Below are 141708 nucleotides of genomic sequence, written 5' to 3'. Positions count from 1 at the left end.
TGTGTGTGTGTGTGAGAGAGAGAGAAAGGGACACAGCATTTAGACTTTCAGGGTGGATGTATGAATAAACAATCCTCTATTTAAACCCATGAAAGCTTGCTCTTGTCAGTTAAATTGACCACACACTCGTTTGGGGGTGGGGGGGGCTAAGAAAAACACACCTTCCTCTACAAAACTACACTGGTTATGAACAGTGAGGGAAAGGGTAAAAGTGTTTCATTTCTCTCCTGACCCTGTCCATAACAGAATAAAGAAAAGCAATAAATAAAATAGTTATGTTTCTATGATATCATGATTGTTAAGATTGTCACAAAATTGTTTTTCTTTGTGCAGTAATCAACTTTTAAAAATCTAAAATATTTGCCTCTCATTGGCCTCTGTTTACACTGCAGGAGTTTACAGCACAAATGAAGGCCATTCGGCCCATTATGCTTATTCCAGATCTTTTCCAGGGCAATCCAAAACTAATCTTACTTGCCCCACGCTTCCCCCAAAACCTGTATCTTACTCTGCTTCAAATATTTATCTAACTTCCTGCAGAAGTGCAACAGTTGCTGCCTCAGCCATTCCCTGTGACAAACCACTCCATGCTCCAACAACCCTCTGTGTGAAGACACTCCTCATAACCTGTCTCCTCTTTCTCTAGGTGATCATTTCAAATTGATGACTTCCTATTATTAACTTCTCAACCAGAGAAAACATTGGCCAGAATGTTACCAGTCCTTTGGAAGGTGTCAGGGAGGATGTACCCAATGGGACATCATCCCATTGTCATGTCATTTCGCCAGTGGTGGAAAAGTTGCAGATTGGCAGCCTGCTGGGAGCAACTCAATTGGGGAAATTGAGCAATTTAAGTGGCCAATGATGGGATTTCCCACCTCAGTGGGCATTGCTTGTATCAATGGGTCTGCCACTGCGTGGTGAAACATAGTGAGCTCTGAGCAGGGCTGTGGTGGGGGGGATGACCGACATTTTGGACACTCAGTATCCTTGGGCCACCCTGTGGTGACAGCACACTTGTGCAATGATCACTGGGACCTGCCGACCTTTCCCCAGTGTCCCCCAACCTCACTTAATCCTCTTCAAGTGTGCCTGGTCATTGAGGTGCCCTCATCATGCAGCTACTGGGCCTCTGATTGGGCTAGCAGCTCTTGACGCTATCCTTAATCAGGTAGTGTCCCCAGTGGCGGCCATTTAATTGGCCTCCCTGGGTCCTGCTGCCAGCCAAAGAGAGCTTTTGGTTCCAGCTGTGGGACTTATGCACAAAATTCAGCCCATTCTTTCCCAATTTTATAATGTCAAATTTAAACTATGGGCAGAATTTTCCGGCTGACGTGTGGGTAGTGGAGCCCGCATGTCAGCACTTAAAATGTCGTGTGAGCATCCCAACTTCAGCGCACGGCATCGCGATATTTAGGTCGGCGGGCATGCTATGCAGCAGGATGCACGCCCGCCATTAATTAAAGGCCTCGTTAAAGTCCTTAATTTACCAATCAACGAGGATTTTGAGGGGCCCGTGCGAACTTCAGCTCGGCACACAGGCCCAATGGGCGGGCAGGTAGGTGATTTTTTGTCAAAACTCATGCACTGTGGACTCAGAGGGGTTGTTCATGTTTTTCATGAAGTATTTAATGCAGAAAGTGTTTCAAATTTACCTGTGTGATTGTTAGCAGTTCACATCGATTTCCAAGAGCTTTTTGTGTACTTTGAAGCTTAGCTCACCAGTCTGCAGACAGTAATCTTTATCGGGCCTGCAGCTTTCCGGAGGCCTCTATTTAGCCTGGGTATGGGTTCTGACATCTCCACTGGAGCCAGCTCCTCTGAGGAGGAAGGGAGGGATAGAATAAGGAGGAGGCCAGGAGTGAACAACCAGCCTCCAGGGGAGCCACTTTTGGGAGGCCAGGCGCAGGCACAAGGGACACAGGGCCAAGAGGTTGTCCAAGGTGGAAGGAGCCGCAGAAGATGCCACTTTCCTACTGCCAGGGTATACAAGCAGCTACCTCAATATGGCTGAGGTGCAGTGCCGAAGGAGGTTCCATCTTTCAAGGGATACAGTCAACTATATCTGTCAGATCAAAAACAGAATTACCTGGAAAAACTCAGCAGGTCTGGCAGCATCGGCGGAGAAGAAAAGAGTTGACGTTTCGAGTCCTCATGACCCTTCGACAGAACTTGCGTTCGAGTCCAAGAAAGAGTTGAAATATAAGCTGGTTTAAGGTGTGTGTGTGGGGGGCGGAGAGATAGAGAGACAAAGAGGTGGGGGGGGGGGGTGTGGTTATAGGGACAAACAAGCAGTGATAGAAGCAGATCATCAAAAGATGTCAACGACAATAGTACAATAGAACACATAGGTGTTAAAATTAAAGTTGGTGATATTATCTAAACGAATGTGCTAATTAAGAATGGATGGTAGGGCACTCAAGGTATAGCTCTAGTGGGTTTTTTTTATTTATATAATGGAAATAGGTGGGAAAAGGAAAATCTTTATAATTTATTGGAAAAAAAAGGGAAGGGGGAAACAGAAAGGGGGTGGGGATGGGGGAGGGAGCTTACGACCTAAAGTTGTTGAATTCAATATTCAGTCCGGAAGGCTGTAAAGTCCCTAGTCGGAAGATGAGGTGTTGTTCCTCCAGTTTGCGTTGGGCTTCACTGGAACAATGCAGCAAGCCAAGGACAGACATGTGGGCAAGAGAGCAGGGTGGAGTGTTGAAATCCCAACCCCAGCCGTGTATTCACTATACCCCCTGACCTTCCCCTCTCCGATGCTGAACGTTCAGTGCTCAGCAAAGGACTTAGTTTCATACCCTTACGCCCTCACCTCAATGAATTTCGGGCTCGGCATGATGCTGAACTCTTCTTCCGCCGTCTTCATCTCCGGGCTCACTTCTTTGGGCAGGAGTCCTCTCCCAGTTCAACGGATCCTTTTACCCATCTCCAATATTCTCCCTCCACCTGGACCACTCCCTCTGGATTCTTACCTTCTCTTGATCTTTTCATTGAGAACTGTCGGCGCGACATTAGTCGTCTCAATTTCTCTGCTCCTCTCACCCATTCTAACCTGTCTCTCTCTGAACTTACTGCACTCCATTCTCTCAGGTCCAACCCTGACATTGTCATCAAACCCGCTGACAAGGGTGGTGCTGTTGTTGTCTGGCGCACTGACCTCTACCTCGCGGAGGCTGAGCGTCAACTCGCAGACACTTCCTCCTACCTCTCCCTGGACCATGACCCCACCACTGAACATCAAGCCATTGTTTCCAGGACTGTCACTGACCTCATCTCCTCTGGGGATCTCCCTCCCACAGCTTCCAACCTGATAGTCTCCCAACCTCGGACGGCCCGCTTCTATCTCCTACCCAAAATCCACAAACAGAACTGCCCCGGTAGACCGATCGTCTCAGCTTGTTCCTGCCCCACAGAACTCATTTCTCGTTATCTTGACTCCCTTCTCTCTCCCCTTGTCCAGTCCCTTCCCACCTACATCCGTGATTCCTCTGACACCTTACGTCACATCAACAATTTCCAGTTCCCTGGCCCCAACCGCTTCCTCTTCACCATGGACATCCAATCCCTCTATACCTCCATCCCCCACCAGGATGGTCTGAGGGCCCTTAGCTTCTTCCTCGAACAGAGGCCCGAACAATCCCCATCCACCACTATTCTCCTCCGTCTGGCTGAACTTGTTCTCACACTGAACAACTTCTCCTTCAACTTCTCTCACTTCCTCCAAATAAAAGGTGTGGCTATGGGTACCTGCATGGGCCCCAGCTATGCCTGTCTCTTTATGGGGTATGCGGAACATTCCTTGTTACAGTCCTACTCCGGCCCCCTTCCACAACTCTTTCTCCGGTACATCGATGATTACTTCGGTGCCGCTTCATGCTCTCGTCAGGACTTGGAAAAATTTATTAATTTTGCTTCCAATCTCCACCCCTCCATCATTTTCACGTGGTCCATCTCTGACACTTCCCTTCCCTTCCTTGACCTCTCTGTCTCAATCTCTGGTGATAGACTGTCCACCAATATCCATTACAAACCCAGCGACTCCCACAGCTATCTCGACTACAGCTCCTCACACCCCGCTTCCTGTAAGGACTCCATCCCATTCTCTCAGTTCCTTCGCCTCCGTCGCATCTGTTCCGATGATGCTACATTCAAAAACAGTTCCTCCGACATGTCCTCCTTCTTCCTTAACCGAGGTTTTCCACCCACGGTCGTTGACAGGGCCCTCAACCGTGTCCGGCCCATCTCCCGCGCATCCGCCCTCACGCCTTCTCCTCCCTCCCAGAAACATGATAGGGTCCCCCTTGTCCTCACTTATCACCCCACCAGCCTCCGCATTCAAAGGATCATCCTCCGCCATTTCCGCCAACTCCAGCATGATGCCACCACCAAACACATCTTCCCTTCACCCCCCTTATCGGCATTCCGTAGGGATCGCTCCCTCCGGGACACCCTGGTCCACTCCTCCATCACCCCCTACTCCTCAACCCCCTCCTATGGCACCACCCCATGCCCACGCAAAAGATGCAACACCTGCCCCTTCACTTCCTCTCTCCTCACCGTCCAAGGACCCAAACACTCCTTTCAAGTGAAGCAGCATTTCACTTGCATTTCCCCCAACTTAGTCTACTGCATTCGTTGCTCCCAATGTGGTCTCCTCTACATTGGAGAGACCAAACGTAAACTGGGCGACCGCTTTGCAGAACACCTGCGGTCTGTCCGCAAGAATGACCCAAACCTCCCTGTCGCTTGCCATTTCAACACTCCACCCTGCTCTCTTGCCCACATGTCTGTCCTTGGCTTGCTGCATTGTTCCAGTGAAGCCCAACGCAAACTGGAGGAACAACACCTCATCTTCCGACTAGGGACTTTACAGCCTTCCGGACTGAATATTGAATTCAACAAATTTAGGTCGTAAGCTCCCTCCCCCATCCCCACCCCCTTTCTGTTTCCCCCTTCCCTTTTTTTTCCAATAAATTATAAAGATTTTCCTTTTCCCACCTATTTCCATTATATAAATAAAAAAAAACCCACTAGAGCTATACATTGAGTGCCCTACCATCCATTCTTAATTAGCACATTCGTTTAGATAATATCACCAACTTTAATTTTAACACCTATGTGTTCTATTGTCGTTGACATCTTTTGATGATCTGCTTCTATCACTGCTTGTTTGTCCCTACAACCACACCCCCCCCCACCTCTTTGTCTCTCTATCTCTCCGCCCCCCACACACACACCTTAAACCAGCTTATATTTCAACTCTTTCTTGGACTCGAACGCAAGTTCTGTCGAAGGGTCATGAGGACTCGAAACGTCAACTCTTTTCTTCTCCGCCGATGCTGCCAGACCTGCTGAGTTTTTCCAGGTAATTCTGTTTTTGTTTTGGATTTCCAGCATCCGCAGTTTTTTTGTTTTTATATCTGTCAGATGATTGGTCCTGAGATCTCTCCTAACTGTGTGGGTGGACACCCCATGCCAGCAGCTCTGTGCTCACAGTTGCCCTCCACTCCTATGCCTCTTACTCCTTCCAGGGCTAGGTGGGTGATCTTTGCGGTGTCTCCCAATCAGCTGTCCACATTTGTGTCAAGCAAGTTACGATTGCTCTGTTCAGATGGGCATTGACTTTCGTCCACTCTGCTGGGATCAGGCAAGTCAGACACAGCGAGCCAGAGGCTTTGCAGCCATTGCTGGCTTCCCCCGTGTCCAGGGTGCAATAGACTGTACACATGTGGCCATCAAGGCACCAGCAGGTGAGCCCGGTGTCTTCGTCAACAGGAAGACCTTCCACTCCATGAATGTGCAGATAGTGTGTGATCACAGGATGCTGATTCTGCAAGTTTGTGCAAGATACCCAGGCAGCTTCCATGAAGCCTACATCCTGAGACACTCCCAGGTGCCGGGGCTCCTCAGTGCTCCGGCTCGGCAGGATGGTTGGCTGCTGAGTGACAAGGGGTATCCCCTCCAAAAGTGGCTCATGACGCCTCTCCGCCATCCAAGAACAGAAGCTGAGCAGCGGTACAATAGGAGCTACGGCACCACAAGACCTGTGGTGGAGAGAGCCGTCGGTCTTCTCAAGATGCGCTTCCATTGCCTGGACCACTCAGGGGGCCCACTCCAGTACCCCCCACATCACATCCCTCTGATAGTGGTAGCATGCTGCGCTCTGCACAATCTTGCACTAGAAAGGGGGGATGCAATTGATGATGAAGACCCTGACGCAATGGATGAGTCTGCACATGATGAATCCAGCAGTGGCTCAGAGGATGAGGAAGCACAGGGTGATGATGAGGGGCACCACTCTGACCCGCTACTGCACCAAGGAGGCAGGGCCACCTGGGACAATTTAATCCAGTGAATCTTTAGCTAGCTCCACATACATCGATCAGCAGAACCAGCATTGCCTGGCGCTTCCACATGTGGTACTTAGGTGCTACATCTTCCACCTCATCAGCTGCAACTAATGGCTTAGTACAGAAACATCATTGTCCGCTCAAACACTCATGATATGTCTGTGAAAGATACAAATGCAGCTCAAAGGAAACACCTTCAGCCATGGTCAGAAAACTGGACTTTATTCCGTCCAATATCAAAGAGAAACGTCTCTCTTGCAAACATAACTATTTGTTCCCTAATTTAAGGCCAACACAAAATCACCAGTGACATACCCGTAGAGTGCCTAACGTGTCTTTTGCCTACATTTGCGGGTGCTACGTCTAGGTGCCGCCCCATCGCTCGGAGTGGCTTGTGAGACAGCCTGCTGACTCTGCTGTCCGGTTGGCCTCAATGACCTTGGCGGGCGTCCTCTGGCCCATGGAGCCTGTGATGGCCCCACCTGGGAGGGAGTGGCCAGTTCCAGAACTGGCACCTCCCCAGTTATCGCAGCCTCAACAGATGCAACGGCCACTGGCAGAGGGGCAGGGAAGCTGCTACCTTCATCCAAAGCGCCCTGAGAGGAGCTCGCAGCGACGACAGGCAGCTGCTGCGCTGACATGAGGTCACATTGGACCTCCCTGCTCACCGCCGATGCATGGGCACCAAGCGCTGACACTTGGTCCCTAGAACATCCCCCACATTGGGAATGACCACCTGTGGTCATTACCGCTGTGAGGGCTTGCAGATCAGAGTGTAACCCAATCAGAAGAGTCTCAATCCGATCGAAGCCCCTCTCCATGAGAGTCGCCAATCTCTCTGTGGAGGATGCAAGAAGCTCTGTCCTGAGGTTCATGCCTTCACTTACACTCTGCCTGGACTCCTCCACAGCAGGGACCAACTGAAGCACATCCTCATGCCTCAGTGCCCTCTCCACTGTGACCCGGGACACTAGCCGATGTTACATTCCCCACCGAAGTGTTTGTGGCTGCGCTGGTGCCTGGCTGGCTGAAATGATGTGACGCAAGTTGCACGTCTTGGCCCTCAGGTGTGGAGGAGGGCTCCAGTCTTGTTGGCCGCAGCCATGCGGTGGTGATGCTGAAATTAACAACAAGGACAGTGCATCAGTTAGCGTTCACTCAGTAACACCTTTCATCTCTTTCCCCCCCAGCCTCATAAGTCACTCACCCTTCAAGACTCTAAGGAGACAAACATTGGTGGAGTGGAAAAGAGTCAAGAGGAGGCCCAAACATTAGAAGTGCATACAGACAGGCTGGTCAGATGGCTAAGGAATGCCACATGGAATGTTATGTGCCATGAAGTGGGGAGAGTGCAGAAGAACCTGACCTGGATGCATGCTGGCCTGGAGAGTTGCAGTGATGACAGCAAGGCAGGCATCTGAGAAGCGAGGGGCACAGTGGCCCCCCCGCTGGCCTATCCTGCAGCCTGCCCCCCCTCCTCCTGTTCCTGCTCCTGTGCTCTGAGAGCAGCCTGTCTCTCTCTGCAAGTGGCCATGGTGCACTGCCTCAACAAGGCTACCTGGCCACTCTTTATACAGACTGCTGGTTCCCCATTGGAACCGGCATTCTAAACATGCCCATCTCCGCAATGATTTTCCCGTTCTACACGGGAGTCGCTAACCTGCTGGGTGGGCCTTATTTGGCCGCCCTTGCAAAATGGTGGCATGGCCCATTTAGGCGGCGGCAATCGGCTGCCCGCCCGCCACCGAGTCGGTCAGGCCCGCCCGCCCGTCAAGGGCAAAATTTTGCCCTATGAGTAAAGTATATTTTTAGGGAAAACAGCTAACTGATTGATCAGAGTTGACCACAATCATGATAATGGATTTATCAATGAGCAAGATCACCCTCCACTTCTAAGAATAGGGAAAAATGTGGGGAAACACTGAGGAAACAGGGGAGCTATCATGGCAAGGTAGAAATAATCAAACATTTAGTTATGACCAATGCAGTTGGTACAGCTGAGCTATTTAAAAATCTCAAGAGAGAAACTTTAAACAACTGTCATAACCTATCATTTTAAGTGTTAGGTTTGAGATGCGACTCTAAATTCAGGAAAAAGGCCACCAGTTTTTGAGGTTTTACATTAAACTAAATGAAACATTTTATTAATTTACACAGGTTAAAATATATATGCACATGGCTACAAATTACTACTGTCATAATTTTTCACAAATTCCCACACTAATCTCCATTAAGGCAATAGCAACCCATAGACTTAACCAAACACCAGGCAAAGCATTTTCATCTTACGGTTTCAAATGAGGTTCTTTTCACTTTGTTTCCTGTAGAGACAGTTGGAGGCTTACAGCTGCCTTTTGATCTCACATTGCCTCTGCCCCACACACACTATACTGCCGAAGCTATACCTAACAAAGCCCACTGAGTGTAAATTCTCATTGTTTCACCAACCTCTGAACTAAACCTTTCTAACAATGGTACCAAACTCTCTTTCATAGTACCAATTTTATTAGTAATATAAACATATCGCTGGAGGTAAGCATGCAGGTGCAGCAGGCGGTAAAGAAGGCAAATGGTGTGTTGGTCTTCATTGCCAGAGGAGACATTGACGCTCCACCAGGGGTGCTTGGAGCTCAAGGCGAAGAAGACGGGCAAGCAGACAAGCACAAACAGGACGGCGCTTTCTGGAGCAAACACTGCGACCCGGAGCCTCCTTCCTCGGCTCCGGCCGCTGTCCTGGCGGCTCCGGATCAGAGGAGCAACACTCTGATCGCGATAAGGCGAAACTTACCCTCCTCTCCCCTCCTCATCTGCTTCCTGCAGTCTGCACTGCTCTCCGCGTTTAAAGGTCCGCAGAGGCTGGTGCGTCCGCTGTCATTGGCCATTTGGTGGGCAGGGGGTGTTGTACAGGTTTTTTTTAAAGTGGGGAGGGGGGGGGGTGCAGTACACCTATTATCTGTAGCTTTATGATGAGAAACTTGTCTTTTTTTTTAAACCGCAGCGTTGAACTAACCGCAGGAGTTTCAGACAAACTTGAATTTATTTTTTTTTTAACTTGAATTGGTGTCCTGCTAACACGAAGTCATAAAACTCGTATAAACATTTACCATGAGATGCAGTCCAAATAATCCTATGTGGTGACATTTGATTCTGGGGCCACTGGACAATTTTGTTTCTTTTTTTTTTAAAGGGATTTTGTAAATCTAAATCGGCCAATTACACGCTTGGTTTTCCTAGCAACGTGTGAGCGTTTCACTTTTCTGAATTCGTATTAATTATCTCCTACACCAACATTGCCATCAGTGGAGTTTGTCCCTCTGGCGAGAAAGCACGCATCCTTCAGGCAGGGTGTTCGGAAACCTGAATGCAGCTACTTGTGGAACGATAAAGTGCAAAACTTTTAAACCCTCCACCACCCCCCGGCAGCTTTATTTTTGTTTTTAAAAAAAGCAGCTCCTTGCTGTTCCTCCAGTGTAGCAATCGAACCGAGACGTTTCGATCGCTTCAGTCTACTCTCGTTTCCTGCCCCAGTAAAGGGGGTGTTGCTCTGCGGCTTGTATTTAAAGAGATGGGTGGGACTTGGCTGATCGAAGGAGGAGGGGGCGGTGGGGGGGGGGGGAAACAGCTGAAAGTCCCCATCCTTGAGAAAGAGAGCGATCAGATGGACAGCCCAAGTCTCCACAGCACAACTAGAGTTCAGTGTCAGCTGAACATTAGCGAGCATTGTTAATATTTACTTACTTATTCAGCTTTGGCTAGACTATTCCAACAGTCTGTATGTGCGTGTTATATATATATATATATATATGTGTGTGTGTTGTATGCACATACAAACTGTGTATATACAGCATCTTAATATAACATCACATGTAAAGAAGACAGACACTGAGTCAAGGAAGGAAAGCTTAGGAGGAACAGCCAGGAGCTGATCAAAGAGGAATCAAGGGAGGTGGAGAATTGGAGGCTTTTAGGGAGGGAACTTCAGAAATTGGGACCTTGGCAGCTGAATAGCACAGGAAAAGGAATGGGATTGCACAAGAGTTTGCAGTGAGAGGAATTGGGTTTTTTTTGTAGGGGAGGTGGCTGGATGTAGGTTGGAGGAGGTTACAGAATTTGAGGGGGCATAAGCCATAATGGGATTTAAATGTAAAATTGAGAATTTTAAGCTTGAGGTGTTAGGGCATGCCTGGGGATGTATGGTAGTGAGGACAGGGATTGATTGGTAAGTGAAATTTGATGTTGGTTAAGATGCGAGCAGCAGAGTTTTGGATGAGCTGAAGTTGGTGGAGAATGGGAGACCAGCCAGGGAGCATTGGAATAGTTGAGTTTGGAAATGACAAAAAAGAAAGAACCTTTCATATCTTTAAAATGTCATGAAGTGATTCATAACCAAAATATAGTTTTGAAAAGTAGTCAGTGTTTTGCAGGCAAATGTGACAGCTAATTTATGTGCAGTGAGGTCCTACAAACAGCAAAGTGATAATCTGCTTTGCTGTGTGATTGAAAGATAAATGTTGGCCAGGACACCAGGAGATTTTCTTTGCTCTTCGTCTGAATATTGAGTTCAACAATTTTAGATCATGAACTCTCTCCTCCATCCCCACCCCCTTTCCGATTCCCTCTTTTTTTCCAATAATTTATACAGATTTTTCCCCCATCTCTTTCCATTGTTTTTAAATGTATTTCCATCCATTGTTTTATCTCTACCTTTTAGCCTTTTTCGATTCCTTCACCTCACCCCACCCCCACTAGGACTATCTGTACCTTGCTTGTCCTGCTTTCTGCGCTTAATTAGCACATTCCTTTAGATAATATCACCACCTTCATCACCTCTTTGTCCTTTTGCCTGTGACATCTTTTGGTTTTCTCCACCTATCACTGGCCCTTTATCCAGCTCTACTTGTCCCCCCCACCTTAAACCAGCTTATATTTCACCTCTCTTCTATTTTTACTTTGTTCTGTTGAAGGGTCATTCGGACTTGAAATGTTAACTGCGTTCCTCTCCACAGATGCTGCCAGACCTGCTGAGTTTTTCCAGGTATTTTTATTTTTTTGGATTTCCAGCATCCGCAGTTTTTTACTTTTATCTTTATGTTAGATTTAAAGCTTAATCTCCTAAAAGATCAATCAGCATAGTCCACCATCACTGGCATTAAACACCAACGTTACAAAGGCTAATTTTACTTTCTACTACTGCATCAACATTCTCAGCAAAGCTTTGTTTCACCACTTTTACTCTGAAGAATAAACAACTCAGAATTGGTAAATATAAATGTGATGTTATGTTAAATAATTTTTTGAATAATTAAAAGAAATGTACAGGGAACAATGTTGTCAATCAGAGTGGCAAGGAGTTTTAAAATTTTTAAAAATTTACTATAACCATATTAAATCAGTCCATGTCCCTCTTGGATGGTGTTGGGTAAATAAATATGCTGAGGAAAACAGAGGGGATAAAAAGCAAAAAAAATGATGTGCCTTTTGGCAAAATCTGTTTTCAGTCATAATTTAAATTTAGCAGCCCTTTAAAGAATGTAAAATTTGAATTAAAAAAATTGTGGGCAGCTAAATTTGATTATACTCACAGCCAATTTACACATGAGGTCCTACAAATTGTGATTAGTTAAATGTTGGAGATGTTTATTCAGAGATGAATCCAGGAATACTTGTCTGCTCTTTGAAAATTTACAAAAGATGTTTCACGTTTGATGATGTGGACGAGGCCCAGTTTGACACCCCATCCAAAAGATGGCATTTCCGACAGTGCACTGCACTGAAGTATCAGCCTAGGTTGTGTGCACTACTCTCTGGAGTGGAACTTGACCATACGATCTTTTGACTCAGAGCTGTGAGTACAAGCAAATACAGGGAATAAAATGTAGTCTGACCTGTTCAAGGTCAGGTTTTCTTTCTCTCTTTTAATCCTGTAATCTTTTTATCTTTGCTTCCGTTTTATCCTTCCTCCTTTTCACCAATAGGAAAACTTCCTGTGAGCAGTCATTGCTCTTTTTCCCACAGGATGTTACTGTACCTTTCCATGTTCTTTGTGTCACATTTGGACCAAAACCCAGAAAAATGAATGAAAATTGCCTCTCTGTGTAAGCAGTGAAGGTCCTACATGAAATAAATTTAATCATACTTACTGCAATTAGATACACTGTTTAAGCTGTCCAGAACATCTCAACAATGGTTATTAGTCTCACCTAAAGGTATCATATAGGTGGTTACTGTGGGAGATAGGAAATGTCGCAGCAAAAAAAAATTTTGTCGAGAGAGCTTTACTTTGCATAATCCATGATATAATTACTTGATGCTGATACTTTGTGACCAAATTGAACAAGTGCTTGATATGCCAGCATTGATACGTCTCACGAAAAAATCTTTCCACTTGCCTGTGAAAACCTCTGTTATTGAAATTGAGTCTTGATAACTGGGATTATAATGGGATAATTATGGGACCGGTGTGTGAGTACTCCATGGAAAAGGATCCTCTGCTGAACTGAGGAACATCACCTGTGAAAAGCAGCTAACAACATTTGAACCATGGAGGATAGGAGAATGTTAGGCTATCATGGTGGAAAATGAACAGGGTGGAATTTTAAAGAACCTTTCTTCAGGTGATGAGATGAATTGTACATCCTGTGTGGAACAGTTCAATTGACTTTTCCTCATCCTATGATTGTGTTCTTATATCCTCCAAAATTCTACATGGTCTTAATTGTTCTGTGCAATATTAGTAATAAAGGATTCAAATGGAATGCCTTCATCTGCTTTTTAACAAACATTTAAATTAAATGGATTAAAATTTTGATAAAATAGCAGGAAAGTAAATTTCCATATGAAAGTAAAGCGTTCATGTGATTTCAGCCTCTGTGCTCACTTAGGTTTCACTCTAGATAATTGTAGCCAGTGGGTGGCACTGTATAGCAACAGAACAAGTGCAATAAGTGCAATAAGAGCTCTTCAACGCCCCTAATTCTAGGTTACCATTTATAGTGAGTTATCCAAATCCAAATTTTTTCAGATGGTACTCAATATTTTAAAAATCAAGTTAGATGTGCTCAATTCCTGGAATGGGGCATAACCCGACAATATCCCTACTCAGAGGCAATCTAAGATAAGGCTAACATTATTGACAGATTATTGATAGCAAGAGGGGCTCCTGAACTTTCGTTGGGGAGAAGAGGGATTGATCCTCCTCAACATAATTTTATTTTTTATTGTCTGCTACTTCTATCTAACACGGTTCTGCATGCTGTCAATTCAACAAACTTTTCATGGAACCCACTGCAAAGAATGTTCATTACCGATTGACTAACAACACCCACTGTTTTGCCCCAAACCGTAACAAGCCTCCCATTTGGATGGAGCCGAGGACCAACCTTAAAAACGGTGGCAGAGGACTGAATGGAAGCAATAACTTGCTGTGTTATTGGCTCTAAACACAAATATACCATACACTATGACAACGACTAGTAATCTAAACAAAGGATTCTTTATTGAAGAACAACCAGATTGCAGGAAAACTCTTTATGCTGTACACATATTACCTGCTGATCAACATTGCTGTAACGACAATATCAAATGTTAACTTGCATCACTTCCTGTGATAATGTATACAAACAATTTACATAATCATGTTAATCAGTATGTTAAACTGCATGCATTACAAAGCAATATCACAACAGTACTGTCAACACTGGAAACTCCCGTGTCCCTACGGCTTACAGGGACCCATTACGCCAATGGTGACATTATAACCCAGGTATATCAGGTTGCCCATTGATGGTTTGTATCCACTTTAAAGCATATCAATCATGAATCAATGCACACAGCTGTTAAACAGACATGGATTCTATTGGTGACATTTTATGTGCTGTCCAATCATGACCATTTATTTCACCATCTGAAAATTTAAAATGTAAGCGAAGGACCGTAAGTGCTTTTAACTTCCTGCTTTGTTGTGTGTGAACACTTAATTGTGATTGGCTCCTTACAGGCTTGCTGACATCACTGCTGCTGAATGCCAAGAGACCCCCTTAACTTGCACCAGATTTAAACTGCTGTCAGAACAGGAAAAACCGCAGTACAGTGATTGCTAGATCTTTGTGGCAGCTTTCTTCAAGGCCACTGGCAAATGCAAATGCTTTACCACTGACTGTAAAATCCAGGATAACATGATGTTATAGTAGGTGTAACAAGGACTTTTGCTATCCCTCACTTTGTATGTTCCCTTTCTGCCTTCGTAACACATCTGGCAATATTCTGCTTCCTCCAGACAAGATGGCCTAGAAACTCATTTAAGAAATGTAGGAACATAGGAGTAGGACTGAGCCATTCAGCTCCTTGAACCTTCAGTGCAGCAAACAACAGCAGGGCAACATTCCTGTGCCTGAAGACGGAGACCTAAGGATTGCAAAAAAATTGGACCTCAGGCCTTATCTAAATAATTATGCTAAGCTGCCATCACTTGTCATACCTCTTCAGAAATTTCAGGTGGCAGCAGCCATCAGGTATGCCTCATGAGGGGGACAGTGGGAAAGGGAGCCAATCTCAACTGACAGGATGCTTTGGAACTGGGAATTGCACTTCCAGTCCTATTTGTTAATTGTATAAGAATTGTGATTAACCATATCCAGGTGGAGGACATAGATTGAGTTGTTATTTGAGCACGTTTAAAGAGACACTTATTGACACTGGTGTGGGGGGTTGAGTTAGGAGGTATATACTAGTAATGTTTCATTCTGTGAATAAATCTTAACTGAGTAAAGATTGTCAGGTTTCATTCTTCACCAACTGGCCATCAGCAGTTTGTCATGCCTGGCTCCACATAAATATTTAAAAAATTAAATTTGGTGGCAGCCTTGGACTGGACCACAGCCACAACCTAAGCTAAGCAAAGCTGACCTGGATCTTACATCACGCATGGTAGCTCAATTTCCCACCAACGTCCTAAAACAGACATATAGGTAAGAGGCCTAACCCTTGTTTTAGGTAGCCATCCCAGATGTCTGACAAATGGTGTGACCCAGTTTCCAAGTTCTATGCTTTACAGGCATTCTTAGGACACAGGATAGTTGTTTCTAAAATTCTGCCCATTTTTTTGCTTGTAAAATGGATGCATCAAAGTCCAATTTCTACCAAGTGATATTCCACCAAAGCAGATATTTCTCAATGAACCAAATTAATAGGTGAAAGCCAAAGTCATCTTTGGGGGAAAGAAATTTAGGAGTGACAGTGCGTGTAGAACTGTACCCCAACATAAATTGATATCTTCAGGAAGGACATAAATTAGGGATGTATAAGAGTAATTGGCCGCTCAAGACAGGTGATACAGTCATAGTTAGTTAGCAGCTGGCACTTTACCCAAATGCTGGTGCCTTTTTTTTCAAAGCTGGACAAATAGGTCCATTCAGCAGACAATTAAATTCCTGTACGTGGAGGTGTCTTCTGGGGGTTTTCAATCATTTGAGAAATCCAGTAATTTGCAGTGCCCTTTCTAGTTACTGAAACAGCTGTTAATAGCAGAAAAGACAGAGAAAGACATTGTAAAGTGAAAAGAAGCACTGCTGTGAGTCAGCAACTTTTTGCTGTCAAATAAACTTTGTTTGATTCACTCATTTAAAATTACCACAAGTTTAAATTCTTCACAGTACACCATTCCCGTCTCAAAGCAAAATTATTTATGCACAAAAGTACTTTGCAACCTCTGTAAGTGGAAAATATTCTTTGCACTAATATATTTCCACTACAGATTGTGCTCACTTCTGTTTGATGACTTTCTATTGAAACTTGCTTTGACTATTTGTTTTTGTGTTTGACATGAGTGATGACTGCAGTATTACTCAGCAGCAACATTGAAGAAGCAAGCTCAAAATGGAGAAAGACTTGCCTAACTTATGTTAATGACCTTAGTTTAAATATAAGAGTTCAAGGCAGCATTAGCATTCCAACATAGTAGGACATGGGATTGTGCAGAATCATTGCCTCCTAGTGAGTTATTGATCCCAGCTTTGCCACTGGGGAGTAGTCCCAAGTGGAAGAATTAGAGATGGGAGGTGGAGTGGGGGTGCTTGCAGGGATAAGAGAAATGGAGAGAGGGAAGTGGATTCACTGTGAGGTACTCTTGTGCGTACACTGATAACCTGATACTGAATAACACTGTCAAAGTCAAGGGAGATGAAGCAATATGGACCTCAGGCAAAAGAGAACAGGCTAATAATAAATACCACAAACAGGAGAGTTGACATTTCTTCCACCATCTCAATGCACAAGCCACCAGCGCACCCCCCCCCCACCCCCCCGCCATCCCCACCATAGAAAATAGCTCAGGAGGAGCCCTAGACCATTCCTTGTGGGAGATGGGGCAAAATATTCAGCTTACTCTTTTTGGAACTCCCCCATTGTCATCAGTCTTTCCTATTATGCTTCGAAGTTTGACAAAATCATTCAATTATAAACTGAATAAAACATGGAAATATTAGAACACAAGTACATGAGAAGGTAGAAACAAGAACAGGTTAGGAATGTTGTCTGGTCCATCCAATTGTTTGTACTATAATACTTAGCTCCTTTACCTTCCTTCTGCCTGCAAAGGTCCTTACCTTCAGTTCCACAGCTGTCCCATCCTGTCCGACACTCAAGTAGTCTTTATCCATATCAGTGTCAATAGGCTATTTGACCATAGGAGGTGCTGTAACTAAGCCCAAAGCCCCTCTTCAGGCAACATGAACAGACACAGACTTCCAGTATTGCCAGGAGTGGGAATTCTGACTCCGGGATACCGTAACTATTGACAGCACCCTTATCAATGCTCTGCAGCTGCAATCGCGTCACTCAGTAGAGACTGGGAATTGAAGTTCTTAGTCTGTGCAGACTAGACATGTGAGCCATTTTGATTCCCTCATCTTGGGCATCAGGCTGATAACCCTTTATTTGTTTAATCAGTAACTTATCTTGGGCTGCTTCAGCATGTAGCTGCTGAGGCTGTACCAGGAACTGAACACTTTAAGCTGAAGGGTATGTCATATCTTTACAGATGCTATCTGACCTCACACTGTACTTTACTATCCTATTTTTTAAAAATTTGGCTCTGCAGGCTCTTCTCCAGGTTGCAGTACATTCCAGGAGTTAGTGAGTGTTATGCAGTTAGTCCTTAAGTTGTGTTTAGTTTCATGTTTCTTAACAATTCTGCTGTTTTTGGATAAGATCGCATGGGTCAAATAAGATGATTTTTTTTAATTACCTCAGCAGCAATGTCTGCTTGGATGCCAACTGAGTTTGCTGCATGTCCAACTGACTTTGATTTCTACCAAGCCATTGGACATGCAGTCCAGATTAATTAATTAAACATTAGAGACGGAGAGTAGATAGGCATGAGGGAGGTGATTTGACCAATCTTAGCTTGGAATGAAAAAACCATGCAGTTCAGTCCCAATATCTAATAGCAACTTGAGTAAATCTAAGTTTTTTGATTACATACTTCGTTCAGAACTGTTGATTTCTCTTGGTGTTATCATGGTCCTGGACTATACCCCCAAGTTTTTGGTAAGACCTGGTTAGGGACAATAATGTTTTGCTTAAAGTAGACAAAGTTTGAGATTCAACACTTGTCTGCAAGGTTGCTCCACTTCCAGTCACATGACCTGGGCTTCCATGCCATTTTCTTTCTGCTCAGGTGCACTGGGCCCGTCCTTGTCCTGGAAGAACCTCCAATGCTGAATTGCACATGTGTGGCTTGCTTCCAGCCTGTGCATATGCGGAAACTCTGAGGTCTGTCAGGACTTAGAATTCCTGACCTCTGCTCTCGACGAGCAGGTAAGTTTGCTTTTGTAACAGTGCAGCGAAATTCTTCCTCACACAGCCTTAAATTATCCTCTCGCTGGATTCAGCCTATTTCCAGTGTCTTGACATCTTTTTTTCTCTTTCTTCTTTGATGGGATGTGGGCATCACTGACAAGGCTAGCATTTGTTGCCCATCCACAATTTCCCTTGAACTGAGTAGCTTACTAGGCAATTTCAGAGGACAGTTGAGTCCATCGCATTGACTGTGGATCTGGAGTCACATGTAGGTAAGCCAAGGTAAAGACAGCAAATTCCCTTCCCTAAAGGGCATTAGTTGAGTCAGATGGGTTTTTAACAGCAATTGATGATAGCTCCATGGATCATCATTACTGAGACTAGCTTTCAATTCCAGATTTTATTAACTGAATTTAAATTCCACCAGCTGCCTTGGTGGGATTTGAACCCATGTCCCCAGAGCATTAATCTGGGCCTTTGGATTACTAGTCCAGTGACATTACCACTACGTCATCATCTCCCTCAAATGTAGTTTGGAGAAATAATACAGATTTGCCTTAGTTATGTTGCTTGACGCCTAGAAGGTCTGAACTCGATTACTTTCTTTCAAGGTTATAAGTACCAATTGCTCCAATCTCTCCTGATAACTGTATTCTTTAACCTAGAGATTAGAGATCTCAGCAGTGGTTTGTATGTTTCCTGATGTCCTGCTCATTATATCTGAACACATTGTTTGAGGTGCTGTCTGACCAGCTACTCACTTCAACAATGTACATAAAGATGTCTCAGAACACTTAACAGAATGATGGATTGCCAGTGACACTGAACTGGGGGGTGTGGGTGAATGAGAATCATGGGAGACAGCAAAAGCATGGTAAAGAGGATTGGCTTAAGGAAGCTACTGAAAGCAGTGAGGGAGGTAACTGGACTGAGATACGTAAGGAGGGGAATTCAGAGAGCTACCACAAATACTGAACCAGATGAAATAAGTAATCAGTGATGGAGAGCACTGTACAGTATTAGCTTGACATTTACTGAACTATTTCTTTTATTAATGTTTTCACAGGATGTGGTTATTGCTGGATAGGCCAGCATTTATTGTCCACCCTTAATTGCCCTTAAGAAGGTGGTTGTGAGCCACCTTCTTGAACCGCTGCAGTCGATGTGGCATATGTACACCCACAGTGCTGTTAGAAAGGAAGTTCCAGGATTTTGACCCAGCGATAGTGAAGGAATGGCATTATAGTTCTAATTCAGGATGGTGAGTGGCTTGGAGGGAAACTTGCAGGTGATGCAGTCCTCACACATTTGCTGCTCTTGTCCGGTTAGAGGTCATGGGTTTGGGAGGTGCTGCCCAAAAGAGCCTTGGTGAGTTGCTACAGTACATCTTGTAGGTGGTGCACACTGCTGCTACTGTGTACTGGTGGTGGAAGGAATGAATGTTTAAGATGGTGGATGGGGTGCCAATCAAGCAGGCTGCTTTGTCCTGGATGGTATCAAACTTTGAGTGTTGTTGGAGCTGCACTCATCCAGTCAAGTGAAGAGTATTCCATCACACTCCTGACTTGTGCCTTGTAGATGGTAGACAGGCTTTGTGGAGTCAGGAGGTGAATTACTTGCTGCAGAATTCCCAACCTCTTACCTACTCTTGTAGCCATGAATAACTGATCTAACAATAATTTAGCCTCCTTTCTGCTTTGTTCCTTGCTGCATCACGGTTAAAAGATGTTAACTGATGTCTCTTTTCCCATTCATCCAGAACATACTTGTGACGTTTACTTCCCTTTCCAATACATAACACCTTTCAGTTGTCCGATTTAAGTTTCTTTTATGCCACTTATTTGGCCAATTATTGGTTTTATCTTCCAGTTCATAAACAGGATATCAAAAAAACTAAAATCTCCTATCTCATGAAGGTTATGAGTGAAACAGCGTCAGTTTTGTTTTGAATGCTGGTATCTAGGGAGTGTAAGTCAACTGATTATCAAATGTTATTTGATTAATGACTAGACTTTTACCTTTGTACTACCAAGGTACCTTTGTTATTGAGTTTTCAGTGTCTCCATTTAAATACAATTGCTGTAATAATGTGTTTTATTTGCACATTCTTACTCAATATGTATTTTTCTAAGTTCAGACTTGGCTCAGTTGGTAGATTATTGCCTCAGAGGTGGTGGGAGGGGGTGTAAGGAAGGGTGGAAGTTTTAATCGCTGAAGTGCAGGGAGCTCCAAACCCAGAAGTCTGGGCTTCCCTGCATCCTGTGGAATTTTAACTCCATAGCGTGCATCTTTTGTCCCTGACAGATTCCTTGCCCAGAAGTCAGCTGATTGACATGCTTGGTCCCCAGTCAGTGCCATTCACAACCCTAGGGGTGTAGGGATATCCAAACCCTGAACCCGATGTTGGGGAGTGTGCAGACTGGGGTGGGCAGGGAGGGGTGTGGGGGAAGAGGAGTGAGGGGAGGGGTGGTGGGTGCAGGTGTGCACACAAGGAATGCTATTAAGCCACTCGCCTTCTCCCAAGGGGTCCTTGTTTTGCTGAGGCTGCTGGGCTTGTCAGGGTCCCTGAAACCTGGACGGCCACTGTTAAAACTGTCCACACCGTTGTGCCACTTCAGTAAACGTCTAAATCAGTGGCTTGGAGCCAACTTCCTGACACGTTTGGAATCTTTGCCCATTTAACCCTCTGCCACCGTATGCTATCCCACCCTGTCACCCATGCTAAAGCACCCCTTATCTTTCAGATAAGATGCTAAAATGAGCCCTCGTCCTGTCTTTTGGGTGAATATACACGATCCTACAGTAACACTCGGAGAACAGTAAAGTTTTTCTGGTGAACATTTATATCTCAGCCAAAAACAGAATAATTGGTCATTTGTGTGTGTTGGTTATTACAAAAGAACATAAGAAATAGGAATAGGCCATTCAGCACGATCACAACTGATCTGATCACGGCCCCAGTTCCACTTTAAGGCCTCCATTACCCTCGAACCCTTGCAGATTAAAAATCTGTTAATATATTCAATGGCTCAGCCTCTGCTGCTCTCTTGCAGTTTGCAAATTAACTGCTGCAAATGTCCACTAAACAGCAGTAACTACAAAAGTAATAAATTAACTGTGGAATGCTTTGGAGCATTTTGAGGATCTGAAAGATACCATATATTACAAGTTTGTTGTTTCCTTTTGGTTGCACTTGGGGAACATTCCATTCCTGAAAATAGGTGAAAACTGGCAAATTTCTAAACTGAACGAAGATTTTTTGCAGTAAAGGTATCAATGGTTTTGGAACCAAGGTGGCCCGATGGAGTTAAGATACAGATCATCCCTCTCATTGAATGGCAGAATGAGCTCAGAGGCTGAATGGCCTCCTCCTTTGCCTATCTCAGCCCACACCACAAAGTACTGACCCCACTAATGGTGACCATCCTCCTGTGGATCGAAGGGGCAAGTAAACAGGGTCTTTCACTCCAAGATCAAACGATGGAAAATCAGAACTGTGTCAAACCTTCAAGTCAGATCTATCATCTGAGCCTGTCAGCTTCACAGCACTATTAATTGGGCAAGCAGCATCACTCATGAATAGGATCTGCAGAGATATTTTACTTGCTGGGGAGGCTCTGTTGCATTCCATTCATCCCTGAGAGATCTTACAAACCAATGCCTTATCACTTTGGATGGCCAGATTGGAAGAAAGCTTATGGGTGTTTTGTGCAGTTAGGTGGTGTAGTTTAACCGATTAAATTCAAACAGTACCTTTTCACACACTTGGGGCAGAAAATTCCCCCTGTTGTGGCAGGGGGGGGTGGTGGTTGTGTGGGGGCGGGCGCAAACCCAATCGGCACCACACCACCATTTTACATGGGTGGGCCATTTAAGGCCTGCCCAGCGTGACACACACCTGGAAGTGCTGAGCGCTCCCTGTGCGGGCAGGGGAGGATTCCCTGAGTCAGCACCCACTTTCTTTCGCGCACATGCGTGAAAAAGTGCAGAAACCTCCCTGAGGCACAGAGGTGCCTCAGGGAGACTAGTTTCAGGTTTAAAAATGTAAATAAAGGAAATATTTTAAGACATGTCCCCTCATGTGACAATGTCACAAGCTGGGATATGTTCATGAATTTTGATTAAAAATTTTATTTAATTAATGAAACCTCATCCCGCCCGTGGACGAGGCTCCATGAAAAATGCGAAGGTTGCCTGGGCTCTTCGTCTGCCCGCCAACCTTAAGGTTGGACGGGCAGCCCTGTTAATTGTTTTAATGACTATTTAAATGGCCTTAATAGGCCTTTGACAGTTCGGTGGGTGCGCAGCCGACTTGGCTGCTCGCTCGCTGAACTGAAAATCTAAATGATGCACCGTGACATCTGGACACACGCCTGACATCACCGCTCGTCATTTACGTGTCAGTGAGCAGGCCCCGCCCCCACTCATCAACCCGAAAATTCTTCCCTTGGTCTTTAAGCCTTGTTGTTTCCAATCAGTTCTTAAAGTCTTTGTATTTAACTAAGAGGTCTATAACTATAGGGCAAGAATGTGCATCCAATCAAATAGAAACTTTACCTGTGTGAATTGATTGGAAACTCAAAGATCATGATAGATTCCCACACACAAATCATCCAGGGAATGAATTAAAAAGCCCACAAACACTGATGAAAATCACATCCAATGTTGGTAATGACTGCACCATTAAACCATATGGAATAGGACTTTTCAAGGTTTGATCCACAGCCTGCATGGAGATCATCATAGCCAAGGTGTCAACACACCTGGATTAGTGAGTCCAAGGGTTCAACTTCTCAGCAACGTTAGAAGGCATGTGTGTGTATGTTAGCGCTGGGCTGAGACTACACTGATCTTGGCTGTGATGCACCCCATAGAAAATAGCCTGCCTGCCAACTCTCGCTGTCTGAATTGATAAAGGAGGAAACAAAACAGGCTAGACCACTCTGGCAAAGTACTGGAGAGTGGCTAGCAACACAAATCCAACAGGACTCAAAGCTTTTGAGAGAGGAGGGAAGAAAACTGAAGTGACAAAATTAAAACCAAGTTGAGATTTTTTTTTTTAAAAATGAAATACATAGGCCATATCATTCATTTTTTCAAACAATCAGATATTTTACTTCGATTGTACACAATAATTACAGCATGTTGTATGACAAACTGTGCTCATAGAAATACACCTTCAGTGCATATAACAGATTAAGGATAAAATATAAGGCATGAGATTATTAAAAGGCATTGATTAAAATAGGAAATCGGCATTTCTGAATAGTAAAAATATAAATGATTGTATCCCCAATAAACCCTTGTGATTTTCTCCAACTTTTATCATTTTGATTTGAAAATTCAGAATTTCAGAATGGTATTTAGGTAAAGGGATGGCAAGGTGCAACCTTCAGGGGACAGAAATCAAGTCTTAAAGGTCTCCAAAATTGTCTGCATTCCTCAAAATGGGAAATATATTCTACTCAATTGCTCTATAATCTTAATTGTTCCAAAGGGAGATATCTGCACTGTTGAGTCTCTACAGTTTAAAGCAGTGGTGGGGAGCAAGTTGGGGGTGGGGGGTGGGTTGTGCTGTAGAGGTGCTGGCTATTGGTAACCTGGGAACTTTTTTGATATCAAAGTATGCAACATAGAAAGTTAATTGACTCTTCCCTTCCCTGATGTCAGGGCAGTCATATGGCACACTAAGGGACTTTCTGTACAAAATACCAGTTCCAGGCTACTGCTGACCAGAAGTTCAACTAAATAAAGTTTGACTGAGACATACCAGACAAAAGAGTGTACAGATATCTCCCTTTTCAACATTGAGCAACTCTGGGTCAATTGAATGGAACATACTTCCACAGATGCCAAGATTTGAATATGAGATTTCCATGCAGCAGGTTACCAGAAGGAAGTGGAGCAGGGAGGATTGGAATGGTCATTATCAAATGTTACATAAACAACTCCTGAGCCAGATTATCCCAACGTGGTACTGGTGTGTGCGTGGTCTCCAAAGGGAAAGGAGAGACAAAGAGAGACATAAAGTGGTGTCACTTGTGTTATACTAGCTTCAGTTTCAGATGAAAAGCTTTACTTTTCTCTCTTAGTGCAAACAGGCACGCAGCTGTACACAGTAAGTGAGAGATTGGGCAGGGACCCAAATGCATTCCTGCGAAACTGCAGCCACTCCTTCTCCAGTACCAGGAACCTGCAACCCCATTCAGCAATTCTTCTTGCAAAAGATGTGATGCTGCTCCTGTCCATGGCATCAACAGGAAACCTTGTGTTTTATAACGTTCAAAAATCTGCTATGTAATCATGACTGAGAGATTTAGCACAAATAAGAATTGTTTCTTAAGGAATGACCTTACCTGCTAACATTTTGATAGGGAGCTGCGTCATAAAAAAGTGCTATTTTGATTCAATGTATATGCAATACTAATATTTAGAATGGGTCATATATACATATTTATATTTTCTGTTATTGAAAGTGACATGTACAATAGTACATACATACACTTTACTCTGGGCAGAGTTTTGGATAAAAACAAATTCTATTTAAATTTTAGCAAATAAAATAAAACTTTTATGACTGGTGACAGGAAAACAAAAAGTATGTGAGATATAAACATCTAAGTCTGTTAAGTTGACTGGAGTCTTTAAAGACATTAATAAATTCCACAACTAAACTCAACTCAAATCCATTGTCAGGATTTACCTATTGGGTTGAATATTGTTGAACCTTGCCATCATCAGATCATTGATTTGTAAGAAAACACAGCTTTAAATCATTGCAAAAAATCAGATTCAAATTAGTCAACATTAAACAATCCCATATCGTATTAGGAATCCTCCCTCCCTTGCCCCTTTCATTTGCTTTTCTCCTGAGGGCTCTGGTCCTTTACTGAGGTATCATTCAATGAGCAGTCCTACAGCAACTCATCCAGGTGGCAACTTTTCACCTGTGTGCCCACATTCCTTTTGCATGTCCAGCTGCCAAGTGCTGGAAAGCTAACAGATCTCAAAGGGCATTGCAATCCTGCCTGGTGCTGGTTTCACTCGATCTTCACCTGTGCACACTTATATCAGGAGTCAATGCATAGCAATCATGAGTGGGAATGCTGGCCTCTTCCTAACTCGGTCACATTGATGCCAACTGTGATATCTCCCAACTGCTGTCCCTGTTGCGATTATCTAACTCAGGTATAGTCTGAGGTGGAGACCTCAGCACCACATCTTGTATGCACTTACACACTGAACATTTAGGGGCTAGGGAAGGGGGAGTGGGCAGGAGGGCTTCAGGACTTTTTTTCCCCTGTTACAAGGAGCTCAGTTCTAGATAATGATTTTAGGACCAAAACAAACATAGAATGGTGTGCCCAGAGTAAGACCTCTTGACCACCTTTTGGTCAGTTTCTTTTGGCATGTGCTACATTTTCACCCCAGAATCCCAGTTTCTCGAGACAGGACTTAGGGATGCTGGTTTTAGAAATTCAAAGTTCACAGTTGTAGTTATATCTGAAATAATGTGCAAAATATTGTGTTGCATAGATTAGTTAGAAGATACTCAGCAGGATAGTTAGTTTTCCTATTTGGGCCTTCCAACTCTTCCTTCAAGTGAAATATTCAAACATGGTGGAACTGTGCTCACAGACTCTCCGTCTGTATATCCTTGTTACCTAGATCACAAGTGATAATTAATCTAAGATCCTCATTTATGGTTTACAGATTGAGCCAACTCTTCAGGAATGATTCACGTAATTGCACTGTCGCCATAATGCATTTGAAATTTAGGCTGAAGTGATTAAAAATAACCAAGTGGGCCTGCAAAGCATTGGTTCCCCACTGTCCTAGATTTCTCGGGCTTACATTCAAGCTGTCATCTGGAAAAGTGCTTGATTTGTTTATTAGATGGAAGTGACTGTAAACCATAAAGATAATTATTTTTCTTTTGTTGGGCTGCTGCACAGAAAAGCATGGAGGCCCACTTGGGCTTGTGCCATCTTTTCACAACTTTTGAACCCTAGAGTATCTCCAACATGATGACTTCAGGCAGCTTGGAAGCCAGGAGAATGGCCACATGTAGCAGCAGGGAACTGAAGTATGCACGTTCTTCTCAAGGAAGAGGAAAACCTGGAACCACCAGGCCTGCGCAAACTGATTGGTCTGTGAGGGGATTTTCAAGGTCTGTTGAGAGAAACAAGAATTTGCATTAAAAAAGGTACATTACATATCTACTTGCACATCCAGGAAAAAGGTAGAACGTCTAGGGATTTGAAACCAACTAGAGAAACAAAACCTACCCAAAATAAGACAGGTTATATTAATAAATATAATTAACCTGTACAGCTAGATCTAAAGACACAATGTCCTTGTCTTAGCAGATTAATAATCTTTTACTGCTCACAAAATGCCTTCTGATTTTGCATAGAGTTTAAAAAAAAAGGTGATCTCATTAAAACATATCAAATTCTTAAGGGGTTTGACAGGGTAGATGCTGGGAGGATGTTTTCCCTGGCTGGAGCATCCTACAAGTAGGGGTCAGCCATTTTGGAATGAGATGAGAAGAAATTACTGCAACTACTATTGCTCCAACAACACCAGACAATTTGTACTTAAATAGTGTCATTAATGTAACAGAACATCCAAAGGAGCTTTTCAAGCAATGTCAAACAAAATCTGACACTGAGCCACATATGGATACATTTGAGAGGATGACCAAAAGCTTGGTCAAAGAAGTAGGCCTTATGAAGTGTCTTTAAAAAGGAAAGAGTGGTAGAGAGATAAAAGATTTAAGGAGAGAATTCGAGAGATTTGGGCTTTCGTAGCTGAAGGAATGGTCAACATTGATGAAATGGTTAAAGCTAGGAATACTGTAACTCCTGACACCAAGCAAAAACAGGTGGACATGTGCTCTTAGCATCCACTGTGGCCACTGACATATGAATGGTTTATCCCACTGATGATGTCATTGAGTGCACCCGAAAGCAAGTGATGGCACTGATTGTCTGCTATCGGCCTGAGCTCTTGTTACCTCACTCACTGCCTCCTACTCGCTGCCCCTCTCCTGCACTTACAGCACTGGTTAGATACATGGAAAATTACCCTCTACATTGTCCCCATTCTCCCTAGGAAAGATACAACAGGGGCTAGATACAGAGCAAAGCAGCACACTGTCTATCTAAATTGTCAAAATACCTGCCAGTCTCCCATTAGATCAGAAAAGCACTGCTTTCTAGAGCATTACAGTCACATCTTGAAACAGTTCTCTCAGGAACCATCACAATGTCATCTGATACTCAATCTGGTTAAATATGGTCATTTTTATTTTTAAGAAAGGCAGACTTTTTTTAAAAACAGAAAAAGATATGGCATTGTTTGCAGTTTCCAGTTCAAGGTGTAATTTTTATCCAGCGGAGTCTGGCCTACAGCATTGCTGGCAGTGACATCACAGGCACTACATTTGTTGTCAGGTATATTCAAGACAGAGCCAATTAGAATTTTTGGACACTAAGGGAACCAGCGATATGGGGATAGTGTGGGAAAGTGGTTTTGAGGTGGAAGATCAGCCATGATCTTATTGAATGGTGGAGCAGGCTCAACAGGCCAAATGCCCTAGCTCTGCTCCTATTTGTTATGTAATTTTGTGGACTCATACTCGAAAATGGTTACTTGAATGGTTAAGTGGATAGCTAAATTGGGAAGAGGAATTTGGGGGGTACAAAAAGCCTTTATATTTGTTTCTTGTTCTGCTCAAAGGTCATGATGTAGCTGGGTGCCCGAGTATAATCTTCAAAATGTGTTTTCATCTCCATGTACCACGAAAAACTTACCGGGATATTGGCCATTGTATGGTACCACCAGAAGAGCCTCGTTGTAATGTAATAGGCCACTAAAACATCCACACTGTAATGCTCATGGGCTATCAGGATACACACAATCCCAGCTGTGCTGAGAAGCCAGCAGAGACAAGAATACCACCAGAACCGGCGTGGTGAATCTGTGAAAAGTAAAGTCACCGGGTGTTAAATCCTGCACTAATTTAACAAAAACTCAGTGGGATAGAGTTTCATCTTCAATATCTGAGAGGTTATCCGATTGAATGGATTATTCGCCCTCAATTTAACCCACCCGATTTCTTTTCCATTGTAATTGGGCAGATTCTGAAAAGGATGTGCAATCCGCTCCACCAGATTACCACCCAGGCATTGAAGATCAAAATATACCTTCAAAGAATCCTTACAAATGACAAACAGAAGTCTGAACTGGATTATTTTAAAATCAAAACTGATATATCCATATTAATAAGTGTAATTCTGCACCATTTGACTTCTCAAAACATGGGGGGGACTTTATAACCTAAGCCGCCTGTCAGGAAACTGATGGCATTGTGCACAAAGCTGGTTTTACACCTGCTCGATTTTGTTTTACAATTAAGTGGACAGGGAATATATTGGGTGGGATGTAATACCAGTGTTCAACCTCATCCTGTAGATTTTCTGCTGGGCAAGTTAGGTTAAAAGTAACCCCGTTGTGTCAATATTTTCTCATTATCTTATTGTATGTGGCCACACTGTGTTCATATAATGGGTTATAATGTAAAAAATCTTGCACATGCACACACTTCCTGTCAACAGTGCCATAATTGTAACAAGAGCATAATAATTTCACACAGATAGTTTTCATTATAACTTTGGAGACATACATTGATAATGGATGCAAAAATAAGGCCAGAATAGATGATTTTATCAAATGTGGACTGAGTATCATCTACACCCCTTTTGTTTCAGTTATTACATAGGATTTCCTAGGATATAAGGCACAGAAAAAGCCATTTGGCCCAACTAGTTCATTAAGCAGGTTAGAGGTTAGGAATCTTGCAGTGAGTAACTCACATCCTGACTCCCCAAAGTCTGTCCACCATCTACAAGGCACAAGTCAGGAATGTGATGGAATATTCCCCCCTTGCCTGGATGAGTGCAGCTCCAAGAGCATTCAAGAAGCTTGACAACATCCAGGACAAAGCAACCTATTCGTTTGGCACCCCATCCACAAACATTCATTCCCTCCACCACTGACGCACAGTAGCAGCAGTGTGTACCATCTACAAGATGCACTGCAGGAATTCACCAAGGCACCTTAGGCAGCACCTTCTAAACCCATGACCACTACCATCTAGAAGGACAAGGGCAGCAGATAGATGGGAACACCACCATCTGCACATTCCCCTCCAAGACACTCACCACCCTGACTAAGAAATAAATTGTCATTCCTTCACTGTCACTGGATCAAAATCCAGGAACTCCATCCCTAACAGCACCGTGTGTATACCTACACCATATGGACTGCAGGAGTTCAAGGTAGCTCACCACTACCTTCTCAAGAGCAATTAATACTGGCCCAGGCAGCGATGCCCAAATCCCAAAAATGAATTTAAACTTTTTTTTTTAAAATTAAGTGTTCATACTCCACTCAAGCCTCCCCCCTGATTTCTCATCAAAATCTATCATCTTAACCATCTATTCCCTTCTCCCTCATATGTGTGTCTAATTTTCCCTTAATACTATTTGCTTCACTCAATCCCTGTTTTAGCAACTTCCTCATTCTGATCACTCTTTGGGTAAAGAAGTTTCTTCTGAATTTCTTTTTGGATTTTTTGGTGACTATCTTTTATTGATTGCCTCTAGTGATGTTGTTCCCCATAAGCGGAACCATTCAGTATTCATTCTATCAAAAACTTTGATAATTTTAAAGACTCCTATTAGGCCTCCTCTTAGCCGCCTTCTTTTCCAAGAGAGAAGAGATCCAGCCTGTCAATCCTTTCCTGAAGCGTGTACCCATGAATTTCTGGCATCATCCTTGTAAATTTTCCCTGCACCCTCTCCCTCTGTAACCACTTCACCTGAACACTACATTTGGACTCTCCTCCCCATTGTCAGTTAGGCAATGTAGTCAAGAGTGATGCTGGCAACTATGCAACCCTGCCCCACTTGCCCCTTCTGACAGGGTGAGAAGAGGTGAAAATTTAGGTGGGGTGAGGAAGTTGAGCACAGAACCTGAGATAATAAAACAAAGCCACATCTAACCAAAATAAAGATTCACAGCAGCTCCAAGGGTAATTTTGATTTAATTTTGCAGAATCACAGTGATAATAAATAGTTGGAAACTTTTGCACGTGTCAAATCCAACCCAGGAGGAAAGCCTTCAGTCTGGGATAATGTATAAAATTCTGACAGGGCTGAACAGACTGGATGCAGAGATGGTGTTTCCTCTGTCTGGGGAGTATAGAACAAGGGGTCACAATCTCAGGATACATTTAGGACTGAGATGAGGAGGAACTTCTTCACTCAGAGGGTGGTGAAGCTGTGGAATTCTCTACCACAGAATCAAGTTACTGAATCCATTTAAGAAGGAAGTAGGAGTCAAGGGGTATGGGGCGAGAGCCGGAGTATGGCATTGAGACAGAAGATCAGCCGTGATCATATTGAATGGCAGAGCAGGTTTGTGAGGCTGAATGGCCGATTCCTGCTCCTGTTTTCTATGTTTCTATAACATTAATGCAATATTCCCTTGTTTAAACACACAAAGAATTGATCCAGCTCTGCTCGTCAAGTTTAATCGCAACTGTCTATATATGACTGGGTGTGGTGTAAATATCATCTGAAAAGCATAAACAGCTCTGGAGCTGCAGCTTGAGGCAAGTCACATAGAAAATCTTGGCACTGCACCTCCAAAGGATTGAATGAATGCTTTTATGCCTACATAACTGGATGCAAAATACTCTGATGCACACAGCTATAAATGAAAGAAAAACACACGACATCAATCTGCCTGTTATGTAACTGAACCCAGAGAAAGCCTGCAAATAAAAAACATAACAGGATGAAACAAGCTTGCAATGATATGGGCAATGTGTTGGTTGATTATTTGCGACCATATCTAGGTCAGCATTGCCTTTGGGACTTCAGAGTATTGGTTTGTATGGCCACTTGAACTGTGAACAGCCACACCACAACATTATAGCTGTGTCTTGTTCTACTCTCCCAATTTTGGTCAAATTCTGGGAAAGCATTCCTTACACATGGAATAAGATGGAAGGGTTCAGATTCCTGGAGGATCGGGTCCAGCTCTGGAGCAAGAAGAGTTGTGCTAACAGGATGATCCCTATCTGAATGTAGCTGGAACCAATATCCTTTGGGGAGGTTAACTAGAGTCATGAAAGGGACTCTAAACTAATATCCTTGAGGCAAGAAGAAAGCAAGAGAATAGAGTGTTAAAAGCATAATTGAGTGATACAGAGGCGAAAAAGTGGATAGTAAAAACACACGATAGATTAAGAGAGATAATGCAGGTTATAAAAGGAAATCCAAACTGAAAACAGATGCCTATTAATACACAGAGCATAGAAAACAAAATTTGGCACCTAAAACCATCAGCAGAAATTTGTGATATCATAGCAGTATCTAAAATGCACTTGCAGCTGGGTCAGAATTGGCATGGTGTGCCAGAACTCCATAGTGCCTGCTCCCTTGTATTCGCCCAACTAAGGTCCTTACTACTCCCACGCCAACACACAAGTAACTACTTACACTCTTTGATAAACAAGTAGGTGATCGTCAGCATGACAGTGTGACCACTATACAGAAAGTCCCCACACATGATATGCGAGCCAGTAATTGAAAGCCCTCCGCCAGATATTAGCTTTAAGATTCTATGAAGTTTAGCCTGGGAGTCCCCGTACAGCTGGAAGAGAACAAACCAAGGATGAGAAACAGCAGGTTGACAATGTATGACCCATGCAGATCCAAACCCATCTACCATGGCTCCTGCCAGAGACTGAAAATTAGTTTGGAAGATGCATGAGTGCAATTGATACCAGATATCCCTTTACTTGCCTTTGCAAGCAAGCAAAAATTTGCTTTTCTATTTAATGGCACTTAAATACCACAGTAGTAAACCAATTGTATAAGCAGCTTATACTATAATTCAGTATGACCTCCTTCTGATAAACCCCTAGCATGATCTCTAGAATACGCTTGCTTCAAAAATAAACACAGACATTAAACGAATGTAATATACTGGCTGGATAAATAGCTTATTGGATTTAAGGCTATGGTAATGAAATTTTATGAAACATTACAACACCTAAGGGCGTTTCCATGATCCTGTGCACCCACAAAGGAGTTACACTGATGGAGGACACGGGCTGAAGCCCCACTTATCTAAATCTCAATTTCTGTGAGGTGAGTTCACCTTCAGAAATTCCCCCCTCTAATTTGTTGTTTTAGGAATGATTTTATATTAGTCAATTGATGTTAAACTTCCAATTGTTTCATCAGAAAAAAAAGAGAAATGATTTTCAAATTTCTTCCATACATAAAACCTTTTGCAAACATTGCCCAACTCCCAAGGACTTACTCTTCCCTCCCACAAACACTGTTGCATCCTCCCGCCCCTCTTGAACGTCTAAAAGGCAACATCAATACTCAGAAGGAAAACAACATTCTTATTGCTGTAAATATCTTTGAATTTGTATACAACAAGCAACAGAAGTTTAAAAAAAACAGTGCTGTTGCTGGATAGCAACACGGGTGGGAACTCTGATGTCCCTCTCACTGAGCCAATATGGTGAAGCCAATTGAAGCTCTCCTATCGCAACCGCCCCACCCCCCAACAACTGAGATCAGCTCATTTCAGCACAGACCTAGGATTGTCTCCCAATCTGTTTTTCAGTTGATTTTTCCACTCACAATAACACAGAGGGGTCCACTGCAATCCAGAAACCTCACTAGACTAACTGAAAATAAAATTACCAAATATGGAGCAACTCATTTTAAAATTAGGGTCTTACCTTTGGTGCACACTGGAAGTGCATGCCAGGCACAGGTAAAGTGGTGACATACATGGTGATACACCTGTACAGGTACAGAGTTCCCATTATGAAGAAAAACCTACGTCCCACAATAGATCTGCAATGGAAAGAAAAGCTTTAATCTTAAGTGTTCCCCTATTGAGATCTCACTATGGTATCGCAGAGAATTGATATTTTAAAAATAAAACATGCACCAAGTGATCAGATCTTTGCTTCCAATTCCAGAAGCTTCTGAGTTAGCACCAGTTTCATGGTAAAATGAATTAATAGCAACATACATTCTCCCTGTTTACATCCCGGCTTCATTGATTCCTGTTGTAGTAAAATTCCTTATGTGGCCATTATCCACGTGAGCGGAGGTGAACGGTGCTGATTGGCTATTTGACTCTGTGGGAAAATCGCCATGGTTATTACCACAGATGTCACTGGCTAGCAATAAGCAGCAGTGTAATGATTGCCAAACGCAACCTAGCCTAAATGCCCATTGTACATGCCCCCGACTCAGAGCATTGGCCAAATTTGGTGGCTTTGGTATGAATAGAATCCACACCACACAGTTAATGGAGTGACTTCAGAATGTCCCAAAGCACTTTATAGCCAATGAAGTGCATTTGAAATGTAGTCATCATTACAATAGAGGAAACAAGGTAAACAACTGCATGCAGGAATCTCCCACAAACAATGATTATCAAAGCTGATAATGTTTTTAAAAATATGATGTCATTTGAATCACAGAATCTTTACAGTGCAGGAGGCCATTTGGCCCATCGAGTCTACACTGGCTCTCTGAAAAGTCATTCTACCTAGTCCCACTCCAATAACCTTGCACATTCTCTCTTTTCAGAGAGCGATTCAATTCCTTTTTGAGTACCTTGATTGAACCCATCTCCGCCATCCTCTCAGGAAGTTTGTTCCAGGCTCCAACTACCCTCAGGTGAAAACATTTTCCTCGCATCACTTTTACTCCTTTTGCCAATTATTTTGAACTTGCGCCTTCTAGTTCTTGATGCTCTCAAGTGGGAACACTTTCTCACTATTTGCGCTGTCTATACCCCTCAGGATTTTGAATGTTTCTATCAAGTCTCCTCTCAGCCTTTTTTTCCTCAGATAATTATTATTTGACAGATAAATATTGGCCCGCACACCAAGAGAAGTCTCCTGCTCTTCCTCGAAAAGTGCCATGGGACCGTTGCCATTAATTTGATAGGGCAGGCAAGACTTTGGTTTAATATCTTATGAGAAATTGGACCTCCAATAGTGCAGCACTCCCTGAGTCAGCCTGAACTATGCGCTCAAGTCTCTGTAGCCCGACTTGAACCTGCGACTTTCTGACCTGGAGGAGAAAGGATTACCCCTGAGCAAATGCTGACTGAGCAACCTTGGTGGGTGTGTGGTATGTTCAGCTGCTGAGGAACCAGGAACTAGTTTTATCTGAGAAGGGATAAATATAAATGACCAAAGGTATTTAATGGGCTGGGGGTGGTTGGGGGTGGGGGCTGGGTAGTAGTGATCAGGCTTTGTTTCCCCCATTTATTCACTCTAGCTTTGAATGTCTACATTGTACATCCAAAACTCCAATAACTGGAGCAGATAAGTCACTGCAAATAATCCCACGATCTCCCTTTCCCCACGATCTCCCTTTCATTCTGTGACCAACCTGACATGGCCCAGGATAGTATCTCTGTTTTTATTTGCCTTCTCTCTGTGGAGCATCTTGGCTTCTCGTCAGTAGGGTTGCCAACTCTGGTTGGTCATTTCCCAGCAAACTTCATCACATGACCCACTGCCTCCAAATGTCCCGCCTCCATGGTCCCAACATTGGTTAGCTTAACATCCGTCCTCTTGGTGCAGCGTTATTACATGTCCAGTGGAAAGCAGATTTCAATACCAGATTGGACAATTCTGCTTTGGAATTATTGTTATCTATCTGTCAGCCTTTTTGCTAACAATGATATTTTTGTTAACCAATCAACAAATCCCAGGAAAGGACAATGTTTCTCTTGACAAAGACAATGGTTTTGATGAAAGGCCACAGGCCTGAAACATTAACTCTGTTCTTCCTCACTCTCTTCTCTCCAGAGATGCTGCCTGACCTACTCAGTAATTCCAGCAATTTCCATTTTTATTTTAGATTTGCAGCATGTGCACACTCTTGCTTTTGTATTCATGTTTAGATCTCATGATCACAGTAGTATCCTGGGGAGATTAATCTTCAATTCCTAGACCCTCCAGAACAATTCAGAAGGATTGGCAACCCTACAACATATGCAGTTCTGGTGCACTGCAGAAAAAACTCTTCTGGGGTTGGTGGGTGGTGTTGATGGACAAGTTCAGATCTGACAGACTAGCAGTGGTTGAGCTTTTTTTTCCATGGAGGGTGGCAGGTTGTCACTAGCTATGCCAGCATTTACTGCCCATCCTTAATTCCCCTTAAGGTGGTGGTGAGCCACCTTCTTGAACTGCTGCAGTCCCTGTGGTGCAGGTACACCCAGTGCTGTTAGGAAGGGAGTTCCTGGATTTTGACCCAGTGACAGCAAAGGAACAGCGATATGTTCCAAGTCAGGATGATGAGTGGTTTGGAGGGGAACTCACAGTACATGGGAACACCACCACCTGCATCTGCTGCTCTGGTCCTTTGAGGTAGTAGAGGTTGTGAGTTTGGAAGGTGCTGTCGAAGGAGACTTGGCAAGTTGCTGCAGTGCATCTTGTAGATGGTACAGACAGGTGCCATAATGTGTCAGTGGTGGAGGGAGTGAACGTTTAAGATGGTGGATGGGATGCCAATCAAGCTAGAAACTTTGTCCTAGATAGTGAAAAGCTTCGAGTGTTGTTGGAGCTGAACCCATCCAGGCATGTAGAGAGTATTTCATCACACTCCTGACCTGTGCCTTGTAGATGGTGGACAGGTGAGTTACTTGCTGCAGAATTTCCAGCTTCTGACCTGCTCTTGTAGCTATAGTATCTATATGGATTATATAGTTTAGCTTCTGGTCAATAGTAACCCCCAGGATGTTGGTAATGGGGGATTTCAGCAATGGTAATGCCATTGAATGTCAAGGGGAGGTGATTAGGTTCTCTTTCGTTGGAGATTGTCATTACCTGGCATTTGTGTGGCATGAATGTTACTTGCCACTAGGCTTTAGGTATTACAGCAGTGTCTCCCCACCAATGCAAGATGGCCACCAAAAGTGCACTGTACATGTGCACTGGTCTGTGCATGTGCAGAAATTCAGTAATGTCTCTCAACTGCGCCCTTATGACTGCATATGCGTTGAACATGTACAAACATTCTGAGCATATACAAACGTGTTGATGTCATTACGCTCTATCATGGTGACATTATGTGCATGCGCAACTATGGTCTGCCCCTATAGTGACGTCGGAAGGATTGTGCATGTTATAGCAGTGGACAGTAAATGCTGAGCTGTTCAAATCCCAGAGGGAAACTTGAAATAACTGCCACAACTATTTTACAATTTGTATTTATTTTGAGATGTGTGCCTTGAATTTAGTAGTAATAAGACCAAGTCTTATAGGTTTCTTACAAAACTAAATTAAACCTTTATTAATAAAAAAAAATGATTTTAAGCACATGCATAGGTTTACAAATTACTACTATGATAACTCCTAGTTACCCTCGTTAATCTAACTCCCAGTTATACCTCTGTTAAAGCAACTGTAAAACAGATTTTAAAAGACCTAGGCAAAGTAATAAAATACCCTGAACAGTCAAATTCAAGTGAGTTTTCTTCACTTCAGCTCATGTAGACAGCAACTTGAGGCTTTTCACACTTGTTAGATCTTAGAACTCCTTCCTCTTACACATAACCTCATCTTCTTTCCACAGGTTTCTCCCTCTTTAATGTAAATCCCATTGACCCAGTATATATCTTTTCAACTCTACTTTTCTCATAATAAAAACATTTCATAGTACCATTTTTATCAGTAAGCTTTGGGAAAAAATAAACACACTGTTTGGCTTTTTCTGGTGTGGTGGCCTAAAGACAACTATAGGGGGGCCTATAGGTTTAATGGAGCAATTGAATTAAACGCTTGAGCCTAAGAGAAAAACATTGCAACCTTGAAGAACAATAGTATCTTGTCTGACCGCTATAGCAGGATGGGCCTTGAGACATTCCTTGTGTCTCTCTCTTGGGCCAAATATAATCAAAGTTGTGATAGTCAAATTATAAATAACTGCACTTGTGGTGTAGGAATGGAAATTTACTGGAACATGGATTGGTCAGTAAACTTATGCAGATAAGTAGATTGAGATGTACAAAATTTACTGATTGGTTGTAAAATGCTTTTAAGCAAGTCTTTGTATATTCTGCTTTGAGACGGTACAATAACTCACACTGTATTGTTCTCCGCTGTGCACAAGTAATAAATGGGGTTTCTGTGATGCCTTGGTGTGATTAATCTCCGAAATTGGCTGTAAGTAACATTTTACCACCTCTTTTGAAATTCAAATGACTCTGGTTAATCAAAAAATGCAAATTTTCCCTTCACATCTCACATGCTAAAACTTCAGCCAAGTTTGTCTATTTAGCATCTCAAACCTAGCTTCCCTTCTGATTCCCTTCAGACCAGCTGTCTTTAATTCAATTAAGTCACACACATACACACACACCCACACCCATCCCCCCCCCCCCCACACACACACACCCATCCCCCCCACACACACACACACACACATCCCCCCCCCCACAATCCAGACCTCACTATTCCAATATCATTATGAAAATTATTATATTTCCTGACCAGGCCTGAGTGAATTTCAAATCTTGACATTTCTTTAGCTGTAGAGAGAGAGAGAGAGAGACTGAAAAAAGGAGATTCTTTTTTCCAACTGTAAACAGAGACTTTTTGTCTGGACTTAGTTTTGCTGAGATCCTGGGGTGGGGTGGGGTGGGGTGGGGTAGGGTAGGGTAGGGTTGGGGAAGGCGGGGGAGGTTGTTCGAGTGTTGGCCCTGGAGTGATATTATTTGAAATTTCCCTTTGCTAAGTGTTCAGCTCCCAATAAAATGAGTAAAACTTGGTAGCTCTATGTGGTGTGATTTATTCCGAGAGGAACAGTGAGCAGTCTGAAGTTGGCAATAACGATGGAACACCCAAAGATCTCTCAACATCTTGGGACCAGTGGCGCACAGACGGCTAGATGGGAGTATAACGATGCGGAGGGGTGGTGGTGGTGGTGGAGGAGGAAAAAAAAGAGATAATAGCACGCCTTTCACACTATTCAATTGAAAAGAGGGTTGATCTGTGACCTGACTCCATATGCCTGACTATTCCCAATATCCCACAAGATCTTGTCTCAGTTAACTTTCAATTTGTAGATGAAAGTTGCAAACCTCTGTCACACAGCACCTGTAGCATTATTGCATCTTGTGGTTCACAGGGACCAAACATTCCTATGTCAGAAGACACCCTGAGACACCGTTGGAAGATCCCCTTGTGCCCCAGTTGTTAACAGTTCAATTGCCTGATTGGCAAGTGATTGGTGACCCACAAGGGCCGGACTGTAGAAAGAAATCATCACAAAATCACAAAGCCTGCCAATTCTGTCAGCTGCGTGCCAGATGGTTGGATGGGACCCAGAGAGACGACAGAGGGTGAGGCAATTGAATGGGAAGACTGGGATTACACTGCGTGATGTATCAAAGGGCGAGGGAGAAAGGGGAATTAGTCTGGGGTAGAACATTAGATCATATAGGAGGGATTGAGGGGGAAAGAGGGATCATATTGTGTGGATGTTAAAAGCTACGGGGAGTAAGCAGGAGACAGAAAATGGGGCCAGATTGCCAACTTTAGGATAGGGCAAGTGGTGCCACATGCTCAGGTTCACAAGCAAGCGAAGGTGTTGCTGATTCCCAGTGCTCACAGCTATGGGCACGTGCAAGGGATCAGCCACATCTGCAGTTGACACCCAAGGTATTGAAGGCCTTCCCTCAACTGGTGTATCTCTCTCTCTCTACCCCCCTTACCTATGCCCTCCCCCCCACCCCCCCGCCAGCCCCATCAAACACACCCTGCCAAAGACAGTGGCACCCCAGCACACCCAAAGCGTGCAGGACCAGGCAGACATACCAAGTCACCCATTAAGGGTAACTGCAGAATCAGCAAGGGCAAGGAAACAGGAGCTGGATTAGACCACAGGGCCCAATGAGCCTGCTTCACCATGCCCAACCCCTCCCCAGATCCCTTAACTCTGACACCAAAAAATCTGTCTACACCAGCCTTAAATATAGTTAACACTAGAGCATCAACAACCATCCTGGGCAGACAATTCCAAAGATTTACAGCTGTTTGAGTGAAGTAATTTCTTCTCATCTCAGTCCTAAATGACCAGCCCCTTATCCTGAGACTAGGCCTCCATGTTTTATATTCCCCAACCAGCGGAAACAATCTCACAGCATCTGCACCATCAAACCCCTTCAGAATTTTGCAGGCTTCAATGAGATAGCTTCAAAAGAGGCGGGGGCCTCAACTGGCTCAACATCCAGGTTGCTACAGGTGACTGGAAGTGAAAGTTGCAGGTGCGTGAGCAATATAAGTCAGCAGCCACAATGCGTCGGTGCTGCGCCACTCAAAGGTGTCACAATTGGTTGTCCCAGGGCCACAGACTTGTAGATGGATCAAGTGGTGACAGGCGCTTCCTTCTGCAGATGCGGCTGATGAAACCTGTAAGACCCACTCAGTGAGGCAGAGGAGAGGTTTGATGATAGCCAAGGCACAGGGAGGGCCAAAATAAAGATGCAGCTCACTGCAGGGGTGCAACATGCATGGAGGTAAGGGAGGGAGGGAGGAACTGATGGAGGGAAATGTATCTGGGGAGCACAAACAAGGCTAGCAATGATAAAATAAATGGTGGAAAACTGAGAAGTTTAGGAGAATAGAGGGAAAGTGAAGTGTCTGCAAGGCAGGTAGGTAAAGTATAAGAAGATAAGACATAGTAGCAGAAATTAGGCCGATCGGCCCATCGAGTCTGCTCCATCATTCAATCGTGGCTGATAAGTTTCTCAATCCCATTCTCCCGCCTTCTCCCCGTAACCTTTGATCCCCTTACCAATCAAGAACCTAGAATCAAGAAAGTGGTTTAGGAGGACTATGGGATACTTTCTTTGTTAATGCACAAAATATAAGAGCAGGGAGGTTATACTAGAGCTGTACAAAAACACTAGATGGATCACAGCCAAAGCAATGTGCGCTGTCTGGGCATAGCATTGCAGGAAGGATGTGGTTGAGCATCCTTCATGTGGTGAAGGATGTGTTCTTTCCACACGTGTTGGGGCACAGGATTGGCAGAAAGGGGTCCAGGGAATGCATCAGCATTAACAGGGGATTGTCCAAGAGTTTTTTTTTTTATATTCATTCATGGGATGTGGGCATCACTGGCTAGGCCAGCATTTATTGCCCATCCCAAATTGCCCTTGAGAAGGTGGTGGTGAGCTGCCTTCTTGAACAGCGGCAGTCTCCGTGTTGTAGGTACACCCACAGTGCTGTTAGGGAGTGAGCTCCAGGATCTTGACCCAGCGACAGTGAAGGAACAGCAAAATATGTCCAAGTCAGGATGATATGTGGCTGGGAGGGGAACTTCCAGGCAATGGTGTTCCCATGATTCTGCTGCCCTTGTCTTTCTATCCTAAGCCCAGCCATCTTCAACTGCTTCACCAATGACTTTGCTTCCATCACAAGGTCAGAAGTGGGGATGTTCGCTGATGATTGCATCATGTTCAGCACCATTCGCAACTCCTCACATACTGAAGCAGTCCATGTCCAAATGCAGCAAGACTTGGCAATGTCCAGGCTTGGACCAACAAGTGGCAAATAACATTCATACCATACAGGTACCAGGCAATGACCATTGCCAATAAAAGAGAATTTAACCATTGCCCCTTGACATTCAATGGCATTACTATCACTGGATACCCTACTATCAACATCCTGGGGGGGTTACCATTTACCAGAAACTGAACCAGCCATATAAGTACAGTGACTACAAGAGCAGGTCAGAGGCTAGGACTCCTACTGCAAGCAACTCACCTCCCGACTCCCCAAAGCCTGTCCACCATCTATAAAACACAAGTCAGGAGTGTGATGGTTATGTGAGGAATGTGCCAATTATCTACAGGGGTTTCCTGTGGAGTGTGTGTCAGTATTTCCAGGGGTTCACAGGGAATGGTGTAGTATTTACAGGACATCCATAGGGAGTGTAGCAATATTTTGGGAGGGGGTGGGGGAAAAAGAGGTCACATCCTGCTCCTCCTCACCCCCACCTCTCCTTCTCATCCCCCCCCACCACTTTTCCTTCTCACCTCCCTGCCCCTACACTCTTCCTTCTCACCCCCAACAAGATAGAGTGCATGAATGTGGAGTCTATGCTTTGTGTCTCAGATCCGACCAGAGAGTGGAAATGTGGGCAGAATGTGAGATCAACACTCCAACACACAGTTTGAGGCAGCAGCTTGACAGCTGGATCTTAAGGAGGAAAGAAAGGGGAGTCCTGCATCTGGATTCAGGGATAATGAAACAGATTCGAAATTCTCTGTTTAACTTAGCCAAAGCATGCCAAGGTATCCAGTTATATTTAGAACACATCAGTACATGTGGTTTATAGAACTGAACATATATAATTTGTTTTGTAGTGAACCCGGTGTGAACTATAAATAATGATTGTGATTGCAGATAATTATACTTTCGATATATATTCATGTTTAGCATGGTTGTGGTGCCTGAACAAAGCATGACTGTTTACTTATGTGACTATAACAAATTAAACTGACATGGCCAAAGAATTACGAATGACACTTTAAGTACAAAGTGCAGTTGGTGAAACTAACAGATATGCCTGATAAATCAAAGCTACTGGATTAAGGGAAGAGAACACAACTGTGATGATTTGAGCGGCACCATCTTTGGTCCTGGCCACTACTCCATCACTCACAATGACATAACCAAGTAACACATACAAACTGCACATGCAGGGCCTTGGCAGCAAACGCAGCCTTCCAGCAACGCAGTGCACTATATATGCAATGTTTGAAAAGGGCCCAAACAGCCTATTTGAAAAATAAGTGTTTTAAAGGTTAAATTTGTCGATTGCACAAATTCAGGTAGGAAAGTAAGTTGTGAAGAGGACATAAGGAGACTGCAAATGGACATAGGTAGGTTCAGTGAGTAGACAAAAATTTGGCAGATTGCATAGCATGTTTGAAAATGTGAACTTGTCAGATTATCTAAATGGTTAGGGATAGCAGAATTCTTGAGGTACAGAGGGATCTGGGTGTCCTAGTACAAAAGGTTTATACACAGGTACATCAAGTGATTAGGAAAGCAAATGGAATGTTGTCATTTATTGCAAGGGGAATGGAGTACAAAATTAGGAATGTTTTGCTACAGTTGTATAGGGTATTGGTGAGACCACATCTAGAATATGGTGTACAGTCTTGGTTTCCTTATTCAAGAAAGGAGATAATTGCATTGGCAGTTCAGAGAAGGTTCACTTGTCTGATACTTGAGATGAGGGACTATCTTATGAGAAAAGATTGAACAAGTTGGGTCTGGATCTATTGTTGTTTAGAAAATTGAGAGGTGACCTTATTGAAGCATACAAGATCCTGAGGTGATGTGACAGGCTGGATGAAGGGATATTTCTCCTTGTGGGAGAGACTAGAACCAGGGGACACAATTCAAAAATAAGAGGGCTTCCATATAACACTGAGATGAGAACATTTTCCTATGAGGATTGTAAGCCTGTGGAAGTCTCTTCCCCAGACAGTGATGGAGGCAGGCTCATTGAATATTTTTAAGCCTGAGGTAGATAGATTCTTGACTAACAAGGGAATCAAAGGGTATTGGGGATAGGCAGGATAATGATGTTGAGGCCATAATCAGATCAGCCGTGACTTTATTGATTGGAGGAGCAGGCTCAAGGGGTCAAATAGCCTACTCCCAATTCATACATTCATACAAGGCAAAAGTTCTATTCTGAGTCAGTGTATGGGGTGACTAACTAGAAACCACAGGTTCCATTTCTCAGCATGACCTCAGCTGGAAAATCAAGAGCTAAGTAAAAATCATCCAGGGCTCCTGTTTACAATTACACTGCATTGGATCTCTGTTGCAAGAGCAAACCTTTGACTAAGTGATAGCATTCTTGTCCGAGAGTCAGAAGGTCTGGAGTTCAAAGCCTGCTACGGATTGCCTTGGAGAGTAGAAACTGGAGCTCAGGCTCAAAATTCTGGATCAGCATCCAGCAAGATACTCTCATCTGGTTGTATGGGTGGTCCTTCCTCATCATTTGGGTTATGGGAAAATCTTTACACCATATAGGATGAACTACTCAAACGCTAGCCACGGAAGATGATCAACAGCTGTGGTAGTGCTCATAATTACTTAAATGAAGATGTTCTGTCCTTGTATAGTCTCATTTCCAACTGCGTACCGGTAACAAAAGCCAAGAACCTGGCAGCAAAACCAAATGTGAAACCAGATTCAAAAACAGTCAGTTTTAATCAGCTGCTCTCACCATTAAATACAGGAGCAAAGTGGAGGGCAGTTCAAGAAATGAATTGCATTAAATGGTTGGTGCCCTTCATACCCTTAAATAACCTTAATATCATCAATGCATCCACTAATACTATAGCCACCCCTTCCCAGAGTGTTGCATTGGTGATTTCATTCAAAATTCTATAGATTCTGGAAAGGTCCTTGCAGACTGGAAAGTAGTAAATTTAACCCCACTATTTAAGAAGTTAGGGAAGAGAGAAAATGGAGAACTACAGGCCTGTTAGTTTGAAGTCAGTAGTAGGGAAAATGTCCGAATCTATCAAAAAGGATGTGTTAACGAGACACTTAGAAAACAATGATAGGATTGGACAGAGTCAACATGGACTTATGAAAGGGAAATCATGTTCAACAAACCTGTTGGAGTTATTTGATGATGTTACTTGTCACAAAGGAGAACCACTGGATGTTCTGTATTTGGATTTTCAGAAGGCTTTTGATAAGGTCCCACACAAGAGGTTGGTAAACAAAATTAGCTCACATGGAATTGGGGGTAATACACTGATTTGGATTGAAAATTGGTTACCAGACAGAAAACAGAGTAGGTCATTCTCAGGATGGCGGGCTGTTACTAGTGGAGTACCACAATGATCAGTGCTGGGGCTACAGCTGTTCACAATCCATATCAATGATTTGGATGTGGGAACCAAATGTAATATTTCCAAATTTGCTGATGACATAAAACTAGGAGGAAATGTGAGTTATGAGGAGGATGCAAGGAGGTTTCAAGGGGACCTGGACAGGCTAAGTGAAGGGGAAATAACATGGCGGATGGAATATATGAATGAATAAGCACAAAGTTATCCACTTTGGTAAAAAAAAAGCAGAGTATTTCTTAAATGGTGAGAGTTGGGATGTCCAAAGGGGTCTGGGTGTCCTTGTTCATGAGTCACTAAAAGCTAGCAGGCAGGTACAGCACGCAATTGGGAAGGTAAATAGTATGTTGGCCTTCATCACAAGGGGATTTACAGAAGTAAAGCTGTCTTGCTGCAATTGTACAGGGCCTTGGTGAGACTGCACCTGGAGTGTTGTGTACAGTTTTGGTCTCCTTATCTAAGGAAGGATATACTTGCCATAGAGGGAGGGCAACAGATGTTCACCTGACTAATCCTTGGATGGTGGGATTGTCTTACAAGGAGAGATTGAGGAAACTGGCCCAGTATTCTCTAGAGTTTTAAACAATGTGAGGTGATCTCATTGAAACTTAGAATTCTTACAGGGAGTGACAGAGTGGATGTGGATAGGATGTCTCTCCTGGCTGGTGAGTCTAGAACAAGGGGTCACAGTCTCAGGATAAGGGGCAGGCCATTTAAGACTGAGATGAGGAAGCATTTCTTCACAGAGGGTGGTGAACCTTTGGAATTCTCTACCCCAGAGGGTTTTGGAAGCTCAAATCATTGATCATGTTTGAGACAGAAAGCCTGTTCCACCATTCAATATGATCATGGCTTAACCTCTATCTCAATGCCATACTCCCATTCTCTCCCCATACCCCTTGATGCCTTTAGAGTCTAGAAATTTAGAGAATTCCACAGGTTCACCACCCTCGGAGTGAAGAGATTTCACCTCATCTGAGTCCTAAATGGTCCACCCCATATCCTGAGACTGTGACCCCTTGTTCTGGAACCCCCCAGCCAAAGGAAACATCATCCCTGCATCCAGTATATCCAGCTCTGTCGGAATTTTATGTTTCAATTAGATCCCCTCCCATTTTTCTAAACGCCAGTGAATAAAGGCTTAGTCAACCCAATCTCTCCTCATATGACAATCCTGCCATCCTAAGAATCAGTCTGGTGAACCTTTGCTGCACTCCCTCTATAGCAAGTATATCCCCTCTTAGGTAAGGAGACCAAAACTGCACACAATAATCAAGGTCTGGTTTCACCAAGGCCCTTTACAGCTACAGTAAGACATCCTTGCTCCTGTACTCAAGTCCTCTCACAATGAAGGCCAACATGCCATTTGCCTCCTTGAGTGCTTGCTTGCTTTCAGTGATTGGTGTAAATGGACACCCAGGTCCCTTTGTACATCAACATTTCCCAATCTATCATTTCCCAATTAAATAATACTCTGCCATTCTGTTTTTCCTACCAAAAGTGGATAACTTCACACTTATCCACGTTATAATATATAGTGAATAGCTGGGGCCCAAGCACTGATCCCTGTGGTACCCCACTAGCCTGCCATTCTGAAAAGACCCATTTATTCCCACTGTTTCCTATATGCTAACCAATTCCCAATCCATGCCAATACATTAACCCCAATCCCACGTGTTTTAACTTTTGCACACTAACCTCTCCTTGTGTGGGACTTTATCAAAAAAAGCTTTCTGAAAATCCAAATACACCACATCCACTGGTTCTCTCTCTCATCTATTCTGCTGGTCACGTCCTCAAAAAAACTCCAGTAGGTTTGTCAAACATAATTTTTCTTTTATAAATCCATGTTAACTACGTCTAATCGCATCCATATTTTCTAAGTGTCCTGTTATCACATCCTATATAATAGACTCTAGCATTTTCCCTACCACTGATGTTGGGCTAACCGGTCTGAAATTCCCTATTTTTCCCCCTCCCTCCTTTTTTTAAATAATGGGGTTATATTTGCTAATCTGCTGGGACTGTTCCAGAATCTACAGAATTTTGGAAGATGGCAACGAACCCATCCACTATTTCCATGGCCACCTGGCATGTAGATTATCAGGTCCTGGGGATTTATCAGCTTTCAGTCCCTGAGATCAAGAACCTCAGGGGCAGAAATCCCATCCCTCACAGCTGCCGACCAGATGCCAGCAGCTGTGCATTGCTCAGCAGCACCACTGGGAGGGCAGTGGTCGCTGTCAGTAATGTACCCATCCGAGGGCCAGGATTGCCCAGGATCCCAGGCCACCGGTGAGTGATGGCTGGGGGTGGCGCGCGTCCCAGGGTAAATGCAGACCCCCATTTGCTGGGTTGCTTGATCAGGCACGAAGTTCCTGACAATGAGGGATGCCAGAATGTATTAACACATTCTGCTTTCTTACCTTTATCAGCACCTTCTTTAGTCCTCATCACGACCATTAACACTCCTTTTGTCTTGTGTCCATGACATCTTTGTCAATCTCTCCTTAGCCCCCACCTATCGCTGACCTTCTAACTTGCTTCACGCACCCCCCCCTTAAACAGTATAAATTCCATCACATTTCTACTCCTCTTTAGCTCAGAAGGAGTCATATGGATTTGAAACGTTAACTCCATTTCTCTGTCTGTACAGATGCTGCTAGACCTGCTGAGTTTTTCTAGCATTTTCTGTTTTTGTTTCAGATTTCCAGCATCCGCAGTATTTTGCTTTTATCTTACTTACCCTGTTTGAATCCCGCTGGATTTATGCCCTCAAAAAATTTCATCTGCCAGCACTTTTCATATCCTGCCCTTTGGAAATTTAAGCTTGCTGAAAAGTTTCTAAAAAAATGATTAAGCAGATTAGATCATTCCCTTTAAGTTAACATTAAGGGCCCCTAGCATGTATCTTTGCTCACTAGTAACGTTCTTGCCTTGGAGGTAGACAGTTATGGGTTCAATCTTAACTCCAGAGACTTGAGCAACTAATCCAGGCTAACATTAGAAGCACCATCTTTTGGATGAGACGTTAAACAAAGTATACCCTCTCAGATGGACATAAGAGACTACACGGCACTATTTGAAGAGCGGCTCGGGAGTTTGCATATTGCCCTGGTCAATATTTATTCCTCCACCAACATCTATAAACAGGGCTCTGATGAAAGGTCATCGACCTGAAACCTAAACTCTGTTTCTTTCTCCACAAATGCTGCCAGACCTGCTGAGCGTTCCCAGCCTTTTCTGATTTTATTTCTTAAAACAGAGTATTTGTTTGATTATTATTTGTTGGAGCTTGCTGCATGCAAATTGGCTGAACTCTTTCTTACCATACAACAGTGACTACACTTCAAAATTGCTTCAGTTGTTGCAAAGTCAAGGAGCCCTTTCTTTAAAATCATTAAACAAAATACTGGATATCTCAGAGGGCTTTTACTCTCAAAAGCCCAGCTAACAAACTATAAAGATGCCACCACTTTGTGCCTTGACTGATTTTCCCTTTGCTTGCAGATGTGATCTCCAGATTTGTTGAGTCCGTTAGGTTCTGGGTGATAGCCAAAGGAATGCTTATGTTGATCATAACAACCTCCCACTTTAATGCATCTTTCACCCTGGTAGCCAAATGTATTTTAAATAAAACAGGTTTTGCTTCTCTTACTCTGTGCGCTATTCCAAAAAAAGAAAGAAAGGTTCCCCACCCCCAAACCCCGGCTAAATTTACTTCACATTTTGCCCTCTGGTCCTACATTCTAGAAGGAATTTTGGTTTTTGGATACCGAGATTCCGAAAGGCACAATATAAATGCCAGCTCTTTCCTTCTATCGGCAGCTTTGTGCCGCTTTCTTCTGGCAGCTGACAGTCTTTCAACAGATGGCACAGGACCTGCCAACATGTGCCAGCCGTCCATCTTTTATGCAGCTAGGCAGCACTTCAGACAAGAATGGCAACGTGTCTCAGGCAAAAATTAGCACTGCTGCCTAATTTCATCTGCCCCGGTCATGTTAATATAATGATATAATACCTTGGGCTTATTTACTGTACAAGAAACAAGGCAATCACTCATGAGGGATTCAGTAAACACATTGTGGGCTAATTTATTAAGTCTAGGTACATGAGAACAGGTATAAAGGGGACAGAAAGCTTAAAGACATCAGCACCAGAGCTGTGTGCACGCGTTCTGCTCAAAGCAAACGTGAAACTAAGACTAGATCACATGACATTTCCCCTCTCATGATGTCAACACCCCCAATCTGTAAATGCTGCTCCCATGTTCCAGTGGTCAGGAATTCCCACCTACACAGTCTATAGTAGAGTTTTGTTCTCTTAGAGCAACATCTTCAGCTGAGGGCAAAGAGAGGATGGGGGAGGTGTGGAGATAACACAATGTGAATTGGGAAGAGAGCACAAATAAATGGTTACATGCTAGTTTTGAACTGCAGTGCTAAGGAAACCAACAATTTCTCTGCTAGAAAGCTAAATCCCTTTTTTATTGCCACAAGAAAAGGATTGTTAGAGATAATTACTGACAAAATTATGATAAGCCTTTGCCAATGCTTTCTCAATCTAATTTCACGTCATATGCACTAGGCAAGTCAACAGCCTTTACTAGGGTATTGCCCTTTAGACCCTACATAATCAGAGACAACAAGGATGTCTTTGTTTCTCCGTCTCTTTGTCCTCCTGATCAAACTATATTGCTACAAACCAACACAACTACAGACACAGGCTAAGCTCAAAAACAGTCACCTGGGACAAGTAACGAGGAAGGGGGATTCAAACCTTAGCTTCAGAAGGTGAGGGTTCGAGAGAGAAAGTTCAAGGAGAACTTTTTCTTAACTCATTAAACAAAATACTGGGTATCTCACAAGAGGGCTTTTAGTCTTAACAGCCCAGCTAACAAACCACAAGATACCGCCACTTTGTGCCTTGACTGATTTTCCCTTTGCTTGCAGATGTCATCTCCAGATGTGTTGAGTCCGTTAAGTTCCTAACTAGCTGGATGATATCCAAAAGAATGCTCAAATTGATCATAAAAATCTTCCACTCTAATGCATCTTTCACTCTGGTACCTAAATATATTTTAAGTAAACAGAGGTTTTGCTTCTCTTACTCTGTGTGCTATTCCAAACAAGTAAAAAGGATTTTTTTTCCTCTCTCATCTTGCCCTCTGCCTTAAATTCTAGAAAGAATTTTGCTTTTTACACGACCACAACATTGGCTCAGTGGCAGCACTCAACATGGATACAGAAGGTCATAGGTTCAAGTCCCATTCCCGAGACTTGATCAAACAAGCCAAGTCCAATGAGACACTGAAGGAGTGCAGCACAATGAGACACTGAAGGAGTGCAGCACTGTCAGACATGTTGTCTTTCAAATGAGTTGTTAAATGGACACCATGCACTACTTGAAGAGGAGCTTGAGAATTCTTCCAGAGTCCTAGTCAACCTTTTACAACAAACATCATAAATATATTGTTGTTTGTGGGTGGCTGTGCAGAATTTGGCTGCCATATTTCTTACTTTGATTACACTTCAAAAGGATTTCATTGGCTGTAAAGCACTTTGAAATGTCCTGAGGTCAGCATGACACTATATAAACCCAAGTTCTTTCCTTCCCAGTGGTATTCAACTTTCACTTTATTGGGGGGGTGGGGGGGGCAGCTTCTAAAGATTTTAATACACTCTTAGGATTGTTCGCAAATACTGGCCTACCCGATACCAACTTTTGAAAAAATGTCAGCTATGCAGAGGTAAGCAATATTAAAGTTGCAAATTCTTATTTTTCTGCATTTATATAGCACCTTTCATTACCTCAGGACTATATCCTAAAGTGCTTTATAGGCAAGGATGTATTCCTGAGAGGCTGTCATGATTGTAAGGCAGAAAATTACAGCAGCCAATTTAAACAGCCCAAGGAACCTGAAAAGGCAGTAAAGTAGTTTGCTTTATTAAAATGTATAGCAAAAGGAATAGTGTATGAACACATCAACAAAATCAGAAAGCAAACCGACAAGAAGGATCTTTGGAAATGCCAGTTTGAAAACTCATACCATACCTATAACAAGGTTTGATACCTAAATTAAGGCTTATTCCCTTAACAATCTTATTTCTAGACTGTAGGTCTTAAATTTCTCACTCTACCATCATAATCCATATTCTTTATACATGGGATGCACTTTATTGCCCTTTTCTCCACTCTTACATCAGGTCAACTTTGACAATCTTTCCTACCCTTTCCAATCCCAATGTCTTTGGCTTTTTATTACATAGACTGGAATGAGATGTTACATTTGTCGTACCAAACCCTCATGTTTGAAGGACACCATTACCACACAGACTTTGCACATCTGGCAGCCATACTGCCATTTCTGTTTGCTTTGTCAGCTAGTCTCTCACATTGTGCGGAGCTCGACAGAACAGGCCACATCATGTCAAATTTGTCATCCAGGTGACTGACACTGAGACATGGAGGCCTACTCTTTAATGTTGCTAAACAGCTGCAGGCATTAGCTCAGCCCAACATCAACAGCACAAATATTTACGGCTACAGAAAGACCTCAGTGTCAGACAAACAATTTGCCAAATCAACTAGCATATAGACACACAGGTGCAGAGTTCCCATAATGAAGAAAAACCCGCACCTCACAATTTAGTTACGATTGGAAATATTGCTACCAAGCTGAAAACTCCAGTCAGCCACCTTAAGAATAAGGACCAAAATTATCCAGTGATGCAATTGCACAGAAATTGGCCTACATTATGCTTTGAATTAGCAAAGGGTGAAAAACTGACATGGAAAAAGTGTGCATACAGAACTTATTGTTAGTGTCTATAAGTAGCTGACTAAAATGAAGAAAAATCAGAAACAAGCAGAGGGGCCTAATAAGCCATTGCAGGCTTTCTGCCAGGAATCGGGTCCAACTGGGACATTCTGTTGTTTATCAGTTTGATTCTAACTCAAAATCAACACAGTCCAACCCCATATCCACATAGATTACCCTTTATGGAATATTGCATCACAGTGCACATCATTGGACTAGTAATCCAGAGGCCCTGGTTAATGGTCTGTGGATACAGGTTCAAATCCCACCCACAGCAGCTGGTGGAATTTAAATTCAATTAATTATAAAAATCTAGAATTGAAAGCCAGTCTCAGTAATAGTGACCATGGAACTAGCATCAATTGTCTTAAAAACCCATCAGGTTCACTAATGTCCTTTAGGGAAGGAAATCTGCCATCCTTACCTGGTCTGGCCGGCATGTAGTTACAGATCCACAACAATGTGGTTGACTCTTAACTGCCCTCTGAAATGGCATCACGAGCCACTCAGTTGTAGCAATCAGGGATGGGCAACAAACGCTGGCCTTGCCAGCGATGTCCACGTCCCTTTAAATGAATTTTTAAAAACTAGAAGTTTATAAAGTATAATCTGCAGAGGACATTTCACATGTAGGATAAACATTGATGATTCTAGCTAAAGTAGAAGTGGAAATGAGATTTTTTTAGATTATTAAAATGATAACCTCATTTTTGATGGTAGAATGCAATATTCCCTCTAAGTGCATAACCACAAGGCAATTGGCAATGTGCCACATAAAAGCTATATTCCTGTCAAGGTGCACACATGTATCGTAAAGGGATCGTGCAGTGCAACAAGGTGCACACATGCATCGTAAAGGGATCGTGCAGTGCAGCAAGCTGGCCGTGCACAGCAAAGAGAAGTTAGAGGGAATATTGGTAGCACGTCTTAAGGCAAGAACACAAAATGAGATGAGGGAAGATTTTTTTCTGCCCCCACTCCTGAAAACTATTTACAGCAAATCTTGTGCTTATCCAGCTGGAAGATCAGAGTGCTGGGAAAAGGAACACTTTTGCTAGCCTTGTGTCAAGAACTCGAGTTAACTGCAGAACAACTAAATGCAAAATGAAGCTCTCTCTGCTTGATTTCAATAATGTACCTAAGGTCTTTTTAAAGGAATAACCTGGCTATAAAATTGTTTCTTTCTCAGATTTACACACCAGACATCAATTAAGGCCCTGGAGTGAGGTTCCCCATAAATTTTATCCTACACACCTTCACTAGATATCAGAAACATAATCCCTGAAACACTGCTATTATCAGCAAAGATGAAAGACTTTTATTAAGGTAGTCTGGCCTAAGTTCAGTGCCAGAGATGAAAGGACAGTTACTAACTAATGCCCCCAACCTCTATTTCCATTCATTCCCAATCAAATAACTAAATTACAATGAGAAATATCTATCTAGACCCTGAAATAGCTTTAGGTGGTTCAGTGTCATAGGAACTCTGTGGAACAATACATTTGTTTTGTATTCTTGATAGGTGTCCCTACTGTTGAATTGCGAGCAGTTGGAAGCATTCATGTCTTATGACGACAGCGTCAATCAGATGTTGAATTACTTGCTAACGAATCACTCACCGGTATCGATGAAGCAACCATTGGATCGTCCAGAGGCCAGCAAGAATCAAACCATTGACTTCCGAAATCTTGAAAGCCCACTCAACACGGTCCACATAGTCAAAGAATGTATCAGGTAGTGGAGGATTCTTCTCTTTGGGAGGGACTCTTTCGTGCACAACAGTGATCATGACACTCGTCATAATCAAATTGAACAGTGCATAAACAAAGGCGACACCAGTCTTCCACCACTCCATTGGAAGTTTACAGTTTGCATCTGATAAGGAGATTTGAATATACTCCTTTGGACTTTTCCTGATGCCATTTGGTAAACTACTAGACTTGGTGCCCTCATTGCAGACGGGGAGTAACGTGGACCTGGCATGACCACTGGAAGGCATGCTCTGCCGATTGTTTGCGTGTTCTTCAAACTGTAATATCTCAATTACTTCCATTAATGTCTGAGCTTTGATGGTCAAATAAAAAAATAGAAACCATGCAAAATTATCACAATTGTCACAAGCTCTTGTCCTTTTCTTTTTAAATAAAAAGAGAAAGATCAGCAAAACATTGTAGTACAGGCACGATTATTCACAGTAAGCCAGTCCATTGATTGGAGGTGATTGTCATGAAGTGCAGCAATTAGTGAGATCCCAAAAGTAACCAACTGTTCACAAGCAGGACAGCTTCCAGAGTAGAGACTGTAGCAGGGGTATCCAAAGCAGTGCAATGTTTGCCTCATTCCACTCACATTAAAATCTCATCTGTGAAAAGAAACACAGAAATAAGCATTCATTGTTTTGAACAGTGCAGTATTATGTTAGAAAACCTCACATGTACACAGGCAAAAATAACTTTACCCAGCCCCAAATGTTCTCCCCATGTGCTGGACACTAACTGTTGGAATGCCATTTGTTGGCTGATCATCCTTCAGCATATAGTTCAAATGCATGTTCTCCCTGTGAGAGGCTAAGCAGTGCCTAAAGGGAGGTTAATACATTGCAAAAAAAGAAAAAGGTAGGTGTTGGGGCGGGGGGGGCATCACAACTGATAGTGATCCTGCCCTCACCCAACACTTCCACAGCAACCACAGATGACGATCACAAGCAGGAATCCTGGTCTTTTCCAAACCCAGAGCTACTATGACCCAGGCCACTTTCATTGCTGAGCTCATTCATTTGCAGGCCAATGTGCAGGAATTCAATTTCCTGATCTATTTGGCTCAGTTCCACTTCCAGCAATGCACTGACTAGCTTCACACTCATGGGAAGTTCTGTGGATTTGTTTTTAAACTCAGGCCATAAAAATAGCAACCCAGAAAGTTCACCACTAAATATTAGTAACTGTCACGTAGTCAAAGCATATAATTAAATAAAAGGAATACCAGATATGTTTGCAATTCAATCTAAATGCATATTAGAAGAAATCACATCTTCAAAAATAGGTCAGTCATTGATTACAAGGAGGGTTAAAGAAATTTAGCTGCATTATGCTCAAGTCTGCTGTCAGCACTCTCACCCAAGTCCAGAAGGTTGTGGAATTCAGGCCCCACTCTCAGGCTTGAGCACATAATCAGGCTGATACTTCAGGATAACTGGAATGTTGTAGTGTTGGAGGTGCCACCTCCATCAAACTGGGACCCATCGAACCTTTCAGGTGAAATGTTGGTGATCCCACAGCATTATTCAACGAGCAGGGGAGTTCCCCTTATGCCTTTCCAACTCTCAACCAACACCAAAAACAGAATCATCGACTATTTATCGCATCCCTGTTTGTGGAACCCTGCGATGCTCAAAAGGTTTCCTATGTGACTACACTGCAACAAAGTAATTCTTTGGCATGATGATATTCTGAGGTTGTGAAAAGTGCTTTATAAATGCAAGTTCTTTGATTCTTTTCTTCTTGTATTTTCAGATCATTTCTGGAGTCAGCTATGCCAACTTTTCCTCTGGAACGCAAAACAATCAAAAGGAGGAACCAGTTCATCCATTTTCTGGTGGTGCCGCTTGATCAATTTTGGATTCCCTCTTCTTCTTTGATTAGCGTTAAAGGATATTTTAGTTCCACCCGAGACACTTAAGCATCTCACCAGAAGGAAACAGCACCTGCAAACAACCTGGCACTCATTTAGCATTGCATTGGGATCTCAGCCCAAATTAAACGATCGATTTCTAAACCTACAACCTTCTGAATCAGAGGCATTTTTGTTTGTGGGACCATGCTCTGCACAAGTTGGCTGCTGTGTTTTCCTATATTACAACACTTCAAAAGTACTTCACTAGCTTTGGGACATCTTGGAGATTGAGAAAGATATTACATAAATATAATAAATTCTTTCTCCCCTCTGCCTTTAACAGCTGCATTGACTTCTAATTCAGAGATTAGTCCAACAATTTGAATGGATTAACATTCTACAAATTACCATAAACTAACTGCTAACTCAGCAATATGGATCAAAAGAGGTACTAGTATAGTAGCAGCGAATCAGGAATAAAGATAACTAGATACAACTTGAAGCCAGTTCCTGTGCACATAATGTTGGATTGTTGGGATGTGACTGTTAAGTTGCCACTTGGTCAAACTGGTCACGTGTCTAAATATATAATCATGGATGAGTAATGTAACAAACTTTGTGGAATTACTGCCCCTTACATTGCCACCAATTGTGGTGGGCTAATTTTGTCAAGGATGCAATGAAATATTCATGAAAAAAAAGTCATGTTGTGTTAAGCTGAGCCTAGTTAATGCAGTATTTGTGTATTTTTGAATTATGTTCAATGGAAGTAAGTTGAATTCAGAAAACAAGTTACTGCTCTGGTTCTCATATATTGACAAATTGCATTATAAATAATCGTTTGGTAGTGTAGAACTTGAGTATTGCTGAGAAAGAGACTTATGCAGATGACAGTTGCTGGAAACCTTTTTTTGAAGCTTTCCGCCTTGCACTCATCAGAACAATTCATAAGAATACCAATGCAAGGGAAAACAACAAATTTATACTGTATGAGAAGAGAGTGCTGACTGGTTGGCACTCTGGTCGAGGTGTAGCTATGGAGAATGCACCAGTTGATGGTGACCGATAGTTACCTGCCAAGCATTGTTTGAAATTTCAATAACTGAAACAAAATAAGTGACAGCCATTCATTGATTCATTCCTCAGGGCAATGCCTTGGCCAGATGAAAAGCTTCGACAAAACATCTTTCTCAGCAATACAAAATGCATTATCTTCAAAATGCAGGAGCAATGAAACAAAGCATTGTTACTAATACATCAAATTGTACTCTGTTCAGTCTCTAATTTTTTCTGGTCAAAAAAAGAGTTAAATTGTGATTAGCTAGTGTTTATTTAGTTTGTGCTGGTTGCCAAGCACTTTTTTTTTAAAAGAATTATTGGCTTATGTATGATGACTCAAGGGCTAATGAGGCAGCATACATAAAATCCTTGGAAAAAAACTCAGTTCCAATTTATTATTCAGACAGTGTCATCAGTGTAGACCACTTAGGCTGATTACTCCTCAAGCACTCCCAAAGATGGCAAAATTTATTGCTTAAAACTCCAAGTACAAGTATCAGTTGAAAGGATTTAAACACATGCTGTCCAAGGGTATAATGCTCCAGATCGTACATGAGACACAATCTTTTAAATAACAAGTAAATTTTAGCCTTCACTCAACAAATATTCGCAAGCAAGTCCAAAATACACATCTTATAATTCTGGAAGAGAATGAACTTTGCAAGTTAACTGCTTTATGATTTGGTTTTAATGCTATATGCCTTAGCATTAGCATCCAGCTATGATTTGCTCAGGAATAAACCAAATTTTTGACCATTTTTAAAAAGCAAAGTTTCAAAACTGTTTCTCAATGGAGAGACTAATTTAATGCCAACAGCTGGAAAATGTTGTACCCAGGTCTTTTTACCAGCCTCCTAACTCCTGCAGGTCTGGCAGCATCTGTAACTCTTTCAAGTACAAACCCGTTTCCATCTGTTTCAGATGAAGTTACATTGTTTCATAGTTTGCCATTGTGAGATTTGAACTCTTGATCTCAGGGTTACAAACCCAGTACCATAACCACTTGGCTATTTAGGCCAAGCCTCTCCTAACTCCTGCTGGCACTGCCTGTTCCAGCTCCTTAACAGTTAGCTTGTTAAGTCATTCAACAGCCACACCCTCTAACAAGATGAACAAATTGCAATTCATTTCACCTCCAATGTATTTTACTTTTATTAACTCCAGCTGCCAAAGCAAGATTGCCAAGTTAGCTAAAGGTCACAGCAACCCTAGTCAAGCCACAATTCCACTTATCCCTGCCTTTCTTACAGGTTAATTAGCAGATGATGGCAACTCAATTTTGCAGTGTAGTCTTCTTAAAAGGAGACAAAATAGCACACCATCTTTTATATTATGTGTGCGTGGGTGGATGTAGAGCGAGTGTATGCGTCTAAATAGAAATGGAACACTCCAGAGAGAAAAAAAATAAATTGCTGGTTCACTTACATTTCAAAATTATGTCACTATTTCTAGGTGAAAGTTGACAACTGATGGACTTTATTTTCTCATTTGTTCTGCACGTGCTGGCAGCATGCTAAAGGCCTCATTCAGTCATGGCCATAGATAAGCAATGACCTTGGAAGGCCTCACCGCCTCAGCAAACACCCACACGTGAATGCTTTCCTTTGAGGATCACTAGATAGTGATCAGGAGCAGGAGCCCTGGCTGATGTTCTCCTTCCTATTCCACCCACGTTTGTTCACCAGAATTGGGAGTTTCTAAGATTATGGGAGTAAATATTATAATCTTTTATTTCTAGTGTTTATACTAACAGTCACAAAGAAATCTTTGACAGTCCCTTTAAAACGTTCAGTCTATTAGGATGAGGGCATAAAGATATATGGGACCACCAACTGTACCATGCAAGTTCCCCTTCAAGTCACTCACTATCCTGATTTGGAAATATATCACTCTTCCTTCACTGTCACTGGGTAAAAATCCTGGAACTCCCTTTGTAACAGCACTGTGGGTGTACCTACACCACATGGATTGCAGTAGTCCATTCATTGCCTACCCCTTTCCTGAAGCACTGCAAGTTCTTGTCAACGATGCCCGTCTCTCATGAGCTAATAGAAAAACCAAACCAAAAACTTAGTCATGACTATATAAGGAAGTACATTTTCCAAATGAAAATATTGCTTCCAAATTTGTATTTCCCTTGTAGCAACTGGAATCCCTTTCCACAAAAACTGTGACTCACACATACAACAGATGCTGGAAAACTTTTTTAACTCACCAACTTAAATCATGCATAATATGTAGAGTTGTTGACTCGAGCCAGTGACTCGGGCATGAGTCTGACTGGATTCAATTTTTTTTTTCAGTTCTGACTTATTTTTCAGCAGGCAAGTCGATTTGTGACTTGACTTGGACAAAATTAACCTAGCGACATTCCTCAGTTTAAAAAGAAAATTGCATTTCTTTTTAACCCTGGTACAGTACAGTCAATTGATGTTTCGGCACAAACCACAATTAGTGTAATCCAGCACAGGTTGCAATTTCCTCCTACACTATCCCGCCCATTGCCACTGCTGATTGGCTGCTTTGGAAGCTGGACTGCCAGATCCACAATAGCGATTGGCCAAGCAGCTTGTCAGAGGTTATCAGTCAGAGTGTCAGAGTCTGGAAAGAGGCCCCTTCGGCCCATCAATGTCCCTGCCGGAATTCAAGCCTCTATTTACTCTCATCCCATTTTCCAGCACTTGGCCCGTAGCCTTGTATGCTATGGCGTTTCATCTAAGTACATCTTAAATGTTATGAGGGTTCCCACCACTACCGTTCTTTCAGGCAGAGTGTTCCAGATACCACTCACATCTGGGTGAAAATATTTTTTCTCAAATCCTCTCTAAACTTCCTGCCCCTTACCTTAAATCTATGCCCCCTAGTTATTGACCCCTCTATTAAGGGGAAAATGTTTCTTCCTATCTACCCTGTCTTTGCCCCTCATAATTTTGTACAAAATCAGGTCCTCCCTCAGCCTTCTCTGCTCCAAGGAAAACAACCCCCCTGTCTAGTCTCTCTTCATAGCTGAAACACTCCAACCCAGGCAACATCCTGGTGAACATCCTCTGCACCCTCTCCAGTGCAATCACATCCTTCCTATAGTGTGGCAGCCAGAACTGCACACAGTACTCCAGATGTGGCTAACTAATGCTTTATACAGCTCCGTCATAACCTCCCTGCTCTTGTATTAAATGCCTCGACTAAAGGCAAGTATCCCATATGCCTTCTTAACCACCTTACCTACCTGTCCTGCTGCCTTCAAGGATCTATGAACATGCACACCAAGGTCCCTCTGATCCTCTGTACTTCCTAGGGAGTACATTCAACGTGTACTCCCTTTCCATGTTGATCCTCCCAAAATGCATCACCTCACACTTTTCAGGATTAAATTCGATTTGCCACTGTTCTGCCCATCTGACCAGCTAGTCTAAGACTTTCCTCCTCGCTATTTACCACACCAATTTTCTTGTTACCTTACTGATCATATCTCCTACATTCACGCCTAGATCATTAATATACACTACAAGCAGCTAGGGACCCAGCACCGAACCCTATGGTCGCCACTGGACACAGGCTTCCAGTCACAAAAACAACCTGCGACCATCACCCTCTGCCACTAAGCCAGTTTTGAGTCCAATTTGCCAAATTGCCCTGGACCCATGGGCTCTTACTTTCTTGGCCAGTCTCCCATGAGAGACCTTGTCAAAAGCCCTACTGAAGTCCATGTAGACTACATCAACTACACTACCCTCATCTACATACATAGTCACCTCATCGAAAAATTCAATCACAGAATCTGAGTGTAGAAGAGGCCTTTCGGCCCATTGAGTCTGCACCAACATGTGAGAAACACCTGTGCTACCTACCTAATCCCATTTACCAGCACTTGGCCCATAGCCTTGAATGTTATGATGTGCCAAGTGCTCATCCAGGTACTTTTTAAAGGATGTGAGGCAACCCGCCTCCACCACCCTCCCAGGCAGCACATTCCAGACCGTCACCACCCTCTGGGTAAAAAAGGTTTTTCCCCTCATCCCCCCTAAACCTTCTGCCCCTCACCTTGAACTTATGTCCCCTCGTGACTGACCCTTCAACTAAGGGGAACAGCTGCTCCCTATCCACCCTGTCTATGCCCTTCATAATCTTGTACACCTCGATCAGGTCGCCCCTCAGTCTTCTCTGCTCCAACAAAAACAACCCAAGTCTATCCAACCTCTCTTCATAACTTAAATGTTTCATCCCAGACAACATCCTGGTGAATCTCCTCTGCACCCCCTCCAGTGTAATCACATCCTTCCTATAATGTGGCGACCAGAACTGCACACCAGTACTCCAGCTGTGGCCACACTAAGGTTCCATACAACTCCAAAATGACCTCCCTGCTTTTGTAACCTATGCCTCGATTGATAAAGGCAAGTGTCCCATATGCCTTTTTCACCACCCCACTAACATGCCCCTCCAGCTTCAGAGATCTATGGACACACACGCCAAGGTCCCTTTGTTCCTTAGAACTTCCTGGTGTCATTCCATTCATTGGAAGGAGTAATTTGACAAGGAAGTATTCAAAGTGTACCACCTCACACTTTTCAGGGTTAATTCCATCTGCCACTTATCTGCCCATTTGACCATCCCTTCTATATCTTCCTGTAGCCCAAGACACTTATCCTCACTGTTAACCACCCGGCCAATCTTTGTGTCATCTGCAAACTTACTAACCCTAACCCCACATAGTCATTTATGTTGTTCATATAAATGACGAATAGTAGGGGACCCAGCACAGTGGTACACCACTGGATACTGGCTTCCAGTCGCTAAAGCATCTTTCTGTCATCACCCTCTGTCTCCTACAACTAAGCCAATTTTGAATCCACGTTATCAAATTACCCTGTATCCCATGTGCATTAGCCTTCTTTATAAGTCTCCCATGTGAGACCTTGCTTAAGGCTTTGCTGAAATCCATATAAACCACATCAAATCTACTACCTTCATCTACACAACTGGTCACCTCACAAAATTTAATCAAATTTATTAGGCATGACCTCCTTCTGACAAAGCCATGCTGACTATCCCTGATAAAACCTTATCTCTCCAAGTGGAGATAGATTCTCTCCTTCAGAATTTTCTCCAATAGTTTCCCTACCACTGACGTGAGACTCACTGGTCTGTAGTTCCCGGGCTTATCTCTACAACTCTGCTTAAATAGCGGAACCATATTAGCTGTTCTCCAGTGCTCTGGCACATCCCCTGTGCCAGAGGGGAATTAAAAATTTGGGTCAGAGCCCCTGCGATCTCCTCCCCTGCCTCCCTCAGTAGCCTGGGACACAAATCATCCGGACCTGGAGATTTGTCCACTTTTAAGCCTGCCAACACCTCCAATACCTTGTCACTCCCTATATCAATTTGCTCAAGAACCTTGCAGTCTCTCTCCCTGAGACCTTCATCCTCATTCTCTTGGGTGAAGACGGATGTGAAGTATTCATTCAACACTCTACTGATGTTCTCTGGCTCCACCTGTAGATTGCCCCCTTGGTCCCTAATGGGCCCTACTCTTTCCCTGGTTATCCTCTTCCCATTGATATACTTATAGAATATCTTGGGATTTCCCCTACTTTTACCAGCCAGAGCTTTCTCATATCCCCTCTTTACTTTCCTAATTGCTTTCTTAAGCTCCACCCTGCACTGTCTGTACTCCACTAATGTCTCCACTGATTTGGTCCCCTTGTACCTGCTGAAAGCCTCTCTTTTCCTTCGCATCGTATCCTGAATATCTCTGGTCATCCATGGTTCTCTGGGCTTGTTATTCCTTCCATCACCCTAGAGGGAACATGTTGAGCCTGTACCCTCCCCATTTCCTTTTTGAATGCCCTCCTCTGTAGATTTCCCCACAAGTGGCTGTTCCCAATCTACCTTGGCCAGATCCTGCCTTATTTTACTAAAATCTGCTCTCCTCCAATCCAAAACATTTTTTTGCAACTTGTCTATTTCTTTGTCCATAACGAGCTTAAACTGTACCATGTTGTGGTCGCTATCACTAAAATGCTCCCCCACCACCACCTCAGCCACCTGTCTGGCTTCATTCCCCAGAATTAGGTCCCGCATTGCGCCTTCCCTTATTGGACTCTCTACATATTGAACTAAAAAGTTCTCCTGTACACATTTCAAGAAATCCACTCCATCCAAGCTCTTAACACTATGTCTATCTCAATTAAAGTTGGGAAAGTTGAAATCACCTAATATAATTACCCTATTGTTATTGTTTTTACACACCTCTGCAAATTGTGCACACCTTTGCTCCTCAATTTCCGGCTGACTATCTGGGGGTCTCTAATAAACACCTAACAATGTGGCTGCCCCTATTTTATTCCTAAGCTCTACCCACAAAGCTTCATTCAATGCCCCCTCCAAGACATCATCTCTCCTTACTAACTGACTCCTTAACTAATAATGCAATGCCTCCTCCTCTTTTATCCCCTCCCGTCTTGCCTGAAGATTCTATATCCCGGAATGTTGAGCTGCCAATCCTGCCCCTCCCTCAACCACGTCTCAGCGTTGGCTGCTATATCACAATTCCACGTGTCAATTCTCACCCTTAACACATCCATTTTACCTGTAATACTCCTGACATTAAAGTAGAGGCCATCTAGCCTTGCCTTACTCCCTTGGAACTTAATGCAATCAAATTTGTTAGACATGATCTCCCCCTGACAAAATCATGCTGACTATCCTTGATTAATCCTTGCCTCCAAAAGTGGAGATTACCTCGGTTCCTCAGAATTTTTTCCAAAATTTTCCCTACCACTGATGTTAGACTCACTGGCCAATAGTTCCCTGGTTGATCCCTACCGCCCTTCTTGAATAATGAAACTACATTAGCTGTCCTCCTGTCCTCTAGCACCTCTCCTGTTGCCAGAGAGGATTTGAAAATTAATGTCAGGGCCTCTGCAGTCTCGTCCCTTGCCTCCACAGCAGCCTGGGATACATCCCATCTGGATCTGGGGACTTATCTACTTTTAAGCCCACTAAAACAGTTAATATCTCCTCCCTCTCAATGCTAATTTGTTCAAGGATATCACAGTCTCCCTCCCTGATTCCTATACTTACAACGTCCTTCTCTATATTGAATAGAGATGCAAAGTACTTATTTAAAATCTCACCTACATCTTCCGGCTCCTCACACAGATTGCCACTTTGGTCCCTAATGGGCCCTACTCTTTCCCTGGTTATCCTCTTGCCCCTAATATACCTTTGGATTTTCCTTTCTTTTACTCACCAGTGATTCTTCATGCCCCCTCTTCACTCTCCTAATTTCTTTTTTAAGTAACCCGTGGCACTTTGTGCTCATCCGGGGCTTCCACTGTTTTGAACCCTCAGTATCTACTATAAGCTTCCCTTTTTTTCCTTATCTAATCCTGTACGTTCCTCAACGTTCAGGAGTTGTTGATCCCACGCTTAACCTTTACGGGAACATGTTGGCCCTGCACTCCTACTATTTCTATTTTGAATAACTCAGATGTAGATTTTCCTACAAGTAGCTGGTCCCAGTCCACTTTGGCCAGATCCTGTCTTATCATATTCAAACTGGCCTTTCTCCAATTCAGAGCTTCTATTTCCAGTCCATCTTAGTCCTTTTCCGCAAGTACCTTAAATCTTACAGAGTTATGGTCACCATCACCGAAATGCCACCCTCCACTGACACTTCTACCACTTGCCCAGCTTTGTTCCCCAAAACTAGGTCCAGCACCACCCGTCTCTTGTAGGACTTTCTACATGCTAGTTTAAAAAGCTCTCCTGGATACATTTTAATAATTCCGCCCCCTCTAAGCCTGTCACACTTTGTCTACCCCAGTCAATATTGGGGAAGTTGAAATCTCCTATAAATATTACCCTACTATTTTTACACTTCTGAGATTTGCCTACATATCTGCCCTTCTATCTCTCCCTGATTGTTTGGGGGTCTACAGTACACTTGCAGCAATGTGATTACCCCCTTTTTGTTTTTAACTTCCACCCATATGGCCTCATTTGAGGAACCTTTTAAGACATCACCCCTCCTCATTGCAGTAATTGGCTCATTGGATCAATATTGCGACACCACCTCTTGTTTTACAGACCCCCACCTCCGTCTCACCTGAAGATTCTATACTCCAGAATATTGAGCAGCCAGTCCTGCCCCTCCCTCAACCATGTCTTCATGATAGCAATGATGTCATATCCCCACGTGTTAATAAACACCCTCAACTCATCTGCCTTACTCACAAGACTCCTTGCATTAAAATAAATGCCTTCCAGCGCTGCCATGCTCCCTTGTGCCTCAATTTGACTATATTCACTGTGTCTTCCAGACTGACTTGGTTTTTCTTCTATACTTATCTGTACATCACCCCCTACTATACCTCCACTCCGTATCCCATCCCTCTGCCAAATTAGTTTAAATCGCCACCAGATTCCCTCCTTTCTCACTGACTTTGTGTGAGGAGGGTTCTATTTATTGGCATCAATGGAGACACCCCAAGGCGGTTGATGCAACTCCAACTCCTGAGTTAAATAAAAGGTTTCAGCCCAGCTCCCGCTGGCATGCGTGCCCACCCCTAAGCCCAAAATCAAAAGAAAGAGAGAGGAAAAAGAGAGAGAGAGAGAGGAAAAAGAGAGAGAGAGAGAGAGAGAGAGAAAGGAAAAAGAGAGAGGGAGAGAGAAAGAGAGAGGGAGAGAGAAAGAGAGAGGGAGAGAGAAAGAGAGAGGGAGAGAGAAAGAGAGAGGGAGAGAGAAAGAGAGAGGGAGAGAGAAAGAGAGAGGGAGAGAGAAAGAGAGAGGGAGAAAGAAAGAGAGAGAGAGAGAAAGAGAGAGAGAAGGAGAGAGAGAGAGGGAGAGAGAAAGAGAGGGAGAAAGAGAGAGAGAAACAGACAGACAGACAGAGAAGTAGGTCATCAAGACTCAGTTTCAACAGCATTACGTGCGATACTTGCTGTAACTGCATTGAATGCTGACATGCGGAGGTCACTTTGAAATTGATTCAGGCATAACACGTATTGCTCTTGCAAGCTATATACCAATCATGTTGTCACCAAAATTCATATCATTTGGTTATAAGTTTGGTCACAAAGATAACAGCGGCCTGTAAAACACCTGGAAAAAAAATGGTTGATGGCCTTGAGAGGCCAAATGTGGCCCCACCTGAAAAGCCATCCTGGAAAAGTGTCAATTTTTTTTTCACAAATTAAGCACATATAAAAATTGCACTTATGTTTGAAGAAACATGCCTCTTTCAAACTTACAGTTCAGAATGACTTATCTTAGTTGTAATGTTCTCTGAAATTTTAATTCATAAATGACTGTCAGAAGCTCCACGTAACATTTAGGCTATTAAATTTACAATCCATTATTCTGTCACTAATATCAGAAAATGGGCGTCTCGAAAGTTCATCTAACACCAGAAACAGGCCTGCAGCCTAAGATTATTGATGCTCAGTCAACAAATGAAATAAAGGCTTCAAGTTCCATGTTTGCATTTCAATCCCTATCAGATTTAAAGCCTATGGTGAAGTAAAGCAGAGAGTCTTAAAGGACACTTTATTAATAAAGACAAAGTGCTGGAAAAAACTCAGCAGGTCAGGCATCACCGGTGGAGAGAAACAGAGTTAACGTTTCAGGTCCAGTATGAGTCATTTCCAAAGAAGAGTCATACTGGACTCGAAATGTTAACTCTGTCACTCTTCACCAATGCTTGCCCAACCTGATGAGTTTTTTTTCCCAGCACTTTGTTTTTATTTCAGATCTCTAACAGCCCTAGTATTTTGCTTTTATGTTACTGACTTTCACTTTAAAAAAGACTTTTGACTTGGCTCGGGGTAAATGACTTGGTAACAATTCTGAGAGTGTTTACAGGGTGAGGGACAGAGGAGCATCAAGAAGTTCAAATTGACCCATTCGTCACCAGGCATTCAGACGTGCACACCTTCCACTAGGAGTCACTAACTGCTGATCAAGACACAGTAAAATCTCCTGCAATTGCCAAAGCCATTCCTGTGGTCCTGAAAATTGAAGAAACCTCTTCTGCCCAAAACCGTTGTTCGAGGATCAAGCATAAAGTGCGACTGGAAATATATCCCTCCCAGGAAAGCTCAAGACTGCGAACACTCCGAATGTTTCTGTTTAAAAACTTTTAATGCAGTGGGACGGTAGATATCCCGACAAGTCATTTTGGTCGAAATTATTTACAGACAGACTTTTATTCTTTTTTTTTAAAAAAGGAATAAAACTCATTAGCTTTGCTCGGATCTGTATAGCCCACGCTGTTAATTCATTTCCGAATCAGAAGAACGTGTTTTGTACTGTACTGTGATGTAGACTGTTCCATACAATGTTGTTAAATTGCCTTAGCAACTTGGCTGGAGTGCAAGCTTAGTCACTTTTTCTACAAGGTAGGTCCGTTTTGGCATTGCAGATTTAATGCCCTCTAATGACCCTGGAATCTAAAACATAAAACCCTGGTTTAACAAAAGCTGGAAAAAAAGTGTACTCATAGATACAAAAACACCCAGAAAAACATCCACAGAGTGGACACACGGCGATTTGTGACATTTGTCCTTGCTCAGGGGAGGAGCAAGAGGTTAGAAATCTTAGTAATTAGCAGCACTCGAGTTATTGTCGGGCTGTGGATCTTCTTGCGAGCAGGAGTGAGAGTGTTTCTAACTTTTAACGAGCGGAATACACAAAGGTCTGAAACTGGACTGGAGCTCAGGCTGCTATACTGGGGATAGGGCAGGAAGAGGGAACAGAGTGAAGAGATTACGATGGGAGTGGGATAGGCAAAGTACTACTCTTGCCAAGTACTTGTGCAATCAATTTCACATCACAAAAGGCAAGGCGGGGGGCGGGGGGTAACAGCTGGCAGATTTCCTTCTCTGAAAGGGGCAATAGTGAACCAGATGGGTTTTTAAAACTGTAATGGCTACATAATTCCAAATTTTTATTGAATTCAAATTTCACCATTTGCTATTGTGGGACTTGAACCCAGATCGCCACAGTGACTAGAATTCTAATCCAGTAGACAATACCACTATACCACTGCCTCCCTTCAGTTCTATGGCAGATGCAAGGAAAAACCAGTAAAAGTTGAGAAATGACTGGTACTGGCCCAAATTGGTTCTGCACACTTTAAGGTGAAATTCCAGTTCAAACCAGTACCAGTTATTTCTCAAGTTTTACTGGTTTTTCCTCCTGGGCACCTGTACAGACTGGACAGGTTGCACCTGAACAGAGCCAGGACCAAATTCCTTGCAGACCATTTGCCTGTGGTCCGGGGGAAGGTTTAAGCTAACTTTGCAGTGAGTTGGGAGCCCGGACATAAGGTGAGAGGAGAAACAAGATAGAGGGAAAAAAATGGGAGAGACAGATAATGTCTTGCTATTTCTTACTCTAGTGTTAAGTGGGGTCAGAGTTAGAGGGAATAAAAGGTGTAAATTAGGGTTACAGTACCTGGACATAAATGGGCAGAGTGTGGTACATAAGGTTGGTGAGCTGCAGGAACAGGTAGCAACATGGGAGTATGATGTTGGCAATACTGGAGGTCTAGATTAATAAAAAAAAGGCAGGGCTGGGTACTGAGTATTCCTGGATACAAAATGTTCAAGAAAGATAGAGAAGGAAAGAAAGGAGGAGGAAAGGTGACAGTATTGATTTAAGAGAATACTACAGTGCTAGAGGGAGGTTCTGTCCTCTAGGACTCCCTATTTGGTTAGAGCTAAGAAACACTAAAGGTATGATTGAGTGTGTTCTATAGGCCACCAACTAGTGGAAAATATGTAGAAAAACAAATGTAAGGGAATTAGTGGTGTAAGAACTATAGAGTAATTTTAATGGGGGGGGGGGAAAGAGCTTTAATTATCCTAATATAGACTGGGATAGTAATAGGAGTAAAAGGGTAGAGAGGGGAGTTTCTGAAGTGAAGTGTTCAGGGAATTTTTCTACATAAGTATGTTTCCAGTTCAACAAGAAAAGAGGCATTGCTCTAGTTCTGGGGAATGAGGTGGGACAAGTGGATCAAATGGCAGTAGGGGAACATTGATCATAGTTTCACATGGTTTAGGTTGGCAATGGAAAAAGGACAAGGAGCTATCCAGAATAAAGATAATTGGGGGGCTGGGGGGGTGGGGGGGGGGGAGGAGGTTGGGGGGGTCAATTCCAACGGAGTAAGAATGTATTCAGCCCAGGTAAATTGAAATCAAAGATTGCCAGGCAAAACTGTAATGGAACAACAGGTTGCCTTTAAAGAGGCGATAGTTTGGCTATAGCTAAGGTACATTTTTTTTCACCCATTTGCTCATAGGATGCAGGTGTCGCTGGCTAGGCCAGCATTTATTGCCCATCCTTAACTGCCCTTGTTCAGAGGACATTTAAGAGTCAACCACATTACTGTGGGTCTGGAGTCACATGTAGGCCAGAACAGGTAAGGATGGCAGATTGCCTTCCTTAAAACACATTAGCAAACTAGATGGGCTTTTATGACAATCGGCAATGGTTTCATGGTCTTCATCAGACTTTTAATTCCAGATTTTTTTATTGAATTGAAATTTCACCATCTGCCATGGTGGGATTCAAACAGTGGCAGCATAGGTATGAAGTTAGCTAAGTGACAGGAAACAGTAGCAGTGATCAAGTTTTTTGGGACTGGAGGAAGGTATATGATGGGGTTCGCAAGGGGTTGGTATTAGGATGCTGCTTTTCTTGACATAGATTAATGACTGAAACTTGGGTGGGCAGGGCACAATTTCAAAATTTACTTATGACAAAACTTGGAAGTATTGTGAACTGTGAAGAGGATGAACTTTAAAAGGATATAGAGGGGCTGGTGGAATGAATGGACACATGGCAGATGAAATTTAATAGAGGAGTGTGGAGTGATATACTTTGGTAAGAACAACAGGGAACGTCAATATAGAATTAAGAATACAATTCTAAAGGGGGTGCCAGAGCAGAAGGACCTAGGGGTAGGTGTTGAATATGTCAGGATATGTTAAGAAAGCAGTTAATAAATCAAACAGGATCCTGGCCTTTATAAAAATAGAGGCAAAGAGTACAAAAGCAAGCAAGTTATGGTCAACCTTTAAAAACCGCTAGATCAACCTCAACTAGGGCATCTCACTTTCAGAAAGATGGGAATGAATTCGAGGGTTCAGAAAAAAATTCATGAGAATGGTTAGGGGGATGAGAGACTTTGGTTATGTGGATATATCAGAGACGCTGGGATTGTTTGCCTTAGAGAGGCAGGTTGTGAAGAGATTTAATAAGAGTTGTTCAATGTTATGAGGGATTAGTATAAAGTAAATAGCGCGAAACCTTTCCCATTGGCAGAAGAATTGAGAACCAGGGGACACAGATTTACAGTGAAAGAACCAGAGGTGACTTGAGGAGATTGTTTTTTTTTTAAAGAAACAAACACAGCGAGTGATTAGAATCTGTAATGCACTGCTTGAGCATTTGGTGGTAGAGGATCCAATTGTATTTTCAAAAGGGAATTGGATCATTTATCTGAAGAGAAATAATATGCAGGGCTGCTGCAAAAAAGGTGTGGGTGAGACTAGCTGAATTGTTCAGACAGAGTCGGCACAGACTCAACGGGCCAAATGGTTTCCTTCTGTGCTGTAACCATTATAAGTACGTCATCTTTTGAATCCATCTGTTGAATTCTTGACCCAAATCAATCCCCTCTGCTCCCATGACTGAAATACCTGCTTCCATCGACTGCACTTATTCAGGTATGGGGCAGCTGTATGTCCATTAAATCTCGCCCAGATTTTCAGGTGCACAGGTGTCCAACTTTTCTTTCCAAAAAGAAAAGACAGACAAGCAAATACTTTTCTTCTGAATTAACTTTATCATCCGTAATTGAGCCCACCATATGAAAGGAAAATGCATAAACATCTGTTCCATCTTCAAGTGTTGTTCTATTTTGTGTAATTGCTATTCACAGCTTGGCTGGTGAGGGATGCACATTAAAAACCCTGGTACCTATCCAAGGAGAAAGAACTACTCTGGTTACCATTGTTATACTTTCAAAAGCCAGGCAGTGGAGGGTGGGACTGGAGCCTACTCTGTACACACTTAAGCTTTTATGCACAGGGATGCACATAACAGACATGCACCGTTTCAGTCTGTTCCTAGACATATAATGTTATGATCTCCATGGAGACCAATAATGTTTAAGAGATTTGAACTTCCAGTTGTTAGCTGCAGGAATGACAAGATTTCATGTTTTAAAACTTTTACTGTAACAAATGACAAAAAAAAAGGATTAACCAAACACTACATTGCCTATGAGAAGAAAATATAATATAAAGAGGAATGTTCCCCTTTTATATTTAACACACATCACACTCTCCACAGAATTACAGTCCTTCAGTTGCTCCCAGCTTCCAATGGGTCCCCATATCCCTACTTCACCAAGTTATAAATCTGAGTCACAGTCTCCAACCCTTTTCTTCAGGTCTTCAGAGAATTCCTTAAATTTATCATCAGCAGTAATGCCCATTCCGATGATTTTTCTTCCCCTAGTTACACGGAGACGAATCTCCAGGAATCCTTAGATGGATGTAGGATGCATCTCTTTGACAAGAGACCATCTCCCTCCTGCAGCTTTTTCTCTCTGCTGAACTATGATGGTCATTGATTTATAGGGAAGCTTGTAACCTAATCTCAAAAATGGCTTCCTCTGCCCTCTTCCTCATGGCAATGTGAAGCACATTAACCTTGCATCCAGATAGAAATGCCAATTAGCTATTCCTGACACCAACTCTCTTCAAAGATGAAGTAAATGGACAGATTGCAGAACAGGTCACATGACCCCCTTCATTTACACTACATTTAATGACAGAGTCCCAAACATGATCACAAAAGTAACAAGGGAGCACATGTGAATCCCCAGTTCTTGCCAACCATCTTGGTACAATCAAACACACAATTATGTGCAGCAACATCACAAACACGTGCACTTTTTTTTTATACAATGAATGCAATACAAATTTGCTGCCCCAGGTATTATATTAAAAGTGACAATTGAGCCCCATTAACAGTGAATGTATATATTCAAGCTGGTGTCCTAGTGAAGAAGTGAGGGGTCAGATTTTCAAAATTTTCTCATTAACTTGGGCATATTATTTCTGTTGCTGTACACAAATTGAAAATAAATTCCTGCACAAAGTCAGTAACGCAAACCAACTTGGTCCGTTGGAAGTGAGGGTCTGCAGGTACGTTGAGGTTGTGTCAAGGGTATGACAATATTTCCCCAAAGGTCCCCTGAATTGCATCAATATTTGTCAGGGTTCCTGACACAGGAAATAATTTGAGAACAGTGTTTTATTTAGTAAATGCACAGGATTAGAGATTTATGTACCTACTTGACCTACAAGATATTCTGAGATGGTCCCCCTATCTTTGGATTTTAGGCATAGTACTTGGATAGTAGGCAGACTGTAGACATACACTGTTATCTGTTTAATACTACTTCTAACTAGATGCAGTTCTGTTGAAGAATCATATGGACGCAAAACGTTAACTGTGTTCCTCTCCGCAGATGCTGTCAGACCTGCTGAGCTTTTCCAGGTATTTTTCTTTTTGTTTCAAATTTCCAGCATCCGCAGTATTTTGCTTTTAAATAAAAGACATAGTTTTATCCTTAACCTTACAACTCGTCGGTGATTAGTAGGGGAACAATAACCCTGAGTGAGAAACCATGCAGACACCTTATCTGGGTTTCCACTCAAGATTTCATCAAAGCAATGTGAAAAATGCGATGGATTCTGTTAAACTACTGAGTTCCATATCAGATAAAAGCAAAAAACTGCAGATGCTGGAAATCCAAAACAAAAACAAAAACACCTGGAAAATCTCAGCAGTCTGGCAGCATCTGTGGAGAGGAATACAGTTAATGTTTTGAGTCTGCATGACTCTTCAACAGAACTAAGGAAAAGTAGAAAAAGGGTGAAATATAAGTTGGTTTAAGGGGGGTGGTGGTGGGACAAGTAGAGCTGGATAGAGGGCCAGTGATAGGTGGAGATAACCAAAAGATGTCACAGACAAAAGGACAAAGAGGTGTTGAAGGTGGTGATATTGTCTAAAGGAATGTGCTAATTAAGGGTGGAAAGCAGGACAAGCAAGGTACAGATAGGCCTAGTGGGGATGGGGTGGGGTGAAGGAATCTAAAAAGGCTAAAAGGTAGAGATAAAACAATGGATGGAAATACATTTAAAAATAATGGAAATAGGTGGGATAAAAAAAACCTATATAAATTATTGGAAAAAACAAAAAGGATGGGGAAAATTGGAAAGGGGGTGGGGATGGAGGAGAGAGATCATGATCTAAAAATGTTGAACTCAATATTCAGTCCGGAAGGCTGTAAAGTGCCTTATCGGAAGATGAGGTGCTGTTCCTCCAGTTTGCGGTGAGCTTCACTGGAACAATGCAGCAAGCCAAGTTCCATATCAGACAAGCTTGTACAGCTTCTGACACACCCATGACAGGAAAGTTTCATCAAGTGCTGAGGTAAAAGCATATAGGGCATGTCCAGGAAAGAAAAAAAAAGTGTGGTCAGGTGAAAAGGTGAATGAGGATTTCTTAAAATTGTGAAAAGCAAATACCTTTTTGTTGTACCAAGCATCTTATATATATCGGAGTGCTCAAGCCAAGTGATGTAATACGTAAGCCGTGTTGAAACTTTCGACTACATCCTACCCACAGGCAAAAAAGCTACTTGAATTTTTTTTAAACTTTCAGAATAGTCCTCTAGAACTCCCAGTGTTGTCAGTAGGATTTGGCTTAAAGTGAGGGGAGAATGACATCAAGGCATTATTTGACCATTTGTGGTATCAAGGAACCCTAGCAAAACAAATGCAGATGAATGGGAATTGGGGGAGAAATTCTCCACTCATTGGATCATATCTAGCACAAAGGAAGAATATTGAAGGATGATCATCACTACAGGAGTTCTTCAGGTAGTGTCCTAGGCCCAACCATCTTCAGTTGCTTCATCAGTGACCTTCCCTCCATCATAAGATCAGAAATAGCGATGTTTGCATAGTGTTCGGTACCATTCACGACTTCTCAGACACTGAAGCAGACTGTGCCTGCATACAGCAAGACTAGGATAACATTCAATCCTGGGCTGATGTGTGGCCTCAATGATACTTGCCATTTAAGTGCCAGGCAATGACCATCTCCAACAAGAGAGAATCCAACCATCTCCCCTTGACATTCAATGGCATTACCATCACAGAATCCCCCACTATCAAAATCCTGGGGTTTACCATTGATCTGAAACTGAACTGGACTAGCCATATAAATACTGTGGCTACAAGAGCAGGACAGAGGTTGGGAATTGTATGGTGAGTAATTCACCTCCTGACACCTCAAAAGACTGTCCACCATCAGGAGTGTGATGAAAAACTCTCCACTTGCCCATAGAGTACAGCTCCAACAACACAAGAAGCTGACACCATCCAGGGAAAAAATAGCCCACTTGATCGACCAGCACATAATGGCAGCAGTAATGCACCGGAGTCAAGATGCACTGTCACAGCACCTTCAAAACCTTTGACCTCTGCCACCTAGAAAGGCAGAGCAGCAGATACATGCAAACACCAGAACCTGCAAGTTTCACTTCAAGTCACTCACCAACGTGAACTGAAACTATAGCACCATTCCTTCACTGTCACTGGGTCAAAGTCCTAGAACGCTCTACCTTAACAGCAGTGGCTGTACCTACACCACATGGACAGCAATGGTTCATGATGGTGGCATACCATCACTTTAGAGGGTAATTAAGGATGGACAATAAGCGTTGGCCTTGCCAGCAATGCTCACATTTCATGAATGAGTAAAAAGAAATTTAGAATCATTGGAACAGGAGTACTTCATTCAGTCTCTCAAGCTTGTACTGCCATTCAATTAAACCATGACTGATCTGCACCCCAATTCCATTTACCCACATTTGCACCATTACCCTTGACACCATTATCAAAAAGAAACTATTAATCTCAGTCTTGAAAACTCCAATTGACTTGAGCATTCATTGGGTTCCAAGGGAAAGACTTCCAAAGTTCTACCACCCGCAGTGTGAAAAAGTGCTTCCTAAATGGTCAGACTTTAACTTTAAGATTTATGTCCACACATTGTTGGTTTCCTGCACCCAAAGCATGTAGTGTTTTTCTGCATCTACCTAATTGGGTCCTTTCTAACATTTTAAAACAGCCTAATAGATCAACCCCCAATCTTCTATTCAAGCAAAGGTAAGCCAAGTTTGACAACCAATAAGCAGATGCAGCCAATTTAAAATTTTAAGTTTAAAAACAGCTTAAAAACAACTTTCATTGTCAATCATGCTAGTCTTTTAATAAGAGGATTTGATTTACAGTAGTACTGTAAAGTTACTACTGTTCAGTGTCAGAAATACTTTGATCAGTTTAATTAGAGGCCAAAACAAGAACATAGATAAAAAATTGACAAGACTCAATAGTTGTGGATGCAAACCAACTAATAATACTGGGATGGATCATGTTAAATATTCCACCACAATTTGAATCATAATAACCAAACTTTTGAATTTAGAAGAATGGTGAGGCCATCAGCACTCACCATTATTAAAGTATAAATTGGACAGCAAATGCCAGTTAAGTCTGAAAATCCAGATATTGCTGAATTTCCTAGCTCCTCCTGATGCTGCTCTTATAATAGTGGTATTTGACCAAGAGACTCAGCATTTATATACTTAAAACTGCATGTGAATCACTTTATTAAGGTGATTAATACCCTCTAAACTCACCAAAACAACATTAGGGTTTGTCCATTCAAAGATATATAATTTTTTAATGGTGTAATAAAGTCTTAATTAATGCCAAACAATCTCTGACACAACATTAACTTTTTGAAGTGTGGTGTCTCATTCATCCATATTTTAATTATTGTTTCTTTGTCTCTCAATTCCATCTTTCTTTTCCTTTCTCTGAATTGGCATTGAATGAAATATTCAAACCATCAACTCCTGATTTAGACACTATGCTGCACAGTAACAATTCTTCACTCTGAGAGGTTAGAGGTAGGTACAAGGTTGGTTGCCCTGTTCTTGCAGGTCACAGATCCTCTGTAGAATGCACTGCACCAAAACACTAGAGCTTTCTTATCACTCCATGTTTCAGTGCCCTCAAAGTGTCCGTGGAAGTGTAATGAACAATGAGCACCACTCACTCACCGCTGATCACAAAATCCAACTCATTGCACGTCTCGGTCTTAACGATGTTGCATATAGCCAGCACATCAAATAACCCTTCTGTCCCCTGTGACAGTCACATCATGCCTCTAAAGATAGTTGAGCAGTGATTCTCTTTTTTAAAAAAAGAATGGAACAATGAACATTGTACACTCAAAATGGATTCCGGAAAGGTCGGGTGACTTCTAGACAGACACAGACAAAAGAAACAAATAGATTTTCCAGGTGCTAAATTGAATGTCCCTCACCATTAGAATCGAAGGGATTTAAAAAGACAATGGCTACCAGACCTGTCGACACCAAGAAGATGGAATGTTATATAATGTCTTTCAGTGAGCCAATTATAACTGACATCGAAATTAGGAAGAGTAGGAGTAGGCTGCCCAGTCCCTTGAGCCTGCTCCACTATTCAATAAGATCCTGGCTGATCCGATTGTAACTTCCTTACACCCAATAACTTTTCACCCCCCTTCTTTATCAAGGATCTATCTACCTCTGCCGTAAAAACATTGAAAGACTCTGCTTCCACTGCCTTTTGAGGAAGGGAACTCCACAGACTCTCTACCCTCATGTTAATGGGATACCAATTATTACCCCTGTCATGTACCCATCACCTCGGCTCCATCCCATTACTTGGACAATGCGACCCATCGAAACTGCCATCACATGACCAGAATTAGCAGGAGAAATGGGCGACATCTTATTACTCCACAAAAGAACCCAGCGAGAAAGGAATCCTGCCTCGAACAGGCAGTGAGAAGGTTGGCTAATTTATTTTCACCTGCAAGAATGCATTCTTTTTCGATAGAAGCTCAGCCACAGTTTTGTACGGAAGAATCCAGAAACTTCCAGCATCTATTGTCTTCAAAAGAACCAAGAGAGAAACTTCTTAAAGGATTGGTTAAGAATACATGATTTGTTTCTTGTTACTATTTTGTAATCTAAGTGCATGTTCCATCATTAGAACTTAACTTTTTACGTTTGTGTCTGTGTATTTGAGGGAGTGGGTTATTTGTTGCATTTACATTTTGGGAGGTGTGTAAATAAACGTTAATCCTTTCCTTTGATTTACACTTATCAGAAAACCAGCTCAGAATAAAGTCACAACATTCAAAAGATTTAAAACCCCCAAAAAAACCTTGCTACGGTCAAGTGAGAGGAGACAAAAAAAAGAGAAAATAACTTCTCACCACCTCTCCCTAACACACCACTTCATTTTGCTGTTGATAATACCCCTATGGTTACAAAATAGCCTCTTCCAACAATACCATGAGCAATGACACAGGAGGTCTATAAATGCCTTGTGCATAGTCTGCACTTCCTTTAAATCTAATCTCAATGCCCGTCATCCTTCAACTGTCACACTTTAACTGGCTCAAAAGTAGAACAGCAGCAAATCAGAATTGAAGAGATGGGAAAGGTAAGAATTAAAAAACAAGGAAAGTGGCTGTTGTGACTTGTGAGTCATACTTGCAAGCTTGTTGCAGGGTGATTGAGTTAGTACTTTGGACAGAGTAGTTCTGCCGACACTTCTTAGGTGGAACACATTCTGTTTACTTACAAGGTATTCAGCAGCTACACGTGTTTCTACATCTGCTGTTCACTTGCACACTACTGACTTCCAACTAACTAACTCACGCTACTCCACTATTGGTTAAATAAGGTCATGTGATCTTCCAATATAACATCCTTCTTAAAACTATGCTATACATTACAAAGCCATAGTTACCAGTGGCTGGAAAGCTAATTCATCTTGGTATTACATTGTGTGTTAACCAGCAAAACCTACACATTTTAGAGAATGATATCAGCTGAACAACACCACGGAAAATCTGTTTCATACAATGTACATATTCCGATGCCTCCAGCTATCTTGTGTCACAATGAATGTTTCATTAGTCATTTCCCACTATCCGCAGCAAGTGGGCCAACACAGATACAGACTGCCAAAATATTTTCTTTAAACTGGGTTACTTAGTTACCCTTGGCTCAGTGGTGGCATTCACCTCAGAATCATGGAATTGCAAAGATTTTACAGTGCAGAAAGAGACCATTTAGTCCAACTGATCTATGCAGGTCATTATGCTCCACACAACCTCATTCCTCCTTCATCTTTTCCCAGCAACATATTCTTCTGTTCCTTTCTCCCTCACAAATTAATATCCTTTCCCCTTAGATGCATCTTTGCTGTTCACCTCCATGTGGTAGTGAGTTCCATATCCTATCCATTTGCTGGGTAAAGAAGTTCTTCCTGAATGCCTTGTTAGATTTAGTGAGCATCTTGTTTTAATGACCCCTACATGATTGGAGGCATCTTCTCCAAATCGATCCTATCAACCCCTTTCAGAATTTTTTTTTTTAAAGGTCTCTTGTGGATTCACAAAGTCCAGCCCCAAAACTTCATCCAGGGTAATAATCCAATGCAATACCATGACAGTGCAGCAGTGTCTGAGTTACTACCTTTTCAGACAAGATGTTAAACCAAGGTCCTGTCTTTCCTCAGTTAGATCTCAAGCTACTAGGCAATGAGAATCAGGTGAATTCTCCCTGGCATCCTGGCCAATATTTATCCTTAAACCAACATCACAAAAAAAATGAATCATCTGGTCACTATCGCATTGCTGCTTGTGGGAGCTTGCCATGTGCATGCTGGCTGTCACGTTTACCTGCGTTCCGCCAGTGACTACACTTCAACAATATTTAATTGCCTGTAAAGTGCTTTGGGATGTTCTAAGTTTGTAAAAGGCTCGATATAAATGCAAGATCTTTTTCAAAAGTCACTTTTGTCTTTGTTGTGAACCTTTGTACCACAGTACCACAGATGACATCAGTTATGTGGGTCTCACAGCATAGTCCCCCAGATAGCATTCAAACAGGTTTCCTGTGAAATAATGGGCCATTCCCCAAGCTATAAGCAGCATTTGAAATTACCAATGGATAGACCATTACAGGCAAAATAAATTAATCCTGATAAAATTAAACCTCTTTTTTGCTGGAAGTATGGTGTGGATGGCAAGAGCTAAGTAATAAAGTGACACTAGAAGAAGGATGGGAGTGGCCTGAAATCACTGCTAATAAAAATCCTAACAATGTTTCCACATCTTAGTACAGAGAAGTGGTGTGGGGCAAGGGGAGGAAATGATAATAACCTTACCATTTTTAACAGCAGACTTTTATATTCAAGATGACATTCTATAATGGTTTGAAAGTCTACTCAAAAACTGAATAGGTGGCAACTTTAATCAGAAGCCTTGAGGCTCTCTAACATGCATGTTGTTTATAGGCAGATCCGTTCATTATCCACCACTCGGGTAAAATTTTATTAATATGCTCTGTGGCTACTTGGGGTCCAAGATGAGTAATCAAGATGCCCCCTGTAGGTTTTATGGGTGTGATAGTGTGTGTTACTGCACTACAAATTTAGAGATCACAAGTTCAAATCCCACCTTGGCAGTTTGAGAATTTGAATTACTTAGAAAAAAAATTCTGGAAATCAAAAGCCCCATATCAGTAAGTGACCCTGAAACTGTTGGATTGCCATAAAAATTCAGATATTCTTTAGGGAAAGGAACCTGCCATTGTTATCCAGCCTGGATACGTGACTCCAGTTCTAGGACATCTTCGTTCACTCATGATTGCCCTCAACACAGACTAGCAATTCAGTTCTCAAAAGCAGCTAGACACTGGCAATAAATACTGGCCTTGCAGAATTCCAAGAATGGATTTTTAATTAAAAACCTTACAAACCAGTCAAAGGCAAAATACCGTGGATGCTGGAAATCTAAAAATAATAACAGAAAATGCTGGAAATACTCAGCAGGTCAGGTTGTGTCTGTGGAGAGAGAAACAGTTGACAGTTCAGGTCAATGACCTTTCATTAGAAATGGGAAAAGTCATAAATGAAACAGGTTTTAAACAAGTTAAAAGGGAGAGGGTGGCAAAAAATAAAAATAAAAAAGGAAGGTCTGTGACAGGACAGAAATGAAATAACAAAATGGTTGGTAGCGCAAGATCAAAGGGAATGGTAACGGGACAAGTCAAAAGGCGTGTCTAGAGGGGGTGTGAATGGCAGAATGAAGAATATCTGAAAGCAAAGCCAAAACCTGCAAAGAAAAGGGAACAAAATGGGGCAAGGGATTCAGACTGAAACTGAGGGTTTAATGTGGAGTCCAGAAGTCTATAAAGTGCCCAGTTGAAACGTGAGGTGTTGTTCCTTGAGCTTTAGTCACATTCCACTGAAGTGCTGCAGGAAGCCAAGGACTGAGGTCAGCGTGCGAGCTAGGTGGAAAATTAGAATGACAGGCGGCCAGAAGATCAGGCTCGTGTTTGTGGAACACCCCCATTCAGTACACAAAGTGGTCACCCAATTTGCGTTTGGCCTCCCCAATCTGGAGCAGCTTTGAGCACGCGGTGTACAGGCAAGCAGGTGAACAATAGATGCTACAGGCTGGAGCTCAGGATGGTGCACACTGCTGTTTGCAAGCTTCGGTGCAGGATTGGAATGAAATTTCAGCTGGGCGTTTTCAGAGGCAAACAATTTGAAATGGAAGTGAAACAAAACCTCAAACAAAAAGGTGATGGGTTGGAGCAGGTCAAAAAGGCTCTACCAAGTAGTTGTGCAACACAATAGTAAATGGTTGTTTTCTTTCATCTCTTCCTGCTGCAGTAGAGGCATGGCTATGTTTACCCAGACATTATGTTTTGTATCTGTCTCCAGTACACATGAAAATATTACATTAAACAACAGCTGACTCAATACAAGTCTTGTATCAAGACCACCATCATCACTCCTAACAAACACTTGCCAAAGGCGAGGCCTGATGAGTAATTAATTCCAAGGGAGAATGCCATTGGACTGAATGTTCCCATTCAAGTTACATTTTAACTGTAGGTAGTTCTTGGCTCATTCAAGTGCGGCAAACCAAATAAAACTCTTCCTCGGCAACAGGGGGAAAAGAAAGAGGTCGCATTTCCATTTTACTGGAAAACACCAGGCTGTTCAGAAAGGTGTCACCACCTGTTGACACGAATGATACATTCTGTTCTCAGGCAGCACCTTAAGGACATGGCTTTTTTTTTCCCCAATCATTGACCCATAACCACATCAAGAAGTGGGTCATTAGAAAGCTTGGGAAAGAAAGTGCAAACACAGCTCACTGTAGGCTGCATTAAGGACTCCATTTCAAGTTCCTGAACCTTGCTGGATACCTAGAGTTGGTCTGTATAGGCCAAATACTGGGAAACCATATAACTGGCCTATAAAGATTGACACAGCTCATTTGTAACAGGTAAGGAAGGCAATTTTTTTCCCCCATGGCTGAATTGTTGCCTTTAGTTCTTCAGGTAAGGGATGGAGGTCTGCTGTTATTCTTAGAACAGAGAAGTTTTGGGGGGGGCAGGGTGGACGATGTTCAAAATCATTAAGGGCTTGACAGACTAACTAAGAAACAATTGTTTCCACAGACAGGCAGATCATTAACCAGAGGACACAGATTTAAGGGCATTGGCAACAGTGACAACATGAGGATTTTTTAAAAAAAAAACACAGCAAGCTGCAATGATCTGAAATGTACTGCATGACAGCGTGATGGAAGCAGATTCAGTGATTACTTTCAAAAGGGAATTGCATATCTATTTGAAGAGTTTAAAAATTGTAGGGCTTCGGGGAGAGATTGGAGTGGGCTTAATTGGATAGATTGGGACTAATTGGAAATATCTTTAGAGCTGACACAGGTACAATGGTATCATTCTGTGCTGTTATCTTTCTACGATTCCATAGAAGCCTTGGCATCGGTCAGAACTGTTACCTTTATGAGGCAACTCCTCCCAGGCAGGCAGGTTAATTTCTGCTGATATGGAGCTGGTGTATGTGAAAGACATGCCCAAAATGACATTTACAATGCCTCACCAGGCAAATAACAAGACCCCAAAACTCTAGTGTAATCTAACCTACTCCGAAATTTTAAAGCCATGATGGCAACCATTCAGATTTTGTTAACCACCCCATCCCACAAATAATCCAAGGGTGTTTAATGAGCATCTTTGATGCTGTACCAGATCTCTATGGAGGAAGATCACCTGGGAAAAATTGGTTTGACTGATGTAAAATGCAAAGTTAGTGGACAGTTCATTCCATTACCGATTTTAAAAGGGCTACATTTGTAGAGATGGCAGAAGGCTTGAACCAGGTTGACTGGATTACTTTACTAGGTAGGGACACACTCAGCATAGAAAAAAAAAGGCAATAACTTTAAAATAATCCTAATACTACAAAATGAAGCCACATTATTATCTACGGATAGAGTGCAACAAGTGGTAAAACAAATCCAAATGCACCAATGGGTCATGTCCAGGGGCAAATCGGTCACAGGCAAAGATAGCTTTACAAGCTTAAAGTAGGTCTCAGGTGAACAGGAACAGCCATAGCTTCAGTTGCCTGTAGCTGAGCTCTATCAATCCATCTTAAATGGATACTTGAGAAGATGATAATGAATCGTTGTGATAGTAACAAGAAGGCCTTTTTTTTCCAGCTGTTAGGAACCAAAAGAGCCATTATGGACTCTATGGGGCCATTGAAGGATTTTTGAGCGCAAATTCAGGTGTTCTCTCAGGACATGCAGAAGTTCCAAGTGACTACTGAGTCAGTCCTCACCACTAACAACTTAGCATCATCTTCTGTAATGTACTGAACAGTTGACTTTGAAGTTGTAAGAGGATACAGATGTAGTCCTGTTTAAAAAAAAAGGGTCACAAAACAAATTGGGCTACTGGTCTTAACAGCATTCAACCGAGGGTGCTCAAAGGAATGGGAGCTGAAAAGCCACTCCTTGTTCAATTTCAGCAGCTCACTAGGGCCTAAGACTGTTTCCACGGACTGAAGGGAGGATCATAGGAACACACAGAGAAGGCTATCCAGCCTGTTGAGCCTGCTTCACCATTCAATTAGATCAGGATTGATCTATATCTCAACTCCACCTTGGTGCCCTGGTTCCTTAACCCTTGATAACAAAAAAAAAATCTCTCAATATAAGTTTTGAAATTTCAATCGACCCAGTGTCCACAGCTCTTGAGGGGGAATGACTGTTCCAGATTTCCACTACTGTGGGTGTGAAGGTGATCATATGATGCTAATTTTTTTTTTTAAAAAGGAAGTGCAGCAAATCAGAGCCAAAATATTCGAGACCCATTAGTCCAACTTCAGTTAGAGGCAAGTTACTGTAAGGAATTATCAAAGTCTGCATGACCACATGGGAAAAAAGGTTTATTAAAAAGGCATTCAACACCAGTTTGTTAAAGATAATCATATCTCAACAACTTGCCTGAACCTTTTGAAGAAGTGACTAAATTGATGGATGTCAGTTCATAATCAGTATTTCAATTTGCAAATTTCAAAATGCTTTGACCAGGAGCCACACAATAGGCACTTAAGATTGAGCTCTGCCCTGTGCAATTGGAAGGCAGATCTTGCGTTGCAGGAGGACTTATTGGCATTCTTGTTGGCAGAAGGTTGCTATTAATGGCAGTGACTCTGTATGGGGGAAACCACCCTCTTGAAGTCTGCCAGAGATTGGAGTTCTTCACCATCAGAGGAATTATCTACAAGTTTGTGGATGGTAAAAACTTTTACAGGTGTTAGGACCTTAAGAGATTACAGCAGATTAGATGCAACGAGGGAAATGTTGTGTGTCTGGCGGAGGTCATTAATGTAGATAAATGCAATTTTAGTCATGTGGGTTCGGCTAAAGCCAAGCACGTTTACAACATCCAGGACTGAGAGCATAAGACTATTAAGCGAGACAAAGATCTAGCTGTTATAACATATGAATCACAGGTTCATCGCTTAGTACTGCAAAAAAGTGCAATGTGTTGCAAATAGGAGATTTTATGATGATGTTTTGGAATGCTGCATTTAAGTTAGGGCAAAATGAAGGGGTCATGTGACCTGTTCCCAAGTCTGTCTAGCAACAGGCCTGGATGACGTGGCTGTTAAAGATTAAGGGAAGCTTGTTTTGCTGGAAAAAAGACACAAAGTGTTCATACTTGGAGACAGTGGCAGCAGCAACCAACGTAAACAAAGTCCCAGGAAGGTGTTGAGAACTTCAGGTTGAAACAGTTACCCTTTAAGTTGTCAATTTAATTCCAAAATAGAAAGAGAGTTGGGGGTCTAAGCTAATCAGCATTTCTACCTGGATACAAGGCCCATGTGATTCATGTTGCCATCAAGATGGGCAACGTGAGGGGAAGGGTTTCTAAGATATTCCTAAAGCTCTCAGACAAGTTAATCTGCCAGGATCAGGGAGAGAGGGAGCAGTTAGAGCCAAAAGTCTGTGGTTCACCATGCAGGAATACAGGTGGGAGCTTGAGCCCAGATTGAAACGACCAAATTTTTGGGGATTTGAAATGAGGCGGGCAGATTTGCCTAGCTTGCATTAGAGGGCGAATCACCAGGAAAAACCCTCACATTTCTGGGGTTAAAAGTTACCAGGCTAGGAAAGGAAAGGAATGGAAATGAAACCTCGGGAGCTGAGAATCACTTTGGACTGAGTCCAGGGAAAATCAAATGATTCCTTAATGGACAGTGTAAAATATACCTGTGAAGTGGGTTTTTCGGCTACGTTAAAAATGGGGAAAATTCTTTTAAGTTGTCTACAAATAATCAATAGAGCGTTTAATCTGTTTGTTACAGTAAAAAGTCTTAAAACATGAAATCTTGTTGTGTCATCCTTTCAGCTTTCAACTGCAAGTTCAAATTATTTTTTAAAAAAGTATTCTGTCTCTACAGGAATCATAAGAGGATGTATTGCCAAAGTAATAGGCCAAGTGTTGTCATTGTATTACTCCAATGCAGTAAACTTACACAGTACCACATGTAAACCATTCTATTTTAAAAACATTTTGCAGTAGATCTGGGAACCATCCAACTTATTGCATCGAAATCCATGCAGATTGGTTCTTACACTCTGTTCCTTAAATATTGATGTACCCTATAAGACACTGATGATTATTTGTCCTATAATGGAGCTAGGCCAATTGCCTTGATTCTGGAGGTTATGCAATATTCTATATTGTTCATTGCTCAGGCATGGTATATTTTGTATGTAGTTTCTAGAAGTATTGGCCGGATTTTTCATTTGCTTGTTGCTTTCCTTACAGGTCCCAACTATCCTCTCAGGTTGGTGCAAAAGATCTCTCATTGCACTATTCAAAAAAGAGTAGAAGTGTCCTCCCAAACTCCGAGCCAAGAGCTTTCCTTCAACCAACCTTACCAAAAGCAGTTTATCCAGTCAATTATCTCATTTCTGCTTGAGAGCACTTGCTATATGCAAATTAGTTTTCCAACAACAGTAATTATCCTTATGAAGCACTTCATTGGCTGTGACCTTATGAAAAGTGCTATATAATTGCAAGCTTTTTCTATCAAGAACTTTAAATTCATCTAACCAAGATACTCCTCTGTTTCTTCAGTACATTATTGCTCACCAATTTCTATTTCTGGTTTCTACTAAAATAAACACGATTAGCCTCCATGTTATTTTGAGGCCTCCTCTTTCAGTCTTGTTTTTTCCTCACAGGGAATAGACTTTTGACATTCCTCAGAGCATTCTTTGAAAACCCTTTTTTTTAAAAAAAAACTGCTTTTAAATTTTAATGTTTTAATTTTTAAAAATGTTTTATTACCTTCTTGTGGCTGGAGTATGGCCTAGCATTGTGGGGTGGGGTTAAAGGAACAGGAGCAAAGAGCAGGAACAAAGTGAGGAGAGGCAAAGAGGAATGTGTAACCAAGAACTAAAAATTAAACCTAGCCTGTTCTAATGGTTACATTTGGGGCAAACTAAGATCTCTACTTAACTATATTTCAATAAAAAAAAAAACTACACAATCACACTTGAGCACTCTTGAAACTGGCTCTGGTCGTCAACTCAGGTTCAATTATCATGACGACGCAAACGTTTTCACAAGTGAACTGGCAAGTTCCAACATGTACCAGACATTACGACTCTTAATCAAGGGTTGGAATACGACTGTTTACATGATTAGGCAGTTACTTGCTGTATTCACAATAATTTTACAAAAGTTAAATATATTGATGGTAGGGAATGATAATTAAGGAACAGCTTTAAATTAAATCGTGAGGCCAGGACACAGGGTCACATGTTTGCATTAGAAAAAGGCAAATTTAGGACTGATAGCGGAATGTTTTGCTTCACACAGAATGGAGTGAAATTATGAAACACTATTACGCACAAAAGGGTGGTAGAAATTTGGAACATTCTTCCGCAAGCAGAAATTGATGTTGAATCAATTGTTAATTTGAAATCGGAGATTGATAGTTTTTGTTTACCAGTGGTATTAAAGGAATATGGGGGCAAAGGTCATGGGGGAGTTAGGTTGCAGCTCAGCCATGATCTCAATGAATGGCAAAGCAGGCTTGATGAGCTCACTCCTGATTCTACTTCATGTTCTTGTGGCTTCAGATGCTAAATAGCCTACTCTTGTTCCTATGTGGCTATAGCACTCCAATCTAACTATGGGGATTGAAAGGTTAACTGTCTCTGGGGGCAGGCAGACATCTGGCATGGCCTCCTTCCTGAGCTATTCAGGGATGGTCAAAAACTCAACAGATCCAGGCTTAGCTGGTCTCAGCTGGAGCAATGAAAGGGACATTACCTTAAAGCACTCAGCAAGAAAAAAGGAAATCAACAAAACCTCACTGTTAATCAGCGATGGCGGAGAGAGATAGAGATTTAATGCAACAAAAATTCAGTGCATCAGAAAGCATGGGAACTAGGTGCAAATACATAGTCAGCTACCGGCTGAAGCTGGATAACAAGACTGTGCAGGCTGTACCATGTCTACCACATAGCAGTCACCAACTGAAATCTGTACAAATGGTGAAAGAGATGGGAAAAAAAACACACCCCAGGACACCCCACATCCCGAGCGTCCAAGGGTTTGTGGTAGCACATGGATAAACTGACACTGGAAAAGCACAGCAGCAGCTAGGCTCACGTACCAATGTCTGCAGTGAGGTAAAGACAGAAAGAAGAGGGCGAGAAACAGAAGACAAAAGGACAGGAAGACTGGAGAGAAAAATGTAAAAAATTGAGGCTACTAGATGAACCTAAAAGCAGAGACAGAGCTTCACTCAGAGTCTGTGCAACAGTTTGCCACTTTCAACCACACATAAGGCAAAGCAACACCCCAGCAAGTAATAATTTCTGCACAGATTAAATACAAGAACACAAGGAATAGGAGCTCGAATAGACAACATGGCCATTGAGCCTGCTCTGCCATTTAATACTATCATGGTTGATCTTGGACTTCAACTCCATTTTCTAGCCCGCTCCCCATATCCCTTAATTCCCCTAGACACCAAAAATCTATCTAGCTATCTATCTAACTATCTATCCTAGCCTTAAATGTATTCAACGATGGAGCGTCCACAACCCTCTGGGATAGAGAATTCCAAAGATTCACAACCCTTTGAGTGAAGTAATTTCCCTTCATCTCAGTCCTGCACGATTGGCCCCTTGTCATGAGACTGCACACCCATGTTCTAGATTCCCCAACCAGTGCACACAATCTCTGTCAGGGCCTATCCTATCAAGCCACTTTGGAATTTTGTAGGTTTCAATCAGATTGTCTCTCATTCTTCTAAATGCCAGAGAATACAAGCCCAAATACAAATATTTTAAGAAGAAATTTGTTTAAAATCATGAAGGATTTAGATAGAGTAAATAAAACTGTTTCCAATGCCTGGAGGGTTGTTAAACAAAGGTCAGAGATTCAAGGCAATTGGCAAAAGGATCAGAAGGTGACTTGGGGAAGCTTTTTTTTTAAAAAATGCAAGGAGTGGTTAAGATTTGGAATGAACTGCCCGATAGGATGGTGGATGGAGTCTCAATGGTGGCCTGCTAAAGCAAATTGGATAAATACTAGAATGAGAAAATCTTTCAGGAATATGGGGAAAAGAGTGGGGGAACTAGATTGCTCTTTGGAAGAGCTGCTGCAGGCTTGATGGGCCGAAGGGCCATTCTTCTGTACTGTTCTATGATTCCAGGTAGAGCTGGGAGTTCTGGGCTTAAAATATTGGGTTGACATCCAGCAGGGTACTCGCATCCAATGGGAGTGAAGCGGCTTCCTCACTCCCCATTGTAGTCACATGGAGCAGAAGCCCAGAGACCTGCTGTCTAAATATGGAGTTGATATCCAGTGAGGAACCCATGGCTGATGGGAGAGTTTAATCTCCTCCACCACTGTAGCCCCAACAAGTGGAGACCAAAGTTTCATCTCTAAGGAGCAGATATCCAACGGGATATGCGCATTGGATGGGAGCGAGGTGACAGCCCCCTGACAACCACTCCCTCTTCCCCGCTTCAAACCACCATCCCATCCAAATCCCGGCACAACAAGATAGTTTTCCTGGCAGAGGGTTGTGAATCATACCTCAGAGGTATAGACCGTGTCATGGAAACTGCTCAGAGCATGATCCACTGGATATAAAAGCCGTGGAAGAAATGGGTTGCCTTGTATGTTACCAGGCACGCAAGTGTAAGGAATTCTACAAGTGACGCCAGGACATGGTTGATTTCTGACAAAATCTTGCCAAGGATTTGCCAGATTTAACCGTGCTGGAAATGCTGAACAGCAATGATTAGGATAAGTCTCAAAAGGCACAACACATTAAAAGGAACAAAGTTTACAACCAAATTGTGAAAGGGGTTGTAAAGAGACAGGAAGGAATTGGTAACAAAAACAGAATTACCTGGAAAAACTCAGCAGGTCTGGCAGCATCGGCGGAGAAGAAAAGAGTTGACGTCAACTCTTTTCTTCTCCGCCGATGCTGCCAGACCTGCTGAGTTTTTCCAGGTAATTCTGTTTTTGTTTTGGATTTCCAGCATCCGCAGTTTTTTTGTTTTTAATCGAAGGAATTGGTTTCTCACTCACTGAAGGAACTATTTGTAGTTAACGGTCTAACCACAAATCAGCTCCACCCAGCACATCCAACAGAACTGGAAAAAGCAACCTATAAATCAAACCACAATCCAGAAGCAATTGATTGAATGAATTGTACTTTGTACAGCAGCTAAACTGTACATTCCCACATCCCAGGAACAGGGTCTGAACTTGATTCTGTGCTCTACCCAACAGCTAGGAAATTGCATTCAATTTTAACATTGGTTTCTTTATGCTATGGACTTTGCTCTGTCTATCAGGGTCTCACAATAGAAGTTGTCATTATCTTGGACTGAAGGCTTAAGCCACAATGACAGGTTGCATTAACCCAACTTACATTCTCTCAAGTGTCGAAGGCAAAAAATGATGATCTAAAAGGATTTGATGAGGGAATTCAGCACAAGGGGCACAATCTTAATATGGAGCAGGTAAAATGGAGTTGAGGTCTAGAGCAGCCATGATCTAATTGAACGGCGGAACAGGCTTGAGTGGCTGATGATCCATTTCTGTTCTTATATTGCTATATTCCTACTCAAGAGGGAACCCAAAGTTTGAATGATAACCTGACTTACTATCAGTGAGAGGAGTTAAGAACACAACATGAGAAAATAGAAGGAGTAGGCCACATGGCCCTATCGCCATATTCCTAGATTCCCTTAAATGCCCAAAAATTTATCACTCTCTGTCTTGAGAGTACTCATCGACCGAGCAGCCACGGCAGAAAGAGCATGGAGTAGGGGGGGTGGAGATGATTGAGCCAATGTGGTTCCTCATTAGATATTGATTTAAATATCTGTAGGTCTTTGAGATGTATATATATTGATGTTTGTGCTGGGGGAGACTGTAGTGTGATGCCTGTCATAGTTGACTAGTTCAGCACCACTTCCTTGTCAAATGCCAAAGATTCGCAACCCTCCAAGTGAAGAAATTTCTCTCACTGGAGTCCTAAATGGCTGACCCCTTACTCAGGGGCTAAGGACCAGTATTCCAGACTCTCCAGCCTGGGGAAAACAATCTGTCAGCTGTATACCATATCCAGCCCTGCAAGAAATTTATCTATTTTAATGAGATCACCTCATTCTTCTAAACTCCAGGGAACATAGGGCCTTTTGATTCAATCTCTCCCCGTAGGAAAGCCCTCATATCCTAGGAATCAACCCAGTTTAACCTGCAAGCTCACCATTCAAATTTGCAGAGCACACAATGGCACAGACTCACACAGCTAGCCACACTACGAATGCCTTCTCCAATTAAATACATTCAGTCATAGCCATGCACAGAAGAAGAAAGCCTGAGGTCTAAATGCCTGCTATAGAAAGAGCATGGAGTAGGGGGGGGTGGAGATGATTGAGCCAATGTGGTTCCTCATTAGATATTGATTTAAATATCTGTAGGTCTTTGAGATGTATATATATTGATGTTTGTGCTGGGGGAGACTGTAGTGTGATGCCTGTCATAGTTGACTAGTTCAGCACCACTTCCTTGTCTGGATAGTGTCTCCCTCATCAATAGTGGGCAAATTGGTGAGGTATCCAAAAGGCAGGACTCAACTTCTTCAGAGGGAGGAGAGAAAAACGTGGAAACAAAAACCAAACTGTCTATTCCAGGACAGTCTTTCTACTCTAGTGGAGTTTCGTCCAACTTTTAAGGGTCAATGAGTTGCTTTTAGTCGTCAGCCTAACCTAAAAAAGTTAAGTACCCTTTTTTTGGATTTCCAGCACTTGCTGGATTTTGCTCATCTAATATTCATTAACCTGCATTTTAATCAACGTAGCTTTCAAACGCTTTTGCTCGGAGTCATTGCAAGGAAGGTGGCGGGTGGTGGGAGGGTCTGGGTTTGACATTTCTTCAAATCTCCAGCACTAAATTACATGCTTCCCTGATGCTGAAGGGCCTCCCAGATATAATTCAAACACTTGACGTTTCACAAAACCGGATAAAGAGGCAGGTCATGGCATTTGTTCAGCAACATAGCCTCCTATTCCCATCGTGTTGTTTGCTTTTTCTTTACTCTACTCCCCATGATGGATTTACAATATCTCAGCTCAAAGCAAACTGCCTCCTTCCGTTCCCATCACTGACACCTCAGCACTTTAATTGACCCAGATCGGAACACATTCAAGAGTTAAAAATCTTCAGGAGAAACACAAAGAACAATGGAAAATGCCAAGCAGCACTCTGAAAGTTTTAGTTGGATCTAAAATGTTTTAGATCGATCGATGCCCACTCTTCATTTGGTGTACACCACCTTTTGAGCAACGATAGAGAGGAGAGGGGCCAAGCAAAGGGTAAAGTTAGAGCAAGAGAGAGAAATAGATTTACAACAATCGGTTGGATGAAATAGGGTGGCACGAGGCTTGCATGGAGCTGAAACATTGGCATGGGGCAGTTGAACCAATGGCTTGCTCTGAGCTGTAAAATCTATGTAACTCTGTGGTGATGTAACTCTATACACATTTCAACAATTGCATACATGGTCAATGATGCCATCTTTATAATATCATCAACCGGATATATGTTTTGAAAAGAACACATTTGCTAGGCAAAGAATACTGGCCTAGAGCAGCTACATTACATTTGCAAAGGACACAAGCTGCTTTATGGAGACAGAATCAACAGACCGCTCAGACAGTGGCTGAGATTGAAAACCAGAGAAGGTCACGTGACCCAGCTCTTGGGTGTAAAAGATGCTGAATTTGAACCAACAGTCAGAGAGACTGCCAGAGGTGCAACAGCCTTACCCTCTCTCTTTCTCTGAAACCTCACTGATCAAAGCTATGCTGCTTGCGATTTGAAAACCCACCAAGAGACCTCATTGCTGCAATCCAAGAGTTCTTAAAAGAGGATTCCAAATCAACACCACTGTCTCCAAGAGAATCAAATAATTACAACTGCTTCAGTGAGAAACCCACGTGCCAGCAGTGACTGTGGAAAGTGACTATGTTACTTGGGCAAGTTTTAAGATCTGAAACTCTGCAGATTTTTATTTGTTTTCTGCATGGTGTGTGTTGTTTCTGTATTATTGGGTAGTTGGACATATTTGTCCAATTGAAATCTTTTGTTAATAATTTCTGCATGTTTGCCAGAGTGAGTTTTAGCAATAAACTCTTTACTTGTTAGCTCAAGGAACCTGGCTGGCTTTTTTTTTAAAATATATACACACACCGAGCTACACACAGTTAAGTATATGCATTGAATTAGCAATATCACTTTTTAAATTCAAACTCTTATTATAACCAACCCAGGAATGGGACAGAGAGGTATCAATGTACCCTTCTAAATCTGGCCATAACACAAGCGACAGGGGTTGATAGAAACCAAAATTTTCCTGTCGCTGCTGCCTGATAACTAGTCCATTGCTGACAGCACCAAAAAGTGTACTTCATTATGTAATCTCATGTGACAGGCACCCAGGCTGGTTTGCCAATGGTGTGCAGATCTGGTTTAATTAAACAATAGAGGCCAGTACCTGGTTGCACCCACTACAAAAAAGCTGAAACTCAAATGCATGAACCAGACTGACAACATTTTTCCCATCATTGTAGCCTCCCAAATCAGTGTTCAGCCATCTACCCCTGCCAGAATATTCAAATTGCTCTGATCAAAGTTACAAATGACATCCTGCATGACTATGCCACCTCCTGCTTGTTGTGCTGTCTGCAGCCTTTGACATGTTTGGCCCCACCACCCTCCTCCAAAACCCCTCCATTGTCATCCAGCTGGGTGGGACTGCATTCATCTGATTCCATTCTTATCTATGTAACTGTAACCAGAGAATAACTGACAATGTCCTCTCTTCTCACTCCAACACTGTTGCCTCTGGTCTCCCTACAGATCTATTGTTGGCCTTTTCCTATTTTTCATCCATATGCTGGCCCTCAGTGACAGCATCCAAAAACATGGTCAGTTTCCACTGATGACATCCAACTTTACCTCATTACCTTGCTTAACCTTTCCACTGCTCCTAAGTTATCAAACAGCTTGTCCAACATCCAGTAATGGGTAAGCAGAAATTTCCACCCATTGTCTTTAGTCCCTACCTCAAAGCCATCCATTCCATCTTTCTCACAGACAACTGAGACTGAAACAGATCATTCACAACTCTGGCTTCATTTTTAACCCAGTGATGATCTTCTGCACATACCCCCACCATCACTACGATTGCCTCTTTCCACCTCTGTAACGTCACCCACTCCCCTCCTGCTCCAGTCTCATCTACTGCCAAAACCCCCATCCATGCTTTTGTTGCTGTTGGACTTGAATATTCCTACACACTCTGGGCTGATCTTCCACATTTTACCCTCAAATCTTGAGCCCATTCAGAACTCTGTTGGCAAGACTCAGGACTCAAAACAAGTCCTGTTTACTCATCACCCCTGTGCTCTTTCAGCTATGTCAGATTCCAGATGTGCGATGCCTCCATTTTAAAATTCACACCCTTGCTTTCAAATCCCTCCATTGCCTCAGCCCTCCTCCAACCCCAAGACTCAGAGAAATGATCTCTTCCAATTCTAGCCTCTTGAGCAGCCTGATTTTTAGCACTCCACCAAAGGTGACTGTGTCTTCGGCTGCCAAGGTTCTAAACTCCCTCCCTGTCTCTCTACCTTTCTGTCCTCCTTTAAGATGCTCCAAAAAAAAAAACCCTTTTCTCAACAAGCTTTTGGTCATCTGACATAATATCTCATGTGACTCAGTGTGAAATTTGCTTGATAAAACTTCTGTGAAGCACTTTTGGGTTTTTCCTGTGTTAAACCCTCTATATCAATACAAGTTGTTGCTGTTTACAAAATCCCAGCCAGCACCTCAATCAAGTCACTTATAAGTTCAAATGTACATCAAATAGACCACAGTTCACAAGTGACAGAACTTGTTTCTTCTTCACCCAAGGAAAGAAACAACATGTATTTACACAACACCTTAAGAGGACCTCAAGATGTCCCAAGTGTTTCACAGCCAAGAACTTTTGAACTGTATTTACTGCTTTTATGCAGCTAATTCAGCAGCCAATTTGCATGCAAAGTCACACAAACTGGAATGAAATAGTAACTTGTTTTTAGTACAAAAACAAAAATACCTGGAAAAACTCAGCAGGTCTGGCAGCATCTGCGGAGAGGGACACAGTTGACGTTTCGAGTCCTCATGATCCTTCAACAGAAGTAAAAATAGAATAGGGGTGAAATATAAGCTGGTTTAAAGGGGTGGGGTTGGGACAAGAAGAGCTAGGTAGAGGGCCAGTGTTAGATGGAGATAACCAAAAGACGTCACAGACAAAAGGACAAAAGAGGTGTTGAAGGTGGTGATATTATCTAAAGGAATGTACTAATTAAGCATAGAAAGCAGGACAAGCAAGGTACAGATAGCCCTAGTGGGGGTGGGATGGGGTGAAGCAATCAAAAAAGGCTAAAAGGTAGAGATAAGACAATGGATGCAAATACATTTAAAAATAATGGAAATAGGTGGGAAAAGAAAAATCTATATAAGTTATTGGAAAAAACAAAAAGCAGGGGGAAGAAACAGAAAGGGGGTGGGGACGGAGGAGAGAGTTCATGATCTAAAATTGTTGAACTCAATAAGCAGTCTGGAAGGCTGTAAAGTGCCTAGTCGGAAGATGAGGTGCTGTTCCTCCAGTTTGCGCCGAGCTTCACTGGAACAATGCAGCAAGCCAAGGACAGACATCTGGGCATGAGAGCAGGGTTTTGCAACCGCAGAAGATGCAACACCTGCCCCTTTACTTCCCCTCTCCTCACCACCCAAGAGCCCAAACACTCTTTTCAAGTGAAGCAGCATTTCACTTGCACGTCCCTTAACTTAGTCTACTGCATTCGTTGCTCCCAATGCGGTTTCCTCTACATTGGAGAGGCCAAACGCAGACTGAGTGACCGTTTTGCAGAACACCTTCGGTCTGTCCACAAGCATTACCCAGACCTCCCTGTCGCTTGCCATTTCAACACTCCACCCTGCTCTCATGCCCACATGTCTGTCCTTGGCCTGCTGCATTGTTCCAGTGAAGCTCGGCGCAAACTGGAGGAACAGCACCTCATCTTCCCACTAGGCACTTTACAGCCTTCTGGACTGAATATTGAGTTCAACAATTTTAGATCATGAACTCTCTCCTCCAGCCACACCCCCTTTCCAATTTTCCCCCTCCTTTTTGTTTTTTCCAATAATTTATATAGATTTTTCTTTTCCCACCTCTTTCCATTATTTTTAAATGTATTTCCATCCATTGTTTTATCTTTACCTTTTAGTTTTGTTTAAGATTCCTTCACCCCACCCCCACTAGGGCTATCTGTACCTTGCTCGTCTTGCTTTCTACCCTTAATTAGCACATTCCTTTAGATAATATCACCACCTTTAACACCTCGTTGTCTTTTTGTCTGTAACATCTTTTGGTTATCTCCACCTATCACTGGCCCTCTACCTAGTTCTTCTTGTCCCAAACACCCCACCTTAAACCAGCTTATATTTCACTCCTTTTCTATTTTTATTTAGTTCTGTTGAAGGGTCATGAGGACTCGAAACGTCAACTGTGTTCCTCTCCACCGATGCTGCCAGACCTGCTGAGTTTTTCCAGGTATTTTTGTTTTGGATTTCCAGCATCCGCAGTTCTTTGCTTTTATAACTTGTTTTGTTGTTGATTCAGAGATAAATGTTGGTCACACTGCATCTCTGGGTCAACCAACGTCAGTGTTCTCACTCAGGCCAACCTCTCCAGCATAGAAGCATTGACCACGCTTCTTCGGCTCCGCTGGGTGGGCCACATTACCCGCATACCTGACACGAGACTCCTGAAACAAGCACTCAATCAGAGCGTCGACACAAGGTGAGCCCCAGGAGGGCAGAGGAAATGCTTCAAGGACCCAAACCCCCAAAGCCTCCTTGAAAAAGTGCAACATCCCCACCGACATCTGAGAATCCCTGGCCCAAGACCACCTCAAGTGGAGGGAAAGCATCCGGGAAGGAGTTGAACACCTCGAGTCTCATCGCCATGGGCTATCTGAAGCCAAGCACCGACAGCGAGAGGAGCACGTGGCAATCCGGGCACCCCACCCACCCTGTTCCTCCACACCACCGTCTGCCCCCACCCGTGGCACAGACTGTAGGTTGTGCATTGGACACTTCAGTCATACCCGAGAACTCATTTTTAGTGTGGAAGCAAGTCATCCTCGACCCTGAGGGACCGACTAAGAAGTGGTACTAGTGTTGGTCAGGACACCTGGAGAGCCCCACTGCTCCAATAGTGCCATGTCATCTTTAACATCCCAGAAGGCCAAGCAGTTTAGCATCCTATCTGAAAGACAGCACCTCTGACAGTGAAGCGCTCCCCAAGTACAGCACTGATGTCAGTCTGGATTATGTGCCCTCTCTTGAGTGGGACTTGAGTCCATGAATTTCTGACTCAGGATGAGTGTTCTGCTACTAAGACATGTTTGACACCTTAAGAATCATTCCAGGGCAATTCCCCATGCCCTAACTTACATTTCATTTAAACAAGTCTCCTGTCCGATTCCAGCGAGGGAGAGGGGAGAAAAAAGAAATTGAGGAGGAAATACCTAAAAAATATAGCTGCTACTAAAATAGCTAGTTTGATTAAACTTCATGATTTCCTTATTCAAGTATAAAGCCAATGCACATCATCACAGTCTCAGATTCAGGTCATTGCAGATACAGATTCAACATGATATGAAAGATGTTTTTATAATTATGGAGGTGGGGGCAAGAAATATCACAGCATCATTGTGGTTTACAGCTAACCAGTATAACTTCAAATTGGCTCAAAACATTTCTTTGCCAACCGGCAATAATCAAAGGCAGCTTGTTCCAACTGCTCCTACACCTACGTAAATCTGTCAGGGATATTTTTAGTATTTAATGCTTTGGAATTACCGGTATCATTCCATTCTCAAAAGTTCCAGTGCTACATTCTTGAACAAGGCACTAGTCAGACACTTCACAGTAGCGAGAGTGTGCTACATTTCATCTCAAAGATGGCACCTCAGATGTTAAACTGAGGTCCTATTAAAGTGGGTATAAAAGATCCCAACACACGGTTAGACGAGGAGGAGAATTCTCCCATTATCTTGACCAATAATCCTCCCTTAGCCAATGTCATGCAAAATAAATGAACAACTTGCATTTATCACTTGCCTTTAACAGAGATGGCTACTGGACAGTATAGGAATAAATGGGTCATTTTCAGAGTGGCAGGCAGTGACTAGTGGGGTACCACAAGGATCAGTGCTTGGGCCCCAGCTATTCACAATATGCATCAATGATTTCAATGAGGGAACCAAATGTAATATTTCCAACATTGCTGATGACACAAAACTTGATGGAAATGAGAGTAGTGAAGAGGATGTTAAGAGGCTTCAAGGTGATTTGTACAGGCTGAGTGAGTGAGAAAATACACGACAGATGCAGTATAACGTGGATAAGTGTGAAGTTATCCAGTTCAGTAGGAAAAGCAGAATGGCTGAGTATTATTTAAATGGTGATAGATTGGGAAATGTTGATGTACAAAGGGACTTGGGTGTCCTAGTGCACCAATCACTGAAAGCAAGCATGCGGGTGCAACAAGCAGTTAAGAAGGCAAATGTTATGTTGGCCTTCATTGCAAGAGGACTTGAGCACAGAAGCAAGGATGTCTAACTGCAGCTGTACAGGGCCTTGGTGAGACCACACCTGGAGTAGTGTGCGCAGTTTTGGTCTCCTTACCTAAGAAAGGATATATTTACCATTGATGGAGTGCAATGAAGGTTCACCAGACTGATTCCTGGGATGATAGGATTGTTGTATGAGGAGAGATTGGGTTGACTAGACTTGTATTCACTGGAGTTGAGAAAGCAAAGGAAGGGGGGGTGTGCAGTGGGGAGGTCTCATTGAAACATAAAATTCTGACAGGGCTGGGCAGACTGGATGCAGGGATGATATCACTGGCTTGGGGGTCTAGAACAAGGGGTCACAATCCCCAGATACAGGGTTGGCCATTTAGGACTGAGACGAGGAGAAACTTCTTCACTCAGTTGCTGGTGAACCGGTGGAATTCTCTGCCAGAGAAGGCTATGGAAGCCAAGTCAGTTAATATATTTAAGAAGGAAATAGATAGATTTTTGGACTCTAAAGGCGTCAAGGGGTACGGAGAGAGAGCGGGAGTATGGCATTGAGATAGAGGATCAGCCATGATCATATTGAGTGGTGGAGCAGACTCAAAGGGCTGAATGACCTACTCTTGCTTCGATTTTCTATGTTTCTATGAGTATAATGTCCCAAAGTACTTCACAGGACTGTTACCCAAGCCGCGTAAGAAGATATTAGGAGAGGTGAGCGAAAACCTGGTCGAAGAGGTAGGTTTTAAAGAGTATCTTAGGAGGAGAGAGGTAGAGAGGCAGAGAAGTTTAAGGAGGGAAATCCAGTGCTTAGGACCTAGGCAGCTGAAGGAACCAATGAAGGAGCATAATTGGTCATTTTTCCTCACTCACTGTTTGTGGGACTTGATTATGTGTTTATTGTTTGCTGCCTTTGCCCAAAACCAAAATTTGCAAGTCACTCATTGGTTCTGAAACACTTTGAGATGTTGCAAGGTTGTGATCAGATGCTACGTCATTTCTTCAATTTGCTCTTAAACCAAGTGTGACTTCCAAAATGCACAATAATTTAAATAATGCTTCTATTGTGTTAGTATATCACAATGTGGCACTGACAAATCTTGCAAATCAACCTGCACAGAGTTGAGGAAAGGATCAGTTAACAATATCTGCATCATCACTTTCTGAACTAGGCAGCCAGTCACACAGAAATAGGTCACTGTATATTTGAACAATGCCTAATAAACTGGAGGGAGAAAGAAACAATAGACAAAACGTATGACTGATAGAGATCAGCCTATAGTATTTCATGAACTGTCTGGCTTACTAGTTAATTTGGAACAACTCCAACCATTTGTGTTGCATCTAGCAAGAGAATTTAAAGGAAATTTTCTGGACTCCACAGTTGTAGAAAATCCTAAAGAAATCTTGCAAGTCCACTAGCAGAGTCAGCAGTTAAACCCACCTTTACGAACCAAAAAGACAGTTTCCATCATATATTCTCTAACCATTGGTGGAGGAGAAGCTATAAAAACCAGGAACAGAATCACAGACTAGATTTGCTGTTGTCCCAGTCTTGTGGAATTTAGGTGGTAATATTATGTGGGATATCTTCCAGAGCACAGGCACTTTTAAAAAGGATCTCTTTAATAGAACAATTAGTTGATTCCATCCATCCCTACATTAGTCATACAAAAATGGCCAATGCCCAACAACCCATTTTTTAAAAAGATATTTGCTCAAGTGACAGTTTTCAGCAATAAACTTTGTAATCAGACTCGTTTTTTAAATATTTGTCATTGGGATATGGGTGTTGTTGGCTAGACCAGGTTTTATTGCCCACCCCTAATTGCCCTCGAGCAGGTAGATGTTGCACAAAGCTGCCATTGTGCATGGCAGTGGGGGGACTGAAGGTATAAGGTGCTGGATTGGGTACCAGTCAAGCAGGTTGGTTTGTCCTGGATGGTGTCGAGCTTCTTGATTGTTGTTGGAGTTGCATTCATCTAGGCAGATCATATCTCCATTGCAGGCAATTTACTTCCCACCTTTTCTTAAACCTAACACTTTTTACACTGCATTGGGAACTGTAACTTTTGAGAGAGAAGAACTGGCATTAATATAGCACCATTCATGACCGCAACATCTCAAATCAATTAAGGACTTTTGACACGTGGTTACTGTTTTTACAGAGGCAAATTCAACAGCCACTTTGCATACAGCAAGGTTCCCACAAACAGCAACATGATGACAACCAGGCAGTCCACTCTCAGTGACATTGATGCACTGTTTACCAGGGCACCAGCCCTTCTTCTGTTAGGACCATGATTCATTCAGACTTGGTTTAATACCTCATTGAAAAGACAGCACCTCAGACAGTGCTGCACTCCTTCAGTACTGCATTGCAATGTGCAAGCCCGGATTGTGTTCTGGGCAGTGGAGCTTTCTAATCCAATGGAATAATCAATAAAATTTGTAATTTACTTAAATCTTAAATTTTTAAATTATTTGTTTATCTTTAAATTGCTTCCCCTAGTGGCACACGAGGGCAGACAAAGCAAATGCTTAGAGAGAAAAAAAACAAAAAATGCTGGAAAAACTCAGCATGTGTGGAGAGAAAAACAGGGTTGACATTTCCAGTCGGTAAGCCCCCACTTATCACTGGCCTTCTATCCAGCTTCACCTGCCCCATCCACCTTAAGCAGTATAAATTTCATCACATTTCCACTTCTCTGTCATACAGACTCGAAACATCAAACTCTACTTTTCTCTCCACAGATGCTGTCAGACCTGCTGAACTTTTCCCATATTTTGTTTTTCTTTCAGATTTCCAACCTCCAGAAGTATTTTGCTTTTATCAAAGCACGTGCTTACATCTGGTTCCATACCACCGCTAGCCTGTTGCCAGAGGGGCACCAGTACACTTCTAACCAACCACCTGCCACAGACATAACCAACCTGTCTAGGTCATGTTATAGACACGCCTTCAAGTCCTGCACTGGGACTCGAACCAAAAGCTGCTAGCTCAGAGGCAGGAACGCTACAAGACCTCCTGTGTGTTTATACCAACTTATTTAAGCGATAAGAACTGCTTGTTCCTGGCTCCCACACACGTTCCTTATCCCACCCCCGACCTGTACAACGCACTATTCGGTAATGGGCAGGTACGTGCTCTGAATCCATTCCCCACCCTGGGCTAAGAAGCAAACCCTGGTGACCAACGGCGAGTGAAAAGAGGGTCAATAGCGGGGAGCAAGGTTTAGCTGCACGTCCGCACCAATCGCTGGCATAAGAAACACTCTCTCCTTACCCAACTTGTTCTCTGTCCTCGGACACAGTGCCTTCACCGTTAAACACAGCAGCAGCTCGCCAGCCAGTGACTCACTTGTCCCAGGACTCCCCAAGTCCCCTGTCATTCAGGAATTCGGGAGGGAGCCTTAGACCAAAAAAAAACCACATACATACACACACAGGATTAAAACACACTTGTACACACCGGCATCCAGGAATGGCGGAGGACTTAGTTAAAAATAAAATCGAACATTGAAATAAACACACTGCCAACCCTGAATGGGGAGTAAATCCTCTGTAGGAGCCACTGGACACAGTCGCTCTGTATATCTCATAGAAAACTTCATTGCAACGACATAAACCTTTACCGCCCGCCCGCCCGCCCCACGGTCACCTACCGAAAATTGGAGGCTGCCCTCTCTCTTAACTTGATACTTCACAGCCCAAACCCCACTGCTTCATGACACATCTGCGCAATGAACTCACTTAAACTTGTCCCCGTTCCTTCTGGTTCCTCTTAAAACTCTCCCCAATACCAACCCATTTAAACTATCGGAATAGTTCAAAACTCCCGTCCGACTGGACTGCCCTGGTGTACCTGAAGCCCTTTAAACCGCCAATGAAATCAAGCCCCCCCCACCCCTCAAACCTGTCCCACTAAATCTGTTGCCGAGGTGTGAAATCTGTGCCGTTTGAACAGGACAGTTCTCTCCACCCACCCGAGTCAGAAAAGCTTTTTTTGGGGGGGGGCGTCGCCTACATTCCCACAAAATTCCTGAAAACGCAGAGCAGAAAAAGGCTGAAATTAGAGTGGGGAACCTCTCTTACCGCAGCTCGTAACATTCAGGTCCTTGTTCTCTCAGACCCTCTTAGAGTCTGCTAGGCTGGGGTGAACAGCACAACTCCAGGCTCATCCCAGTCCCAGTTTGTCTCCACCCTCCTCCTAGTCTGCGCATGAACCGATCCTTAAGTTAACGCTCCTTACTACTTAAACTGTACTTCTGTTTCACTTTCCCTTTTTGCCCCAGAAACTCTCTTCTCACTTTTTTCCCCCTGAAAAAGCACCAATTTATAAATTTGAAATCAACACTTTCTTCCCAGAATTTGAAGTGGATGCCAGCTGGAATAGCATATCTGACTCCCCACTTTCTGCAGTCACTCTATCTGTGGAATTGTATATTTTTACGTGATTGTGAGGTCAGATCAGAGACCCAGATCACACTGACAGCTTAGATCCATTGCTATGAGCTGTATGCTATTCCTTTCTATTCTGAAATATAAAATTTAGGTTTAAAGTTATTTTTCTCCCTCCACATGGATGGCAGTCAAGCTTTCGATGTTAAGGTCATGTATGAGAAGTCACAGATGAGGAAGGTTATGCAGGTCAATTTCATTCATCCAAATGCACCAAAACTCACTCTCCCCATTTCAGTACACAATGGTTTCTTAAATAATTCCAGTGGTTTTACCACCATTAAAGAAAAGAAAATCCTTGCACTTATAATTCCATCTTCTGTGACCTCAGGATGTCCCAAAGCGCTTTACAGTCAAGAAAGCATTTCTGAAGTTTAATCACTGTTGTAAGATTGTTCTATGAGCACATCCATTCTCCACACTCTGTGTGAAGAGTTCCATAATAGCAGTTGTCAAATTATCTTTTTGAACCTATCCTTTTCTAACCACACAATCTAACTTAAAAGTAATATTCTGCATTCACCTTTTTCCCTTAATATATTAGAACACCTTCCGTCTGGGATCATCAACTATGGTGAAAACAAACCTCACAGGTATTCAGATTTTATTCAAACTTTAATAAGCTTCTGAACAGATAGTGTTAACTTTCATATATATATTATATATATATATGTGCGTATATATATATATATATATATATTCTTATCTCCCAAAGGCACAAATTGTTGTACAAATGCTGACACAACTGGGAGCTTGGCCAGTGAGTGTCAGCGGATGTTGACAATAGGGAGCATCACAGCCAAGTCTCATCATGTCCTTAGTCCACAAATACTTACCAGCGGGGGTTACTGGACAGCAGTCAGGAGCAGGCACTTGTTTCAACCCTCCCCTGTCCCATAGCTGCTGGAACCAATTACTGCTGCTACAGGCAGATTCCTATAATTCATCACAATGGAGGAATTTAACTGGGGGTCTTTGCCTGAAAGATTCAGTTCAAATCTGGACAATGCATTTGACCACTGAAATATATAAAGCACATATAAAACATTGGTTTGGCCTCAACTGAAGCATTAGGGAAGAGGGTAGTACAATAGAAATGTCACTAGATTGGTAATCCAGAGACCTGGCCTAATGTGCTGGGCACATGGGCTCAAATCCCACTATAGCAGCTAGTGGAATTTAAGTTCAATTAATCAATCTAGAATATTAAGCTAGTCTCTTAGAAATAGTCACCATGAAACTATCATTGATTGTTGTAAAAACCTGTCAGGTTTACTCATGTGCCTTTAGGGAAGGAAATCTAGCATCCTTACCTGGTCTGGCCTACGTGTGACTCCAGACCCACATCAATGTGGTTGACTCTTAACTACCCTCTGAAATGGCCTAGCAAGCCACTCAGCTCAAGGGCAATTAGCAATGGGGCAGCAAATGCTGGCCTTGCCAACAACTACCCACATTCCATGAAAGAATAAAATTGTGCCCAGTCTTGGGCATAGCACTGTAGGAAGAAAGTGAAGCTCTTAGGAAGGGCACAGATAAGTTTTATGGCTTTGGTTTTAGGGGTGATGAACTACAAATATGTGAATAGGTTAGAGAAGCTGGGGCTTCTCTTCTTGAAGAAGAGAAGATTTGACAGAGGTGCTCAAAATCATGAGGGATCTGGACGGAATAAATAGGGAGAAAATGTTCCCATTGGTAGAAGGATTGAGAATCAGAGGGCACTGATTTAAGATGATTAGCAAAAGAAGCAATGGGAACATTAGGAGACACTTTTTCTACACTGCAAGTGTTTAGGATCTGGAATGCACTGTCTGAGAGTGTGGCAGAGACAGATTCAATCGTGGCCTACAAAAGAAGATTGGATAATTATCTGAAGGGAAAAAAATTTGCCAGGCTACGGAGAAAAGGGGAGGGCATGGGACTAGCTGAGTTGCTCTTACAGAGAGCCGGCCGGCATGGACATGACAGACAGAATGGCCTCCTTCTGTGTTGTAACCATTCAAGGATTCTATGAGGACTCTTGGTGGACTCAGTAGGCATTGGCCATAGCTCAGTCACACCTCTCAGAAGGTCATGGATCCAAGTCTCACCCAGGGACTCGAACGCATAATTGAGACTGACTATCCAGTGTAGTAATAAGGATTGCACTGTCGGACATGGCTTTTTCCAGATGAAATGTTAAACTGAGATCCAATCTGTGCCCTGTGGTGTTGTAAAAGATCCCATGGCACTATTCAAAAAATGACTGTGTGTTCTCCCTCTGTCCTGATCAATGTTTACAACTCAACTGACACAATCAAAAGAATAAATTAATCATTATTACATTGCTGTTTGTGGAAGCTTGCTGTGTTTCCTACCACAATGACCACACTTCAAAAGTACTTAATTGATTTATTTGTTCATGGGGTGTGGGGATCACTGGCTAGGCCAGCATTTATTGCTCATCCCCAATTTCCCTTGAGAACTGAGTGGTCTGCTAGGCCATTTCAGAGTAAACCACATTGCTGTGGATCTGGAGTCACATGTAAGTCAGACCAGGTAAGGACAGCAGATTTCCTCCCCTAAAGGACATTAGTGAACCAGATGGGTTTTTACAACAATCGACAAAATGGTTTCATGGTCATCATCAGATTTATTCCAGTTTCTTTTTTAATTGAATTCAAATTTCACCAGATGCTGTGGTGGGACTCAAACCCAGGTCCTTAGAGCATTACCCTGGGTCTCTGGATTACTAGTCCAGAGACAGTACCAATACACCACCACCTCCATGTAATTGATTGCAAAGTGTTTTGGGATATCTTGAGGCCATGAAAGAAGCATATCCTTCTTTCCGCCCTCAAATTCACTTTTGAGATGATATTCACTGGTCAATATACACATTGGGGTTCGTATAGCTCCATACACTAATATTGGCCTTACCAACAATCTTGTAAATAGGGCCCTAGCTATTTGCTCACCTTGCAGATTTGACACAGAAATGGAAGGCATTAAAGCTATACTGTGGGAGCTTGGGGAGCCATAGTTCCCAGTTGCTTTCTCCATGGCAACACCTCAGCCACTCACAGTCAACTTGCCAACCAATCAGCATCCTTTAATCCTGAAGTATGAATTGTGATTATTTGAAATTTGGCATTCTTGCATTTGTCCTGATGAGTGCAAGGTGAAAAGCTTTGGACACATGTCTCTTTTTTCTGGAATATTCAAGTCTTCCTTTCTTGAAAGTTCCAGATGAGTCTTTGTTTATGATTATTTATAAAAGTTTTTATCCAGATTTCACTAAAATTGCAAGAGAGAAAGTCTATTTAGAACTGCCTCTACTATAGATGTGTAGCTGGCAATATAGGATTACATCTTTGTCCCTAGTGTGGAACTGAGATGCAGAGCTATCTGGGTGTCTTAGTACATGAATCACAAAAGGCTAGTATGCAGGTACAGCAAGTAATTAGGAAAGCGAATAGAGTATTATCATTTATTGCGAGGGGAATTAAATACAAAAGTATTCTGCACTTATGCTGCAGTTATACAGGGCATTGGTGAGACCACATCTGGAGTACTGTGTACAGTATTGGTCTCCTTATTTAAGAAGGGATGTAAATGTATTGGATGCAGTTCAGAGAAGGTTTCCCAGACTAATACCTGGAAAGGGCAGGTTGTCTTATAAGGAAAGGTTGGACAGGTTAGGCTTGTATCCGCTGGAGTTTAGAAGAGTAAGAGGTGACTTGCTGAAGTTTATAAGATCATGAGAGGTCTAGACAAGGTGAATGTGGAGAGGATGTTTCCTCTTGCGGGAGAATCTAGAACTAGGGGTTACTGTTTAAAAATAAGGGGTTGCCCATTTAGGACAGAGCTGAGGAGAAAGCTTTTCTCTCAGAGGGTAGTGATTCTTTGGAACTCTCTTTCTCAAAAGGTGATGGAGACAGGATCTTTGAATATTTTCAAGGCAGAGCTAGATAGATTCTTGATAAGCAAGGGGGTGAAAGGTTAACAGGGGTAGGTGGAATGTGGGGTTGAGGTTACAATCATATCTTATTGAATGACAGGGCAGGCTGGAAGGGCTGAGTGGCCTACTCCTGTTCCTTATTTGCATATCGACATGAACTATGAATGCTGCACATGAGAAGGCCTTTGAACAAAGGGTACCACAGATGTGGTTAAACAATTGGAAATGAACAGCAGTGAAATTACTAGGGGCTCCCTCTGCCAACATGAATGTGAGGGAGGCGGAATCCCTATCTACTTGTAGCTGAAGCTGGCCATTCTGATTGCAGGATTTAAATTCCTGTGGGGTTTGGAGGGGGAGGAGGGTGCAGGGGCTGGGGGGCAGAAACAATGATCCAGTAGGAATATTTTAAAAGCATCTGCCCCAAAATGCTGGTTGTCATCAGAATGACTCCCAGCCTCTCTGACAGGAGACTTTGAGGCCCCTCACCTGGCCTCAAGAAACCTTGCCGGTGAATTAATTTTATTGACCTGAAGGGTACGAGTTCTTTGACAATAATTGATCCCCTGGAGGATTATTACCATTCTCTTGAGTGCTGCCAAGATTTCCCTTGCTGCCTGGGCATTTTGTGCATTCCACTGAGACCTCCTTAGGGCAGAATTTCCCTTGACATGATGGGCAGGGGAATGGGTGGCTGAGCTGGTTAAGAGTGGTGATCTTCTTTTCCGCCACCAGGAGTGTGTGCAAGACCTAGCTGATAGAACAGTTCTTTCTGCCTTGTATATCACTAAATTAAACAGGCTTCTCTTGAAATCCAGAGGGAAATTTTTTATCTTTGTTATGTTACATTGTGGAAGGTACATTACAGATACGCAAAGCCCTGGTTAGACCCCATTTAGAGGACTGCATAGAGTAGCTAAAGTAATTGTGCATTGATCCTTTAGAGGGTGAGACTGGGGAATTAATAACAGGAAACAAATTAATGGAAGATACTTTGAATGAGTATTTTGTATCTGTCTTCACAGTGGGAGACACAGAAAGTACCCCAGAAAAGTAGAAAATCAAGAGGCAAAAGGGAGGGAGGAACTTAAAACAATCATGATCATTAGAGAAAAAATAGAAAAAATACAAGAAAAATTAAGGGGACTAAAGGCTGACAAGTCCCCTAGTCCTGATGGCCTGCCTCCTAGGTCATCAAGGAAGTGGCTGCAGAATAGTGGATGCATTGGTTGTCATCTTCCAAAATTCCTGAGATTCTGGAAAGGCCCCAGAGAATTGGAAACCTGCAAATGTAACACCACTATTCAGGAGAGGATGGAGACAGAAAGCAGCAAACTATAGGCCAGTTAGTCTAACATCTGTCATGGGAAAATAATGGAATCCATTATTAAGGAGGCAGTAGCAGGACATTTAGAAAATCATAATACAATCTGACAGAGCCAGCGTGGTGTTGTGAAAGGGAAATTGTGTTTGGCTAATTTACTGACTCTTAATAACTCTTTGAGGAAGTAACAAGTAGGTTGGATAAAAGAAACCAATAGAGATGGTGTATTTAGATTTCCAAATGGCGTTCAATAAGTTGCTGCATTAAAGGTTACAACACAAGATAAGAGTTCATTATGTTGGGAGTGATATATTAGCATAGATAGAGGATTGGATAACGAACAGGAAACAGGATGTTGAGATAGATAGATCATTTCTAGATTGGCAAACTGTAACCAGGGGAGGGATCAGTGCTAGGGCCTCAACTATTTATAATCTACATTAATGACTTGGATGAAGGGACCAACTGTACTGTAGCCAAGTTTGCTGATAACAGAAAGATAGATAGGAAAACAAGTTGTGAGGAAGATACAAAGAGTCTGCAAAAAGATATAGATAGGTTAAGTGAATGGGTAAAAATTGGCAGATAGAGTATAATGTGGGAAATGTGAGGTTGTCAACTTTGGCAAGAAGAATAGAAAAGCAGAATATTATTTAAATGGAAAGAGACTGTAAAATGCTGCAGTATGGAGGGATCTGGGTGTCCTTGTACATCAGGGATGAGGAACCTGTTTCTTATCAAGGACCTCTCACACATAGACAAAATCAGTCGCAGGCCACACACACATACACACATACACACCAACCTTTTTTAGAATACTGAAATGTTCAACTCACCCACTGCTTTAATGAGATGGCTGAGTTTGCTTTTCCTTAATGAATAGCACAGCTTCTGTGTCTCAATCACATCACCCCTGAAATTCAACTCAACTTTTTGCTTGCTTTCCTTTCTCATTCTCTCTCTACTTTCCCACTCTATCTGCCTGCCTGTCTCTCTCTCCCCATCCCACTCTGCCTCTCTCTCTCTCTCTCCCCATCTGCTTTCCCATTCTGTCTTACTCCCAAACCAGTCCAGGGCACCGACTTAACAATGCAAGGTTCTAGCCAATTCCCAGTCCAAAGACGCACCTGGGACAGGAGCCTGGGCCTCTTCCTCAGTCTGCAGGGTCTGAGGCCCTGACCTGGATGCCAATGGAACTGGGAGGGGGAGTAAGGGTTTGCTGCCGATATGGCCAGATGTCCTGCTCCCTTTCTCCCCCACCACAGGTTACTCACATTTCACCACCTGATCGGCAGCTGGCAGCTGGCAGCTTCTTGTCCCTGCCCTGCGCTCCTGCTCCTGGATCTCGGGCCTTGCTCTCTCCCCATAGCCTGGGCCTCTGGTGACTGTGACCAAGACTCAAGCACCAGAACACAGTGGCAGCTAGCCCAGAGTGCAACACCGTTGTTGGGGGGGGGGGGGGGGGGGGGGGGGGGTGGAATTCGGGGGGTGGTGGGGGCAGGTTTTGAAATCTCCCTGTGGGCCGGATGAAAAAGTGCAATGGGCCAGATCTGACCCTCAGACTGGGGTTCCCCGTCCCTGTTGAATTAGAAAAGGTTAGCATGAAGGTACAGCAACTAATTAGGATGGCAAATGAAATGTAGGCCTTTATGCAAGGGAGTTGGAGTATAAAAGTAGGGAAGTCTTTCTGCAGCTGTACAAAGTATTGGCGAGAATCACTGTACCTGCAGTACAGTGTATCGTTTTCATTTCCTTACATAAGGAGGGATATGCTTGCATCAGAAGCAATTCGAAGAACGTTCACGAGACTGATTCCTGGGATGAAGGTTGTCTTATGAGGGAAGGTTGAGCAGGTTAGGCCTATACTCATTGCAGTTTGGAAGAATGAGAGGTGAACTTATTGAAACATATAAGATTCTGAAGGGGCTTGACAGGGTAGATGCTGGGAGGATGTTTCCTCTCATGGGAGAATCTAGAACTATGGGGCACACTTTAAAAATAAGGGGTCTCCCATTTAAGATAGAGATGAGGAGAATTTTTTTCTCCCAGAGGGTCGTTAGTCTTTGGAATTCCCTTCCACAGGGATCAGTGGAGGCTGACTCATTGAATATTTTCAAGGCTTTGTTAGATGGATTTTTGATCAACAATGGAGTTAAGGGTTATGGGGGACAGACAGGAAATTGGAGTTAAGACCACAATCAGATCAGCAATGATCTTATTGAATGGCAGAGCAGGCTCGAGAGGCCGAGTGGGCTACTCCTGCTTCTATTTCTTATGAAGTTATAATCTTATTCAGTTCTGGGCACTGCACCTCAGCAAGGGTTAAATTATGAAGACAGGTTGCACAAACTTGCCTTTTATTCCCTTGAGTATAGAAGATTTAAGAGGTGATCTAATAGAACTGATGGTGATGATTCAAGCGGTTGATGAGGTAAAATGCAGGAAGTTATTTCCTCGGTTAGGAGATTCCAAACTAATGAGTCACAACCCTTAAAATTGCAGCTTGGCTCTTCAGGGCGATGTCATGAAGCACTTCTTCACACAAAGGGCAGTGGAAATATAGAACCCTTTCCCCACCCCAAAACAGAGATGGTAGATTTTTGTTAAGGGCTACAGAAAAAATAAGTAGATGGAGTTAAGATGGAAGATCAGCACTGATATATTTGGATGGCAGTGCAGGCTGAAGGGGCTGAATGGCCTACTCCTGGTCCTATGCTTTTATGATATGACAATTTTAAACTTTTTTAAGCATTGCCCATGGTAATTAATATCGTTCAATCTCTTCTAAAGGAGGGTGGAAACATGATAAACTAAAATTAAGCACAAACCTCCCCTCATTTCTTGGACATCAAAATGATGAGGTCACCATGATTGACTCATTTACAGCCAGGTAATTTAAAGGAAAGATTACTTCAGGCAATGTGAAACAAGTGATTGATGAAACAAACAGCAGATTTTCATTCCACAAGAAACAAAGAAACTGTTTAAGCTACATTGAGCTGGGACTCTTCTGATGGCTTGGTATTTAGGTTTATCATGAAGTGTGAAACTCAGCATAGCCTTGCCTCTCCATATCTCTGTAACCTCTTCCAGCCTTACAACTCTCCGAGATCTCTGTGCTACTTTAATTCTGGCTTCTTACAGATCCCCAATTGCCTTTGTCCTGCCTTCGATGGCTGTGTTTTCAGTTGTCTAGGTCCTACACACTGAAATTCCCTCCCTAAACCTCTCTTCCTCTCTACAACTCTCTCCTCCAAGATGCTACTCAAAACCTACTTCTTTGAACAAGCCTTTTCATTGCCTGTCCTAATACCTCCTTATGTGGCAAATTTAGCTCAATAAGACCTCCATGGAAGTGCATGGGCTGATTCACTGCTGTATAAATGCTCATTGTTATTAAAGGACGTGTCGCTTTCAGCCTCTGTCCCGTGCTGAATGAGTTGTTTCCACAATTAACATCAACATTCCTGGAATAGAGAACAGAGAAAAAAAATCATTTGTTTATCCAGCAACTTCTTGATGGAATTTTTCTTGGATTGAATGTCAGAATGCAATAGAAATAGACTGGACTGCAAAGCTGCAGAACAGACCAACCCCATGGAATTCCCTAGAGCCTCAAAGAATTAAATATTAATCTCCTGGATACTGCTGTAGGCAATTCAGGAAAAGTACATTAGATGGGCGTGAAGATAAAAAAGGGGAGTGGATGCAAGTAGGAAGTCACGATGCTCCAACCGCATATGCCATGGAGCAGGCTTGATGGACTATCTGATCTTTCGCTGCCTGCAAGTTTTGTACCTTTGTATGATCTTCTGGTTAAAATTAAAAATACAGCTCTGATTAAAACTTTTTCGATTTGTATGCTGAAAGCGTCATTATAGAGGAAATGTGGGCTCTAATAGCTGTTTGGAAGCATGTTTAGAGAGTGTTGAGTCTTTGTAAATGGGCTCTTGTGTTGTCAGCCGGAACCAATTGGCACAAGGCTACCAGAGTGAAGGGAAGTGTCTCAATGAAATAGGCCAAAGTACTAAATGAGAAGGTTATTCAAAGTCCAGCTGATCAATTCCGATAGTGTTCAGCATTATAGAAAGTCAAGTGTCATTCTGATTCAGGGCTATGCCTATGCTGTGTGGGACAATAAAAAGAAGTACATGATTTATTGGAAAGTAGAGGCAAAAAAGTGCACATAACTGTGTTTTATGCATAGTCCTGGGAATTGGAGGCACTTTGTACTTAGATCTACAGGCTTTGCTTTTTGTGATTGTGTAAGCTCAATTGAGACTTTTGTGTACATGTTCTAATAAACTTATTGCAATGACTTTCATGTTAAGTTTCAGCTATTCCATGAATAGGGAACATAAATGTCATAATGGTGACACTGTTCCTTTGTGGTTGTTTAATCACAGTTTGATAAGGTTTCCCAATACTGAGACTGTTTTACTGTAATAGATTAATCTGTTTATGACAGGATACCTCTAAATAAGTTTTCAATAGTGATATGGATGGATTTAGTGCAGCTTATCATGGCGGGAACAGTAGCAGCCAAGCACACAACTGCAGGAGAGACCCCATGTCAATTTTCCGGCAATGGGAGAAGCCCCCGTCCCCACCTCCGAGCCCAAGCCCAGCCCCCTCCCCACCCCACCCCAACCCAACCCAACCCAACCCCCTCCCCACCCCATCCCACCTCCTGACCCCAGCCCCCACGATTAAGTCAAAAGGTCGAAGGGGCTGACACAGAATTCCCAGCTGCTGGTAGTGGGATGATATTTAGGCTCATTAATGAGCCAATAGACACTCATTATCCCTGAGGCCATAGCAATTTTGTGGTGCTCAGGGATTTAATGGCTTTCCCGCACACTTGGAAGGCTGCCTAGCAAATCCTATTGGGTTAGCCAGTGGAGGGGAGGGGAGGGGAGGGGAGGGAGGGGGCCCTCATTATCAGCCACTCTGTGCCCAATTGAAGGATCCAACATGGGGAAGAAGGGGAGTCACTGAAAGCACCCACCACCCCACCACCCTTGCCTCCTCTACCCCTCCCATGACCTCCATCCAGCAATCCCCATCCCGCCTTCACTCAACTTTGACCTGGGGTCCCATAACATTTCTGGGGCTCTAGTGTGTACAGTGCCACCAGCTGCCACCATTCCCACTGGCACTGGCAGTGATATGTAACTTCCAGCCTCTGACTGGTCAGCAGCATTCAGCGGGCGGGACTCCCATTGCCGGGGACCTCAATCTTGGGGAGGCCTTAATGGTGGCCACTTAAGTGCCCGAAAGGCACTTGAATCTATTGGGCTTCCCCCACAGAATTGACGCAGGTTCCCCAGCAGTTCTCCAACCAGTGGGCAAGACCCCTGTCAGGCCCACAAAATCCAGTCCGAAGTCTTCTTTTGTAATTGACAGCAATCATTCACCTTTACAGATAGCTACAGCCCATCCTAAGCGTGCAATTGACCCTCTTCCCCTGGACTTGTGATAGAATATATGACCTAGCATCTGCTTGGTTGGCAGTACTGTTCCATTACACTTGCCAAAGACTTGTAGAACTTCAGACCTTTTGTCTTTTGAGTGATGCTTGTGGTCGAGTCACATGATGCTTCCTCTCTGCACCATATGAAGGCACTGACAAGAAGTTGCTTTCAGTTATTAGCTTCCATGGGAGCAGAAGATATATTTTACCATCCAAACATATGCTTACCACATGCACACACCCACACATCCCCCTTCCCCCCCCCCCCCCCCCCCCCACCACTAGTTGTAGCTCTGTTCTGCTGGAAGCACTGAGACATAATGGAGCAGGGATTCACACCAAATGGGGCCCTCCATTATGTTGCCCAAGTGGCCATTCTACACATGTGAACCTGAACAGCCAAAGTCCAGCTGGTTTCTCCATTCAGAGACCGTCCTCCTGGGGTGCTGGCGTTTTCTAGTAGCGGGTCAGCTGTATGGTAATGAGGTAGTGGAGCTTTGGCTGGCTTTCTTTCCCATAACCCTGCAGTCCTGCAGGCCAACTATTGTGTTCCAAATCCTGCCTTGGAATTTTATCAAATAACTCAGGAAACCAAAGCTGCCCAGGGATTTTTTTGGCCTTGTACAGCTTAGAACCACATCACATGGTACATTCACCCTGCAAGTCCGTGACTGTAGATACTTCTAAGCCTAGCTTTCTGCTTTGTTTAAAGTTCTGTTGAGTTGTCCAACCCAACAGCCCACAGTTGCTGCTTGCTTGCTGCTTTAGTTCTGTACGTAAGCTTACCTAATGAGTTCTGTTTACTCTTCCAAATGCAGATGAAATGTTAAGGCTAACATCATCCATCGAGTGTTAGTCTGGCTACAGCAGTGATTGTACAAACAGAAAAGTATCTGATGTCGGACAATGACCATTTGGTGTTCCTCCTCGTGTGGCACCTTCCCTGGGAAGGTTTCCTCAAGGAAATCTGTTCCCAGCTCATCAACCAAATTGAGCAGGTCTGGCAGCATCGGCGGAGAAGAAAAGAGTCGACATTTCGAGTCCTCATGACCCTTCAACAGAAGGGTCTGTTCTGTTGAAGGGTCATGAGGACTCGAAACATCAACTCTTTTCTTCTCCGCCGATGCTGCCAGACCTGCTGAGTTTTTCCAGGTAATTCTGTTTTGTTTTGGATTTCCAGCATCCGCAGTTTTTTGTTTTTATCAACCAAATTGACCTTCCTAATCAACATCCTTGGTAACAGTCTATGGTCTGAAAGTTGATGTAGTTGTTCAAATGGAGTCCTCCATAGTAGATGCCTTCCTGTTTTCAGCCCCATCGATTCCTGAGAATGTAAGTAAGACTCGAAGCCTCACACTCTTCATACATCGATCTCAACGACAAAACCAATGCTTATTCCTGATGCCTTTTGGCTTCAGTCGCACCTATTAAATCAGAAGCATATATTTGGGCCTAATGACTGGAGAAGGGTGGAAATAAAGGCTGAAGTAATACTGTGGATAGCAGCTCATAGGCTGAGGAGACTGTCACTGCAGCCATTATGATGCAACGGTTTTGGGACCACCTTTCAGGCAGTGGCAAACTTCATAGATTAATTGATTCAAGATCTGGCATTGCAGTACAACTATCCAGCTCCAGCTTATAAATCACGGTACAGACTTATTCTGTCAGCCTTAGCTCAGTGGTGGGTGCTCTTACTTTAGAGTCAGAAGGTTGTGAAGTCAAGTCCCATGTTAGGCTGGTTAAGCAATTTAAGCTGAAACACCAGTGCAGTATTGAGGAAGGCTGCCTTGTTGGAGATGCCATCTGTCAGATGAACTATTAACTGAGGGTATGTGTGCCCTCTCAGGTGGACCTAAAAGATCCCATGGCCACCATATCAAAGATGAGCAAGGATAATTTACCATTTAGTAATTTTATAATTTATCATTTAATGTTATGGGACAAGGGATGAGAAATTTAGCCAGAAAATTATCCATTGCGGATTGTTATCGAGTGATCTCTGTTGGTATTGTGGCTGTATGAATGATGGTTGAGGACAGAGTCATATTCGAAGATGCTAGGTTCCCATTGTAGACCAGTTCACTGACAGCCTCAATGCGTAGACATTCAGGAAATAGCAGTGCAATGCTGCTACCTGTTGCCCTATGCCCCACCAAGAGTCAGCACCTTCAGAAGGAGTGGAGCACAGGTGTGGGTTAGGATCAATGTTCCCATCAATCTGCATGGGTGTGTGGCTGCCCAGAAGGCGTTGTCCCGTGATAAATACCACACGAGTGCATGGCCGCAGGGCAACCATGAAAAAATAAACTTAAAGGAATCACATACTGAGAAAGCTGGCCGCACAAAGCAACGTAATTTTTAATGGAATATTGGTTAGGATTTGGGCGGCAGAGTTTTGAATGATTGTTTGATGATTATAGAGGATGGTGGATCACAAGCCAGTCAGGAGAACATTGGAATAGTCAAGTCTGGAGGGTGACAAATGCACAAGGGTTTCAGTTGCATCTGGGCAGAGGCAGGGACAGAAATAGGCAAAGTTGTGTCATTTGTAGTGTTACTCACTGAAAGCAAGGCAGAATGACATCTGTATGAATAATGAATTCTAACAAAGTTAGTCTTTCTGAAATCCTTAATTCAGAATAAAAACATTTTGATCCAACCATACAAGAAGAATATTTTAATTCACTTTATACCAATAGTCAGGAAGAAACATGTGTAAGCAACTATAGTTAGCCATTGTTTAAAAGGTTGATAACTTTAGACAATGGAGTGGGACATTGATAAGAATAAATCCCCCATAATTGTGCCTGTTCATCACTATGTTTGATGACCTCAGGATCATATGATGCCCAACAAAGTTGTCATTTTAAAGGTCATAGGCTAAAACTTGGCTACATAGATGAAGTGTAATAGTGTGACCATATATTGGCAATGAAATGGCTATAAAAGTGGTGGAAAAGTGCCTGAAATCTGTCACTGCAGGAACACAGGAGGCAGCTAAATGTCCCAAATGTGAGTTTGTAGTCAACTGCTTAATTATGTTGGAATAGGCCTGATAGATACTTGTTAACTGCCTACTAATATATCCATGTCTATTAACGCTTGCACAGATATTGACTAATAATGTATGTTGAGCCAATGACATCTCATGAATCCATTAGAACCCAGAACTTAGCATATTGTATGAAAGGATGTCTGTATCCTAAGTATTTTTGTGTTAGATTACATAATTGGCTTAGTTCAATAAAAAGCAGAAATAAAAAAACAGAACTTTCTAGTGTTTCCTAATCCTCGATCTTGCATTAGAGGCAGATGATGTATTCAATATCCTGTAATACTTGCACTTCAGGAAAGTAGAGATTAATGACAATATCCTATATCAGCCCAACCCAACCCTACAGCAGAGGTAGGAAATAATTGAGAATTTGAGTATCTGATTTGGGACAGACCATTTCTAAGTTAGATCCATTACAGAATAGGTGAAGGGAATATCGAGGATCTGGGTGAATATATAGATGCTGAGGCTCAGGTGGTAGCAGTCTTGCCTCTGAGTCACAAGGTTCTGCTTTCAAGTTCCATTCTAGAACTTGAGCACAAAAATCAAGGCTGGCAATCAGTACTGAGGGAGTGCTGCACTATCAGAGGTGCCGTCTTTTGGACGAGATGCTAAACCGAGGTCCTTTCTGCCTGCTTGTCTGGTAGATGTAAAAGATTCCATTTTGAAGAAGAACAGAGTTTTCCTTGGTGTCCTGGCCAATATTAATCCCTCAATCAACGTCACAAAAACAGATTATCTGGTCATTGTCATATTGCTTTTTGTGGGAGCTTGCTGTGTGCATATTGGCTGCCCTGTTTCCTGCATTACAACAGTGACTACACCTCAAAAGTATTTCATTGGCTGTGAAGCACTTTGATAAGTCCACTGGTAGTGAAAGGCACTACATAAATATAAATCTTTCTTTCTTCTATGCAGCATGGCATGGAGGGGCATTTTTAAGAGTGATCTTCTGAGAAGGATGAATCCTTTGTGAGCTAATTTGCCCAGATCCTTAACAAAGCTCTCCCTAAGGTTGCACTACTACAAGGAATATGTTCCACAGATATACTCTTTCAGAATTGGCAATGCTCTTTAAATGATAAACACAGTCCCCATTTTTCTCCAGGTAAAAAGAATTCATGAAATAGAATGGTTGAAAAATTTAAACAGCCTTCAAATACCAGGTGATTTACAGGTTATTAAGCCATTAAACGCATCAAAGCAAAGGCATTTGGAAGCATGCATTATATGAGATATGACCCATCAGTTAGGCAAGGTGAAAGCCTTTCTCACCATATTAAGGAGGCTTTAGAATTGGAGACAGGAACCAATGCTCAGGTAGCAAATTTGGGCAGGATGTAAGTGCAGATAATGAATGAGACTCCATACTATTACTGTGAAGGACTCAAGGTTATTTGCACCAAGCATCAAGTAGCATCTGATCCAATCTCTGCTCAGTAAACCAATTTGATACTGAGAGGGATGGAAATGGGTCCAAGGGGCCAGGTTAAGTTAGTTTGGCATGTGGGAAGTACTTTGCCTGACTTGCTAGCCAAAGCAAACATGGCCTATGATAGCCTCTGACGAGGTCGGGTGGGCTAGAGCCTTTCATGTTGCAGAAGCAGAGTCAGAACGGGCCGCTCTGACAGATCACTTGTGGAGAGGCCAGGGTTGTGGCAGAAACCACAACTGTTTGGTCGAAACAAGCATGGTCCCAGTTATATGGAAGTCTGTAGCCAGTCACAATACCTTTGCAAGGGGAATGACTGTATTTACCTGGTCACTTCTGTACCAAAGTCACCAAAAGCAGCACCACCCTCTCCTCGGGGAGGGGGTGCAGTACCACATGAGCTCACTCTACACTGAAGGTCACAACCTCCTGTCATAAGGAGATAAGAAATAGGAATGGGAGTAGGCCATTCGGCCCATCAAACCTGCACCACCATTCAATACAACAATGGCTGATTTGTCACCCAGTCCACATCAATTATAGGAAATGATCAAAAAGAAGTACTGATTGGGTAAGTTTAACAACTAAGGTAATGTCAGACCAAATCACTTCACAATCAATTGTTGAGGATTTAAAAGATTTAAAAGATTATCAATTGTTGAGGGATTGACAGGAAATCCTTATTAGTCTTAGGTCCCAGTGACATTTCAGTCAGTGAACAGGCTCTCCTCCAATCAGATACCAGGTAGATATTAGGAAATGACTGGAGAATAATATGATTAATCATTTTGCTAATTGTTGTAGTTAGCCCTTGGGATGATATAAATGGTATCTCATTAATATGCATCATTAAATCCATGTAGGCTGTAGATTGGCATGATTACATCACTGACACCAACATCTTTGCACTCTGCGAGTGGCTGTCAGCTGTGCTTGCTACCCACAAAATAATTGCGGTAGAATTAACATCTCAATCAGGGCTTTAGGATTTAACCCTCTTTCAAGATGCTACTTAAAGGCCACTGCTTTGACCAAGTGTTTGGTCACCTGCTTTTTTGGCTCATTACCAATTTTGGTCTGATTACTCTCCTGTAAAGAATTTTGGGATGTTTTAGTATGCTATATAAATGCATGTTGTTGTTGTTGCTGCTTCTCTGTCTAGGACCATTGTACCCATTAGGGATAAAAACAAAAAAGCTGCGGATGCTGGAAATCCAAAACAAAAACAGAATTACCTGGAAAAACTCAGCAGGTCTGGCAGCATCGGCGGAGAAGAAAAGAGTTGACATTTCGAGTCCTCATGACCCTTCGACTGAACTGAGTGAATCAAGAAAGGGGTGAAATATAAGCTGGTTTAAGGTGGTGGGGGGGTTTGGGGTGGGGGGGGAGAGAAGTGGAGGGGGTTGGTGTGGTTGTAGGGACAAACAAGCAGTGATAGAAGCAGATCATCAAAAGATGTCACAGACAACAGAACAAAAGAACACATACGTGTTAAAGTTGGTGATATTATCTAAAGGAATGTGCTAATTAAGAATGGATGGTAGGGCACTCAAGGTATAGCTCTAGTGGGGGTGGAGGGAGCATAAAAGATTTAAAACTATTTAAAAATAATGGAAATAGGTGGGAAAAGAAAAATCTATATAATTTATTGGAAAAAACAAAAGGAAAGGGGAAGAAACAGAAAGCGGGTGGGGATGGGGGAGGGAGCTCAAGACCTAAAGTTGTTGAATTCAATATTCAGTCCGGAAGACTGTAAAGTGCCTAATCGGAAGATGAGGTGCTGTTCCTCTAGTTTGCGTTGGGCTTCATTGGAACAATGCAGCAAGCCAAGGACAGACATGTGGGCAAGAGAGCAGGGTGGAGTGTTAAAATGGCAAGCGACAGGGAGGTTTGGGTCATTCTTGCGGACAGACCGCATGTGTTCTGCAAAGCGGTCGCCCAGTTTACGTTTGGTCTCTCCAATGTAGAGGAGATCATTAATATCACCAACTTTAACACCTATGTGTTCTTTTGTTCTGTTGTCTGTGACATCTTTTGATGATCTGCTTCTATCACTGCTTGTTTGTCCCTACAACCACACCAACCCCCTCCACTTCTCTCCACCCCCCCCCACCCCCCCTCACACACACACCTTAAACCAGCTTATATTTCACCCCTTTCTTGGATTCACTCAGTTCGATCGAAGGGTCATGAGGACTCGAAACGTCAACTCTTTTCTTCTCTGCCGATGCTGCCAGACCTGCTGAGTTTTTCCAGGTAATTCTGTTTTTGTACCCATTAAGGCATTGGCTGGCAGGGTTATGTGGAACTGTGTAACAAGAATCCGAAGTCTACCCCTCTAGTTCCTAAAAATGACCCAGCCTGCTTCCTAATTCATTGACGTTGTCCCAGAGTACTGCCGACCTAATGCAGGCATTAAATTATGGAGCCAGCCCTGGGTTTTAGGCATGCATGTTGCCTGCAGGTCACCTTGGGCCACAGAGACTCCACTTATCTCCAGTGCAAGAGAGATAGTCATTAGATAACTGGCAATGGTGTGAGCTTTGGGTCAGTGGTAGCATTCCTACCTTTGAATCAAAGGAGTTTGGGTTTAATCCTAACCCTAACCCCAGCAAGCAGAGGCAAGAGCTTTGAATACTGGATTGATATCCAGGGGGGTACTTGTGTCCAATGGGAGTGGAGTGGCCCCCTTCCCAATTTCATCATGCCTGTTCTTTAATTAAGTGATTGTGATTCCCATGAGATTTTGCTGCAGGAACAACACAGAGCGCCATCAGGTCAGGTAAAAGATTATTGACCCGTAATATTAACTCTGCTTATCTCTCCACAGCTCCTTCCTGGCCTGCTGAGTCTTTCCATTTTTTCTGCTTTTATTCCAGAGTGCCATCTGCCAGCTATAAAAGCAGTGAAAGAAATAGGTTGGCAGGAGAGAACTAGCAAGCATGGGCTTGACAGGTAGGTAGTGGGCACCATGAGCTCCTCAGGGCCGAGCAACACATAGGCCAGGATTTTATGGCCCCATCACGGCATGTCTACCCATGGCAAATGCAGCGAGCCACTTATATCTCCATTCAGTTTGGTGGGACTGTTATATCCCGCCGGGCGGGAGGGGCTGTAAAATCCTGGCCATAGGATTTCCACCATGATCAGGAGAGCATGCACCATACCCATTGGAAGAATGGAGCTTCAGCAGCACCCTGCTGCCTCTGTGCAATACAGTCATAGCAGGCACTAAGCCCTGGGTATTTAAACCGAACTATACTTCCAGGCGATGTCTTCCAGCACTTGTTATGCCGAGTGTCACCGTCTTCTCATTACCCAAGCAATGAGCATTTATCTTTCGTATGGTGGGAGGGTCAACCCAGGACTGCATTCACTATGGTGGGCACCTTTGTGTTCTAGACATTAAGGACGTCTTTTGGTTTATTCAGTAATAGTCACTGGAAATAGGAGAGGCACACCAAGGTACAATGCCAAGGTACACTGACTTATTAACCAAGGTACACTGGTGTATCTTACAAGGTACAATGCCAAGTTATATTGAGGTACAGCACCATTTGTTTCCAGCAACCAACTTGACTGGGTGGGGCCTTTTACAGGGTGGGGGGTTGGGAAAGGACTTGAATTCGCTGGCTTGGAAAGCTCATGAGCTGTTTAATGTGGGGACATGCCAATTGAAACGTTGAAATTTATGGCTGAATACTCAGGTTTACACTAGGCACCGACTTCATTGGATATTTTTGACATGCCGTCTGGCACTGCAGTCCCCATAGCACTGTGAGGAAAGCATTCCATGAAATGGTGCACCGCCCCTTTCAAAACATTTTTTATTATTCATTTAAGGGATGTGGGAATCACTGGCTAAGCCAGCTTTTATTCCCCATCCTTAATTGCCTTTGAGAAGTTGATGGTGGGCTGCCTTCTTGAACTGCTGCCGTCCACATGTTGTAGGTACACCCACAGTGTTGTTAAAGAGACAATTCCAGGATTTTGACCCAGCGGCAGTGAAGGAACGGCGATATATTTCCACGTCAGAATGGTGAGTGGCTTGGAGGGGAACTTCTAGGTGGTGGTGTTCCCATGTGTCTGCTGCCCTTGTCCTTCTAGATGGTAGTGGTCGTGGGTTTGGAAGGTGCTCTCTAAGGAGGCTTGGTGAGCTCCTGTAGTGCATCTTGTAGATGGTACACACTGCTGTTACTGTGTGTCAGTTGTGGAGAGATTGAATGTTTGTGGATGGGGTGCCAATCAAGTGGCTGCTTTGTCCTGGATGGTGTCAAGCTCCTTGAGTGTTGTGAGAGCTGCACTCATCCAGGCAAGTGGAGAGTATTCCATTACACTCATGACTTGTGCCTTGTAGATGATGGACTGGACCAATCAGCCTATGTCGGAGTTTACCCTCCACATGAGCAAGTATTTCTAATCACATTTACCCACCCTGTTTCCATATCCCTTCAAGCTTTTTTCATCTACTCTATCCAATCTAATCTTGAATGTTGACATTGTTTCTGCTTCAGTCATTAACCCTGGAATCAATTCCACAGCCTCCCTTCGACATGGGTCACATGGCATGCTGCAATCAATTTACATACAACATGGTAGATGGAGGATAAACATGCACATTCCCAAGCCTGTCTTATCATACCTCTCCATGGTAAATGTTTGCACATGGCAGTTTTATTGAATGAGTTCATCCATCCCTGTAACCAACAAGTTGCAGATATCTCACTTGTCGATTATAGCCCACAGTTTGCTTGCAGTGTTCCCACTCAAACATAGCAAAATTGCATTTAGAGAACTCTACCAACAGAAAGAAATTAGGTCTCTGAGTCTTACAGCACAGAAGGTGGCCATTCAACCCAGCATACCCTGTGCTGGCTCTTTAAAAGAGCTATCCAATTAATCCCACTTCCTCCTCCCCCTGCTCCTTACCCACAGCACTGCAGATTTCTCCTTTTCAAATATTTATCCAATTTCTTTTTGCAAGTTACTATTGAACCTGCTTCTACCACCCTTTCAGACAGTGTATTCCAGACCGAACAGGACTGCACTTGGTCTCCTAATGCTGTGGAACCATTCATATGGACATTCAGGATTTCTCCCTATTACCTATATGAATAGACCACCACACATGCAGTTATTTAGGACATTTCATGCCCTCAGGATTTCCCAAAGTGCTGCACAGCCAATTACCTTGAAATGCTGTCACCATTGCTTGTAAGCAAACACAACAACCAATTTACACACAGCAAAGTCAGAAAAACAACAATGAATAAGTTACAGCAAGTTTTTTTAGTGTCGGTAAGGGACAAATATTGGCCAGGACAACTCACCAGCTCTTCTCCAAATAGTGTAATGGAATCTTTTGCGCAAAAACTGAACAAATAGATCTCATCCAAAAAATGGTTTCTCCAACAGTGCAGCACTCACTCAGTATTACACTGAAGTGTTAACCTAGACTATGTGCTCAAGTTCCTGGATAGGGGCTTGAATCCATAACCTTCTGAGACAGGAGTGAGAGTGCTATGAACTGAGTTGCTGCTTTTTAGAAATGTATTCAGGGGATGTGGGTGTCACTAGGAAGGCTGGCATTTATTAATTATTTTTTGTTGCCTGAGAAGCTGGTGAGTTGCTCCCTTGAATTGCTGCAGTCCATGTGATGAAGGATCTCCCTCAGTAGGGACTTCAGGATTTTGATCCAGAGGCAAAGGGACTGTGTTATATTTCCAAATCGCAATGGCGTGTGACTTGGAGGGGAAGTTGGAACTAATAGTGTTTCCATGTGCCTGTTAACCCAGTCCTTCCAGATGGTAGAGGTTGAGAGTTTGAGAGTATAGGATAGAGAGTATAATAGATACGAATGTTATGATCCCGGACCGGACCACCCCACAAGATTTTGGTACAATCTAGATAGGGACCAGTAACTTTTTGTTTGGACAAAGTTTGAGATCCAAGACACTTGCTTAGAAAATAAAGCTACAGGACTCCATGGTTTTGAACAAATAAAATAAATTTTACTATACAAAGTCAGAAAGATAAAACAATTTACAACATCCATTGTATACTCTAACATTGAGGGTTAACTTGAGGTAAATGTCAATTAACAGGCAAACTGTGGGACAGACTACGCTGCACAATAAATGACAGGTGCGACCAAGATAGATTCCACAGATTTATCAGCACACCACCTAGACATCAGTAAACACTGTGTGTCGACCAATTTTGTTGAAAATTAGCTTTTTTTATTCATCCAAGGGATGTGGGCTTCACTGGTTAGGCCAGTATTTATTGCCCATCTTTAATTGCCCTTGAGAAGGTGGTGATGAGGTGCCTTCTTGCAGTCCTTGTGCTGTGAAGAAGTCTTTACCTGACTGTTGGAGAGAAGGATTTGTAGTGCAGTTATATTTCCTTTTCCCTAGGTAGCATCCTTGATTATTTGAGGATTGCTGAACCACAGTTTATACTGTGATTTTACATATGAGGCAGGCCTCAAATCCACCCTAGCCAGAATGGGAACTGTAGTAATTATGGTTTTATTTAGTGTTAAATGTAACTTTAAGAATAATTCTGGTTAGGCAAGATCACATGATATGTTGTAACCAATAAGAGAATAGCAAGGGCTACATCCGCAGTCAGTGTAGAGTTAGAGTTGGAGTTGAAAGCACACATATAGTTGCTGCTGAGTACATTGTAAATAAACTTAAAGCTTCCACCCAAGAAGCATCTGCAGATCAACTCTATCATTAATAGTGCAACTCGGCCACTCTACAACAACGATCAAACTCCGCACTGTTGGCGTTATTCTGAACCACACGCTAGCCATCTAGCCAATTGAGTGAACTGGTGCTCTGCAGTTATGTTTAGCATTGCCATTAATAACACACTGACATCATTAGCAATTCAGCACGGTACATGACACAAGCTATCATTGCCTCCTGAGTCACTGAGACCCATCTGAAGTAGGGTTTTTCAGCAAGTGCCTTCAGGGGCTGTAATAACAGGAAAACAATTAGCTTTTTCTCTGGATGCAAGCACGCTGAGCATTCCGATCACAGGCCTGGAGGTATGCACCCCACCATGGAAGCATTGACACCTTTGACACAGGAGGGGGGTGATTTGTTCCATTGTTCGATGATGATTCTTTGCTAAAGCAATCCAAAGGGAATCTCACTATCCAGCTGTAAAAGAGCTGGAGGTCAGAAAAGCAAAGTCACAAACTACGGCTTTCAAACTATTAGAATTCTCGTACAATAGAAACATAACAGTGAAGGATTCCCCCTCACTATATAACATAACATACTATAAATTATATGTGTTACGTTAGGTACATCTGTTTTTTTTCAAATTAAACTGGACCCTGCAATTATCATTCCAGCAAAAGGTGGAATCTAATCCATTTGATCCCTCCACACTGACTCCAGTTTTGTTTTGCAATGACACCATTGTTTCACAATGTAGTGTCATTCAACCAACCTCTGGCTAAAACTTTCTTCTTCACTCAGGTTACAAATGATTATAATTTAAGTGCCTTTCAACTCCACAAAGTTGCATTTGGAGAATCATTTCTATGTCATTGTATCAGGGGTATTCCAAAACCAACTGTCACTTTTCCCAACAGGATTATGTGTTGTGCAAATGACAGCCTGAAAGAAAAGCGAAGATTAGATTATCTGACTTTACATTCTACTGACTCTATTTTTTCTCTATCCTCCCACTCAGCTCCTGAAGGTGTTAACTAGTGGTGAGATAATATCCACAGAAACCAGCAGCCCTCTGACTTCTTGTTCATTCCTTTCACATTCACAGACATGATCGTCACTAGGAAAGTCAGTATTTATTGCCCATCCCTAATTGCCCTCGAGAAGGTGTGAGTGAGAGCTTTCTTGAACACAAGTGAGTGCCTTGCTAGGCCATTTCAGGGGGTCAATTAAGAACCAACCACATTGCTGTGGGTCTAGAGTCACTTAAGAGGCCAGACCAGGTAAGAACAGCAGATTTCTTTCCTCAAAAGATATAAGTAAACAATCCAATCATTTCTGCTACTAGAGCTTTTTAAATAAAGTCCCGATTTATTTAACATAAAAACAGAAAATGCTGGAAAAACTCAGCAGGTCTGACTGCATCTTTGGAGAGAGAAACAGTGTTAACGTTTTGAGTCTGTATGACTCTTCTTCAGAGCTGAGCTTTTGATCCAACAGAGGGCGCTGGTAAGAAGTGACTGAAGCATTCTGGGAGAAATCACTGCAGCCACCGCGACTCAGAAGGGAATCGAGGAGGACCCACTGTCAAAGAACAGGAGGTGGTAACACCCGGTAGGTTAAGTACCTTAAGTTCAGTCAGTGGTCAAGGTCAGCAGGGTGTGACTGCAAGTAAGGCAGGTAGAGGGATCCTGTGTTCAGGAACAGAGGAGCCTCAGCTCTTGACCCTGTCCAACAGGTACAAGGTACTTGCTCCCTGAGTGGATGAGGAATAGGGTTGTAGGGACGGTGAGCCAGCTGACCACGGCACCGTGGCACAGGAGGCCATTCAAGAGGGGGGAGCAAAAAGACAAGTGGTAGTTGTAGGGTATTCTATAATTGAGGGAATTGATAGCTTCCTTTGTAAGCAGGATTGAGAGTCCCGCATGGTATGTTGCCTGCCCGGTGCCAGGGTGAGGGACATCTCTGACCAGCTTGAAAGGATATTGGAGAGGGAGGGGGAGGATCCAGTTGTTGTGGTCCACGTCGGGACAAATAACATAAGTAAGACTAGGAAAGAGGACCTGTTTGGGGATTATCAGAAATTAGGAACTAAATTAAAGAACAGGTCCTCAAGGGTTTTAATCTCTGGATTACTACCTGAACGACATGCAAATTGGCACAGCGATGTGAGAATAAGGGAAGTAAACACGTGGCTAAAGAAGTGGTGCAGGAAAGAGGGGTTCCATTTCGTGGGGCACTGGCATCAGTATTGGAACAGGAGGGATCTGTACCGTTGGGACGGTCTCCACCTGAACCGATCTGGGACCAGTGTTCTAGCGAAAAGGGTAAATAGGCTGGTCAACAGGACTTTAAACTAGAAAGTGGGGGGGGGGAGAGCTGAGGGAAGGGTAAAACTCCAAGAAGTATGACTAATGGGAAACAAAGCAGCAGGTTAGTGTGTGGGGGGGTGGATTCAACTTCATGGAAAATTATGAAAAAACTGAAAAGAAAGGAAAGCTCAGGAGAGGCTATTAAAGTCTCCAGAACACAAAATAGGACAGAGTGTTTGGAAAGGGTTAGGAATCTAACTTCAAGCACATCAGATAAAGGGACGACAATGAGAAAGGGGATGGGAAATACAGGGCTGAATGTGTTGTATCTGAATGCACGCAGTATACAAAATAAGGTAAATGAGCTTGTGGCACAGATTGAAATTGGTAGGTATGATGTGGGCATCACGGAGACATGGCTGCAAGGGGATCAGGACTGGGAGCTAAGTATCAAAGGATATACATCCTATCGAAAAGATAGGCAGGTTGGCAGAGGGGGTGGGGTTGCTTTGTTAGTAAGAAATGAAATTAAATCGACACCAAGAAATGACGTAGGGTCAGATGATGTAGAATCTGTTTGGGTAGAGTTGAGGAACCGCAAAGGTAAAAAAACCATAATGGGAGTTATGTACAGGCCTCCGAACAGGAGTCAGGATGTGGGGCACAAGATACACCAGGAGATAGAAAAGGCGTGTAAGAAAGGCAAGGTTACAGTGATCATGGGGGATTTCAATATGCTGGTAGACTGGGAAAATCAGGTTGGTAATGGATCCCAAGAAAAGGAGTTTGTGGAATGTGTACGAGATGGCTTTTTGGAGCAGCTTGTGGTGGAGCCCACTAGGGAACAGGCAATTCTAGATTTAGTGATGTGTAATGAGGCAGATTTGATAAGAGAGCTTAAGGTGAAGGAACCCTTAGAAGGAAGTGACCATAATATGATAGAATTTACCCTGCAATCTGAGAGGAAAAAGCTGGAATCAGATGTAACGGTATTACAGTTGAATAAAGGCAACTACAGAGTCATGAGGAAGGAGCTGGCCAGAATTGACTGGGAGATGAGCCTAGCAGGAAAGACAGTGGAACAGCAATGGCAGGAGTTTCTGGGAGTAATTTGGGAGACACAGCAAAAATTCATCCCTAGGAAGAAGAAGCATACTAAAGGGAGGACGAGGCAACCATGGCTGACAAGGGAAGTCAGGGACAGCATAAAAGCTAAAGACAAAGCATATAATGTGGTGAAGAGCAGTGGGAAACCAGGGGATTGGGAAGCCTACAAAGACCAACAGAGGACAACTAAAAAAGAAATAAGGAGGGAGAAGATTAAATATGAGGGTAAACTAGCCAGTAATTTAAAAGAAGATTGCAAGAGTTTTTTAGATATATAAAGGGTAAGAGAGAAGCAAAAGTGGACATTGGGCTGCTGGAAAATGACGCTGGAGAAGTAGTAGTGGGGAACAAAGAAATGGTGGAGGAACTGAATAGGTACTTTGCGTCAGTCTTCACGGTGAAAGACATGAGTAACATCCCCAAAGTTCAAGACAGTCGGGGGGGGGAAGAGGTGAGTATGGTGGCCATTACCAGGGAGAAGGTGCTAGGAAAACTGAAAGGTCTGAAGGTGGATAAATCACCTGGACCAGTTGGATTACACCCCAGAGTTCTGAAGGAGATAGCTGAAGAGATAGTGGAGGCGTTAGTGGTGACCTTTCAGGAATCACTAGAGTCAGGGAGGGGGGTCCTAGAGGACTGGAAAATCACTAATGTAACCCCCCTGTTTAAGAAGGGAGTGAGGCAAAAGACTGGAAATTACAGGCCAATTAGCCTGACCTCAGTCGTTGGTAAGATTTTAGAGTTCATTATTAAGGATGAGATTTCAGAATACTTGGAAGTGCATGGTAAAATCGGGCAAAGTCAGCATGGTTTCATCAAAGGGAGGTCATGCCTGACAAATCTGTTACAATTCTTTGAGGAGATAACGAGTAGGTTAGACAAAGGAGAGTCAATGGATGTTATCTACTTGGACTTCCAGATGGCCTTTGACAAGGTGCCGCACAGGAGGCTGCTCAGTAAGATAAGAGCCCATGGTATTAGAGGCAAGGTACTAGCATGGATAGAAGATTGGCTGTCTGGCAGGAGGCAGAGAGTGAGGATAAGGGGGTCCTTCTCAGCATGGCGGCCGGTGACTAGTGGAGTTCCATAGGGGTCAGTATTGGGACCACAACTTTTCACTTTATACATTAATGATCCAGATGAACTTTGCAGATGATACAAAGATAGGTGGAGGGACAGGTAGTATTGAGGAGGCGGGGAGGCTGCAGAAGGATTTGGACAGGTTAGGAGAATGGGCAAAGAAGTGGCAGATGGAATACAATGTGGGGAAGTGTGAGGTCATGCACTTTGGTAGGAAGAATAGAGGCATAGACTATTTTCTAAATGGGGAGAGAATTCAGAAATCTGGAGTGCAAAGGGACTTGGGAGTCCTAGTCCAGGATTCTCTTAAGATTAACTTGCAGGTTGAGTCGGTAGTTAGGAAGGCAAATGCAAAGTTGGCATTTATTTCGAGAGGACTAGAATATAAAAGCAGGGATGTGCTGCTGAGGCTTTATAAGGCTCTGGTCAGACCACATTTAGAATATTGTGAGCAATTTTGGACCCCATATCTCAGGAAGGATGTTCTGACCCTGGAGAGGATCTAGAGGAGGTTCACAAGAACAATCCCAGGAATGAAAGGCTTAACATATGAGGAACGTTTGGGGACTCTGGGTCTATACTCGATGGAGTTTAGAAGGATGAGGGAGTATCTGATTGAAACTTACGGAATACTGAAAGGCCTGGATAGAGTGGACATGGGGAAGATGTTTCCATTAGTAGGAGAGACTAGGACCCAAGGGCACAGCCTCAGAGTAAAGGGAAGACCTTTTAGAACAGAGATAAGGAGAAAATTCTTTAGCCAGAGAGTGGTGAATCTATGAAATTCATTGCCACAGAAGGCTGTGGAGGCCAGGTCACTGAGTGTATTTAAGACTGAGAAAGATAGGTTCTTGATTGGTAAGGGGATGAAAGGTTATGGGGAGAATGTGGGAGAATGGGGTTGAGAAACTTATCGCCTGTGATTGAATGGTGGAGCAGACTCGATGGGCCGAATGGCCTAATTTCTGCTCCTAATGCCTTATGGTCTTTTATCCAGATTTATTTAATTCGGTTTAAATTCCCTCATGCCTCCTTGGTGAGATTTGAACCTACATTCACAGATCATTTCTGCAGACTTGCTGGATTATTAGTATAGTAACATAACCACTATGCTACAGTACCCAATCTTCAATCTTCATCTGTGGATTTGGACAGAAGGAAATAAAATTTCCTTTGCTGTTCTCCCAATCTCCCAGCATAAATTTCAGTGCAAGATTATTGGAATCCTCAGAGGTAGGTAATAACAACAAAGTTCTTGTGCCTACTTCTGTTAAATGATCCTTAACCTCAATTGTGGGTATAGATGAGAAAGTTGAGGATGCATAGGGGCAATGTAAATAAAATTACATAGGTTTGTGAGTTGAGTCATGTGCTGTAATTTACTCCAGGTGTTTGCTGACCTCACAGGGTTGAGTGGTTTATGTGACCTGCTTGATTAAATTGTATCTTAAGTTCATTTTCTATGGCTGCAAAATGAAATTAAGCAACTAATGTGCCTTATCATCTGTATTTAACGGTGAGACATCTTTAAGTTATTTGGTGAATTTTCACTGGTCCTTTCTACATTATATTTGGAACTCAACACATAGAATTGGAGCAATAAAGTTATGAGTACATGATGGCCATTCAGCCCATTGCTTCTGTGCAGCCGTTCAATTAGATCATGACCTGAACCTCAAGTCCATTTACCTGCTTTGCAGCTATATCCCTTGAAACCCTTATTCAATAAAAACCTATCAATCACAGTGCTGAAGATATCAATTGATGTAAAGTTTCTGGCTTCTGTCACTGGTGCGTACTCAGGCAGCCATCGTCGGTTGGATGAATGGATGGCCAGATGGATGGATATTCAGATAAAAGCAAACTACTGTGGACGCTGGAAATCTAGAACAAAAACAAAAATACCTGGAAAAAACTCAGCAGGTCTGACAGCATCTGCAGAGAGGAATACAGTTAACATTTCGAGACCAAATGACTCTTCATCAGAACTAAGGAAAAATAGAAAAGAGGTGAAATATAAACTGGTTTAAGAGGGGGTGGGACAGGTAGAGCTGGATAGAGGGCCAGTGATAGGTGGAGATTGCCAAAAGATGTCATAGACAAAAGGACAAAGAGGTGTTGACGGTGGTGATATTCGCTAAGAAATGTGCTAATGGGCACATTAAGTGTAGAAAGCAGGACGAGCAAGGTACAGATAGCCCTCGTTGGGGTGGGGTGGGGGGAATCAAAATAGGCTAAAAGGTAGAGATAAAACAATGGATGGAAATACATTTAAAAATAATGGAAATAGGTGGGAAAAGAAAAACATATATAAATTATTGGGGAAAAGGGGGATCGGAAAGGTGGTGGGGATGGAGGAGAGAGTTCATGATCTAAAATTGTTGAACTCAATATTCAGTCTGGAAGGCTGTAAAGTGCCTATTCGGAAGATGAGGTGCTGTTCCTCCAGTTTGCGTTGAGCTTCACTGGAACATTGCAGCAGGCCAAGGATGGACATATGGGCATGAGAGCAGGGCGGTGTGTTGAAATGGCAAGCGACAGGGAGGTCTGGGTCATGCTTGCAGACAGACCGAAGGTGTTCTGTAAAGCAGCCACCCAGTCTGCGTTTGGTCTCTTCAATGTAGAGGAAACCACATTGGAAGCAACGAATGCAGTAGACTAAATTGAGGGAAGTGCAAATGAAATGCTGCTTCACTTGAAAGGAGTGTTTGGGCCCTTGGAGGTGAGGAGGGGGGAAGTAAAGGGACAGGTGTTGCACCTTCTGCAGTTGCATGGGAAGGTGCCGTGGGAGGGGGTTGAGGTGTAGGGGGTGATGGAGGAATGGACCAGGGTATCCCGGAGGGAACGATCCCTATGGAATGCCGCCGGGGAGGGTGAAGGGAAGATGTGTTTGGTGGTGGCATCATGCTGGAGTTGGCGGAAATGGCAGAGGATGATCCTTTGAATGCGGAGGCTGGTGGGGTGATAAGTGAGGACAAGGGGGACCTTATCATGTTTCTGGGAGGGAGAGGAAGGTGTGAGGGCGGATGCGCTGGAGATGGGCTGGACACGGTTGAGGGACCTGTCAACCACAGTGGGTGGAAAACCTCGGTTAAGGAAGAAGGAAGAAATGTCAGAGGAACTGTTTTTGAAAGTGGCATCATCAGAACAGATGCAAGAGAGGCAAAGGAACTGAGAGAATGGGATGGAGTCCTTACAGGAAGTGGGGTGTGAGGAGGTGTAGTCAAGGTAGCTGTGGGAGTCGGTAGGCTTGCAATGAATATTGGTGGACAGTCTATCACCAGAAATTGAGACAGAGAGGTCAAGGAAAGGAAGGGAAGTGGCAGTGATGGACCATGTGAAAATGATGGAGGGGTGGAAATTGGAAGCAAAATTAATAAATATTTCCAACTCCAAACGACAGCATGAAGCAGCACCAAAGCAGTCATCGATGTAACGGAGAAAGAGTTGTGGGAGGGGGCCTGAGTAGGACTGGAACAAGGAATGTTCCACATACCCCATAAAGAGACAGGCATAGCTGGGACCCATGCGGGCACCCATAGCCACACCTTTTATTTGGAGGAAGTGAGACGAGTTTAAGGAGAAATTGTTCAGCGAGAGATCAAGTTCAGCCAGACGGAGGAGAGTAGTGGTGGATGGGGATTGTTCTGGCCTCTGTTCGAGGAAGAAGCTGAGAGCCCTCAGACCATCCTGGTGGGGGATGGAGGTGTAGAGGAATTGGACGTCCATGGTGAAGAGGAGGCGGTTGGGGCCAGGGAACTGGAAATTGTTGATATGATGTAGGGCGTGAGAGGAATCGCGGATGTAGGTGGGAAGAGACTGGACAAGGGAAGAATGAATGGAGTCAAGTTAGCATGAAATGAGTTCCATGGGGCAGGAACAGGCTGACATGATTGGTCTGCCGGGACAGTTAATGCCTGAATATTTTATTAAAGCTGTTGCATTTTCAGTTTGTTCACACTTTTATGATTAGAGTGAGTGTTCATCTTTCCTCTCTCTGTTCTACCTTTAACCTTCTTGGCCCTGCAGTTGGAGACCCTCAGCACTGCCTCTTTGCTCATGCTTGCAGTCACCTATGGTAATCTCCAACTGGTATCCACAGCCCTGTTCCACATCTGCCAAGTGTCCCAAAGTATTTATTCATTAGAATTACTCCGTAAATGCAAGGTGTTTATTTTATTTAACATAAGCATGTTTTAAATGTTCCAGTATGAACTTTGCAGAGGCTTTAGTTTTTTTCATTTCTGGAGTGTGGGTTTTGCTATCCAAGCTGGCATTTATTGCCCATCCCTAGTTTCCCTTGAGAAGGCGATGGAGACCCACCAGCCTGAACCACTGCAGCCTGTGTGGCGAATAATGTTGTTAGGTATGGAGTTCCAGGATTTTGATTCAGCGACAATTAATCATTTTGATACAGCTGAGTGGCTTACTAGGTCATTTCAGTGGGCAATTAAGAGTCAGCCACATTGGTGTGTGGTTGAAGTCAAACATAGACCAAGCCAGGTATGGACAGCAAGCTTTCTTCACATTGAATGGATTAGCACTCAAGTAACATAACCCCTATGCTACCATAGCCATCCAAATAGGTGGGAATGAGTGGATGGGAGTACAAGTGGAGTAACCAGTTCTTCTTGACTATAAGATGAGTTCAGATAAGGTACAAAGACTTTGTGTTGTGCCTGAGAAAATCCTGTTAATAATTAGTCAGAAATTGCTCTGTTGTAAGTGTTAACACACAACATTTACCAGAACCATTAATTAAATGCTGCTGGTTGAAAGGGAGTAACCAGTCATACCAGTTCACCATACTGCAGTCAGAGAAGGTTGTTCTGAGGCACACTGAGTTCATATTACTTAAGAGTCAATCTTAACAGACCTATTACAGTTTACTGTTGTAAGTTTGTTATAAGGACAATAGAACAATTCCCATTTGATGATTTGTGTAAATCTTTATACTGGCTATGACCCCTTGAAGTGTAATGAGAAATGTTAAGATTGCTGCTTTGTTTATCCACACAGAAGAAAATGTTCATAATGTACTATTTATGAACACTTTATCTGTGCATTGGTGTTAAAATCTATGTTATCGACCAAGACAATGAGCATTGTGTGTGGAGCAATAAGGAGCTTTGATATAGTGAGAAAATGAACAGTGTGAGTTCACCGCTGAGTCCTCAGAATGGTATTTTCTGTTCTGCTCCATGTCAATTTAGGTCCTTAATTTGTTCTATTGCCTTTTATTCCTATGGTTCCAAAGGCTCCCTGTTTTGTTCAATTCAGCTTGTTCACATATTTTCCAATTGAGCATTATATACCCAACCAAACATAATGTCTTATCGAAGGCCACCCTCTGAATGTCCCTCACCCACTTTGCTAGGCTAAATCTCTAACAGAGACTGCAATTAGTCATTTGGTACATTTATGATTCACTGGAGATTGGTGTAAACTGCTTCTTTCTTCTCCTTCTTAGGCAGTCCTTAAGGATCAAGGATGACTTGCTTCCACTCCAGTTCAATGGATTCTGAGATCACTGATAAGTCAATGTGTAATCTACAGACTCTGCTTCTTTACAGTATAGGTGAAACAAGAAAATCACTTTAGCAGCACAAGCTCACCCAGTGTATTGCAGTTCTTTCAAACTTAGAAAACTCTTCTCCTGTCAGGGATTAATCTTTGTAATGGACTGAAAGAATATAGCTGCCTCTATGTATGTTGCAAATTAGGGGGAATATCCAGTTCATTCAACGTCAGTTCTACTGAAAAAGGACAATGGTAACTTTTTCTCATCTTAGTTCAACCTTTACATTTTACAAGTGCCCAAAGCTGTGTTCAGTGGTATGTGACGGGAATTGTTATGAACAGGGGAAAGAGGCAAACGGAACTCCTTTATTTTCTCACTGTGTCCATAAGCAGAGGTGTTTTAATTTTTGCAATAGGCTGTAGCGTCTTTCTACAACCCCTCTGTTTGTGAAGTCAATTTTAAAGTGACTCACAGCAAACTCTCTTTAGGATTAAATCAGAAGTATAATTCATTCATACATTCAAACCTGGGGGATGGTCATCGCAATTACATACACACACTAGCAAACAGGAAGGAGATAGGAAAAAGAAGAGTTTTAAAACTAGGAATCACTTAGAACAAAAAAACTCCAAGGATATGGATATTGAATCATATGAATATCAGTGTCCAGTGAGGGCTCCTTCATGTAGAAGTTAAAGTTCAGGTGGGTTCAGCTACCTGAAAGTAGGAGTTGCCAAATTCCTTGTGTTATTCCTTGTGTCCTGGCCTACATTGGTCCCTCAATCCACATTACAAAAGCAGATAATCTGGCCATTATTTGATTGCTGTTTGTGGGATCTCGCTTTGTGCAAATTGGCTGCTGCATTTCCTACCTTACAACAACAACTACGCTTCAAATGTATTTTGTTGACTATAAAACACATTGAGACATTCCAAGGTTGCAAAAGGCGCTATATAAATGCAAATCTTTCTTTAACTTAATAAAGAATGTATTTCCTACATTCAGGAAGGGAAATGGTGGGGTCAATGCCACAGCCTATCAGATCTTTCCCTTCCTTCAATAAAAACAGGCACATTGGACAAACGCAAGGGCAATCCTAGCTGATCATTCCCACATATTTTAGTAGAAGCTTAAGAAAGTAGATTCACGGCTAAGAATGCTGTCGTGTTGAGCTAAAAGCATCATCAAAAACTTTAAAGTTTTCATCTGTCGCCTTGCTGTAATCAATGGAAATTATAAATAATATTAATAAACATGACATTTTTATTTGTTCTTGGATGGAGCTGTCACCAGCAGGCTGGCATTTATTGCCCAACCTTAGTCGTCTTATGAAGCTTCTTCTTGGGCAGCTGCAGTCTGCGTGGTGAAGGTGTTTCCAACGTGCTGATAGATAAGGAGCTCTCGGATATTGACTCAACACCAATGAAGGAACAACAATATATTCTCAGGTCAGGATGGTGTGCGATTTGGATGACCTGCAGAAATATGCGTCCCCTGCAATTATAATCTAAGCAGTATATGGGACATTGAGAGGCAGCCCCATTTATATCATTCTATGCACCATGTGCACTGCCACTGTGCCAGAATGACTCGTGGAATGTCCTCTATGGCCTTTCTCTCTCTCTCATCAAAATTTCTTCCTTTGGCTTCTTTAGTGACCCACAGACATGTAGCCCATAATTTCTGCCCATATCCAGCTCCTCCTAAAATCAGTCATGCCCAGATTCAGGCCCTCCCTGCCTTAGCTCCCCCCTCTATCACCAGTTTCTCTGCTGATACTACCCCAAGGCAGATTGGTTTTCTCTCAGCCGATGGCCCTCTGAATCAGAAGGCTGTAGGTTGAAGGCACACCCGTAAGACTTGAGCACGTAATCCAGGCGAACAATGCAATGCAGTATCGAAGGAGTGCGGCCCTGTCGGAGGTGCCATCTTTCGGATGAGAAGTTAAACTGAAATCCCGTGGGTTTATTCCAGTAGATTTAAAAGATCGAGTAGCACTCTGCAGAGAAGAGCAGGAGACTAATCCTCTTCTCCAAGGCGGTGGTGTAGTGATATTGTCACTAGACCCATCATCCAGAGACTGAGGGCAATGCTCTTGGGGGCGGGGTTCAAATCCCACCACTGCGGATGGTGAAATTTGAATTCAGTAAATATCTGGAATTAAAAATCTAATGGTGAAAACATTATCGGTTGTCGTAAAAACCCATCTTGTTCACTAATGTCCTTTAGGGAAGAAAATTTGCTGTCCTTACCTGATCTGGCCTACATGTGACTCCAGACCCACAGCAATGTGGTTGACCCTTAAATGCGCTGTGAAATGTTCTTGCAAGCCCACTCAGTTGTATCAAACTGCCTCAAAGTCTCAAAAAAGGAATGAAACCGAATGGACTACCCAGCATCGACCTAGTAACTGGAAGCGACAATGGCAAACTCAGCCTTGTTGACCCTGCAAAGTCCTCCTTACTAATACTTGGGGGCTTGTGCCAAAACTGGAAGACCTGTCTCACAGACTGGTCAAGCAACAGTCTGATATAGTCATCCTCACAGAGTCATATCTTACAGATAACGTCGCAGACACCACCATCACAATCCCTGGGCATGTCCTGTCCCACCGGCAGGACAGACCCAGCAGAATTGGCAGCGCAGTGGTATACAGTCAGGAGGGAGTTGCCCTGGGAGTTCTCAACATTGACTCCAGGCCCCGTGAAGTCCCATGGCATCAGGTAAAACATGGGCAAGGAAACCTCCTGCTGATTATCATGTACTGCCCTCCCTCAGCTGATGAATCAGTTCTCCTCCATTTTGAACACCACTTGGAGGAAGCACTGAGTGGGCGAGGACGCAGAATGTACTCTGGTTGGGGGAACTTCAAAGTCCATCACCGAGAGTGGCTCAGTAGCACCACTACTGACTGAGCTGGCTGAATCCTACAGGACATAGCTGCTAGTCTGGGTCTGCCTGTCGCAGATGCATCTGTATTGGTAGGAGTGACCACCGCACAGTCCTTGTAGAGATGAAGTCCCGACTTCACATTGAGGATACCCTCCATCGTGTTGTGTGGCACTACCACTGTACTAAGTGGGATAGATTTCGAACGGATCTAGCAGCTTGAGACTGGGCATCCATGAGGTGCTGTGGACTATCAGCAGCAGCAGAATTGTACTCAAACACAACCATGGCCTAGCATATCCCTCACTCTACCATTACCATCAAGCCAGGGAAGCGACCCTGGTTCCATGAAGTGTGCAGAAGGGCATGTCAGGAGCAGCACCAGGAATATCTAAAAATGGGGTGTCAACCTGGTGAAGCTACGACACAGCAGTACTTGTGCGCCAAACAACATAAGCAGCAAATAATAGACAGAGCTAAGGAATTCCTCAACCGACAAATCAGATCTGAGCTCTGCCGTCCTGCCACATGCAGTCGTGAATGGTGGTGCACAATTAAACAACTCACTGGAAGAGGAGGCTGCACAAATATTCCAATCCTCAATGGTGGAGGAGCCCAGCACATCAGTGCAAAAGATAAGGCTGAAGGGCTTGCAACATTCTTCAGCCAGAAGTGCCGAGTGGATGATCCATCTTGGCCTCCTCTGGAAGTCCCCAGCAACATAGATGCCAGTCTTCAGCCAATTCATTCACTCCCTGTGATATCAAGAAATGAGTGAAGGCACTGGATACTGCAAAGGTTATCGGCCTTGTCAATATTCCGGCAATAGTACTGAAGATTTGTGTTCCAGAACTTGCCACACACCCTAGCCAAGCTGTTCCAGTATAGCTACAAAACGCATCTACCTGACAATGTGGAAAATTGCCCAGATCAGTTCTGTATAGAAAAAGCAGGACAAAACCAACCCGGCCAATTACCGTCCCATTAATCTACTCTCAATCATCAGCAAAGTGATGGAAGGGGTCATCAACAGTGCTATCAAGCGGCACTTGCTTAGCAATAACCTGCTCACTGACACCAAGTTTGGACTCCGCCAGGGTCACTCAGCTCCTGACCTCTTTAAGTCCTTGGTTCAAACATGGAAAAAAGAGCTGAATCCTAGAGGTGAGGTGAGAGTGCCTGCCCTTGACAACAACGCTGCATTTGACTGAATGTGGCATTAAGGCGCCCTAGCAAAACTGGAGTCAATAGGAATCAGGGGCAAATCTCTCCTCTGATTGGAGTCATGCCTAGCACAAAGGAAGATGGTTGTAGTTGTTGGAGGTCAATCATCTCAGCTCCAGGACATCACTGCAGGAGTTCCTCAGGATAGTGTCCTCAGCCCAACCATCTTGAGCTGCTTCATCAATGACCTTCCTTCCATCATAAGGTCAGAAGTGGGGATGTTCACTGATGATTACACAATGTTCAGAACCATTCACAATTCCTCAGATACTGAAGCAGTCCATGTCCAAATGCAGCAAGACCTGGACAAAATCCAGGCTTGTGCTGACAAGAGGCAAGTATCATTCACACCACACAAGGGCTAGGCAATGACTAACTCTGTCAAGAGCGAATCTAACCATTGCCCCTTGATGTTCAATGACATTACCATCACTGAATATCCCACCATCAACATCCTGGGGGTTACCATTGACCAAAAACTGAGCTGGACTAGCCATGTAAATACTGTGGCTTCAAGAGCAGGGCAGAGGCTAGGAATCTTGCAGCGAATAACTCACTTCTTGAATCCCCAAAGCCTGTCCATCATCTACAAGGCACAAGTCAGGAATGTGATGGAATAATCTCCACTTGCCTGGATGAGTGCAGCTCAATCAAGGCTCAAGAGGCTTGACACCATCCAGGACAAAGCAGCCTGCTTGATTGGCACCCTATCCACAAACATTCACTCCCTCCATCACCGATGAACACTGGCAGCAGTGTATATCATCTACAAGGTGCACTGCAGGGACTCACCAAGTCTCCTTAGACTGCGACTTCCAAAGCCACGACCATTACCATCTAGAAGGACAAGGGCAGCAGACACATGGGAACACCAGCACCTGGAAGTTCCCCTCCAAGCCATTCACCATCCTGACTTGGAAATATATCGCCGCTCCTTCACTCTCACTGGGCCAAAACCCTGGAACTCCCTCCCTAACAGCACTGTGGCTGTTCTGACAATGAATGGACTGAAGCTATTCAAGAAGGCAGCTCAACATCACCTTCTCTAGGGCAGTTAGGGATGGGTAATAAATGCTGGTCTAGCCAGCGACGTCTACATCCCATGAATGAATAAAAAAGACATTTAACCAATATCACCATAAATAGACCAGTGTATTTGTCTCAGTTCTGTTGAAGGGTCATGAGGACTCGAAACGTCAACTCTTTTCTTCTCCGCCGATGCTGCCAGACCTGCTGAGTTTTTCCAGGTAATTCTGTTTTTATTTGTCTTGGTGTTGTTTGTGGGTCTTGGCTGCATTTCTCTACAAAGTAACAGTGACTGACTGCACTTTAGCAACAACTTGCATTTATATAGCACCTTGAATGTAGTATAACATTCCAAGATGCTTCAATAGAGTTTAACAAGTCAAAAAAATGACACCAAGCTAAAGATAAAAACATTAGGAGAGATGAGAAAAAGAGGTTTGGGGAGATGATTCCAAATCTTAGGGCCTAGAAAACATTTATTTGTCCTCAACTGGAGTATTGTGTCCAGTTCTGGGCACCACACTTTAGGAAGAATTTGAAGGCATTAGCAAGGGTGTGGAAAAGATCCATGAGAATGGTTCCAGGGATGAGGAACTTAATTTAGTTACTTGAATAGATTGAAGAAGCTGGGGTTGTTCTCCTTGGAGAAGAGTTGTTTCAGAGGAGAATTGATAGATGTGGTCAAAATCATGAGGGGTTTGGACACAGCAGATAGGGAGAAACTGTTCCTGTTGGCAGAAGTATCAAGAACCAGAGGACACTGATTTAAGGTGATTGGCGAAAGAAGCAATGCCAACATGAGGAAAAACATTTTCACCACAGCCAGTGGTTGGGATCTGGAATATGCTGCTTGAGAGTGTGGTGGAGGCAGATTCAATCAAGGCTTCAAAAGAGAATCAGATAATTAGCTGGAAGGGAAAAAAAAAGTGAAGTGTTACGGGGAAGAGGCAAGGGAGTTGGGACTAGGTGAATTGCTCTTGCAGAGAGCTGGCATGGACATGATAGGTTGAATGGCCTCCTCCTGTGCTGTGACCATTTTATGGTTCCATGATAGACGCTTAAAGACACCGCCGCCAATGGTGGAGCGATGGAAACCAGAGATGCAGAAGGGGCCAGAATTGGAGCAGCTCAGAGATCTCGAAGGATTGTAGGGCTAGAGGAAGGTACAAAGGTTGGGAGGGAATGAGGCCATGAAGGAATTTGAAAACAGGGATGAGAATTTTAAATTCCAATACAGATCAGTGAGCCCAGGGATGATGACTGTGAAGTGCTTTGGGATTTCCTGGGGCTGTGGCTGGTGCTATATAAGTGCAAGCCGCTTTTCCTTCAGTGGGATTGATTCAGTCCTTAATATCGCAATGTAGAACTTTCTGAGTTGAATTACCTTCACCTTATGCTGACAAGGCCCAAGGCAGAATCTCGCCATGTGTGGGAATAATCAGCGGGAGTAAATAAAAGAATTCCAGCGGGTATTCAATGGGGTCAGCGGTAGGTCAGCTGACTGAGCGGGAAGCCACAGATCCAGCAGGGAGGCCGCCAGTGACCACAAGTTAGGCCAATGTTCGAGCCTCCCTCCCCAGTGGTAAATTGTTGTTTTACTGCACTCTGCTGGCTGGGTTGTCTCACTACATCTACCAATGATTTTAGCGAAGCTAATGATCGGTGTCCTTTCAGCTCTCATGAAACTGGGTACGGCAAACACTGGTTTGTGTTAATGGACGGATAATTCAGAGAATGAGTTCAAATCCCAATGTGGCAATTCAAATCAGTGTTTAAAAAATTGGAAATATAAAGACGGGCAACTTTAAAGGTAGTCACGGAGCTGTTGGATTATCGTAAAATTCCGGTTTGTTCATTAATGTCCCTTAGGGACGGAAAAGAGAGACTCGTATTTCTGTAGCGCATTTCACGACCAAGCCCTTTACAGCCAATGAAGTACCTTTTGAAGTGTAGTCACTACTGTAATGCAGGAAACGCATCAGCCAATTTGCGCACAGCAAGTCTCACAAACAGCAACGTGGTAATGACCAGATAATGGGCCGAATCCACCGGAGGGATGGCCATCACTGTCAGATTGCCACTCCACTCCTATTTTTTTTTGCACTAAGATGGAGCTCCACATTTTAAGCCCAGACTTCTGAACCTGGCCTCTTCAGAAATGCGGAAACTGCCTGTTTCCAACGTCCTTCGCAGGGTCGTCGGGGGATGCCAAGCCGTGCCCCCTTTTAACGGTGCCAGCTGCCGTATTTTGTTAAGTCTTCATTCACTAACACGGTGAAAAGCCTTGGGACATTTAAATGAGTGTGAGCGAGGTAAGTGGGTAGGGTAGGGTAGGGTGGGAGGGCAGGATGTTCGGAAAGAGACTGTAGGTGCAACAGATGGAGAGAGAGAGAGAGGGAGAGAGTGTGAGACAGTGAAAAAGATAGAGATAGAGAGAGGAAATCTGGAACGTTCTGTTGAAGTTTTAGTAGCAGAGTGTTAAACTTTTCATGAAAAAGTATAACCTTTGCATCCATATTTGGTGCATAAATGACACGAAACACAATTATTTTCAATTAAAGAATATTTTCACCGATGGGTTGGGACAACTCCGTTATGATGTGCTATGAGAGGAGTCAGAGATTGGGTCTGAGAAAAAAACACAGCAGACTGATCCATGTGGCAAGAGAAATGTTAACATTAATCAGCCAGGAATGGTGGTGTTTAGACACAAGGAGGTGGACTGTCCAGGGCAGGCATTGTCCCGAGTCATTTCTCCCTGTCCTACAAGAGCAGCTGAGTCTCCCGTAATTTGCAATTGATTTTCAATACAAACCTTAGATCATAACGAGAACTTTTGAATCAGTGACCACTTTGGATGTTTGGTGTGCAATCTAAGCTGTTCTTTATTCTTTTCGTAGGTAGGGTTTATGCTCAAAATCTGGGAGTTGTTGGCATTTCTTTGTCAAACAACTGTATTTTTTTTCAAGTTTTGTGTTTGACTTCAGATGCATCACCTACTTCATTGTACTACTCCCACGGAACTCATTTCTTGCTTTGTTGATTCCATTCTCTCTCCCCTTGTCCAGTCCCTTCCCACCTACATCCGCGATTCCTCTCACGCCCTACATCATATCAACAATTTCCAGTTCCCTGGCCCCAACCGCTTCCTCTTCACCACGGATGTCCAATCCCTCTACACCTCCATCCCCCACCAGGATGTTCTGAGGTCTCTCAGCTTCTTCCTTGAACAGAGGCCCGAACAATCCCCATCCACCACTACTCCCATCTGCCTGGTTGAACTTGTTCTCTCACTGAACAATTTCTCCTTAAACTCGTCTCACTTCCTCCAAATAAAAGGTGTGGCTATGGGTACCGGCATGGGCCCCAGCTATGCCTGTCTCTTTATGGGGTATGTGGAACATTCCTTGTTCCAGTCCTACTCAGGCCCCCTCCCACAACTCTTTCTCCGGTACATTGATGATTACTTCGGTGCCACTTCATGCTCTCGTTTGGAGCTGGAAATATTTATTAATTTTGCTTCCAATCTCCACCCCTCCTTCATTTTCACATGGTCCATCACTGACACTTCCCTTCCCTTCCTTGACCTCTCTGTCTCAATTTCTGGTGATAGACTGTCCACCAATATTTATTACAAGCCTACCGACTCCCACAGCTACCTCGACTACAGCTCCTCACACCCCACTTCCTGTAAGGACTC

General features: G+C 43.0%; 1 protein-coding gene across 3 annotated transcripts; it reads right to left on the bottom strand.

Moving 5' to 3' along the window:
- Positions 1-23239: 23239 nt before the first annotated feature.
- sgms2a (sphingomyelin synthase 2a) lies at positions 23240-100692 on the bottom strand. 3 transcript variants are annotated; one of them, XM_041185612.1, is made up of 7 exons: positions 100561-100692; positions 99752-99877; positions 52614-53356; positions 32989-33106; positions 31727-31880; positions 27971-28137; positions 23240-26324 (listed from the first exon to the last, which is right to left on the bottom strand). In XM_041185612.1, the coding sequence occupies exons 3-7, from the start codon at positions 53045-53047 to the stop codon at positions 26145-26147; spliced, it is 1053 nt and encodes a 350-aa protein (XP_041041546.1). In that variant the 5' UTR covers positions 53048-53356; positions 99752-99877; positions 100561-100692; the 3' UTR covers positions 23240-26144. The 3 variants fall into 3 exon arrangements, with proteins under 3 accessions (XP_041041546.1, XP_041041539.1, XP_041041554.1); XM_041185605.1 differs by lacking the exon at positions 99752-99877; XM_041185620.1 differs by lacking the exons at positions 99752-99877; positions 100561-100692 and adding an exon at positions 100131-100209.
- Between the last annotated feature and the right edge of the window lie 41016 nt (positions 100693-141708).

The sequence above is a fragment of the Carcharodon carcharias genome, chromosome 1 (assembly GCF_017639515.1).
Source record: "Carcharodon carcharias isolate sCarCar2 chromosome 1, sCarCar2.pri, whole genome shotgun sequence".
In the NCBI taxonomy this organism is placed as follows: domain Eukaryota; kingdom Metazoa; phylum Chordata; class Chondrichthyes; order Lamniformes; family Lamnidae; genus Carcharodon; species Carcharodon carcharias.
This window is presented reverse-complemented; position numbering and strand designations above follow the sequence as displayed.

What these genes read in the sequence shown, in the direction of transcription:
- sgms2a (XM_041185612.1), bottom strand. Translation starts at nt 53,047, where the DNA reads ATGGAAGTAATTGAGATATTACAGTTTGAAGAACACGCAAACAATCGG. An exon ending in TGGTTGCTTCATCGATACCG is followed by an intron (nt 33,107 to 52,613) that starts GTGAGTGATTCG and finishes TTTCCATTGCAG; the next exon opens with ATCTATTGTGGGACGTAGGT. An exon ending in ATACAATGGCCAATATCCCG is followed by an intron (nt 26,325 to 27,970) that starts GTAAGTTTTTCG and finishes TTCTCTCAACAG; the next exon opens with ACCTTGAAAATCCCCTCACA.